This window comes from Gymnoscopelus microlampas, assembly GCF_963454915.1.
Source record: "Gymnoscopelus microlampas genome assembly, chromosome: 24".
Taxonomy (NCBI): Eukaryota; Metazoa; Chordata; class Actinopteri; order Myctophiformes; family Myctophidae; genus Gymnoscopelus; species Gymnoscopelus microlampas.
In genome coordinates, this window is record NC_139961.1 from 6,627,300 (window position 1) to 6,771,478 (window position 144,179).

Sequence of the window (144,179 nt, forward strand, 5' to 3'; positions counted from 1 at the left end):
TTCTGGTAGTCACTAGTAGATCTGCTATTTTTTATGATTGCCACAAACAATACATAGTTTAGCCTACTGCATCTGTCATTCTGTCATTGTACATAGGCTAAATTGTCAAAATTGTCATAATCACAGATCAGAAGCATATGTATACTACAGTATACAGAATACATCATTTTCATCTCATCAGTACCAGGCTATAGTAAAGTAAATGAACCTATAACTTAGAGTTAGAATGGGAGGGTCTAGTACACAGTGAGTGTAACGGTAAGAATAGACACACTTTTCTTGCCAGGCAGACACCTCCTTTCGTATAACAGTGGCCTCTTATTCGGGCCATGCCTGCTGATTCGGGTTGCCAGGTCTTGGGATAGGAATAAGCAACCAGGTCTATGAAAACAAGCTCAAAAGCAGCCACTACATGCCAAAAGCAGAGACTATATAATATTGTCACGGCTATTTTCAACTAGGTTTCAAGTGCCATCTGGCCTATAGTTATTTGGCCACATGAAGGCTTCAAAACTGGACAATAGCCGTGAAAATCACATTCACAATAATACAATTCAAGCTGCAGATCGTCGGATTTCCCGACGTTCTCTTTCTAAACTCCAACCATGGATTGCCTTTCAATAAAACTATATTTGATAGACATACGATTCACCTACATTGTAGCCTAACAACAAGCTCACAATCGCAAGTTCGCAACCATTTTACAAGCAGCTTTACAGAAAAAAACAAGCCTATAGTGGCTTACAATAAGCAGACCTGGCAACTATTACCGTAGTCCACGATTCCATGGAAACTTTATGATAAGTTTTCTCCGTAATATCAACTAGATAACCCATCAAATACGACACAAACACGATAAAATGTATGTATTCTTACCATTGGTAGCTGGTTCCCACTCATCAGAGCCGTCATCTGAAAGGGAAGACGATGAGGAGTCTTCATCGCTCCCTGAAGCAACAGGTAGCTGCACATACACCGGCTTCGTTGCAAGCTCAGACACCCGGTCAGACACCCGACGAGGACCAGGCACCATGCCCGGGTCGCGGTGATCGTGGTCCTGGACCACAGACCTGGCTCCACCAGGACCCACTGGAGGTGGAATACATGGAGGCTCTGGTGGTGGTACTGTTCCACTCGTAAGGGGAGCGAAGAAGTCCCGCATTGTCCTCTGCTGTTGCGACGGACCCCCGGACGGTTGGCGCCCGCCGCGCCGCTTAGAGCCAGCTAATCCTGACATATTCTACACTATAAACTACACTATAAAATAAATCTATATCTCTCACCTATAGATCTACAGTATCGCCCCTCTAAACCTACTATATAAATACTCCTTTTCTCCTCTCTATATCTTTTCGCCACTCTCCCTCACTATATCTCTCTCCACTTCTCTCCGCTAAATCTATAATAACCTCCTCGCCCTTTCTAACCAAAAAAAAACTAGCTCACTAGGCTTACAATACAATAAAAATACAATATAAACTCAACACTCAACCTCAATCTCACAATAAACTCAACACTCAACCTCACAATACAATCTCACTCTACAACTATAACTATAACCTATCTATCTATATATCTATCACTCACTCTCTCAATCAAATGTATCTATCTAATATCTATCACTCTCTCAATCAATCAATCTATCTATATATCTAAACTATAACACTATCACTATCACTAACTCAAACTCACGCTCACACTCACTCACTTGCTCTCACTCTGTCTCTCTCTCTGTCGGTCTCGGTCTCTCTCAGTCACAATGGCTCTTTACAAACAAAAGTTTGGAATGCACAGGAGGACAGCAGCCTGCAGTTCCTCCTTTTAAAGCCCAAGATTTGGTCATATGACTTCGATCACGTGTTTTTTTGCGGTTCTCCTTCATGTAGCCGCACCAAATTCAGTGAGAGGCTGCATCAAGTATCAATTTACAGTAATCCAATGAAAAGACCAAAAACCGTATATATACGGTTTTGGCACTCCACGTGAGTTTTTGAAAAACCGTATATATACGGTTTTGGCACCCAATGTGTTAAGATCGCGGAGATGCTGATGTGTGCCACATCTGGGGTGGAGCAGGGCCTGCCAGGCATTGACCTGGTACGCCAAGACATTGCACGGCAGCTTTTGGAGGAGTCTGGTAAGCTTCAATCAAATGTTTATCAGCCTCACCAAGACCAAAAAATTAGACTTCACTGAACTCAAAAATATGTTTTCATAGATGACCTGACACATCTGTGTCGCTTCTGTGGGGAGGTGAGCGCTGGGACAGGGAGGTCCGCATCCGTGGATAATTGGGTACGAAACCTTTAAAGTTTTTTTACATGGAGAGCACATTCTTTCTGTTACTTACTAACTAACTAACGAAATAAATGAATAACATTGTTTCCATCTTCTTTCAGATTGAATGCTCATCATGTGCATTGTGGTTCCACTGGGTGTGTGTAGGCAGGCCTGACACCAGTGAGGAGTACTTGTGCCCAGCCTGCACATAACCCAGTGGAATCACAATGCACATGGATCTCCACATGGGTGTGGCAGGATGGATCATCACTTTTTTTTTTTTTTTTTTTTAACTCATTGAGTGCCAGAATTTTTAATTTTTTTTAAACGCTTGACAATTCTGGCACTCAATTTTACTACCTATGAGTATGTAAAAGAACAGAAACGAATAAACAAAAAATATTTAAAAATGATGTTGTCCCAGTGCCAGAGTTTTTTTCACAAAAAACAAAAAGTGCTTAGGAAGCGAGATACAGCCTTTTTCAGTTCTAAGTTAAACAAGGAGTGGATGGAGCTGCACACCTTCAGATGATGATATCTTGGGTTCTGAACATGTTTAAAAAAAAAAAAAAAAAAAAAAAACATTTTTATGCTAATTTTTCAAAAACACGTCAAACACGTTAATGGCACGTTGAGCCATAGCGCTAAAAACACGTGAAACACGTTAATGGCACTCAGTGAGTTAAGAGGCATTTTTTACACTTCATTGTTACAGTGAAGATGGACAGGAAAGACATGCAGCAAAGGTTTGGAACCCGCAACGTGCGGTCAGGCTGCATTAGAGCCAATGTTCTGCGCCTGGACTGCTAGGCCAGCTGGGAACTCTTTATGAATTTGTTTTGGAATCCTGTATGAGCATAGTTGTTGTTTTTTGCCCCAAAAAAGATGACCTGTCTTGCTGCTCTTGACCTAGTCTGGATGCAGACTTCTGCAAAGGTTAAATAGCAATTTAGATGGCATGCTATTTAGACAGATGCTTATCTTTCTGCATTTGATGCATGTTTACCTTGCTTATTGTACTCTGGATAAGAGTCTGCTAAATGCCTAAATTCAGTTCAACCTACCAAAGCCAATTATGGGGCATTTCTACATTGCCAACCAATGTCACCTGCTCCATCAGCATGCACAGGAAAGGATACAAGCCCATACAAAGGACCAGAGTGCAATGTACTATTATTACTGTCCTAAGCTCAGTGGCCTTGTGGTTACAGTGTCCACCCTGAGACTTTGAAGTTGAGGTTTGATCCCCGGTCGGGTCCTACCAAAGACTTTTAGAAAGGTACCCTGCCTCCCTGGTTAGAACTCAGCATCAAGGGTTGGATTGGGGTAAATCTCTGTGGCATACTAGAGACAGATCCAGTGGGTGTGCATCACGCTAAGGAAACAGGAGATGAGCTCCTGCCCTATACGGCTCGTCAAGGCCTACTTAACTGTCCTGAGGTGATCGGGAGCAATCTGAAATCATACAATTTGCCAGTTTGTGCCCTTTTGTGACTAGTTGTTACACTAGAAGAGACGATAAAGCCAAGAATGTGCCTTGTACGCAGGGACAGATTCTAGCTAGTGCACAGGGGCCCTGGAGCCAAGGGGGCCCTGGCACTGCCACCTGAAACTCTGCTTTTCGATTAGTCAGTCATCTACTTGAGAACATGATTCCCATGTTGACTTCCAACTTCCAGGGAGGTTTCAAATGACATTACACATTTCTAATTGTGTAAAATAAAACACACACTTATTTTGAAAGCCTCCCAGTTGTAGGAGGAAATCTTCTATTGAAGCCATGTGACGCTTCATTTAAGCAAAACAGACTTGGTTTAAACGCAAGAATTAAGCAAAACCTCATATTTATTTAATATTTGGTGGGGGACCGTGTGGATTTTGTGCACAGGGCCCATTTCCACTGTAAGCCATCCATGCTTGTACGTCAAGCACGCTAAGGAAACAGGAGATAGGCTCCTGCCCTCTGGGCCTCAGGGCTCGGCAAGGCCTATACTTAACTGTCCTGAGGTGATCAGGAGCAATCAGACAATTTGCCAGTTTGTGCCCGTTTGGGACTATTTGTTACACTAGAAGAGACGATGAAGCCACGAATTTCACTCTTGTGTATCATGTATGAGATGTGACAAATACATTTTTTACAAGACTTTTAAATCATGTGGTTGGCTGATTTACTATGCCTCTTTCTTTGCTCTTTGTGTAAATGGTATGGGGGTGTTTCTCCTTGAGGGTGCCATATTGTACAGATTGAGAGAGATTTTAGGCCTGTTAGAAATCAGTGTGGTGACTCAGGTCTCAAGTTAATCTAGTGACCATGTGCGTTTTAATGGCTGGTTTTATAGTCTAGGATTTGTTTATGATTACAAGTCAGAGTGGGTAGACTGGTGCACAAGAGTAGGCTATGCCCCATACTGATGGATTTCTGCTGACATTGGTAGGAGTTCGAATCCCATGGGAGGCTAACATTTATTTATTTGTGACGCTTTAAATGGCCTGAATAGTTATGTAGGCTACATGACGCATGTTTAATCCTGTAAAGGACTGGCCCAATAGGCGGCTGGAAACAGCACAGAGTCAGGTGTAAATTGCAACCAAAGTGCTTTTATTCATCCCAAGTGTACAGGTTAAGGGCATCAGCAGCAGAATGTGGCATGGTGGTCGGCAGCTCCACCATGTCCTTGTCCTACAACTAAAACTGAGTATGTTTGTTTCTGGCAGCCTTTTATACTCAGCTGAGCCAATCAGTGCGAGTCAATCAGTGTGGGTTCAACCATGTTGCAGGTTACTCCAAACATGCGACAAATCTAACCCACACATTCCATTAAAACATCTGAATCAATAATCCTGGCAAAACATCTAACTTAAGTACCCTATGGCAAAACAAACATTATCACATTATTAGCAGCTTCCAATATACAACGCAAAACCCCCCTCTCTCTTCTACTGTGGTCCAGTCCACCCATATATGGTGCTCGGGCACCCTGGGGACTCTTTTGCCCGAACACCCTGGAACAGACAGACATAAGCAGTATTAAAATCACAATCCAACATCACATATATATTGTCAAATTATATTGCACTAAAACATATTGCACATTCCTCTTATGATCAAATATCCTACTGTCAAATATACTGTGCAAAGGAGTAAAGTGCAAATTAGTGTCAATTATCAGTAACGGAGGACCTCTTCGTTACAAATCCAATGGTGAAATGTTGCATTTTTAAAATGTATTGTTAGACTTTCACAAGAAGAAGTGGTTGTCTTCTAATGAACTGTTGATGTATATCATGTGTCATATTTACTATTTCTAAGTAGCCTCTAACATAATGAATAATAGAGGATGATGATGATGATGATGGCAATGATAGATTTGAGAAACAAAGCTGTAGTAAACAGCCGTGTTAGAAAGCAGTACAATGACATCAGTGTGGTGAGTGAGGTCTCAAGTTAATCTAGTGACGTTGTTTACTCTATAACTTCTTTACGGTGCCCATTTGTTGTGGGAAGAATGGCGCACCGGAGTAAGCGCCTGTCTGGTGTAATTATGCTGATATTGGGAAGAGTTCGAATCCCAGGAGGGAATGAACATATATTTATTTATTTATTCATTAATTGATGCGTTTATTTGCACGCTTTGAATTGGCTGAATAGTGATTGTACCGTACACATGTTGACTCCGACTCCAATGGCAAATAGTTGCATTTATTAAACGTGTAAATCTATTGTTAGAGAGACTGACACAGGAAGTAGTTGTCTTCCTGTTTCTCAACAACAACAAAACCAACGGAGTGCCGTCCACAACGCAACGTGAGTGTTCGTCTGCCTGACGTATCTTCATCCAAACAAGAATCAGATCGGTATGTTTTGACATTGTGATATGAAAACAAAAAACAACAGGCATTGACGAGGACAGCTACGTGTTCTTTCACCGTGGACAACATCTGCTGTTACTAGGACAACAGTAGACGCGGTCTCATTTTAATCTGGTCTCGTCTTAATCTTTGTCACCTGAACCGATGACGCTATAGCGCTGCTCCTACACTACCCCCGTCAGCAACAAGTGGACATGGAGTAAATGTACTTAGTTACTTTCCGCTTAGTTACTTTCACGTGCATATAAATGAGCCATGCGGTCTTATAAGAATGAAAACAAACGCCTCGCTGTTAGCCATGGATCACATGACGGTCGTCTGTTACGATGGTCATGGATGAACTTCAGCCTGGTGTTGTAGGCCTACATCTACATAAACGTTAATATTTCTAATATAAAGTGCTGACCCAATGGCCACAATTATGTATGGGCCTGCATAAGTACACCTATCTTCTTCCTATTGTTCAATTAATAAAAATCATTTTAATCGGATTGGTGGCTATTGTCTTCGAATTGTCTCCATTGGCTTTCAATTACGCGACCCTATCGGTTGGGAGGAGTATTGCACTCTGATAAATTATAACTCTATGAGAAAATGGCCGCCGATCGGATTAAAATGCTTTTTATTGAACAATACGGAAGATACATGTACTTATACCCACTCGAAGTGAATTGTAACATCCATGGCCATGAGTTAAGCACTTTATATTTGAAATCTGAACGTTTATGTAGATGTACGGGTTGTAAATAGAGAAAGTACAAACACCCGGTTGAATTCAGCCAGGACGGTAGTGACGACGCTCGCTCGTCAACGGGGCATTATTTGCGACCTGTCAATATTTTCATGAAAATTAAGGCAAAAATAAGAATTAAATAACATAATAAACCCGCAAAAGACCCGCAAATTGCGCAAAAAAAGTAAGATTTTAACCGATAATAACCGAAAAAGATCGCGCGCGCACATGGCACTCATGCACGCGCGCGCACATGGCACTCACGCGTGCGCGCTGCGCGCGCGTGCATGAGTGCCCACCCACATATCCCCATGCCCAGCTGCTGCCAGCTTTCTGGCTACGCCACTGCTTGTACCAGACTATTTCTGCATTGGTGGTATTGATACTTTTACTCAAGTAAAACATTTGAGTACTTCTTCCAACACTCATAGCCCTCACTGACAGACTCTTGACTCTTGTCTAGTCTGATTTCTTGCTGTAAACACAATTCTTAGCATTAGGAGGGCAACAGCTAATTGAATTAATAGATTAAAAAACAATAATCAATTTAATAGAATAGTCAATTAATAATTCATCAATATTTTTCATCATTATAGGCATTCATTATAGTTTCAGAAAATGTTGAACCATTTCAAAAATTGTGAAAATAGCCGATCTACAAGCTCACAAAGTGTGGCATTGTGAGCTTGTAGATCGGCTATTTTCTCTAGTTGTGTACGACAAGGTGTAAAATAACGCTGAGGTGGTAAATCAATTCATAGATAATTTGATATACATGTAAAAAAAACTTCATTCTCAATTAATCAAAGAAGTTATTGATACTGTATGTTAGAGTGCTCAATGTGGCCCATAGTCGCTTGTTACGGCCAGCCGTATTTGTATTTATTATAATATATTTGTATTTGGTTTATTTTGGTATAATAGTGAAGTTTTGGAATATTGTGGTATTATTTGTGGCCTGTGTTATATTGTTGCTTTTCTGTATCCTTATAAGGTGGAGACTGGTGTGAATGCTGTGCGACTGGGTGTGGCGCTGATTGCTGGTGTGAGTGTGAAGTGGCTGATTGCATTCAGGTTGTCCAGATTGACATGTCCAGCCTCTGGCCCTGTTCTCCTGCTCCCATTCGTTGTCCCTTTGTCTCCGCCCTAGCCAGGGTTGGCTGTTCTCTGAAGCTCACCTACAAAAGCTCATTCTGTGGGGCTCGTCCGTTCCAAATGGTGGACCCCAACCCCGACCTCCGAGCCATGCTCCAAACATATAATAAGAAGTTCTTCTGGGGGAAACTCTGTGGGGTCGAGGTCAAATGGGACTCGAGCATGACAAAGTAAGGGTTTCAAACTTGTTCATGACATGGACCCCCATATTTACTTGAATGAGACCATGGACCCCCATTTCAAAGTGTCTGATGAGACCCTGATATGATCATGAAATATATGATGTGTTTTGGATTGTCTAAATGTCATATTTGTGCATGAGAAAAATATTCATGATACCCTAACCCTAACCCTAACCAGGACCAAGAACTGGTGTGCTCTTCTCCACCCTCCCCAACTGTCACCCAGTCCCTCCAGCCCTCTTCTTGGCCGCCCTGCACAGCCATCATTCAGCCCCTCTGGGCCTCCTCCTGCCATCCACCACCCACCACCATCCTCGGGCCCCTCCACTGGCTCCCCACCTGCAAGAGGGAGATCATCAGAGGACCAGATCACTGGTAAATCCCATTCACTAATGTGACATGAAGAAGAATAATGCCATGTACAATTTTGATTGACTGAAATGTTCTGAATTTCCACTTCTCCAAGCTATATGGAAGGGGCAAATGGGCCAAATTATGTGGGCCAAATTTGGCCCATTTAAGCTCCTCACCCTAGACCTCCAGAGCCTGGCACCAGGGGAGACATTGACGAGTGAAGTAAGTCTTGTTTTGTGAGCAAGTGTTCTCATTGATATTAAAGTGATGTTTTATTATATTTTTTTGGTTTGTAGACAGTCAATGCGTACCTCCTTTGGGTGGCCCAAAAGGCCACAATGAGGGTGGCCGTTTTGGCAGTGGACCAGGTCAACAGGATTTGGGACGGTGGGACGAGGGGGGTTAAGAAAGTAAGGATAATAGTTACTTTTAAAAGTGTTGGTTACAGTCGCACCATGTTAACAAAGTAAAATATCACTTCACTTGCAGATTGATGTCCTGGAATGGGACATAATAATGGGGGCAGTATGCAAAAGCGGGCACTACACACTTGTAGTAAGTTAACTTTAATCAATGCAAATTATGCAACTATATTTACATCTAAGCTTTTGAAGTATTAAAGTATTCTATCTGCCGAAGGTTATGTATCCACATGAGCACAAATGCATATTTGTGGACCCTCTGATTGCCACCCCACAACAAGTGGAACATTGCCGTAACAGTACAAGGCAAGTAAATCATAGATTTATTGTGCTTCATTGCAAGTATGTTCAATGGCTTCTGATACACAAGTAACCAACGGTTTTGTTCTTTCTTCAGAGCTTATATGCGGAGGATGAGGGGCACAATCTCGCACTGGACCTGTGAGACTGTCCCTCATCCCCGCCAAACGGATACAACATCATGTGGGGTGTTGGTGTGCAAAGTGAGATTATATGGCCTAGAATATCTATCCTAGTAACAATTTAATACATTCTAAAAAAACACTGCTAACACTAACCTGTATTTTAAGATCGCGGAGATGCTGATGTGTGCCACATCTGGGGTGGAGCAGGGCCTGCCAGGCATTGACCTGGTACGCCAAGACATTGCACGGCAGCTTTTGGAGGAGTCTGGTAAGCTTCAATCAAATGTTTATCAGCCTCACCAAGACCAAAAAATTAGACTTCACTGAACTCAAAAATATGTTTTCATAGATGACCTGACACATCTGTGTCGCTTCTGTGGGGAGGTGAGCGCTGGGACAGGGAGGTCCGCATCCGTGGATAATTGGGTACGAAACCTTTAAAGTTTTTTTACATGGAGAGCACATTCTTTCTGTTACTTACTAACTAACTAACGAAATAAATGAATAACATTGTTTCCATCTTCTTTCAGATTGAATGCTCATCATGTGCATTGTGGTTCCACTGGGTGTGTGTAGGCAGGCCTGACACCAGTGAGGAGTACTTGTGCCCAGCCTGCACATAACCCAGTGGAATCACAATGCACATGGATCTCCACATGGGTGTGGCAGGATGGATCATCACTTTTTTTTTTTTTTTTTTTTAACTCATTGAGTGCCAGAATTTTTAATTTTTTTTAAACGCTTGACAATTCTGGCACTCAATTTTACTACCTATGAGTATGTAAAAGAACAGAAACGAATAAACAAAAAATATTTAAAAATGATGTTGTCCCAGTGCCAGAGTTTTTTTCACAAAAAACAAAAAGTGCTTAGGAAGCGAGATACAGCCTTTTTCAGTTCTAAGTTAAACAAGGAGTGGATGGAGCTGCACACCTTCAGATGATGATATCTTGGGTTCTGAACATGTTTAAAAAAAAAAAAAAAAAAAAAAAACATTTTTATGCTAATTTTTCAAAAACACGTCAAACACGTTAATGGCACGTTGAGCCATAGCGCTAAAAACACGTGAAACACGTTAATGGCACTCAGTGAGTTAAGAGGCATTTTTTACACTTCATTGTTACAGTGAAGATGGACAGGAAAGACATGCAGCAAAGGTCGTCGGGTTGGAACCCGCAACGTGCGGTCAGGCTGCATTAGAGCCAATGTTCTGCGCCTGGACTGCTAGGCCAGCTGGGAACTCTTTATGAATTTGTTTTGGAATCCTGTATGAGCATAGTTGTTTTTTTTTGCCCCAAAAAAGATGACCTGTCTTGCTGCTCTTGACCTAGTCTGGATGCAGACTTCTGCAAAGGTTAAATAGCAATTTAGATGGCATGCTATTTAGACAGATGCTTATCTTTCTGCATTTGATGCATGTTTACCTTGCTTATTGTACTCTGGATAAGAGTCTGCTAAATGCCTAAATTCAGTTCAACCTACCAAAGCCAATTATGGGGCATTTCTACATTGCCAACCAATGTCACCTGCTCCATCAGCATGCACAGGAAAGGATACAAGCCCATACAAAGGACCAGAGTGCAATGTACTATTATTACTGTCCTAAGCTCAGTGGCCTTGTGGTTACAGTGTCCACCCTGAGACTTTGAAGTTGAGGTTTGATCCCCGGTCGGGTCCTACCAAAGACTTTTAGAAAGGTACCCTGCCTCCCTGGTTAGAACTCAGCATCAAGGGTTGGATTGGGGTAAATCTCTGTGGCATACTAGAGACAGATCCAGTGGGTGTGCATCACGCTAAGGAAACAGGAGATGAGCTCCTGCCCTATACGGCTCGTCAAGGCCTACTTAACTGTCCTGAGGTGATCGGGAGCAATCTGAAATCATACAATTTGCCAGTTTGTGCCCTTTTGTGACTAGTTGTTACACTAGAAGAGACGATAAAGCCAAGAATGTGCCTTGTACGCAGGGACAGATTCTAGCTAGTGCACAGGGGCCCTGGAGCCAAGGGGGCCCTGGCACTGCCACCTGAAACTCTGCTTTTCGATTAGTCAGTCATCTACTTGAGAACATGATTCCCATGTTGACTTCCAACTTCCAGGGAGGTTTCAAATGACATTACACATTTCTAATTGTGTAAAATAAAACACACACTTATTTTGAAAGCCTCCCAGTTGTAGGAGGAAATCTTCTATTGAAGCCATGTGACGCTTCATTTAAGCAAAACAGACTTGGTTTCAACGCAAGAATTAAGCAAAACCTCATATTTATTTAATATTTGGTGGGGGACCGTGTGGATTTTGTGCACAGGGCCCATTTCCACTGTAAGCCATCCATGCTTGTACGTCAAGCACGCTAAGGAAACAGGAGATAGGCTCCTGCCCTCTGGGCCTCAGGGCTCGGCAAGGCCTATACTTAACTGTACTGAGGTGATCAGGAGCAATCAGACAATTTGCCAGTTTGTGCCCGTTTGGGACTATTTGTTACACTAGAAGAGACGATGAAGCCACGAATTTCACTCTTGTGTATCATGTATGAGATGTGACAAATACATTTTTTACAAGACTTTTAAATCATGTGGTTGGCTGATTTACTATGCCTCTTTCTTTGCTCTTTGTGTAAATGGTATGGGGGTGTTTCTCCTTGAGGGTGCCATATTGTACAGATTGAGAGAGATTTTAGGCCTGTTAGAAATCAGTGTGGTGACTCAGGTCTCAAGTTAATCTAGTGACCATGTGCGTTTTAATGGCTGGTTTTATAGTCTAGGATTTGTTTATGATTACAAGTCAGAGTGGGTAGACTGGTGCACAAGAGTAGGCTATGCCCCATACTGATGGATTTCTGCTGACATTGGTAGGAGTTCGAATCCCATGGGAGGCTAACATTTATTTATTTGTGACGCTTTAAATGGCCTGAATAGTTATGTAGGCTACATGACGCATGTTTAATCCTGTAAAGGACTGGCCCAATAGGCGGCTGGAAACAGCACAGAGTCAGGTGTAAATTGCAACCAAAGTGCTTTTATTCATCCCAAGTGTACAGGTTAAGGGCATCAGCAGCAGAATGTGACATGGTGGTCGGCAGCTCCACCATGTCCTTGTCCTACAACTAAAACTGAGTATGTTTGTTTCTGGCAGCCTTTTATACTCAGCTGAGCCAATCAGTGCGAGTCAATCAGTGTGGGTTCAACCATGTTGCAGGTTACTCCAAACATGCGACAAATCTAACCCACACATTCCATTAAAACATCTGAATCAATAATCCTGGCAAAACATCTAACTTAAGTACCCTATGGCAAAACAAACATTATCACATTATTAGCAGCTTCCAATATACAACGCAAAACCCCCCTCTCTCTTCTACTGTGGTCCAGTCCACCCATATATGGTGCTCGGGCACCCTGGGGACTCTTTTGCCCGAACACCCTGGAACAGACAGACATAAGCAGTATTAAAATCACAATCCAACATCACATATATATTGTCAAATTATATTGCACTAAAACATATTGCACATTCCTCTTATGATCAAATATCCTACTGTCAAATATACTGTGCAAAGGAGTAAAGTGCAAATTAGTGTCAATTATCAGTAACGGAGGACCTCTTCGTTACAAATCCAATGGTGAAATGTTGCATTTTTAAAATGTATTGTTAGACTTTCACAAGAAGAAGTGGTTGTCTTCTAATGAACTGTTGATGTATATCATGTGTCATATTTACTATTTCTAAGTAGCCTCTAACATAATGAATAATAGAGGATGATGATGATGATGGTAATGATAGATTTGAGAAACAAAGCTGTAGTAAACAGCCGTGTTAGAAAGCAGTACAATGACATCAGTGTGGTGAGTGAGGTCTCAAGTTAATCTAGTGACGTTGTTTACTCTATAACTTCTTTACAGTGCCCATTTGTTGTGGGAAGAATGGCGCACCGGAGTAAGCGCCTGTCTGGTGTAATTATGCTGATATTGGGAAGAGTTCGAATCCCAGGAGGGAATGAACATATATTTATTTATTTATTCATTAATTGATGCGTTTATTTGCACGCTTTGAATTGGCTGAATAGTGATTGTACCGTACACATGTTGACTCCGACTCCAATGGCAAATAGTTGCATTTATTAAACGTGTAAATCTATTGTTAGAGAGACTGACACAGGAAGTAGTTGTCTTCCTGTTTCTCAACAACAACAAAACCAACGGAGTGCCGTCCACAACGCAACGTGAGTGTTCGTCTGCCTGACGTATCTTCATCCAAACAAGAATCAGATCGGTATGTTTTGACATTGTGATATGAAAACAAAAAACAACAGGCATTGACGAGGACAGCTACGTGTTCTTTCACCGTGGACAACATCTGCTGTTACTAGGACAACAGTAGACGCGGTCTCATTTTAATCTGGTCTCGTCTTAATCTTTGTCACCTGAACCGATGGCGCTATAGCGCTGCTCCTACACTACCCCCGTCAGCAACAAGTGGACATGGAGTAAATGTACTTGGTTACTTTCCGCTTAGTTACTTTCACGTGCATATAAATGAGCCATGCGGTCTTATAAGAATGAAAACAAACGCCTTGCTGTTAGCCATGGATCACATAACGGTCGTCTGTTACGATGGTCATGGATGAACTTCAGCCTGGTGTTGTAGGCCTACATCTACATAAACGTTAATATTTCTAATATAAAGTGCTGACCCAATGGCCACAATTATGTATGGGCCTGCATAAGTACACCTATCTTCTTCCTATTGTTCAATTAATAAAAATCATTTTAATCGGATTGGTGGCTATTGCCTTCGAATTGTCTCCATTGGCTTTCAATTACGCGACCCTATCGGTTGGGAGGAGTATTGCACTCTGATAAATTATAACTCTCTGAGAAAATGGCCGCCGATCGGATTAAAATGCTTTTTATTGAACAATACGGAAGATACATGTACTTATACCCACTCGAAGTGAATTGTAACATCCATGGCCATGAGTTAAGCACTTTATATTTGAAATCTGAACGTTTATGTAGATGTACGGGTTGTAAATAGAGAAAGTACAAACACCCGGTTGAATTCAGCCAGGACGGTAGTGACGACGCTCGCTCGTCAACGGGGCATTATTTGCGACCTGTCAATATTTTCATGAAAATTAAGGCAAAAATAAGAATTAAATAACATAATAAACCCGCAAAAGACCCGCAAATTGCGCAAAAAAAAGTAAGATTTTAACCGATAATAACCGAAAAAGATTGCGCGCGCGCACATGGCACTCATGCACGCGCGCGCACATGGCACTCACAAATCCCCATGCCCAGCTGCTGCCAGCTTTCTGGCTACGCCACTGCTTGTACCAGACTATTTCTGCATTGGTGGTATTGATACTTTTACTCAAGTAAAACATTTGAGTACTTCTTCCAACACTCATAGCCCTCACTGACAGACTCTTGACTCTTGTCTAGTCTGATTTCTTGCTGTAAACACAATTCTTAGCATTAGGAGGGCAACAGCTAATTGAATTAATAGATTAAAAAACAATAATCAATTTAATAGAATAGTCAATTAATAATTCATCAATATGTTTCATCATTATAGGCATTCATAATAGTTTCAGAAAATGTTGAACCATTTCAAAAATTGTGAAAATAGCCGATCTACAAGCTCACAAAGTGTGGCATTGTGAGCTTGTAGATCGGCTATTTTCTCTAGTTGTGTACGACAAGGTGTAAAATAACGCTGAGGTGGTAAATCAATTCATAGATAATTTGATATACATGTAAAAAAAACTTCATTCTCAATTAATCAAAGAAGTTATTGATATAATAATCGCTAAGGAAGTAATCAATAGTTGTAGCCTTAAAGGTGGTGTAAGTGTTATTTGTTTTGGTTAAAAATAAGTATCTATCTATCTCTTTATTCCCGTAGTAATCATTGCTATACAGAGGTTTATTATTATTATGATTTATTTATTTTCTCAGAAAAAGGGGTCTCCCAGACACTCTCCAGCTCTTTAACCCATTAAGACCTGGAACGCATCTGTGTTTTTTTAATTTGAGCTGAAAAGCATTATTTTACACTTTGGCTATTTTTGGAAAATCGTGAAAATTTGTACAAATTGGCTTCAGGTCAAAAAACAGAACATATAAATTCAGCCGGAATACCAATTTAATCTAATAAGGGGATTGGACTCACACAGGATACAGAATAATGCATTTATGTATCCTGCTTTTTGGAACAACATACAATTGAAGCTGATAAATGGGTTTCTCTTTCCTGACTGGATGACATTTTGTCATACACCTGGAAATGTATTCTTCTGCTTCATTAAAGAGCTGGAGAGACGAGGAAGACCCTTGATACTAAACAAACCCTCCATTAGCAATGACAGCTACCACCATTTGGTTAGGACATTGAAAACATATTGTTTTAACCAAAACAAAATATCACAACAAATTTAAAGGAGTAGTTCACACATTTTCTTTTAACCCATTAAGACCTGGGACGCATCTGTGTGTCACTTTTTGATTTGAGCTAAAAAAAAGCATTATATTACACTTTGGCGATTCAAAAATAGCAGATATACAAGCTCATAGCGCGGCACCGAGTGCCGCGCTATGAGCTTGTAGATCTGCTATTTTTTTAAATCGAGAAAATGTGTGCAAATTAATATATTTATATTATTTTAAAGCGAACATTTTTAACCAAATACATATCATTTTGGGGGTCCTTGACATGAAAAAGATTGAGCACCACTGATATAGAAACATACGTTTTTCAGAAACCTGTTGGGATTTAGAAGCCATTTGTAGAATCGGCCTCAGGTCTTAATGGGTAAAAAAAAAAAAATCAATTCCACACCCCATGAAGCGTTCATGAATTCATGGAGATTTTGACTCTCATGCCTTCACTATGCCTGTTATGTATTCTGACGTCTTTGCTGCATGTCAACACGGTGCATAGCACCGTCCTGAGACCTGGTTAGTCAAGCCCAATTAGTCCTACATCATTCCCAGCTTACTATGGGAGGGGGGGGTGGGGGCAGCAGCAATTTAAAATACTACAGTGTATCGATTCTCGCACGCACGCACGCACGCACGCACGCACGCACGCACGCACGCACGCACGCACGCACACACACACACACACACACACACACACACACACACACACACACACAAAGGCCATCATAATAGCACTTTATGGGATGTGGCACAATATTTACTCTCGTAACGGGCCGAGAGTGTGACATTTCTCTGCCGCAAATAGCCGGGACAATTGGCCAGGCGGCGGGCGCGCGTGTGTGCGTGTGTGTGTGTGTGTGTGTGTGTGTGTGTGTGTGTGTGTGTGTGTGTGTGTGTGTGTGTGTGTGTGTGTGTGTGTGTGTGTGTGTGTGTGTGTGTGTGTGTGTGCGTGCGGCTGATATGAATATTTTATTGGGCTGTGCAGGGGTCGTTGCACATCAGCCATGACAGACACATAAATCAGCTGGCATATCAAGGAGGGGAGATGTTACCCGAGTCACAGCAGACTGGGCTCTATGTGTACACTGACCCCCTTTGTCTCTGTGGTGCACGCGCACACGCGCGCGTGCATCATTTTTCTCTCCTTCTTTTGAAATGTTTTCTTTCACATCAGGACATCATTAGACTCTGAGCAATAACCCACCTATCTCCCACCTATGTGAAGGGACTTAACACTATTTTAAAATAATATATATTTTATTTAAAAAGAAAAATCCTCTCTTGGTTGCCCACCCCTGCTTGACCGTCTTATTAAGCCCTTATACTTAGTCATATGCCAATATACAGTATCTCACGAGAAAATAGCAAAAGTCGTTTAAAAACAAAAAATCTGAAGAGTTCCACTTTGCCATGCTGAAAGTGGTTAAAGACGGAGATCATTTTAAACCCTGAAAAGAAAAAGAAAACAAAGGTTACATAATGATCATTTTACGTTCTTCTCATAATAGCTTTTTGAACAGCTAAATCTGTCCCGCTCCCCCCAACATAACATTCCCCCACACTCCAGGCTGGTGATGTCAAGAGTGAAAGAAAGTGTTGGAAAACGTACTTTAGTATTTCAAATGTATAAAATGTAGGGGTGTGCCGATACACTAATTTCACCAAACGATACGATACTTGGCTCACAACTTGGATACGATTTCGATACGATACGCACTTTTTTTATTATGAAAATATATGGGGGAGAAAAAAAGCAAATGCAAACAAATAATTCTGTTTTTGCATTATTCAGAAATGCAAACTTGTAGCTTTTCAGCTACAATAGCCATTTTGAATCCAAATAGGGCAATAGTGTGACACCTGACCCGAAAAAAACAGCAATGTTGTCACCCTTTTCACCTCGGGGCTGTTTGCATGCCTGATTATAATGATTGTAAAAAAAAAAAATCAAAACGATATTTTTTTTCCCCCAAAACGATACATATCGTCACGAAAACGTATCGCGATATATCGTGGGACGATATATCGTGGGACGATATATCGGCACACCCCTAATAAAATGTATCCAAATCTTTTGAAAATAGCAGATTGGCTATTTTCAAATGACTGAAATGTATGTGTTTTCTGAGATGTAGCGAAGTAGAAAATTGGAAATACTCCAGTAAAGTAAAAAATACCTCAACATTTTACTCAAGTACAGTACTTGAGTAAAATGTTCTTAGTTACTTTGCACCGCTGGTGAAAGCACTGCAGTATGACCTCGCTGCTGCTTGACCGCACCACTCGACAAACACACGGACACTTTAATAATAATTTAACAACGGAGAGCCTTCCAGAGCATAGCAATTACAGCCGGTTTTTGAAAGCTAGACATTTACGATGTACATTTATAGGCCAATATTGTACTGTCAGTACAGCTACAGTAGCTACGTCCTTCCACTGATGTAGTTATCGCGCCGTTCAAACCGCTAACATTCTGCTACCTGTACAGTTCCATGTCAAGTCATTTCCATATAAAACAACTGATATTGTTGCCTAGTTGTTTCTTTTTTTCTGTGGTATGTAAATATCTGATATCTGTCCCTTATGGGTTGCCCTAGATAAGTGGTTCTCAAACGTTTTAATTTCAAGGACGCCCATTACTCTGAGAGTGTACAAAATGGAGCCATGTTTTTATTGGCTTCATTTGTACACTTTCAGAGTTACAGACCTTTAAGGTCCCCTAGGGTCCCTGGACCCAACTTTAAAGGGATAGTTCACCCCCAAAATGACTTTCTTTCTATCTTTTAGTCACCCCATGGAGACTTGAATTCATGGATTTTGTTTTTTGTCGCATTCCTAAGCCAATAATTTGATGACCGGCAGCGGTTCCGGTAGGAGACACCCTGCCTATACCGGAACCGCTAACTATACCGGTCCGTTGGTCATCAAATTATTGGCTTAGGAATGCGACAAAAACTAAAAAATATCCATGAATTCAAGTCTCCATGGGGTGACTTATGGATTTTTTTGTGGTGAACTATCCCTTTAAGAACCATTGCCCTATAGATGAGGATACCTCATTGTGTAATTATAGTCTTGCACTCATCTCGAAAGTGATATCGAGATGAATTTCGGTTCATTGTTATAAAAGAAAAAAGAAAAGAATGTCGCTTTAGCTTCCTTTTCCCCCCCGACTTTTAATTCAAGGGGCACGTCGACATTTTTGTTGCTGGAGGCTAATTACACAAAGAACTATCAGACTCGCTCGCGCGTTAATACTGCTTCATGCCAAGTCTGCCTTTCTGTTCGACTATTAAGCCCACACTCAACTTTAACTAAACAGTCTCTTAATGCCGGGCTTTTTTTTGGCTTTGGCTTCTTTTAAATGTCATTAAAATGTCAAGTTGACTTCAAACTCTTTTATATTCTTTTTGCCAAGTTGTGCCTGAACTGTGTCTGCACTTCAAACATGTATTTATGCTCGAAAGGCACTGAGGTTCAGGTTATACCCTCATTTACAGTGACGACGAGCGAACACAATTAAACACAGCAGCAGCAACAATGAAACAAACATAGAAAGGAAGACACATACAAAAAAAAACTCATAAAAAAAGGTAGATACTAAAATATATAAATGAAATTCTAAGTAGGTTAAAGACAATTACAAACAGATACACAATGGATCGTATGGCTTTAAACTGTGCAAGTGATGGCATAGAAACACACTTTAAAACGTGTTCTCTTCCCTCGCAGAAATCCGTGTTCCTGATACCTTTGGAGTCTGAAAGATTTGAATGAGCCAGTGGTGTGGGAAGGCAACTAATTGCGTTACAAGAAGTACGTGAGTAAAGTTTTACTTTTACGCCAATGCTTTTATACTTTTAGTCAGGTATAAGCTTTTGAATACAGGACTTTTACTTTTTAACCCATTAAGACCTGAAGAAGCATCTGTCATTTTTAGATTTGAGCTAAAAAAGCATTATTTTACACTTTGGGCTATTCAAAAATAGCAGATCTACAAGCTCGTAGCGCGGCACCGAGTGCCGCGCTACGAGCTTGTAGATTTGCTATTTTTGAGAAATCGTTAAAATGTGTGCAAATCTTTGAATATATATTTTTTCAAGCGAACATTTGTTACTCAAATCTTTGCTTCTGGGGGGGTCCCTGGGACAACATATTTTGAGGTGGGGGTCCTTGGCCAAATACATATACATTTTGGGGTCCTTGACATGAACAAGTTTGAGAACCACTGACATAGTAACATAAGTTTTTTCAAAAAACAGTTTTTAGACTGAAAACAGACATTTTGTAGAATCGACCTCAGGTCTTAATGGTTAACAGACTATATCTCTACATTTTGGTATATCACTACTTTTGCTGAAGTTAAAACTCTCGACAACTTCTGCAGTGGTGCCGATCACAGCATTTTCTTTTCTTCCCCACACTGCTTTCCAAGATTCAATGTGAAATCATTTCATTCCAAATGAGAGATGCTGATGCATTTCTTCTGTTTAACCCATTGAGACCTGAAGCCGATTCTACATGTCTCCTAAATCTCAACAGTATTCTGAAAAACGCATGTTTCTATATCAGTGGTGCTCAATCTTTTTCATGTCAAGGACCCCCAAAATGATACGTATTTGGCCGCAGACCCCCATCAAAATATTTTGCTCCAGGGACCCCCCAGAAGCAAAGATTTGAGTTACAAATGTTCGCTTTAAAAATATATATATTCAAAGATTTGCACACATTTTCACGATTTTTCAAAAATAGCAGATCTACAAGCTCGTAGCGCGGCACTCGGTGCCGCGCTATGAGCTTGTATATCTGCTATTTTTGAATAGCCCAAAGTGTAAAATAATGCTTTTTTAGCTCAAATCTAAAAATGACAGTTCCAGGTCTTTTAAATGATGCAGTTAAACAGGGAACCTATCAAAGCGGGTGTTCAAAGGGCTTAAACAACGTGCATGCCAGGCTTGGGCCGTCACCTGGAAACCTTGTATGTCCAAAACTGTAGTTAAAATAGCAGATATACAAGCTCACAACATCGTGCGGCACTCTTGCAGGGCATTCATTTAAGGAAAGAAAACACAAGAACAACACAAGGAGATACGTGGTTCCTGCCTGACAGCGACAATATGCATCCGAGTAGATGTTTGACTTCAAATGAATCACTTTTTCATACTGTTGGGGCTCTCCTAAGCGTGTGTGTGTGTGTGTGTGTGTGTGTGTGTGTGTGTGTGTGTGTGTGTGTGTGTGCGCACGCGTGTTTGTGCGTGCGGTGAATTGAAGAATAATTGAAATATAATTTGCTTCACAGAAACACTCTCATGCTCTCACAGCATTGCAATTATGTGCAGCATACTGGAAATTATACATTAAACCAGAGAGACCTGAAGCCGATTCCAGAAATGTCTTCTAAATCCCAACAGTATTCTGAAAAAAAACGTACGTTTCTATATCAGTGGTGCTCAAACGTTTTCATGTCAAGGACCCCCAAACTTATATGTATTTGGCCACGGACCCCCATCTCAAAATATGTTGTTCCAGGGACCCCCAGAAGCAAAGATTTGAGTTACAAATGTTCGCTTTAAACAATATATATCCGTAAAGATTTTCACGCATTTTCACAATGTTTCAAAAATAGCAGATCTACAAGTTCATAGCGCGGCACTCGGTGCCGCGCTATGAGCTTGTAGATCTGCTATTTTTGAATAGCCAAAAGGGTAAAATAATGCTTTTTTAGCTCGAATCAATAAGTGACACAGATGCGTTCCAGGTCTTAATGGGTTATGACAAGTTGTGACGATGTGTGTGTATGGTGATGATGATGATGATGATGATGATACCACTGATTCTGCTCCTAACTGGATTCCTGCTGCTGGTCAAGATGATGACGGTAATGATGACGATGCACATCGCTGGAAACACTATCCAACGCCGGCCGAGTCATTCGAGTCAAGTCCATAGAGTTAGAATATATCTAGAGTGTGTGTATATACAAAAAAGAATATATCTAGAGAACGGGCGACCCCGCCCCCCACCTATTCGTGTCAACTTTCATACCGTAAGGTTGTTTTTGTAGGAGGACAATCAGGTGCAGCTTGCGTGGATCAAATTGACTGACTGGTCATGACATAATATATGAATGTCAACCGTCAATTTATGTAGGCCAGGGGTTCCCAAAGTTGGGGTCGGTGGGGCCGCGAAATTATTTTGGAAAAACAACAGAATGGATGAAATGCACAAACAAATAGTACATTTTACCATTTTAATACATTACAAATGCGCACCGAACGTGCAAGTTTATGTGCATAAATTACCTCCAGGGTTAGGTGGGGTCGCGAGTCAATGGCCGCATTATTTTGGGGTCGCGGGCTGGAAAGTTTGGGAACCCATGATGTAGGCTATTCATTTTATGTTTACCACACCAAATATCTAGTTGTTTTTCCGCATAATTTCTCTATCTATCTATATGTCTGTCTGTGTGTCTGTCACGACGGCACGGCTGCTTAGTTCACTGCAGTTTTGGGGGCTTGGTCAAGTCACATCTCTAGTATATGCCATATTGTTTTTTTTTTACCAGGATGGCTGGGAAAGACTTGAGACTGAGACAGCCATGTGATTGGCCGATCTACAAAGCCACAATGCGTCGAAATGCGACGCATTGTGAGCTTGTACATGCGGCTGAGACGGGAGGAAAGGGAGCGCTCGTTTTACTTCGCGTGGATAACCTGTTCCATCCGCCACGGCTTGGGGTGATCCGGTTGTCGATGCGCGAGACCGTCGGCTGTTTGGACGTATCCTATGCCTTTGTGTATTTTCCCCACGTAACGTTGACATTCCAAAATGATGACGTCAAACATGTTGTTTTGCATCCACATGAACCCTAACTGGGAATGTCTCATGATAGAAGAACATTTGGCCAAAAAAAGTAGCTAATTAAGTGTCAATAGCCGCACATTCTGCGAAAATAGCTCAAGCTCAAAATAGCTCAAGACCCAAAAGACAAATTAGACGTTCGCACGGGACCCAAACTAGTGAAAATAGCAGATCTACACACTCACCACGCGCCGCTTCACGCCACATTGTTTTATTTTATGAAAATTATTTGATTTAAATTGTATTTCTGAATGTTCCAAGCACGGGTCCCTACCCGAGGTAGCAAAGTATCTTCGCAAACCACCCAGCCTGTATTATAGTTGAGAAGATAAAAAAAAACACTCCTTCACATGAACATCCTGCAATCACACCTTCTAATTGAGAGTGGAGATTCCAACGAACTAGCTGTAATTACTGTTATCATCGATGAGGAGAGAAGCCTCTTCACGGCCCCTTCACTGTCGAGGGCTTACAGCCTCCCTGATGCACATGTTCACACAGGCAGCGACAAAGATACAGCCTCCCTGATGCACATGTTCACACAGGCAGCGAGAAAGATACAGCCTCCCTGATGCACATGTTCACACAGGCAGCGACAAAGATACAGCCTCCCTGATGCACGTGTTCACACAGGCAGCGACAAAGATACAGCCTCCCTGATGCACGTGTTCACACAGGCAGCGACAAAGATACAGGCTACCGTCCATTTTCAATGGAAGCCAGTGACATGAAGATACAAAGCGACGTGGTTACTGTAGCTGCTATTCACTATTACACAATTATTCACACAATTCCTGGAAAACGAATGATTTCCGTCAGCCACAGTTCCGTGTTCTTTTTAACCCAAGGCTATATATTTCATTTTATATTATTTGTATCTTTGCATCTTTGTAGCTGCCAGTGTGGAGATGAGGCTCTACCGTCACATCATCATCCTGTTCACTCAGATTTTATTAATCAGATGCTATGTTTTATGTATGTTTTATTGGGATGAACAGAGCTGCAGTCCAGTATCAGTCCAGCCCTGCATGTCCAGTGTGAGAGCATCAGATGAATAAATAATAGCAGGCCGTTCATGCATGGCTCCTCCTCAGCCATTTGCTTCTGGCATATTCCACGATTGTCTTTTTTCATTTTTATGTATATTGTTATATATTATTATTGCTACGGACGCGTATCAACCTAACAGGTCTTCCTCAGCGTTGTGCTGACAACACACTGTGAAAAGGACATTTACTGCATGTGTGCTGGCTGTTTTCTCAGTTTCATGATATTGTCGAGCCCTGCACCTTAAAGACAGATGTTTAATCTGGAGTGGTGAGGGCGTTCTGCATTGCAGTGCTTCTCAGCCACAGCTGAACCACATGAATTAACCCATTAAGACCTCGAACACATCTGTGCCGCGCTATGAGCTTGTAGATCTGCTATGTTTGAGAAATCGTGAAAATGTGTGCAAATCTTGAATATATATATATATTTTTTTAAAGCGAACATTTGTAACTCAAATCTTTACTTCTGGGGGGTCCCTGGAACAAAACTTTTTGAGATGGGGGTCCGTGGTCAAATACATAATACATTTTGGGGTCCTTGACATGAAAAAGTTTGAGAACCACTGACATAGTAACATAAGTTTTTTCAAAAAACAGTTTTTAGACTAAAAACAGACATTTTGTTGAATCGGCCTCAGGTCTTAATGGTCTGAAAAGATTGTGTATGGCCTATTAGTCCTATTATGGGATTTGAAACAGTGTGAAAGGAGCCCCCCCCCCCCCCCCCCCCCCACTAGCACTGTTTCCTAAACGATTAACACAATTATGTAAAATGATGATGTTTTTGTAATATTGCTCCTGCCGTTCTACATACTGCCAACCAGGTGAAGAAACCGCAGATTGAGGCTTTAACCTGTGCCTTTATGAAATAACCGAGACGAACATATTGATAGATTGACCACTTCAAATGCTCTAATCCAGCGGTCTTCAACAGGGGGTCTGGGACCCCTAGGGGGGGGCATCAGAGTTACTATAGGGGGTCCGCCAAATCTTTGTGTGATGGGATTTCTTTTTGAGTGGTGCCAGCCACTCCTACACTTGACCGTGTGTGTGTGTCCGTCCGTCCGTCCGTCCGTCCGTTTGAGCACGGCCTCAACAGCTGCAGCTGCTTGCAACACAAGGATGCAACCAGTTACACTAATTCAAAGGCACCACTCTCTTCACACTGGGTGTGATTTTTAGCGGTGCCAGCCGCTCTACATTTGACTCTGTCTGTGTGTCCATCCGTCCGTCCATCCGTCCGTCCGTCCGTCCGTCCGTCCTTCCGTCCGTCCGTATGTTATGTCCGTCCGTATGTTTGAACACGGCAAAGAAGCAACACATGCGCCACTTCAACACACACACACACATTAGCCGAAAATAGCAGATCTACGAGCTTACGTAGCGGCGTTGTGAGCTTGTAGATCGGCTATTTGCAAAGATGTTTTGTCCTTACATGACATACCATAACAACCACGCGAGCCAGTGGTTCCAAAAAAACCCATGCTTTGCGGTACGTTTACTACTTTCACTTTCATAGAGCGTGTTTGAATGCCCGGTGCCGTTTATCGCGAGCAGCCAAGGACACCAGCGCTCATTCACCACGTTGTCCTGCCGGCTCCTCCAGTCCCCTGGGGGGGGGGGGGGGGGTATACGGACAATATTGATCTTAGGCTCTGCTGAATTTGCATTTCATATCACTTTTCCTCATTTAACCCATTAAGACCGGGAACGCATCTGTGTCATTTTAAACTTTTAGCCGTAACCATTATTTTATACTTTGGGCTATTTAAAAAAAATAGCAGATCTACAAGCTCGTAGCGCGGCACTCGGTGCCGCGCTATGAGCTTGTAGATCTGCTGTTTTTTTTTTTGAAAACCGTGAACATTTTGTGCAAATCTTTGAATATATTATGTTTTTTAAAGCGAATTTTTGTAGCTCAAATCTTTGATTCTGGGGGGATTCTACAAATGTCTTCTAAATCCTAACAGTTTTTTGGAAAAAACGTCTCAAATCTTTCTTCATGCCAAGGACCTCCAAAATGCAGACCCCCCATCTCAAAATATATTGTTCCAGGGACCCCCCCAGAAGCAAAGATTTGAGTTACAAATGTTCGCTTACATTTTTTTTTTATATATTCAAAGATTTGCCAAAAAAAAAAAATATGATTTAAAAACAAAAAAAAAGCAGATCTACAAGCTCATAGGGCGGCATGCTATGAGCTTGTAGATCTGCTATTTTCCAATAGCCATAAGAAATCTAAAAATGAGACGCAGATTCTTTCCCGGGTCTAAATGGGTTAAAATGGTGATTGCGGATATCTCTGGGCCCAGGACAAATGGTCGGCGGGGGAATGGGTCTGCCCCCCGCTTTGGTGGGGGTGGGGGGGGCGATAGCGATCAGCCACGCAGAGTTAACGAGCTTATCATGGCAGTGTAAATAGTGGCGTGTGCTGATTGCTTTAGGGCGCCCATCCCTCCAGTGGATGTGTCAGGGCGTGTAGTGATGGAAGGATAGACCAGAGGAGAATTACAAAACGGCCTGTCTATGGATGTGGGCGGGGGTTTCAGTGGGGGAGAGTAACTGAGTACATTTACACGAGTACTTGTACTCAACCCATTAAAGACCTGAGGCCGATTCTACAAAGGCCTTCTAAACCATTGGTTCCCTCAGGTACCCAGGGGTACCTGAGGGAGTTCCAGGGGGTCCCCAGCTAAATGATAGATTAGGCACCAAATGGACCCTTATGGGTCTGTAACTCTGAGAGTGTACAAATGGAACCATTTGTACACTCTCAGAGTTACATTGACATAGATTTTACAATATAACTTGCGGTCCAAGTGATAGAAATGCCATTCAATGGGGGTCTGTAGCCCTAATGCATGTTAAACTGGGGGTCCTTGAAATTAAAATCTAATAAGTGTCCATTTGGGGGTCCTTGGCACGAAAAAGTTTGAGAACTACTGTTCTAAACCAGTGATTCTCAAACTTTTTCGGGCCAAGAAGAACCTCCAAATTGATATCATTTTGTTTTGTGCCAGGGACCCCCTCAGAAGAGAAGATTTGTGTGAAAATATCCAAGATCTTTGAAGATTTTTCAGAAATGCAAAAAAAAACATTGCAGATACAAGCTCACACGAAGACACGAAGTGACACGCCGTGAGCTTTTGTATCTGCTATTTTTGAATAGCCAACGCTAAAATCTAAAATGACACCGACGCTTTCCTGGTTTTAATTATTTAAAATAAGTCAAGAAGTGCAAACAGAGTCATAAGGCAAGAGAAATAATAATAGGCCACTTTAGGAATTCACTTTAGTACCGGATAAGTACTGTGTATTTTGATGCCAGAACGTGATACGTTTACTCGAGTCCAACAGTGGCGTGCACAGACATTTTGAGGGGCAGGTGCTCAAGTAAATTATACTTTTTTGTGTTTACTTGGTCTGCTCTTTTTTCCCTCTACACCTATACCTCTTTGCCAAAAATAGCCGATCTACGAGGCGTTGTGGGCTTGTAGATCTGCTATTTTTGGTTACATTTCTCCTCATAAAAGGGATGCCAGGTTTCGAGTGGTTATGGTAAAAAGAAAAATCATATCACATAAAGATTTGGCGGACCCCCTGTAGTAACTCTGAGGACCCCCTAGGGGTCCCGGACACCCTGTTGAAGACCCTTGCTGTAAACTGACTTTTTTCAAAAGGGCACTTCTGGTCAAGAGGGCAAAGGGCAGGTGCTCTAGCACCACCTAGAGTCTATCTGTGCACGTCCCTGGAGTCCAATGTTTAATGCAGGCTTTTTACTTGTATTAAACAGAGCATTTTTATGTTGGTATTGCTACTTTTACTTAAGTAAATCAAAGGAACAGAGTACTTGTTCTGCCACTGGCATCGTTGACCTGGAGAGAGAGCTATCGGCATCAGCTGCGTGTCTCTCATAAGTAGATGTGATTTGCCAACCGAGCTTCCAGTAATCAAGTGTCCAGAGATTATTGATCTGAAATAATCCTTTGTCAAGCAAATCAAGGTGATTGATTACAGTAGCGAGGGGACATCAAGAGCCTTTAACCATTATAAACCCCATAGCTGGACCGAAGTCCCCCAGGGATTTATACTTGGTCAGCTCTTTTTTTTCCCCCCTCTCTGCACTAAGGGGCCCTATCTTGCACGCCACCTCATGCCTAAACTGCCTAACATTTGTTACTGTTTCGAAAAAAACATTCAAAAATTGTTCAAAAAGCCGATCTACGATCGACACGTTGTGAGCTTGTAGATCGGCTATTTAAACTATTTCAAAAGGTTCTTCAAAATAGTAAAGAAATGGCAAAAAAGTTTAGACATAATGGGTAAGGGGTAGGGGTATGCCGAAAATAGCGTATCAATAGGCTCACTGGTGAGCTTGTAGATCAGTTTTTTTTATTTTGTTTCAATGTCAGCTGACTTTGTTCCAGAATAGGGATGGGGATGTTAGGGTTATTGTCGTTGAAGTGATTTTTAAATGTGGTCGCACCGGGACTCACATCACATCAGTCACGAGAGGTTGAGGGGACGGGGGACTGGGGACGGGGACGGGGGGGGGGGGGGGGGGTCTATTTTTGACCTATTTCTGAACATCGTATCAAAAACTGTAGCCCTGCGGTTGTGTGTGTTTTTAGTTTTTGATGTTTGTATTTATCACCCATTTTTACTAAAGACATCTGTAGAAAGTCTAGACTACCTTTATATATGTGTTTACACAATGTTCGGAAATAGGTCAAAAACAGACCAATTATGGATGGCTGTGCTGTGCTAGGTGGCAGAGTCCCTGCAGAGCCACAGCCAAGGGGGAGGTTAGGTTAGGTTACAGACAGTGGCGTGCACAGACATTTTGAGGGGCAGGTGCTCAAGCAAATTATACTTTTTTTGGTCTGCTCTTTTTTCCCTCTACACCTATACGGCTTGTAGATCTGCTATTTTTGGCTAAAGTTCTCCTCAGAAAAGGGATGCTAGGTTTCGAGTGGTTATGGTAAAAAGAAAAACCATATCACAAAGATTTGGCGGACCCCCTGCAGTAACTCTGAGGACCCCCTAGGGGTCCCGGACCCCCTGTTGAAGACCCCTGCTGTAAACTGAAAAAAGGGCAAAAGGGCACTTCTGGTCAAGAGGGCAAAGGGCAGGTGCTCTAGCTCCACCTAGAGTCTATCTGTGCACGTCCCTGGATACAGAAGGGTCTACGTTGCATAGCTGGGAAAGATACAAGTCCAAATACTGTTGCTTCATATTTATTGCTTCTGTGCTCGATGAGCAAGGACTAATCAGTCAGGCCTCATGTTTAGCCAGTACACAAACACAAAATCATAGTCAGCCGTTACTGTATGTGAAACAATTAGACCTGGTATGTATTAAGACAGTGGTTCTCAAACTTTTTCATGTCAAGGACCCCCAAAATGGTATGTATTTGGCCGCGGACCCCCATTTCAAAATATTTTATTCCAAGGACCCCCAGAAGCACAGATTTGAGTTAAACATGTTCGCTTTAAAAATATATATATATTCAAAGATTTGGTCAAATTTTCCAGATTGTTCAAAAATAGCAGATATACAAGCTCATAGCGCGGCACTCGGTGCCGCGCTATGAGCTTGTATATCTGCTATTTTTGAATAGCCAAAGTATAAAAGGTTAAAATTATTGTGATGCTATCATGCTATATTAACACATTTTTTTCTGGGGACCCCCTGGAACCCCCCTAAGGACCCCTGGGGGTCCCCGGACCCCACTTTGAGAACCAATGTATTAGGAAATAAGTTTAAGTTAAAAGTCTGTATTCATGTTGTAGAGCCATCGTTGTGCCTTGACAGAAGGCACAACAAAGCAAATGTATTGGTCACAGGTCACCGATATTGGTGTAACACGAGCGGCTGCCGTTGCTGCCAGCATATAAATAGACGGGGATAAATGACCGGGCCTTGTTTGTTGTATATACTGTAGGCTGTTGGCGGATTCTGCTTTATTTGTGTTTGTTAATTTACTAAAAGCTTGATTGGAGACCTGGCTGTTCCACCATATACAATGCGAGCGACAGAATCACTACTTCATTCTGATCATTTCCTTCGCAGCCCACAACAGCATCAGATATACACTATGTTTTGACTTGTACGATATCACGGCCAAGTACAGTAGCCAGGCTCTACAGTGCCAGGTTCTAGTGGTGTAAAGTAACTAAGTACATTTACTCAAGTACTGTACTTAAGTACACTTTTGAGGAATTTGTACTTTTCTGGAGTATTTCCAATTTCCAGTACTTTTCAGATATAAATTATTACATTATAAAACATACGTTAACCACTTTAGTTTCTTTATTTTTTTTATACATAGGCTATTTGAAAATAGCCTATCTACAAGCTCACAATGCGTCGCATAGCGACGCATTGTGAGCTTGTAGATCTGCTATTTTAAAACTTTTTATTACTTTTACTTTTGGTACTTTAAGTACAAGTACAAGTATTGGTATTTTGATACCAATACTTTTGTACTTTTACTCATGTAAATTTAGAATTCCGGACTTTTACTTGTAACAGAGTACGTCTACATTGCAGTATTGATACTTTTACAAAACATTTGAGTACTTTTTCCTCCAGTGCCAGGTTCCATAGCGAAGTTCAATAATCGCCTTTACAGTAGACACGTGATTTCAATCTGCATGTGACTTTGAGCACAATTGCATTTCCAGTTGCTATTTCTGCTGCTCCGTGTTCTAGGTTTGAAAACAATTGAAGGAATAGTTCACCCAAAACACTACTGTACATATTTTCTATCAATTGCACACCCCATGAAGCCTTGAATTCATTGAGATTTACTCGTTTTCGTCGCATTCCTAAGACAATAATGTGATGACCTGTGGAAAGATGCTAATGCCACCGCTGGTCATCAAATTAATGGCTTAGGAATGCGACAAAAACAACACTTCATGGGGTGTGTAATTGATAGGGGAAAAAAAGAGTCATTTTGGGGGTGAACTATCCCTTTAAGCTATAGCTGTATATAACTCTCTGTCTCTGGTTTCCTTTCGACATTATTTACATCTAGACGGTTGGTTGGATCCTTGGAAGAGCTAAGCTCTGCTCGAGGCTTTGCCTCGTAGCAAATCTCCACAAATTCCTTCAAGGCCCGGCTGTTTCTTTCTTAGATACAGTACGACGTACCAGGGACGTGCACAGATAGACTCTAGGTGGGGCTAGAGCACCTGCCCTTTGCCCTCTTGACCAGAAGTGCCCTTTTGAAAAAAAGGGGAAAAAAGCTTTTTTTTTCAGTTTACAGCAGGGGTCTTCAACAGGGGGTCCTCAGAGTTACTACAGGGGGTCCGCCAAATCTTTATGTGATATGATTTTTCTTTTTACCATATCCACTGGAAACATAGCATCCCTTTTCTGAGGAGAACTTTAGCCAAAAATAGCTGATCTACAAGCTCACAACGCCTCGCGCTGCGAGGCGTTGTGGGCTTGTAGATCGGCTATTTTTGGCAAAGAGGTATACTGCCCTGCCAAGGTAGAGTGCAGTAACTACGAAAACAAAAATCACAGAAAAATGGGTTTAAAAGTGATTCAACTGGTCAGCCAAATGAGATATCGGCATATAAGTGATATTACACTAATTCTACATCTGTTCTTGAGGTAATTGTTTATCCCCCAACATCACAAAGGCTAATTTGACCTTTGGGATACCCAAATAAGTCGGTGTGTACAAAAACGTAGTTACTGCTCTTTGGCTTGGCAGGGCAGTATAGGTGAAAAGGGAAAAAAGAGCAGACCAAGTAAACAAAAAAAAGTATAATTTACTTGAGCACCTGCCCCTCAAAATGTCTGTGCACGCCACTGAGCAAAGCTCTGATCGAGGCTTTGCCTCGTGGCAAATCTCCACAAATTCCTTCAAGGCCCGGCTGTTTCTTTCTTAAAGACAGTATACGCACTGTGATGGGAAAAGCAGACCTCTATCTCTGCTGTGTAGCTCGTTCCAAACAGTGTCGTAAAGTAAATGTACATTTTACTCAAGTACTGTACTTAAGTACGATTTTGAGGTACTTTTACTTTACTGGAGCATTTCCCCAATTGTCTATGCTTTTACTTCTACTCCACTACATCTCAGAGGAATATATTGTGCTTTTACTCCACAACAATTATTTGAAAACCTTAGTTACTAGTTACTTTGCAGATATAAATTATTATATATCATACATTAACATTACATTAACATTAGGGTATTTGAAAATAGCCGATGTAAAAATAGCCGATGTACAAGCTCACAACGCGTCGCATTGCGACGCGTTGTGAGCTTGTAGATCTGCTATTTTCAAACATTTTAGTACTTTTACTTTTGGTGCTTTAAGTACATTTGGATACCAACACTTTTGTACTTTTACTCAAGTACATTTTGAATTCCGGAATTTTGCTTGCAACAGAGTACTTCTACATTGCAGCATTGATACTTTTACTTAGGTAAAACATTTGAGTACTTCTTTTCCACCACTGGTTCCAATGCTATAGAGTCCAACCAAGTAAGAATAGCGTCACATCCCCCCCCCCAATCAAAAATGTAGCATTTACATAAAAAAAAGCCCATTTCTTTCATCTGCATATATTGTGTGTTTTCTTTCTCCCCTCTTTCTTTTGCTTCCCTCTGCGCCACCCTGGGGTTTTGTACCTATTGAGTGTTCCGAGCCTTCCGTCTAAGTATAAGAGCAATTCCCTCGAACCGTTTGCAATTTGGCAAGAGCGCTCGCTCCGCGCGGAGCTCAACGCCTCCATTTCACTCTCGCTGTCCCCCCAATTAGAGCTGAAATCCATAGGCTCATTAGAGGTCGGTGTGGGCCGCGCTCATTCCCCTGATGTCTCTTTCACACTAACAAGACAAACTCTGTTAACATTTCCAATTATTCAGAGACAATGTGACAGTGGTGCTGCAGGTAACAATGGCTGTGCTGTGCCACTGGCGGTGAAGTGCTATGTTTTATTCTTTTTTCCCCCCCTTTTATTCTTTTCAAATTAATAATTTATGACGGCTCCTTTCCCTGTGAGCTGCTCCTGAGGATTCAGGTGGAAAACTATACTGTTGTAATGAGGTTAAAACTACAGGCTGTTGTAATGAGGATAAAACTATACACTGTGTGGATTCTACACATGATTAGCTACAGGTTACATGTAATGTTCTGAGGGTGAAAAGTGTGTTCTTCTGTGAAAGAGCATTTACTTAGAGGTCAGAGTGTTTTGTATAGGCTGTTATTGTTAATGTGCTTGAAATAATTAGGCGTATGTTGTATAATAGGATCACTGGATATGGACTTATTGAATAATAACATGATGAATTATGTGAAAGAACAGTATTATTCCAAAACATTATTCTTATTCAACGAGCAGAATGACACACACGCACGCACGCACGCACGCACGCACGCACGCACACACACACACACACACACACACACACACACACACACACACACACACGTGTATATATATATATATATATATATATATATATATACTAGAGTTTCGGGGGGCTACGCCCCCCTCAACCCCAGCCGCGAACGGGGCCCAGCATGGGCGCGTGTATATTGGGGTACCGAAATCGCCGGAGTAAAACTGTCCAAAAAAATTTGGGGGAAAAATGTTAATATTTATTTTTAACTTGGTGGTCCGCCGACCCCCTGTGAGTGTTGGGACCCCCGGGGACCCCCCTGGAACATGGCGGACCCCTTCGGCTGTTTTTTTATTTTTCTTGCACGGTTTGCTTGTTTCTGTCGCTTGTTTTTGAAAACCTGGCATGAACGTGGCAACTCGACTGACATCACTGACGTATCCTTGGTATTTGTACTTCTGGGTTGCATAATGATGACATCACTGTCGAGTCCTTTGGTGTCATGAACCTAGGCTGGTTTGTTTACCAGATTTGCCAGCGTGCTGTACTGTGGCCGTCGCCGTGTGTTTGTGTGTTTGGGGTGTGCATGGCACGTGAAGGACGGACATATTGTGATGGAGACATGAGTGAAGTGAAAGTAACGGCCTGGGTGGAACAAAGGAGGTACGTAAGAAGGGGGGGGGGTTGAAGCGAAGGAGCTGCGTGTGTGTTGTTGTGGAGGAGATGGGCACAGTTCAATGGCGGCCGCTCGTGTTGTTTCGGCTCTCTTCGGCTCAAGCCGAAGAGAGCCGAAACGTGGCTTTTTACGGTTAGGCGTGGCTTTTTACGGTTAGGCGAACTGATGGTACGTTCAATGAAATCGTAAATCCCAGTTACTTCAATATATACATGTAAAAATGTAATAAAACAAACTTAAAACATTGTTTGTGTCTAATGTTCTCGTCTGTGATTATTACCAAAATGTTTTACTGCACAAATTATTAATAATAAAATATTGTAATATTACAGAATCCCATACAGTTTAATGTAATTTTTTGGAAAATCATAAAAAAAATCTAAAAGCATAGTTATCACCCAACAACTATATATTAATGTGCCCCATGGTCTCTTGTACACCTGTGATGATTACCAATATGTTTTACAGTAGCAATTATTAATAATAAAATATTGAAATATTACAGAATCCCCATCCATTTCAATGTAATTTTTCAAAAGATCATAAAAAAATCGAAAAAAATAGTTATCACCCAACAACTATATATTAATGTGCCCCATGGTCTCTTGTAAAGCTGTGATGATTATCAATATGTTTTACATCAGCAAATATTAATAATAAAATATTGAAATATTACAGAATCTGAGTAATAGAGTTATGGGGTTCGTGCGCGTTACGGCGAGAGCAATATTATTGTCACGGCTAACATGGAGCAGTCTCAGAGCAGAGCGTCTCAGAGCAGAGCGGAGCGTCTCAGAGCGGAGCAGTCTCAGAGCGGAGCGTCTCGGAGCCGAGCGTCTCGGAGCCGAGCGTCTCGGAGCGGAGCAGTCTCAGAGCGGAGCGTCTCAGAGCGGAGCAGTCTCACAGCAGAGCGGAGCGTCTCAGAGCGGAGCGGAGCGTCTCAGAGCAGAGCGTCTCAGAGCAAAGCGGAGCGTCTCAGAGCAGAGCGGAGCGTCTCAGAGCGGAGCGGAGCGTCTCAGAGCGGAGCGTCCCGGAGCGTCTCAGAGCAGAGCGGAGCGTCTCAGAGCGGAGCGACTCGGAGCAGAGCGGAGCGTCTCAGAGCGGAGCGACTCGGAGCAGAGCGGAGCGTCTCGGAGCGTCTCAGAGCGGAGCAGTCTCAGAGCAGAGCGGAGCGTCTTCAGAGCGGAGCGTCTCAGAGCGGAGCAGTCTCAGAGCGGAGCAGTCTCAGAGCGGAGCGTCTCAGAGCGGAGCGTCTCAGAGCAGATCAGTCTCAGAGCGGAGCGTCTCAGAGCGGAGCAGTCTCAGAGCAGAGCGGAGCGTCTCAGAGCGGAGCGTCTCAGAGCGGAGCGTCTCAGAGCAGAGCGGAGCGTCTCAGAGCGGAGCGTCTCAGAGCAGAGCGGAGCGTCTCAGAGCGGAGCGTCTCAGAGCAGAGCGGAGCGTCTCAGAGCAGAGCGGAGCGTCTCAGAGCAGAGCGGAGCGTCTCAGAGCGGAGCGTCTCGGAGCGGAGCAGTCTCAGAGCGGAGCGTCTCAGAGCGTCTCAGAGCAGAGCGGAGCGTCTCAGAGCGGAGCGTCTCAGAGCAGAGCGGAGCGCCTCAGAGCGGAGCAGTCTCAGAGCAGAGCGGAGCGTCTCAGAGCGGAGCAGTCTCAGAGCAGAGCAGAGCGTCTCGGAGCGGAGCGTCTCAGAGCGGACCGTCTCAGAGCAGAGCGGAGCGTCTCAGAGCGGAGCAGTGTCAGAGCAGAGCGGAGCGTCTCAGAGCGGACCGTCTCAGAGCAGAGCGGAGCGTCTCAGAGCGGAGCAGTGTCAGAGCAGAGCGGAGCGTCTCAGAGCGGAGCAGTCTCAGAGCAGAGCAGAGCGTCTCAGAGCGGAGCGTCTCAGAGCGGACCGTCTCAGAGCAGAGCGGAGCGTCTCAGAGCGGAGCGACTCGGAGCAGAGCGGAGCGTCTCAGAGCGGAGCGACTCGGAGCAGAGCGGAGCGTCTCGGAGCGTCTCAGAGCGGAGCAGTCTCAGAGCAGAGCGGAGCGTCTTCAGAGCGGAGCGTCTCAGAGCGGAGCAGTCTCAGAGCGGAGCAGTCTCAGAGCGGAGCGTCTCAGAGCGGAGCGTCTCAGAGCAGATCAGTCTCAGAGCGGAGCGTCTCAGAGCGGAGCAGTCTCAGAGCAGAGCGGAGCGTCTCAGAGCGGAGCGTCTCAGAGCGGAGCGTCTCAGAGCAGAGCGGAGCGTCTCAGAGCGGAGCAGTCTCAGAGCAGAGCGGAGCGCCTCAGAGCGGAGCAGTCTCAGAGCAGAGCGGAGCGTCTCAGAGCGGAGCGTCTCAGAGCAGAGCGGAGCGCCTCAGAGCGGAGCAGTCTCAGAGCAGAGCGGAGCGTCTCAGAGCGGAGCAGTCTCAGAGCAGAGCAGAGCGTCTCGGAGCCGAGCGTCTCAGAGCGGAGCAGTCTCAGAGCAGAGCAGAGCGTCTCGGAGCGGAGCGTCTCAGAGCGGACCGTCTCAGAGCAGAGCGGAGCGTCTCAGAGCGGAGCAGTGTCAGAGCAGAGCGGAGCGTCTCAGAGCGGAGCAGTGTCAGAGCAGAGCGGAGCGTCTCAGAGCGGAGCGTCTCAGAGCAGAGCAGAGCGTCTCAGAGCGGAGCGTCTCAGAGCAGAGCGGAGCGTCTCAGAGCGGAGCGTCTCAGAGCAGAGCGGAGCGTCTCGGAGCGGAGCGGAGCGTCTCAGAGCGGAGCGTCTCAGAGCAGAGCGGAGCGTCTCGGAGCGTAGCGTCTCAGAGCAGAGCGGAGCGTCTCAGAGCGGAGCGGAGCGTAGCGTCTCAGAGCAGAGCGGAGCGTCTCAGAGCGGAGCGGAGCGTCTCAGAGCGGAGCAGTCTCAGAGCAGAGCAGAGCGTCTCAGAGCGGAGCAGTCTCAGAGCAGAGCGGAGCGTCTCAGAGCGGAGCAGTCTCAGAGCAGAGCGGAGCAGTCTCAGAGCGGAGCGTCTCAGAGCGGAGCGACTCGGAGCAGAGCGGAGCGTCTCAGAGCGGAGCGACTCGGAGCAGAGCGGAGCGTCTCGGAGCGGAGCGTCTCAGAGCAGAGCGGAGCGTCTCAGAGCGGAGCGTCTCAGAGCAGAGCGGAGCGTCTCAGAGCGGAGCGTCTCAGAGCAGAGCGGAGCGTCTCAGAGCAGAGCGGAGCGTCTCAGAGCGGAGCGTCTCGGAGCGGAGCAGTCTCAGAGCGGAGCGTCTCAGAGCGTCTCAGAGCAGAGCGGAGCGTCTCAGAGCGGAGCAGTGTCAGAGCAGAGCGGAGCGTCTCAGAGCGGAGCGTCTCAGAGCGGAGCGTCTCAGAGCGGAGCGTCTCAGAGCGGAGCGTCTCAGAGCGGAGCAGTGTCAGAGCAGAGCGGAGCGTCTCAGAGCGGAGCAGTCTCAGAGCAGAGCAGAGCGTCTCAGAGCGGAGCGTCTCAGAGCGGACCGTCTCGGAGCAGAGCGGAGCGTCTCAGAGCGGAGCGACTCGGAGCAGAGCGGAGCGTCTCAGAGCGGAGCGACTCGGAGCAGAGCGGAGCGTCTCGGAGCGTCTCAGAGCGGAGCGTCTCAGAGCAGAGCGGAGCGTCTTCAGAGCGGAGCGTCTCAGAGCGGAGCAGTCTCAGAGCGGAGCAGTCTCAGAGCGGAGCGTCTCAGAGCGGACCGTCTCAGAGCAGAGCGGAGCGTCTCAGAGCGGAGCGTCTCAGAGCAGAGCGGAGCGTCTCGGAGCGGAGCGGAGCGTCTCAGAGCAGAGCGGAGCGTCTCGGAGCGGAGCGGAGCGTCTCAGAGCAGAGCGGAGCGTCTCGGAGCGGAGCGTCTCAGAGCAGAGCAGAGCGTTTCAGAGCGGAGCGTAGCGTCTCAGAGCAGAGCGGAGCGTCTCAGAGCGGAGCGGAGCGTAGCGTCTCAGAGCAGAGCGGAGCGTCTCAGAGCGGAGCGGAGCGTCTCAGAGCGGAGCAGTCTCAGAGCAGAGCAGAGCGTCTCAGAGCGGAGCAGTCTCAGAGCAGAGCGGAGCGTCTCAGAGCGGAGCAGTCTCAGAGCAGAGCGGAGCAGTCTCAGAGCGGAGCGTCTCAGAGCAGAGCGGAGCGTCTCAGAGCAGAGCGTCTCAGAGCAGAGCGGAGCGTCTCAGAGCAGAGCGTCTCAGAGCAGATCAGTCTCAGAGCGGAGCGTCTCAGATCGGAGCAGTCTCAGAGCAGAGCGGAGCGTCTCAGAGCGGAACGTCTCGGAGCGTCTCAGAGCGGAGCAGTCTCAGAGCGGAACGTCTCGGAGCGTCTCAGAGCGGAGCAGTCTCAGAGCAGAGCGGAGCGTCTCAGAGCGGAACGTCTCGGAGCGTCTCAGAGCGGAGCGTCTCAGAGCGGAGCGTCTCAGAGCAGAGCGGAGCGTCTCAGAGCGGAGCAGTCTCAGAGCGGAGCGGAGCGTCTCAGAGCGGAGCGTCTCAGAGCGGAGCGTCTCAGAGCAGAGCGGAGCGTCTCGGAGCGGAGCGTCTCAGAGCGGAGCGTCTCAGAGCGGAGCAGTCTCAGAGCAGAGCGGAGCGTCTCGGAGCGGAGCGTCTCAGAGCGGAGCGGAGCGTCTCAGAGCAGAGCGGAGCGTCTCGGAGCGGAGCGTCTCAGAGCGGAGCGTCTCAGAGCGGAGCGGAGCGTCTCAGAGCGGAGCGGAGCGTCTCAGAGCGGAGCGTCTCAGAGCGGAGCGTCTCAGAGCGGAGCGGAGCGTCTCAGAGCGGAGCAGTCTCAGAGCAGAGCGGAGCGTCTCAGAGCGGAGCAGTCTGAGAGCACAGCGGAGCGTCTCAGAGCGGAGCGTCTCAGAGCGGAGCGTCTCAGAGCAGAGCGGAGCGGAGCGTCTCGGAGCGGAGCGTCTCAGAGCGGAGCGGAGCGTCTCAGAGCGGAGCAGTCTGAGAGCAGAGCGGAGCGTCTCAGAGCGGAGCGTCTCAGAGCAGAGCGGAGCGTCTCAGAGCGGAGCGTCTCAGAGCAGAGCGGAGCGGAGCGTCTCAGAGCGGAGCGTCTCAGAGCGGAGCGGAGCAGTCTCAGAGCGGAGCAGTCTCAGAGCGGAGCGTCTCGGAGCGGAGCGGAGCGTTTCAGAGCGGAGCAGTCTCGGAGTGGAGCGTCTCAGAGCGGAGCGTCTCAGAGCAGAGCGGAGCGTCTCAGAGCGGAGTGTCTCAGAGCGGAGCGTCTCAGAGCGGAGCGTCTCAGATCGGAGCAGTCTCAGAGCAGAGCGGAGCGTCTCAGAGCAGAGCGGAGCGTCTCAGAGCGGAGCGTCTCAGAGCAGAGCGGAGCAGTCTCAGAGCGGAGCGGAGCGTCTCAGAGCGGAGCGGAGCGTCTCAGAGCGGAGCGGAGCGTCTCAGAGCAGAGCGGAGCGTCTCGGAGCGGAGTGTCTCAGAGCAGAGCGGAGCGTCTCAGATCGGAGCGTCTCAGAGCGGAGCAGTCTCAGAGCAGAGCGGAGCGTCTCAGAGCGGAGCGTCTCAGAGCGGAGCGGAGCGTCTCAGAGCGGAGCGTCTCAGAGCGGAGCGGAGCGTCTCAGAGCGGAGCGTCTCAGAGCGGAGCGGAGCGTCTCAGAGCGGAGCGTCTCAGAGCAGAGCGGAGCGTCTCAGAGCGGAGCGGAGCGTCTCAGAGCGGAGCAGTCTCAGAGCGGAGCGTCTCAGAGCGGAGCTGGTGGCTGGGGTCAGGCGGCCGCGGTTCTTGTGTTGTTGTTGCGTTGTCAGAATTTGGACGCTTCATGAATCGACGGATATCCATGTTTATTTGCTGAGTTTAAATGAATGATCAATTACAGGTAACAGGGACACATGAGGTAGAAACCAGGAAGAGCCTAGCCGGGTCACAGTCACAATAAGGTACCTGCTGGCTGCTCTAAGACCCACTGGCCACTTCCGTCTCAAGTCATTACGAAAATCATGTCACATGAGTCATGACTACTCTAAAATGTATTTATTACAAAACAAAACATTATAGAATTCAGATTTATGTCTCACAATTATTATTTTTTTATATAAAAAATAAAAAAATAAAAAAAATAAAAAAGAATATTGAAAAAAAAAAAAAAAAACACCCCCGGCCGCCAGGGGGGGCAATGCCCCCCCTGCCCCCCCATAAAATCTGCCTATGACCACGGGGCACATTAATATATAGTTGTTGGGTGATAACTATGTTTTTAGATGTTTTTATGATTTTCCAAAAAAATTACATTAAACTGTATGGGATTCTGTAATATTACAATATTTTATTATTAATAATTTGTGCAGTAAAATATTTCGGTAATAATCACAGACGAGAACATTAGACACAAACAATGTTTTTAGTTTGTTTTATTACATTTTTACATGTATATATTGAAGTAACTGGGATTTACAATTTCATTTTACGCACCATCAGTTCGCCTAACCGTAAAAAGCCACGTAGCTGCGCAATCATTTTTGAAGCACGGCTAGTGCGACTGACTCTCTCTGAAGAGCGGCCAGCGTGACCGCAGTCGATTATGCAGAATGAACCATTTCACAGGTTTCAAAAGTATACAATGTATAAACATGTTTTGAAAATAGCCAATTTCACAATTGTGAGCTTGTAGATCTGCTATTTTCAAATGGTTTGAAATATAGGGTTGAAGTGGGTAATGTATGTTTTATAATAATAATAATAACAATCCAAATTTACAAAACTAAAGTTTTCAAATAATTGTAGTATATTTGCCTCTGAGATGTAGTGGAATTGGAAAAAACTCCAGCAGGCAAAATAAAAAAATACCTCAACATTGTACATAAGTACAGTACTTGAGTAAATGTACTTAGTTACTTTACGCCACTGACAGAAAGGACAGAACAGCATGATTACCGTTGTGAGATCTGTAGGCTTAACCCACAGGACTGTGTGGAAAGAAAGATGACTCCATTTCCCATCAGCCCTGCTGCAAAAAAAAAGAAGAAAAAACGCAGGACGACCATAAAATGTCCATCCAGAAACAACCTCTCTGGCTTGAGTTTATGTTCTTAAACAGTGATTTATTTCGTCTTCACTGATTCATTTCAGCTGTTGTTGTTGTGTTCTCTCTTAATAAACATACTGGGAAAAAGAAAGAAAGTATTACCTCCTTATTTGTGTTGATTTATAATAACACTATTATTTGTGTCCATTTTTATTTCTAGATTAAACAAATACAAAAATAGCCTATCTACAAGCTTGTAGAGGGGGGTGGGCACTGACCAGACTCCCCAATTGGGGGTCTGGGCGGGGGGGTACTCACTACACTTTGTTTCTAAAGTGTGGTCGCTTCTTTTGGGCTTGTTTTAATATACCTCGTTGCTTGTTTCTGTCGCAAAGTTTGGCAACACTGCCGGTATCATTTTGGTGTTAGTTTTTGGTTGGCCCTTTTCCTCTGCTGCTCTCACTGCTCTGCAACCAGAAGAGAGAAACCAAAAGAAAACATGTGTGAGAAGAAGACGTTCCAGCCTGTAAACCATGTTATCTTCGACATGGACGGATTATTATTAGGTTAAACAAACACCATCTTTATTTGCTCTCCTTTTTTTGACAGTTTGTTGTTGTTTTAAAAGGAAAAACAACAAGAGTGAATGCAGTGTTTACTGTTTGTATACACACGCTGCAGTGTAGCCCTGAAACGATACGACAGTCATGAACTTCAACCTGGTGTTTGCACTTTCTCCCTCTTTGGTCCGTACAAATATACTACACATATAAAGTGTTGTCCTCATGGCCATGGATGTTACAATTATTTACGGGCCTTCAGAAGTACCCGTGTCCTCCGTATTGTCCAATAAAAAGCATTTTAATCAGATCGGTGGCTCATTTCCTCATAGAGTTATAATGTGTAAGAGTGCAATACACCTCCCAACCGAATCTTAGTGAAAGCGCATGGAAAAAAATAGGAAGAAAATGGCCACTGATCGGATTAAAATGCTTTTGATTTAACAATACGGATGATACGGGTACTTCTTAGGTAACGTACATAATTGTAACATCCGTGGCCATGAGGTAAGCACTTTATATCTGAAATGTGAACGTTTATGTAGATGTACGGGACAAAGAGGGAGAAGGTGCAAACACCAGGTTGAAGTTCATCCATGACTGTCATATAATATATCACAGTCATGTATCGGTATCAGAGCTACGTTTGTAGCTGCTCTGCAGTCAGTCATTCAGTTATGTCTATTGCAACATTTTAAGATATTGTATGGCGTTGTGAGCTTGTAGATCTGCTATTTTCGGTCCCCAAACGTTTTAGCTCAAGACCCAAATGACAAAATTAGACGTTTTAGATGTTAACTAAAATAGTAGATAAAAAAAAAAAGCGATTTTCACTGATAAACTTTTTTTTAATGGAACTTTATGGAAATAATTATTTTCATTTTATTTATAAAATACTTTTGATAAGTTTGAATTGTTGAATTGATTTAAATTTGAGATTTTTTGTTTAAACCTTTTAAAATATTTTGGAAAAAAATATATAAAATATTCATGTGTATAATGTAGGACACGAACAAAAGGGAATATTTACTCGTGACCCAAACAAATTGGTCCACCCATTGTTTGGGAAACAGTGCTTTACAGGATAGGTGGGCACACACACAGGTTTGAAATAACTGGAGAGAAAGATTGAAAGTCATTTTATCCTTGACGTTTAACCACTTGGTGGGGGAACATTCGTCAAACAAACAGCAGATCTACAAGCTCACTAGATGTGGGTAGTTGTATATTTGCTATTCTTGGGTATGATATTTGGTGTAGGAGAGGACGCGCATATTTTATTTAACAATACATTAATCTTCTCATTGATTAAAAGAGATGAGGAAATGCATTGAGTGGCGTGTTGGAGCACCGATTGATCACTGGCTGATATACTGTGATTGATCACACGCACCTGTCATTTCTTCGATTGCAAAAAATAAGACGTGGGTGTGGTAATGCAGGGGGATCTCAAAAGTGGGGTCCGGGGGCCCCTTGGGGTCCTTGAGGGAGGGTCCAGGGGGTCCCCCAGCAAAATGTGCTAATACAGCATCACAATACTTTTTAACCACTTTATCCATTTATATGTTGGCTATTCAAAAAAAATAGCAGATCTACAAGCTCACAGCGCGTCACTTCGTGCCGCGCTGCAAGCTTGTAGATCTGCTATTTTTTTAATACTATTTTTTTTTTCTTTAAAGAGCTGGTGCCATGGTTTTGCACTTTTTCTGTTTTTCATGTGTCTATGAGGTTGATACAACTTCATTAAGCTCCCTGGTGGTGTTATTATGGTGTTTTATGTCTTCTCTGACTATTTTGAGTTTCTTCCTGGAGACTGAAACCTTGAGGGTCAAACGTGCCAATAGAAAAACAGCCCTTTAGTGACATAGTCAAATTGTACCCTCCCCCTCATTATCATAACACAACAGGTGTGGGCATGAGGAGGAGGAGGGACTAGGACAGGTGGGTGGTGCTACGGTGGTGGAGGAGGTTCTAAGGTGAGAACCAGGTATACTTAATGAACTGGAGGCGTGTCCACATAAAAACATAATTTTAACAATTTCTCTGCACTTTTTTGAAAAAAATCTATCTTCCTCCTAGTATAACCATAATACCTGATGATTATGTTCGCTGAAAATCACGGCACCCCGTCTTTAAAATCGTTGGCACAAAATATTTTCTGATTTTCCGCGGCCAAATATATATATAAATTTGGGTGTGCGTGACATGAAAAAAGTAGCCTAACAATTCAATCTTTATTTTTTTTTTCATTTCAGACCAAGGGATTAAAAACACAACACAATAAAATCACAGTAAAAGAACGAGTAATGATGTTCTGTGGTATTTGTCTTCTTCCTTGCAGACACAGAGAGGCTGTACACCGTGTCGTTCCAGGAGGTGTGCGACCGCTTCGGGAAGCGCTACACGTGGGAGGTGAAGTCCAAGGTGATGGGGAGGAAGGCCCTGGACGCGGCGCAGATCATCCGCGACGAGCTGGGCCTGCCCATGACGGCCGAAGAACTCCTGGCTGAAACCAGGCAGATCCAGGAGAAGATATTCCCCTCTGCCCAACTCATGCCAGGTACTTTAATATAGACCAGTGGTTCTCAAACTTTTTCATGTCAAGGACCCCCAAAATGATATGTATTTGGCCGCGGCCCCCCATCTAAAAATATTTTGTTCCAGGGACCCCCAGAAGCAAACATTTGACTTACAAATGTTCGCTTTAAAAAACATATATTCAAAGATTTGCACAAATTTTCAAGATTTTTCAAAAATAGCAGATCTACAAGCTCATAGCGCGGCACTCGGTGCCGCGCTATGAGCTTGTATATCTGCTATTTTTGAATAGCCAAAGTATAAAAGGTTAAAATTATTCTGTTGCTATATTTACACATTTTGCTGGGTACCCCCTGGAACCCCCTCAAGTACCCCTGGGGGTCCCCGGACCCCACTTTGAGAACCAAGGATATAGACCCTCCAGAAAAATGCGATTATGCGATCGCAGAATTTACCGCATAATCAGCAAAATGGCGCATAATTATGCGGGGGTAACGTTTTTTCAAAAAGGCCGCATCGCATAATATGCGCATCGCATCGCATTGTGAGCTTGTAGATCTTCCATTTAAAAAAACAATTGTACACATTTTATGCATTTGAAAACTTGTGAAATGGGACATTCTGGAGATTAAGGAGTACATTTAGAATTCCTTACTTTTACTTGTAACAGAGGATTTCTACATTGCAGTATTGATACTTTTACTTAAAGGACAACTTTGTTTTTTTACAACCAAGGTTTGTTTTAGCTTGTAATTAAAGTAAATAAATAATGAGTGTACATTTTTTTTCATTTACTGCTTTCTATAGTTTTAGCAATTTTCACAATCTTTTTTACAGTGGGCGGGGGCATTCTCTCCGGTGGCTAAATATGTCTTTCTACACAATAAAAATGGTCCCGTGGTCTTTGATGGCCCAGATGTGAGTTATTGGGGGCTAGAAGAGCTACTGTAAATAATAATAAAGAAATTGCTGGGTTATTGTGTAAAACAATACATATTTAGCCACCACAAATTCATGGTGTAGATCCTTTAATACCTTTTTTTATATTTGATATTTGTTAGTACACAGTGGAGATAGACAGGAAACAGGGAGAGAGAGACAGGGAATGACACGCCGGAAACGTCGTTGGGACTGGGATTCAAACCCGCGACACGATGTCATTAGAGCCTATATGTGGTATGCGCCCGGACCTCTAGGCCAACGAGGCGACCCCATCGCAATTATTTTAATTTTATGTATATGTTGGCTATTCATAGCAATAGCAAAACGTTTTGAATAATATATATTTTTTTTAAACAGAAATCTTCTCTTCTGGAGGTCCCTGGCACAAACTGTTTTCAGATGGGGGTCCGCAGCCAAATACATATTAATTTGGGGGTCCTTGAAAAAGTTTGAGAACCAGTGGTATACAGGACCTACTGTAGGGCGGGGCGATATGACTTCAAATCGATTCTTTCACGATTATTTCAAACGTTTGCCTCGATTGTCCTCAGAGCTACTATAGGGGGTCCGCCAAATCTTTGTGTGATAGGATTTGGTTTTTTTTAACATTTTTTTACATTAACCACTTGAGCTTGTAGATCGGCTATTTTTGGCAAAGAGGCTATAGGTGTAGAGGGAAAAAAGAGCAGACTAAGTAAAAAAAAAAAAACTTTAATCTGAAACACAATTTTATACAATATTATATAGAGTAGGAGGGGGTCCCTGCTTCATCTCTCTCTCAGCTAGGGGGTCCTTGGCCTGAAAACGTTGAAGCACCCCTGTGCTAGACGAATGTTTAGAACAGGCGTCTTCAACGTTGTTCAGGCCAAGGACCCCCTAGCTGAGAGAGAGACGAAGCAGGGACCCCCCACTACATATTGTATACCATGTGTTGCAGATTAAACTCATAAAGACTTCATAGATAGCTTCAAACATTGTTTGTTTGTTTACACCAAACTTCTTCGCCGAAAATAGCCAATCTACATATTGCTATTTTCGGCGAATGCTCCCACCGGAATAGGGATGCGAGGGTTCATGTGGTTATTGTAAAAAAATACAATAAAATACACATTTCCTATCGTACAGATTTGGCGGCCCCCCTGTAGCAACTCTGAGGACCCCCTAGGGGTCCCCCTTTTGAAGACCCCGGGTTTAGAATGTTGCATATTCTATGCATAATGTTGCACAGTTTGAGTTCAGTTCTTGGCACATGGGGTGCCAGAATTTTATGATAACAGCATACGTTCGGTGCCTGGAATCTCACCGTTGCGTTCCATTGTGCTGTTTAATCCATTAAGACTTGGAACTGTGTCATTTTTAGATTTGAGCTAAAAAGCATTATTTTACACTTAGGGCTATTCAAAAATAGCAGATCTACAAGCTCATAGCGAGTGCCACGCTACGAGCTTGTAGATCTGCTAGTTTTGAAAAATCGTGAAAATGTGTGCAAATCTTTGAATATATATATATTTTTAAAGCGAACATTTTTAACTCAAATCTTTGCTTCTGGGGCGTCCCTGGAACAACATATTTTGATGGGGGTCCGCGGCCAAATACGTATCATTTTGGGGGTGCTTCACATGAAAAAGATTGAGCACCACTGATATAGAAACATACGTTTTTCAGAATACTGTTGAGATTTAGGAGACATGTAGAATCGGCTTCAGGTCTCAATGGGTTAAAGCTGTAGACTCCATGACGAGCGATCCATGAACAAAAAAAAAGCACGCTTCCATTTTGCCCGATGGGCCTGGCTAACGGCTGGAACGATAACATCTTTACCGCGGGTCACAATGGCAAAGCGATCGCTTTCCCCAGCGTAAAAAGTTTTTAGGGGAGTTATAGGGGTTTTAGAGAAGGAAATAGAACGGAAGCGGATGGGGAGCCACGTTTTTGACACGGTGATCCATCTGTCCCTTCCTTCTCAGAATCGCCTAGGGTGATTACAGAGCTGCTCTAGCCCCTCCCGCGTGGAAAGAAACGAAAAAAACAAAAAGATAAAAAAAAACGTATATATACCGTTTTTGGCACTCCACGGGTGTATTTGCAAAAAGGTATATATACGGTTTTGGCACTCAATGTGTTAAGTGTCATTTACACAAACCCAGATGAAGATTCATCAGCTCGACGTTGCACTTCAGTCATTTATTGATTTAAAGATAAACAACTTTAGACCGACTCTCACTCCATCACCCAGCGCACACTTGTTGCCATAGCGATGGATAATATTTGCATACTCGACAAACAAATTGCGCGGTACTTAAACACCGTCTCCAATGATGTCGTTATCAGCGTCACGGTCATAATTAAGAGTACATAACACCTTGATGCAGGACACTTCCCATAACAACAGTTGTTTTGAAGACAGACCGCACCTCTGCCATTACGCTTGAGATACACTTAGTTGCGTGTGAGTTTTGTGCACATAGAATTGCAAACTCACGACATGGCGCCAGCACACAGCTAATATAAATCAGACCGTAGTCTGGGGCTTACAGAAAGTGTGTTTCCTCCAATTTTGTCAAAACTTTTAGCAGGCTATGATTTGTGCCATTTTAATTCTTCAAACAACTTAAAGGCAGGGTAAGTGATTTTCTTTGGTTAAAATAAGTGTTAAATAGCTCTATATTGTGATAGTACTCATTGCTATAGAGTGTTTGTTCAGTAAAAGGAGTCTCCTTGTCTCTCCAGCTCTTTATAAAACAGAAAATGCATTTTCGTTTCAGTTTCAGTTTTATTTCCAATTTTATCCAATCAGGAGAACTCAATCAGGACATAGATTAAACAAGTGAAATAGGAAGTGATAAGAAATGAGCAGGCAAAATGTGAACTGGAACACTATACAAATGAAGCTTAAAAATGGGTACTTTCTCCTGATTGGCTGAGATTTTGACACCTACCGGAAAATGTATTTTCTGTTTATTAAAGAGCTGGAGAGACGGGGAGACTCCTGTTACTGAACAAACACTCTATAGCAATGATTACTATCACAATATAGTGCTTTAACCTTTTAACCAAAAAATATCACGTACCCTACCTTTAATGCCGTTTTGATATAATCTTACTATCTAAAGATTACTAGAATAATATATTTGATCAGTGTAGTACCGTAAAATAACGGGGGAAAAAAGCAAAGTGGATTTGGTTTGATCTCTCCTAGTTCCAAATATTTTGTATGAAATTCTTTCAGTGTTCCAATAAGTCACTAGAGATGTCTTCGTGCGGTTGTCTGCAGAGACTGCCAGTGCTGTCGCATTTCTTCGAGGAGAATCTCATCTTCTTCTCTCAGCCGATGGAGAAGCATGACTTTGTAGAACGAAAAGGATAACTTTTTTTTCTCTTAAACCCACTGAGACCTGGAGCTTTGTCATTTTTAGATTTGAGCTAAAAAAGCATTATTTTACACTTTGGCTATTCAAAAATAGCAGATATACAAGCTCGTAGCGCGGCACCGAGTGCCGCGCTACGAGCTTGTAGATCTGCTATTTTTGAAAAATCGTGAAAATGTGTGCAAATCTTTGAATATATATATTTTTAAAGCGAACATTTTTAACTCAAATCTTTGCTTCTGGGGGTCCCTGGAACAACATATTTTGATGGGGGTCCGCGGCCAAATACATATAATTTTGGGGGTCCATGACATGAAAAAGATTGAGCACCACTGATATACTGTAGAAACATACGTTTTTCAGAAAACTGTTGAGATTTAGGAGACATGTAGAATCGGCTACAGGCCTTAAAGGGTTAAACCCAGTGAGACCTGAGGCCTGTTCTACAAATGTCTTCTAAATCCTAAAAGTTTTCTGAAGAAAAAAAAAACGTTGTTGCTATATCAGTGGTTCTCAATGCATTTTTGGCCACAGACCACCCATCTAAAAAAAATGGCACATGAGCTTGTATATTTGCTATTTTTGAATAGCCAAAGTATAAAATATGGCTAAAATCTAAAAAGCTTTCCCGATTGTAATGGGTTAAAGGAATGTGGGATGCTGTGACGTTCTCCACGTGGGGTCTGTGGACCCCCAGGGCGTCCTTGAGAGGGTTCCAGGGGGTCCCCCCAAGTATTTGATAGTTACAGTAGGAACACAAAGTCCGGAATTCAAAATGTACTTGAGTAAAAGTGCAAAAGTATTGGTATCAAAATGTACCTAAAGTACCAAAAGTAAAAGTAGTCATTATGCAGAATGTGCCACTTCACAAGTTTTCAATTGTGAGCTTGTAGATCGGCTATTTTCAAATGGCCAAAATGTATATAGGGCTGAAGTGGTTAATGTATGTGTTGTAATAATAATCAAAATCTACAAAGTAACTAGTAAATCAAGTTTTCAAATAATTGTAGTGGAGTAAAAGTACAATATTTGCTATAGATGTAGTGGAGTAAGTATTGGAAATACTCAAGTAAAGTACAAATACCTCAAAATTGTACTTTTAACCCATTGATACCTGGAACGCATCTGTGTCACTTTAGATTTCATTGGCTATTCAAAAATAGCAGATCTACAAGCTCGTAACGCGGCACCGATCTGCTATTTTTGAAAAATCGTGAAAATTATGTTTTTATATTTTTTCCCGAAATTCTTTTATGATTTTGATTTTTTTAGACGCGGCATCAGGTCTTAATGGGTTAATATAGGATTAATTGTCCTCCTCAGCATCTGCAATAGATATTATTAGTGTTAGAATTGGACATCCTGCTGGCCAGAGAAAATGTGCGTTTCTATCCACAGCGTATGCGTTGACTTTTTTATTATTATTGTTTAATTGTGTATAATTATTGTCCCTTATCCCTAAAGGTGTGGAGAGGCTGGTTCGCCACCTCCGGGACCACGGCGTGCCCGTGGCGGTGGCCACCAGCTCGGCGGGCGCCACCTTCCGGATGAAGACCAGCCGGCACGGGGCCTTCTTTGACCTCTTCGGCCACATCGTCCTCGGGGACGACCCGGACGTGAAGGCCGCCAAACCCCAGCCGGACTCCTTCCTGGTGTGCGCCGGTCGCTTCAGCCCGCCCGCTCCCCCGGAGAAGGTAAGGAAGACGAGAGTTAACCTCCTCTGTTCTGTTCTCTGTTATTGTGAAGAAAGCTTGTTGAAGCTTTCCCCACAGTACCGGCTGCTGGGGGTTTAAACCCATTAAGACCTGGAACGCATCTGTGTCACTTTTTCATTTGAGCTAAAAAAGCATTATTTGACACTTTGGCTATTCAGAAATAGCAGATCTACAAGCTCGTATCGCGTACAAGCTTGTAGATCTGCTATTTTTGAAAAATCAAGAACATTTGTGCAAATCTTTGAATATATATATTTTTTTAAAGCGAACATTTGTAACTCAAATCTTTGCTTCTGGGGGGGGGGGGGTCCCTGGAACAAAGTATTTTGAGATGGGGGTCCGCGCCCAAATACATGTAATTTTGGGGTTCTTGACGTGAAAAAATTTGAGAACCACTGATATGGAAACATACGTTTTTTCAAAAAACTGTAAGGATTTAAAAGAGATTTTGTAGAATTTGCCTAAGGTCTTAATGGGTTAAGCATAGAGTTATAATATATCTAGAGGGCGGATTGCCCCGCCCCCAGCTATTAATTTCAATGAAATTGGCCATTGGCGTTTTGAAGCCCCCGGAAGTAAGAAATATTGGTTCCATGGGTCGTGACGTGTCGTGAGCAGGAGCACAAATGGCAGTTGCACGCGCAAAAATGTGGAAGTGTTGCAATATCATATTGGACCACCAGGCTTGGCCGCTTTCACTGTTCTACCGTGGTTCTGGGGGCTTGGGTTTAAGTGGTTAAATGGATATTTCACTTTCAAATATGTTTGCGGTCATTTTAACGTCTACTCAGGCTTTTTTGTGTTTCACCCCAGACAGTTTTTTAAGTTGCTTGATTCAGTATTTAGACATTTACATTTTATCAGACACACCCCCTTCCTATACAAAACCATTGCAACTTCAAACTTAATTGAATAAAGTTCAAAATTGAACTTTATCAATTAAGTCTTTAATCTATTTTATTTTAATGTTTTTTTTTATTTTTTATTTACATTTCCCCCCAAAAAATCACAAAAAAGTAAAGAAAAATGTAATTGAAAAAAAAAAAAGCTTCCCCCTCACGTATTATAAGGACTATAAAGGAATATAAAAGTATCAAATATCAAATATTTCAATACTGAATCAAGCAACTGTCTGGGGTGAAACACAAAAGCCTGAGTAGATGTTAAAATGACCCCAAACATTATAGTTTCAGCTCTGTTTGGCACGTCTTCTTGCCAAAACTGAACAAAGTCCTCAGAGGACAAAAACTGTTTTGTACTGGTTTTGCAGCTCCACTCTGAGTGGTGAACTTTAGCACCCTGCCCACAGTGCTAGAACGCTCTGTGATTTAACTGATTTGACCACAGAGCTCCGCTGTTTGTTTGTTTGTGTACATCAACCTCGGGCATGCTCTGAAATCATTTTGCCTCTGAACTTTCGCTGTTTCTGGTGGTTGACAGACACAAGTGGAGAAAACGTGTGCAACTTTCTCCATTGATTTCGTTGAGAGGGGAGGTGTTTGTACCTACATTTTCTTCAAAACTTTCTCCTAAAAACAGTACATTGCTGGCAGTCTGACCAATCACACATGCTGTTCGCGACATTGTCTTTCAAACCAGACGATCGCTGATCGTCTGGTTTGAAAATCTCTGAAGTGCAACAACTGCCGAAATAAACGTTGGAGCAAAAGGCACCTCTTTTGTTCTTTTGCTCTTCCTCAACAACATAATTTTGTACTTATTGACCTGCAGAAGCCAAAGAAAAACATGGTCAAGTTTGGAGTGTTGCTGTGGGCTTTTAAGGGGAAAACACAGCTGTCAATTCCAGCCAGGTCATGCACACATTCAAGTTGTTGAAGTTCTCTTAACAAGACCAGTTTGTCACAGAGTGTTCGCACGAATACTAGATACTGAATAAGCCTGCAAGGTCGTCAATGCTAGGTGCTACAGACTATAAGGTGAAGTCTGAAGAGGTTAGTCTTCAGATTACGGCGGAAGATTGGGAGCAGTGTTGATTTTGACAGCAAATTTTGATTTAGTTTTATCATCATATCATATTTTAGTCACCTGAAATGTTTTACTTTTAGTACAGTTTTAGTCGACTAAATATCATAAGATTATAGTCGCAGTTCATTTAGTCGACTAAAATGTATTTTTGGCTGGCCGTGATGGCATAGAAATAATTTTCACTTAGCTGCATGCTGAAAATAGCCGATCTACAAGCTCACAACGCGTCGCAGCGCGACGCGTTGTGAGCTTTAGTTCTACTGGATCTTTAGTTCTACTGGAGCTTTAGTTCTACTGGATCTCTTCTCCACTAGTCCCTCACAAACATTTTAGTCTAGTTTTTATTTGTTGACGAAATTGTCAATACATTTAGTCATAGATTTAGTCATCATAGCTTAGTTTCTATTTAGTTTTCGTCAGTGAAAGAAGGTAGTCAACAGACATTTTTCGTCATAGTTTTAGTCGACGAAATCAACACTAATTTCGAGAGTGAGTCTGCAGTTCTAACTGCAATGGAGGAGTCTGTTCCACAGTTTGGGCAGGGACGTGCACAGATAGACTCTAGGTGGAGCTAGAGCACCTGCCCTTTGCCCTCTTGACCAGAAGTGCCCCTTAGAGTGCCCCTTCCAGTTTACAGCAGGGGTCTTCAACAGGGGGTCCGGGACCCCTAGGGGGTCCTCAGAGTTACTACAGTGGGTCCGCCAAATCTTTATGTGATATGATTTTTCTTTTTACCATAACCACTCGAAACCTAGCATGCCTTTTCTGAGGAGAACTTTAGCCAAAAATAGCTGATCTACAAGATCACAACGCCTCGCGCTGCGAGGCGTTGTGGGCTTGTAGATCGGCTATTTTTGGCAAAGAGGTATAGGTGTAGAGGGAAAAAAGAGCAGACCAAGTAAACAAAAAAAAAGTATAATTTACTTGAGCACCTGCCCCTCAAAATGTCTGTGCACGCCACTGAGTTTGGGAGCCAGAAAGGAGAAGACGTGTGGAGGGTTGTTGTCGCGGATGTTTTAGTTGGGAAGGTTCTGGCACAGCTTTCCCTGTGTTAGCTGTTCTGACTCAGGGCTGTTCCACATTGTGGTGGCATAATAGTAGAATGAATTCATCCCCATGTTTTGTGCCGAATCTGGGGGGAATGAGATCAGTGGGGAGCTCCCTCTGGTGTTGTGCCCGTGGGCGTCTTTCACTCTAGTGGAGTAGTTTGACAGGTACATGCGGGCGCTGGTCCCTTGGGCAGCTCGACAGCCAGGCTCATTGCACGCAAGGGGCCGGCCTGACATATTTACAATGAGGCCAATACGGAAGAGAGACAGTTCATATGAATGGCCAGTAGGTGGCCTGCAGGTGTCAGAAAGAATATTCTCTCATTGTAAGGCTTAAGCGGATGGGTTTTTGACGAACTTTTGACTAGATTTTCTTACCTTAATACAAATTGTCATAAATTCTATATGCTTCCAGTCGCTAGTTTAAAGTCTCCTTTTAATCATCATGATATGCGTTTTGCTAAATTATGGTCCCTTTTATTCTAATATTGACGATAAATTAGGCTATGCTATAGGAGGGACGGGATGATTTGATTGACAACCTACACAACCAATAGCATTCATTCCCCACCCCCGCTCTTGATTGACAAGCTACCCAACCAACAGCATTCAGCATTCTTTTGGGGATTGTTTTCTATACGCATGTGTGGCTGGTAGGGTTAGTGAATTAATATTCGAATTTCGAATATTCCTCGAATATGGGGGAAATATGTATATTCGAATATGAAAATTAATATTCAAATATTAAAAAAAAAACTTTTTTATGTTTGACAGCGACACTACAAAAAACAATGTATCAAGTTATAAAAACAAACAAAAGATGTTTTATTGGATCCGAGCACTCGATACATTCTCACCGCCCATCACCTAGCCACTTGGCATGCACACTACAGCGTTTTCAATCACTTTGGCGTCTCCGTTAGCGATGCGCGGGCCGACCCGTAACCCGCAGGTTCCAGCGGGTTGAACCGCGGGACTGCGGGTCAACCCACGGAAGAGAAAAACCCCCCACCAAAAAGCACCTTCTCTCTCACGCGCGCACACGCTTTATCCCTCTCTCTCTCTCCCTCCCTCTGTCCCCCTCTCTCTCTCTCTTTGGAAAGCAATTTAATGGACTTGCTTGTGTTTTGTTTTTTGTTTTTTTTGGCGGGTTGTAGGGTGGGGCGCGTCGTTGATTTATATTCATTTTTGCTGGACGGGTTGGGGCGGGTTGGGTTCCCGTGCGGGGCGGGCGGGGCGGGTTATGAAAAAAACTGACCCACGCATCACTAGTCTCCGTGTAGACGCAGAATACAAAAAAAATGAGAACGCAACAGCACTTTGTCGTTTTCTGTTCTGATCGTTACCGTGGAAACGTGGCCTAAAGCCCTACATTTGTTTGTCAGCCCAGCTGTTCTTTAGTTTGGGAACATACTTCTTGTACCGTGTGTGCAAAGGCAAAGAAACAACAACAACAACAAAGAACGTCAGCAACTCTCTAAGTGGATAATTGGAGAAAAAAAAAGTATTTTATCGAGTTTAATCCGTGTGGCGGAAGACAAACTCCAGCCCCTAAATGGAAGTGAATTGTGCTCAAATCAAAATGTTGATGAGATTTCTCTTCCTAATAGGCTGTCCCCACATACTTTCCCCACAAGGTATTCTTGAAGATTGGAGTAAACATCCTGTGTCTGACTTATAAGTGACTTTGGGCTTGCTTTCGTGTAAAGTTGCTTGTATATATTCGAAGTTGCGGGCTTGTTTCTATAGCCTTTAAGTAAGCTATTTGAAAATAGCCGATCTACAAGTTCACAACGCGCTGTGACGTGTTGTGATCTTGTAGATGTGACATTTTGGAAGAGGATGTATGACTGAAAGCTTGCCATATATATATATATATATATATATATATATATACATACATATATATATATATATATATATATATATATATATTCTTTTTTAATCAGAATTTTTGCATTTTTGAGTGTGCGGAGGCTGTTTTTTATTGTTCAAAAAATCTTGATATGGGGGTCACTGGCACAACATATTTTCAGATGGGGTTCCATGGCCGAATACATGATGTTAATTGTTCTAAAACAATATTGGACAATAAAGTTTGACATGACCTGCCCTTAGTCGCTTATTTTGGGCTTCTTTTACGTAGACCTGGTTGCATGTTTCTCTCTCAGAATCTGGCAACACTGTGTGCGCAGCCTCTCTTGTCAATTTGGGTGGAATGGCTGTAATTGCTTTGGAGCTGTGCAGAAGGTTTGTGCTGTCGGATTGGAACAACATTGTTAGGCAATTCCAGGAATACTTCTGTATCCCCTAAAATGACCTTTTATTCCCCTGTTAATGAATCACCTCGTGAAGCCTTGAATTTATGGAGATGTGTTGTTTGGGTTGCTTTCTGGGTTATTATTGTAGTGAAATAAAAGTCATGAAATAATGACGACTAGAATTGAGAAAAAAAAAAAAAGAATAGTCTTTATAAAACAATAACTAACTGAACCTGTATAGTGTGTTTACAAAACAAATTAAAACTAACTAAAACCACAGTTTTAGTTTAATTTAGTTTCAGTTTTAGTCAGTATCCAATATTTTAGTTTAACAAATTGTCTATTTTCATATTTTTAAAGAATCTTGAAAGAAATATAAACTCAAAATCTTGAGCCATTAACACATCACCCGCCAAGGTATTAAACATCGTTTGTTATCCCCTTGGCTTGCCAGCGTAATTACCTTCATCCGATGATATTTGAAATGCTGTGGAGGCGACATTTTGTTCCAAAAAAAACAAAAAAGGCGGAGGGAAGGGGGATCTGTGTATTCAGACGAACCACAACATTCCAACCGTGATCCGCCATTTTGGGGCTGTGGCTCGCCTGAAAACAGTGGTTTTCAATGCAAAAAACAGCAACTGAGTTTGTTTTTCTGAAAATCCCATCGTCAGGGCGGGCGGAAGTGACGTTTTTTGGAATGATGTCACATCCACATACAGTACTTCTTCTCTGGTTGACGATGGATCATCCCAGAGCTGTGTTACGGTGCCTAAAACAACGTGCCAAATTTTTTTAATAGAACAACTTTATGCTTGTTGGCGGGCAAGTGCGCTATTTAATCACATCAATTACAATAAAATGCTCAAACTTTGAACAGACATTATTAGTGCTGGTAGAATCCTTTAAGTTTACCCCACACATATAACATGTGAAGACGCCAGTGGTGGAAAAGGTACTCAAGTGTTTTACTTTAAGTAAAAAGTATCAATACTGCAATGTAGAAGTACTCTGTTACAAGGAAAAGTCGGGAATTCAAAATGTACTTGAGTAAAAGTACAAAAGTATTGGTATCAAAATGTACTTAAAGTACCACAAGTTAAAAGTACTAAAATGTTTGAAAATAGCAGATCTACAAGCTCAGGTTGTGAGCTTGTAGATCGGCCTGCAAAGTAACTAGTAACTAAAGGTTTCAAATAATTGTAGTGGAGTGAAAGTACAATATTTGCCTCTGAGATGTTAGTGGAGTAGAAGTAAAAGTATAGACGAATTGGAAATACTCCAGTAAAGTAAAAGTACCTCAAAATTGTACTCAAGTACAGTACTTGAGTAAATGTACTTAGTTACTTTACACCACTGGAAGACGCCAAACAGCATTGAAGCAGTTGCTCTATAAAATGACCCACAGAGGGAAAGGCAGTTTTATGTGTGTAGCACATTTCAACAACAAGGCAATTCAATGTGCTTTACACAGAACATCAAGCAAAGGAAGCACACTTATACAATTAGGACGCACAAAAGAAGAAGAGAAAAAAAAGGATAGAAAAGGAACTCAATCAAAGGCAGCGGCAAACACAAAGGTATTTAGTTGTGTTTTTAAATGATAAATACGAGTGGCAGCAGTCCTTTGTTCCAGGGACCCCCCCAGAAGCAAAGATTTTTTCATTTATTTTATCCCACAATTTTGTAACCCATTTTTCACCCGGTGCCAATGCCTAAGCTTGTAATCCTGGGCGCTACTCTCCCTCTGCCAGCCTGGGGAGAGCCCAGAACCTCCTTCAACTTATGAGGAGTGAGCAGGCCGCTGACAGCGGGTCAGTTTTCCCGGTAGGACGTAGCGCGTGGAAGGAACACGTTATTCCAACCAGTTCCTTTCCCCTCCATCAGGCGCCCCGGCTGACCAGGGGGATGCAGTATAGTGACCAGGATTACTGCATGTTTTTTTGTGAGGGTATCTACCCTAGGGGACACGGGGAGAACATGCAAACTCCACACAGAGTGGGCCCTTTCACCAACCCCATCTAGGGTATGGGCACTGATGACGCGGAGGAGAGAACACGCCCCCAGCGTCCCCGGCCTCCCCAGGACCTACTAGCTGTGAAGCGACAGCGCTACCGACTGCGCCAGCGTGCTCCGATAGCCCACATCTCTGATCAGTAGTTGTCTGAGCAGCCGCATTGTGGGGAAAGCTTTCGCTGAACACAGCCGATCGACAAAGCTTACGCCGCTATTTTTGTTGCGAAAGCTTTCCCCACAATAAAAGAAAGCAGAACATACACCAGTATAGGGCCCTGAGGGACTCCGGTCAACCATGATAGAGTTTACTGTAATTGTTTAAAGAGGTGGTGCCATGGTTTTGCACTTTTTCTGTCGTTCATGTGTCTATGAGGTTGATAGAACTTCATTAAGCCCCCTGGTGGTGTTTTTATGGTGTTTTATGTCTTCTCTGACTATTTTGAGTTTCTTCCTGGAGGCTGAAACCTTGAGGGTCAAACGTGCCAATAGAAAAACAGCACTTTAATGACACAGTAAAATTATACCCTCCCCCTCGTTATCATAACACAACAGGTGTGGGAATGAGGATGAGGAGGAGGGACTAGGACAGGTGGGTGGTGCTAAGGTGGTGGAGGAGGTGCTAAGGTGAGAACCAGGTATACTTAATGAACTGGAGGCGTGTCCACATAAAACATAATTTTAACACTTTCTGTACACTTTTTTGAAAAAATCTTCCTCCCAGTATAACCATAATACCTGATGATCATGTTTTAGGGGGAGAAACAATCGCTGAATGTCACGGCACCCCGTCTTTAAATCTGTATAATAGTTGTTCCTCATAAAAAAGCATCCGTACTTCACACTGCAATGTTGCTACGAAATGCGTTTGATGTCTACGCTCCCCCGTTGCTGTCATAATAACCTTGGACTCGAACGGATAATTAACGTCAAGTAGCTAGCAACCCGCCACAATCACAAACATAAAAGGCGGGGGTGCAATAATTGAAAATGATTGAGATGCCGCCGCAATGTGTGTGGATTTTTTATTAATTTTTTTTCCCCGGCTTGATTTAGCAGTGAAATCTCTCCCTCTAATAGATATCTCCTCATACCTCTCGCGCCTCTCGTCTCACGGTGGAGCTACAAATAGGTCTGCCTGTGGCACTGTGCGCACCTGATTTTTTTTTAACCCATTAAATCCGGGAAAGATTCAATCCGGGAAAACGTCTGTGTCATTTTAAGTTGAGTTATTCGGCTATTTTATTTTTAAATTAACTTTTCTTGAAAACTTCTTTTGAAAATATGAACATTTGTCAGTGGTGCTCCAACTTTTCCATGTCAAGGACCCCCAAAATGATATGTATTTGGCCGCGGACCCCCATTTCATAATATGTTCTTCCAGGGACCCCTCAGAAGCACAGATTGGAGTTAAAAATGTTCGCTTTAAACATAAGATTTGCACAAACTTTCCTAAATATTTAAAAACATAGCAGATCTACAAGCTCATAGCACTCGGTGCCGCGCTATGAGCTTGTAGATCTGCTATTTTTGGCCAAGCAATCTTAAAATGACACACAGATGCGTTCCCCGGTCTTGATCGGTTAATCTGGAGCCAGGCGCGGTTAGGGCTGGCATTCTTCTTGATGAGATATGAAACCACGGCTCAGAGGAGGAGCAATCGACTCAGTGTTCAGTGTGGAATAACGGATGATGATGCGTCACTCCCTCTCTCACACTCTGAGGGAGAGAGAGAGAGAGAGAGAGAGAGAGAGAGGGAGGGAGGGAGGGGAGGGAGCAGACGGTGTGAGAGAGCGTGGAGGGGAGGGGGAGGGGGGTGGAGGGCATGAGGGAAGAAGGGAAGTGTGAGGATGAAAGACAAGAAGCCGGCGCTTGTTAATAACGCACACGTCCACGGTGGTGCCATATGCTGGCGCTCTCCTACTGCAGCTACAATTAACCAACATACACACACGCACACGCACACACGCACGCGCACACACGCACGCGCGCGCTCGCACGCGTGCACACACTCACACACACACTCACACACTCACTCACTCACTCACTCACTCACTCACTCACTCACTCACTCACTCACTCACTCACTCACTCACTCACTCACTCACACTCACACTCACATACACACACACTGGCTCTGTAGCTACGATCACAACCTTCACATAATGAGTCACACAATATATCACATAATATAACTAAGACTACAACCTGCACATACTGAGCCTAAGATCTCGACCTTCACATGATCAGTCTATAGCAGTGCTACTCAACCCGCGGGCCGCATGCGGCCCCAACGTAGCGTCTCTGCGGCCCGTCATGGTCAAACCAAAAAATGAATGCAAATGTAGTGTGAAGCATAGGATAAAAATATACATTTCCGTTCAAATATATGGGTTGCTAACTTTTTTTTTCAAAAACAAACAGACATACACACACAATAAACAGGTACAGTGAAAAGAATATGATATAAAAATGTACATTTTCTTATAACTGAAATTCTTATAATTGAAAACATGTACAGGTTACTACTATGTACATAAAAAGGGAACAGATAATGTATCTACAGAGCATAATATCATGTCTGCTTTTACTATGCAGAAGGGTACTATTACAAATAGTTTCAGAACCACACTGGTGCACAAGTTAGTCAGACCACAGCACGCTCAGACAACTTTGTCAAGGATTGTCATGTCCTCGCCCACTCCTGGTTTATGCTAGCCTGATTATCAGCCTGTTTGGAACCAGGCTAGGTGTATGCGTCAGAGTGATGGGTACCCTACCATTTAATATATGGTACTTGTTGCGTATAGTGCCTATAACCCTCTCTACATGGATCCTGAGGTGTGCTATCTTGCGTTTTGCTTCCACGTCTTTTTTCTGTCATCTGGGGTGTCAGACAACCAAGCCATGCGTCGTCTCTTTGTTACGTCGGGAGACCTGGCTGGCTTCCATTTGGGAATGCGGTGAAAAGTGAGTCCGTTGTCCATTTTAGCCCCTTTGTTCTCAACTCCGCGATGGTGAGAAGCCGTGGGACCGTTTTCATAAAACAATTCGTTCCCATTTTGGCGAAACACTGCTGAAAGAGCACCAACCAGCAGGCTACTATTAGCGAACCTCCGAGTGAAGGGAGGTGTCGACCCCACCGACCGGGGGCGGGGCTAGCCGCAGCCGTGGAGTGACACCAGCCTTGCCTGCCCTATTGCAATGTGTAGTGTGAAAATTCCAAAATAGGACCGACATTTTTAGCTTTTTGTATGTTGCTGAGTGGCCCCTGAGCCATCTTAAGTCAAGTAGCCCTGGTCTATAGCTACGATCACAACCTTCACATGCACTCTCTCTAGTACTGTTCACCCTGTAAATAGGGTTGGCTTCCTTAACGATTCCCTCTTAACAGTCCGATTCCGTACCAGTTTTTGCACAAATGGATCCTTACAGGTCTGTAACTCTGAGAGTGTACAAATGGAACCAAATGGACCCGTGCGGGTCCATTTGGTTCCATTTGTACACACTCAAGAGTTGTGGTGGTCCTTGAAATGTAAACGTTTGAGAACCGCCGGAATTAATAATCTCATAGCAGACGTGAAGTCCACATAACCAGCTCTGACAGTTTAGATAAAACCGGTTCCAGAACCTCCCGGAAATTAGAGTCTGCTCCCAGACAGACACCCGGCATTTGCGGACACTCTCCCGCAAATGCCGGATCCGGTCCAGAGCCCGCCTACTAAATATATTAACATATATGCCAATATATTTTAAATATATGCAAAATATATGCTGCATATATGCCATATTCAGGTTCATATAGGTGCATATATATTTGTCGATTTATAGGAAATATATGTGTCATATATAGCTCATATATATATATATATATATATATATATATATATATATATATATATACACACACACACACACACACACACACACACACACACACACACACACACACACACACACACGTTAAACATGTGTCATATATAGCTCATATATATATCCACATACAGTATATGTTAAACATATAAGTGGCACGTATAAAAAAAAACATATGTTCATATATTTTTTGACCTCCCTGAAATTAGTTTTCCAGGGTGGGATGTCTGTAGTCACTATCACAGCCTCCATACTACAGTACAAGGCCTCTAGCTACTATATCACAAGCTCCAGTAAATGACTCACCCACCGCCAGACTGTATTCATGTCATGACGAGGTGTGTGGGAGGACGGTGCAGTCAAGACAGCCTCACATCATTCATACTGTACTGCTGTCCCACTCCCACACCGTAGGCATTAATACAGGCAGTAATGGAGATACTTCCTCGTGCCAATCGCTCACCCATGCATGCAGTTGGTGCGAGTTCCCCACCAACAAGCTTAACGTTAAATAAGCAGATTATTTTTTGGGACTAAATAAGGCTGTGATAAAGAAATAATCTGTGGTAAAAAAACAGATTAGGTTGGCATAGTCTAAAGCAAGGTTTTTCAAAGGCCGTGCGCAGACATCCCACCTCTCCCTTGAAGGAGAATTTTGGACTAAGGTTTTTTTTACCTTTTCTATGACGTTATGATATCTTAGGATGAATGGTACAGTAGAAACATGTTCATAACTCCATCCCGGGTCTGCCACAGCTTAAAACGTGCGCGGATAGGCCTTGCGCTAGATCGCATATTTTAATAGCTTTTTTTGAGTGGTGCCAACCACTCCTATATCTGGCTTTGTCCGTATGTATGTATGTCTGTCCAATAAACAAACATTGATGACAACATCAATACGGGGCTCATCAAAGGCACCACTCTCTTCACATAGGGTGTGATTTTTTTTTGAGATCTGACGTTCATAGTGACAGAACACTATGCAACCAAAAAAAAAGAAAAGAAAATAACCTAAGTCTCTCTAGACGAGATTGAAATCTCGTTTTTTTTTTACAGTGTTCTGTCACTATGAACGTCAGATCTCACACAAAAAAAAAAAAAACTATTAAAATACGCGATCTAACGCAAGGCCTATCCGCCCACGTTTTAAGCTGTGGCGGACCCAGAATGGAATTATGACATTTTTCTATTGTACCATTCATCCTAAGATATAACATCATAGAAAACGTAAGAGAACTTTAGTCCAAAATTCTCCTTTAAGTTGCAGGAGTCTCCCGTAAATAGAGCCCACCTACTAAATATATGAACATATATGCCAATATATGGTAATTATATGCAAAATAAATGCTGCATATATGCCATATTCAGGTTCATAAATGTGCATATATGTGGATGTATAGGAAATATATGTGTCATATATAGATCATGTATATCCACATATATGTTAAACATATACGTGGTTTATATAAAAATAGATATGTTCATATATTTTCTTGACCTCCCTGAAATGACTTTTTCCAGGGTGGGATGTCTGCGTGCGTAAGCCCCAGGGGTGCCCCAGAATACTTTGACAATATGTGGAATTCATCGATATCACTTCAGTTTAACCACTTAGACTCTCTTCACTTGCACTTTACTTGGTTTTCTTTTCCACACCAAATCTCTTCGCCAAAAATAGCCGATCTACAAGCTCACAACGTGTGAGCTTCAGATGAGAATGACAATACATTTTTATACACATTGCAGGTGTGGTGTTTTCACTGACATAACCTTGAAAAGGAACGGCTCCCGACATTAACCCATTAAGACCTGGAACTGTGTCATTTTTTGATTTGAGCTAATAAGCAATATTTTACACTTTGGGCTATTCAAAAATAGCAGATCTACAAGCTCATAGCGCGGCACCGAGTGCCGCGCTACGAGCTTGTAGATCTGCTATTTTTGAAAAATCTTGAAAATGTGTGCAAATCTTTGAATATATATATTTTTAAAGCGAACCGTTTTTAACTCAAATCTTTGCTTCTGGGGGGTCCCTGGAACAAAATATTTTGATGGGGGTCCGCGTTCAAATACATATAATTTTGGGGGTCCTTGACATGAAAAAGATTGAGCACCACTGATATATAGAAACATACGTTTTTCAGAATACTTTTGAGATTTAGGAGACATGTAGAATCGGCTTCTGGTCTCAATGGGTTAAAGGTGGTTTCCAACTTTCAGCGACGATATTTACGTGTGTGTGTATATATATATATATAAAAACGTGTGTCTTGATCATTCGATTAATAGGAACATCGTTATCGAAGTAATCGATACTCACAGCCCTACTTCAGAGTCGGGGGGGAAACTCAAAGAGGAGAGAGAGAGCAAGATTCAGTTTATCACAACTCAATGTAGCTCTAGATATGAGTGGAGATTTTGTGCTGTGTGTGTGTGTGTGTGTGTGTGTGTGTGTGTGTGTGTGTGTGTGTGTGTGTGTGTGTGTGTGTGTGTGTGTGTGTGTGTGTGTGTGTGTGTGTGTGTGTGTGTGTGTGTGTGTGTGTGTGCGCTGCTGGAGTGAGATTAATGAAACATGAAAGGCTTGCTATAGCACGTGTTCTCACACACACACACACACACACACACACACACACACACACACACACACACACACACACACACACACACACACACACACACACACACACACGTTTCTACTACTATACTTGTGAGGACAAACATTTTAGGATGGGGATTTTTTGTTTGTTTGCCATATTTGCATTTTTTCTTCTTGCCGTTTACTATAAACCTAAAGCCGGAAAAAGCAGATCTACAAGCTCACAACGTGTGGCGTAGTGAGCTTGTAGATCAGCTATTTTTCGGTGCACGACATCAGCGTAGCGCAACTACGTCTAAATCAGACATACTGTAACTATATCTCCAATCCCTAATTGTAACTTCTAAATGTGTAATCCCAAACTGAATGTTTTCCCTTGTGGAAACGTGTCTCTAAAAATCTGTCCTCAACCATGAAACGAACATTCATCTTCATGATGTCTGTTTCTCATTATTCTACTAAAAAGCATAGGCGCACGCACACACACACACACACACACACACACACACACACACACACACACACACACGCATGCACGCACGCACACACACACAAGCGCACGCACGCACGCACGCACGCACGCACGCACGCACGCACGCACGCACACACACACACACACACACACACACACACACACACACACAGACACACAGAGAAGCCTAGTTCTTGTCTTTATCATTAATCATACATGGCATTACTCCAAAAGGATGTCTTTGTAACCTCCGTATTCAAATCAGGTACAATTAAATAAATGAACTTTTCTTTCTTTTCTTCTAGCTCACACGCTGTCCTATTAACTGTGTAGAGATCTATGTTATACTACGGCTATTTGAAAATATAGGGGAACACGTCAGACTGCTGTATGTTTGCAGAAAAACGGTAGATCTGCTCTTTTTTGTAGATCTGCTCGACTATTTATAGTGAGCTTGTAGATCTACTATTTTTTGAAAGAAACACTTTAACTTAACTTTGTTTTGAAAATAACTTTAAAAATCATATATATTTTTTTTTTGTCTGACGGTTCTATTTGTATTTTTACGGTGTATGGGGTCCCAGAGATAAAAAATCATATAAATTGGAGGTCCGTGGTCTAATGTATTATCAAACCTTTTTTTCTCTCATTCGAGGCACACACCGCCTTCTTAGAGCAGTGGGTTAACCCATTACATCCAGGAACGCATACTGATGTAATTTAAGATTCGAGTTACAACCATTAGTTTATACTTTGGGCTATTAAAAATTAGCAGATGTACAAGCTCGTATAGCGTGTGCGGTGTTTGCTAATAGTTGTTTTCTTTTCTTTTTTTATCTCTGAACTTGCCTACAATCCCTTTAACAATTTTTCAAAAATAGCAGATCTACAAGCTCGTAGCGCGGCACTCGGTGCCGCGCTACGAGCTTGTAGATCTGCTATTTTTGAATAGCCCAAAGAAATCTAAAAATGGCAGAGATGCTTTCCCGTGAGAGAGAGAGAGAGAGAGAGAGAGAGAGAGAGAGAGAGAGAGAGAGAGAGAGAGAGAGAGAGAGAGAGAGAGAGAGAGAGAGAGAGAGAGAGAGAGAGAGAGAGAGAGAGAGAGAGAGAGAGAGAGAGAGAGAGAGAGAGAGAGAGAGAGAGAGAGAGAGAGAGAGAGAGAGAGAGAGAGAGAGCGCCGCGGGGGGCTTTGGAACTGCACGATAATGATGCTGCAACAACAAGGCAACGCTGATTCATGCTCCACCTCCCTCAATATTTTATTGGTTTTCAACACTCGGAAAACTAACAGGAGTCTGTGTGTGTGTGTGTGTGTAGGCCTGTCACAATCTATATTTAAAGTCCGTTAGTGGTTCGACTGCTTCGGCCGTGTTGGTATTATCGTTTCCGTCTTATTCTTCGTCCGCACTCTTGGTCCGCGCTTTGTGTTATTCATTGTCTCTGCTACGTTCTATAGATGTGTTCTGCCAGAGACCACGTCTCCAATTTCCAACACATTTCGACCCCAAAAATCGATCCAGCCTGGAGCCTTTGGATAGTGTACTTTTCAATTGTTCAAATATACATGATGTATTGGTTATTTGGCCCATATTTCACTATTCTATTTTTTGTAAAATCATGAAAAATGTGTGCAAATCTTCAAGACTTTATACTAACATTTTATAACATTTTATACTGACATTTGTTACTCAAATCTTTGCTTCTCGTGGTCTCTGGAACAAAATATTATGAGATGGGGGGTCCGCGGCCAAACACATATACATTTGGGGGGTCCTTAACTCATTGAGTGCCCGAATTATTTCTGGCTATTTCTGGCCAGTGCAATTTTGATTTTTCTTTTTTTTTCAAAGTAAAAAAAAAAGTGCTTAGGAAGCGAGATACAACCTTTTTCAGTTATAAGTTAAACAAGGAGTGGATGGAGCTGCAAATCTTCAGATAATATCAGGCACGTTGCACCATAGCGCTAAAACACGTGAAACACGTTAATGGCACTCAACGAGTTAACATGAAAAGGTTTGAGAACCACTGATATTATAGTTTTTTCTAAAAAATGTTAGGATTTAGAAGACATTTGTAGAATCCACAGAAGCAAAGACTTAGAAAAAAAAAAAAAATTATATATTATATATATATATATATATATATATATATATATATTCAACTTGCACACATTTCAAAAATAGCAGATCTGCAAGCTTGTAGCGCGGCACTCGGTGCCGCGCTACGAGCTTGCAGATCTGCTATTTTTGAATGGCCAAAGTAATGGCAGCAGCCCCTGGTCTGCTCCCTCAAGAGTTTCCCCTGCAGTCGGCAGCGAGCCAGAAAACAAGCGCGGGAAATTCTTTCAAGCGGTGCCCAACGGCACCGTGATCCCCCCCCCTCCCCTTTGCCCCCCGCCCCCGAAGCTATCCCCCTCCAGGGTTTAAAAGAAGCAGAGTAACGCTATCCAACGCCCCCCACCATCCCCCTCCACCACCCCCTCCTCTCAGCCAGCCACCATGAAATATTCAAAGCGCTCTGAAGCGCTGTGGGAGTCAAACGGCCGACAAAGTATTGTGCGTCCGGCTGAATGAAATGCTCTAAAGTGCCCCCGACAGTTAGAGCGTTGATTTAAAACCACTTAACACACACTCAGCACTCCCCCCGCCCGCCCGCTTTCCCCCTTTCTTATCTTGTCGCTGTGTGTGTTTGTGTGTGTGTGTGTGTGTGCAATTCTCTCTCTCACACACACACACACACACGCACACACACACACACACACACACACGCACACACGCACACGCACACACACACACACACAGTATATATTGTTTTAGACTTGATACTTTTCTTTACCAAATCGTCACTTTCGGGCAGAAACCTCTTATCTCCATATTTATTTCAACCTTTTGCATTTTTTTTTAAAACTTTTTTTTGTTCTCCACGTATTAAGGCCCTTTTTTTCTCCCTCTCACCTCTCTGTGGGGCCTTTTCAACCAGGCATCAGGTTTTTAAATTGAAGCCACATAGGAAGTGACAGTTCATATGAAAGGCGGTTAGTTTTGCTATTTTCCCCATGACCCCCCCCCCCCCCCCCCCCCCTCTGCTTGGCTGCAGAAGCAACAACTATATTCAAGCTAATGGGTTTTTGGCCAGACTTTTCACTTGATTGTATTACCTATGCTTACCTTTTCAAGTAGTCACGGAATATTTATCTCCAGTGTGATCGATCCCCTGATGGTTGCTAATCACGGAGGGTTTCACTGTGCTTGCGCACAAAATATATTAAACAGATTTCTTTTTAAAGACGGGGTGCCGTGATTTTCAATGATTTTTTCTCCCCCTAAAACATAATCATCAGGTATTATGGTTATACTAAGAGGAAGATTCTTTTCAAAAAAGTGTACAGAAAGTGTTAAAATTATGTTTTTATGTGGACACGCCTCCAGTTCATTAAGTATACCTGGTTCTCACCTTAGCACCTCCCACCTGAAGTGGCGAGACAGGGAGGCCCCTCTTTTCTGAACAAACACTCTAGCAATTACTTGAAACTAGAAAACGACTAGAAAAACACCTGAAAGGAATCAGTGTTGCCATAAATTTGAAAGAGAAATAAGCAGCCAGGTCTATGAAGATAGGTCTATCGGATATTTCAAAACAGCAGATCTACAAGCTCACAGCGCATCACACCATGACCTGGTATGAGCTTCATAGAGCGTGTATTTTCACCGTTCCTCGTACAATGAAGTGCATAGAGAGGCTTAAGTGGATAAACAGCAGACAGTTATGTTAGACATAATGTCCCATTATCACGCTTGCTACGCGGCCGCTTCCCAAACTAAATCCATGATTTGACGCAAAACATCGATTCAGAGATGATTTCATTACAGCTTCATCCGAGCTGCTGCTTCCATGGCAACCGTCAACAAACCGCCAAAACAGGGCATGTAGGCGGGGAGTAACAGACCGCACAGCACCTCCATCGACCAATCGGAATAGATCGTGCAACCGAGCTGTGTAATAAAGCAGTGGTTCTCAAAGTGGGGTCCGGGGACCCCCAGGGGTCCTTGGGGGGGGGTTCCAGGGGGTCCCCAGCGAAAGTAGTTAATAGGCCAACAGCGTCACAATCATTTCTTAACCACTTTATCCATTTATACAGTATGTTGGCTATTCTCAAATAGCAGATCTATAAGCTTGTACATCTGCTATTTATTTATTTTTCTTGTGGAAAATAAAATCTTCTCTTCTGGGGGGTCCCTGGCACAAAACATTTTTTTGACGGGGGGTCTGCGGCCAAATACATATCATTTTGGGGGTCCTTGGCATGAAAAAGTTTGAGAACCACTGCAATAAAGTATTGTTTCTCAATGTCAGGTCCAGAGACCACAAGGAGTCCAAATGGGAGCGTTATGGGTCTGTAACTCTCAGAGCTAAATACACACACGCACGCGCGCGCGCGCGCGCACGCACGCACGCACGCACGCACGCACGCACGCACGCACGCACGCACGCACGCACGCACGCACGCACGCACGCACGCACGCACGCACGCACACACACACACACACACACACACACACACACACACACACACACACACACACACACACACACACACACACACACACACACACACACACACTACACTTACTACCTAACGTTATGTTTCCTGCTTCCAAGGTGTGTGTCTCTCTCTCTCTCTCTCTCTCTCTCTCTCTCTCTCTCTCTCTCTCTCTCTCTCTCTCTCTCTCTCTCTCACAGCCATTGTTTTGGTGGCCGTCTGCAAGTTGTTGCCAGAATTTTTACGAGAGAAATAAGCGTCCATACACATTTATGCAAGCAACTTTAGACAAAGACGAGCCCAAAGTGTCTTATACTAAGCGGACATGGCAACCCAGCGCAGCAGCACCACAGATGATGAAACGTTACACCCCCCCCCCTCCCTCCCTCCCTCCCTCCCTCCCTCCCCCGCCCCGGGGCCCTCTGCGATCGTTTAGAAGACGAGGCTAACAATTTGTCAGTGTCGCTTATTGACTCGCCAATGCATGCAGCAACACACACGCACACGCACGCACACACACACACACACACACACACACACACACACACACACACACACACACACACACACACACACACACACACACACACACAGTACATCATAGGTTTGTATTATTGTACTTGTGAGGATATCAACATGGTAGGACTTTTTTTTATGTCATATTTACAATTAGTTTGCCATTGACCATAAGCCTAAAGCCGTAAAATAGCAGATCTACAAGCAATGTTTCGGTTTCACCAGCGAGAAACTAAGTTTAAATCAGGCATAACTACTGTATATCTGCCTGGTGTCTGATTTACACTGTGTGTGTGTGTGTGTGTGTGTGTGTGTGTGTGTGTGTGTGTGTGTGTGTGTGTGTGTGTGTGTGTGTGTGTGTGTGTGTGTGTGTGTGTGTGTGTGTGTTTGCGCTTGCGTGCATACGTGTGTGTGTAATCTGCGTATTATGGAATAATTTTAAAATATGTGTGCGCGCGCGTGTGTGCATACATAGAAAAGTGCTTTTCAAAGTGCTCTGGCAGAGTGTTCTCTCCCATGAGGCCTTTGACGAGGCAGAAACAAAGAGTTTTCTACCACTCACCATCGGGTGGAAACCTTGGATGTTCAAAACCCTTTATTATTATTATTATTATTATTATTATTATTAAAACTTTTAATTATAATAATACAAAAAACACATTTTCAAATAGTGAAAAATAGCTGATCTACCACCTCACAGATCTGCTATTTTCACTCATTTTGTGCAACACTCTTGTATCAAGTAGGGCATTACACACACACAAAAGTATAAATATGGAGATACAAGGTTTCTGCCTGACAGCGACAATGTAATCTTTCCATGAATTTGTGCGTGCGTGCGTGCGTGTGCAGTAACTGCCTCATATACCGTTGGCCCTCGTTATCTCTGGCTGGACAAAGTGTGGCATCTGACATTTCATAGACACAGATATTGGATGTTGGTTTTGTAATGAATAGCTATCAGATATCTAGAGGCATAGGGATGAAACAGCACAGGATCGATTGGGTGTTCTTTTAAATATATTTATTTTAGCTTTTTAGCGCTTTTTCTCCCCAAATTAGTCATTTAGTCGTTTACTTCTACTCCACTACATCTCAGAGGCAAATGTTGGACTTTTACTCCACTAGAATTATTTGAAAACTTTAGTTACTAGTTACTTTGTAGATTTTGATTATTATTAAAAAACACTTCAGCCCTATATACATTTCGGCCATTTGAAAATAGCCGATCTACAAGCTCACAATGCGTCGCGATGCGACGCATTGTGAGCTTGTAGATCTGCTATTTTCAAAAGATTTTTTATGCATTTTCTACATTTGAAAACTTTGTGAAATGCAGACATTCTGCATAATTATGCATACTTTCTACTGTTGGTACTTTAAGTACATTTCGATACAAATTCTTTTGTATTTTTACTCAAGTACATTTTGAATCCCGGACTTTTAACATAGTATTTCTACATGGCAGTATTGATAATTGTACTTAGGTAAGTACAACAAAAAAAAGAGTACTTTTTCCACCACTGTTCAACAGTCACCCCCCAGGTGACCTTTCCCCTCCGGGAGGTGAAGCTAGCTGACCTGAAGCAGCATAGTACTCAATCAGGGCTCTCCCATGGGGTGTTGGGGGGGGGGGGGGTGACTCTCTCATGGTAGAGGTCTTCATATTGAAGAGCTGTCTGGGAGCGGGCCAAGAGGCTTGGATGTTCTCCAAACTATAGCAGCGAGCAAATCCTACTGTCTGTCTGGGATCTGTGTGTGTGTGTGTGTGTGTGTGTGTGTGTGTGTGTGTGTGTGTGTGTGTGTGTGTGTGTGTGTGTGTGTGTGTGTGTGTGTGTGTGTGTGTGTGTGTGTGTGTGTGTGTGTGTGTGTGTGTGTGTGTGTGTGTGTGTGTGTGTGTGCGCACGTGCGCGGGATGCCCAAAAAGGTGCTGTCTCTTGCTATACTTGTCAGCCGCCACATGTGACGGAGACGCTGTTACTTACACACCCATAGAGCATTGGTTCTCAAAGTGGGGTCCGGGGACCCCCAGGGGTACTTGAGGGGGTTCCGGCGGGTCCCTAGCAAAATGTGTTAATATAGCATCAGAATAATTATGACCTTTTATACTTTGGGCTATTCAAAAATAGCAGATCTACAAGCTCATAGTGCAGCACCGAGTGCCGCGCTATGAGCTTGTAGATCTGCTATTTTTGAAAAATCTTGAAAATATGTGCAAATCTGAATATATATATATTTTTAAAAGCAAACATTTGTAACTCAAATCGTTGCTTCTGGGGGGGTCCCTGGAACAACATATTTTGAGATGGGGGTCCGCGGGCCAAATACGTATCATTTTGGGGGTCCTTGACATGAAAAAGTTTGAGAACCACTGCCATAGAGTACTGAGTGACTTGCTTATTCTATCATGAAGACGTAATATTCCGACACAATATTGTGTGAATGTAACCTCATTGCACCTATAATATGTTTGTCCTTGTATGCTCTCCTTTGTGTGGACATAAATAAATTATTTGTGTGTGTGAGTGTGTGTGAGTGTGCGTGCACGTGTGTCAAAACTCAAAATACCTCAACGTCAATATTATGAGCAAAATGTCGTACTGTGATGATCATATCAATTTTATTTGTTTAACATAAAATAATAAATAGCTAAACATAGCTCACAACGTGGCACAGTGCTTTGTGATCTTGTTTGGCTATTTTTTTAAAACCTTTTGGCCATGTTATACAAAAGTGAGGCTTATGTGATTGAAACCAGGACAAGACAACACGTATGCCTTAGTATGATATTATTACAATGTCCTAATATATCTAGTCTTATATCACAATATCCATATAGTATTGATATATTTGCCATGCCGTTGTGTGTGCACTGTGCGTGTGTGCGTGCGTGCGTCTGTGCATGTGTATGATAGATAGACAGAGATAAAAATGAAAAGGGAGGAGAGTATGTTTTCACCCATTAAAAGTGGGAAACCATCTGTGTCATTTTAGCTATATATATATATATATATATATATATATATATATATATATTGCACATTGGTTGGCTATTAAAAAATAGCAGATCTAAAAGCTCATAGCACGTCACTTTGTGCCGCGCTATGAGCTTGTAGATCTGCTATTTTTAAGCCAAATTGTTTTACTCAAATCTTTGCTTGTTGGAGGTCCCTGGAACAAACTATTTTGATATAGGGGTTGGCGGCCAAATGCATATATTTTTGGGCGTCCTTGACATGAAAAGGTTTGAGAATCACTGATATTTTAGAAACATACGTTTTTCATCAAACTGTCAGGATTTAGAAGACATTTGTATGATCGGCCTCAGGTCTTAATAGGTTAACTCATGCCATGAACTGTGTCATTTTTAGATTTGAGCTAAAAAGCATTATTTTACACTTTGGGCTATTCAAAAATAGCAGATATACAAGCTCATAGCGCGGCACCGAGTGCCGCACTACGAGCTTGTAGATCTGCTATTTTTGAAAAATCGTGAAAATGTGTGCAAATCTTTGAATATATATATATATTTTAAAGCCAACATTTGTCACTCAAATCGTTGCTTCTGGGAGGTCCCTGGAACAACATATTTTGATGGGGGTCAGTGGCCAAATACATATAATTTTGGGGGTCCTTGACATGAAAAAGATTGAGAACCACTCATATAGAAACATACGTTTTTCAGAAAACTGTTGAGATTTAGGAGACATGTAGAATCGGCCTCAGGTCTTAATAGGTTAAGATGAAGATATATATGTCGGTGTGTGTGTGTGTGTGTGCGTACGTGCGTGTGTGTGTGTGCGTACGTGCGTGTGTGTGTGTGCGTGTGTACGTGCGTGTGTGTGCGTGCGCGCGCTTGGCTGCACAGTGAATCCAGATTCGATTGGCTGTGATGAATGTTGCATCATGTGTTTGGGTGTCGGCCTGAGGACAGGTAGTAAATCTTCTCTCTCGTGCGCCTGCTCGCCACTCCGCCCGCAGGCAGGTGAGGAGGAGGAGGCCGGGGCGAGCGGACCCTCGCTGCGTTGAGGTCCCCCCCCAGGGACCCAACTTTGTTTCTATTACTGTTTATTCTACGTCCGCTCGCTGGTCGTGGTTCATTAGCTGTTGTTGTTGTTTCTGTGCCATTCCGTCGCAGCCCTTAAAGGAGAAATCCGGACATGTTAAGTGTTCTCTTTGATGTGTCGCTAATCACTCACCAACATTGAAAGGGACGTCGAGTTATTTCAGAGAGTCCCCTTCGTCCAGTCTGGTAAGCCCCTCCGTTGGCATAGTGGGAGGCGCGTGGAAGGCTGAAATTCGCCCAATATAACCAATGCAAAGTTAGTTTTTTCTCTACTCCTGCTCATTGTTGAGTGTCATGATACTCAAACATGCAGTGAATGTCGCGAATGAGCCACCATTCGTGCAGAACGAGATGACGCAGGTTGCTTGTTTCTTCCATAGACGCCAGGTTCTATACAAGCTCATACCACAAGCTTGTAGATCTGCTATTTATTTTGAAAAAAAGTGTTTTTTAAAGTGTTTTTTTAACTCTCATCTTTGCTTTTGGGGATTTTTTTTTCATATCAAGGACCACCCAAAATGATATGTATTTGTCCGCGGACCCGCCATCTCAACACATTTTGTTACAGGGACCCCCCCAGAAGCAAAGATATGAGTAAAAGATTTATATGTATATTGAAAGACTTGCACATATTTTCATGATTTTCTTTTTGAGAATAGCCGCACTATGAGCTCGTATATCTATATCTATGTTTGAATAGCCAAAGACATGTAAAATTACACGTGCGTTTTGGGATTGAATGGTTTAAACCAGGGGTCTTCAACGTTTTCAGGCCAAGGACCCCCTAGCTGAGAGAGAGATGAAGCAGGGACCCCTTCTGTATTGCATAAAATTGTGTTTCAGATAAACTTTTGCTGCTCTTTTTTTCCCTCTATAGTCTACACCTATAACTCCTTGCCAAAAATAGCCGATCTACAAGCTCACAACGCCTCGCAGCGCGAGGCGTTGTGAGCTTGTAGATCGGCTATTTTTGGCTAAAGTTCTCCTCAGAAAAGGGATGCTAGGGTTGAAGTGGTTAATGTAAAAACCCAAAATATCATATCATACAAAGATTTGGCGGACCCCCTGTGGTAACTCTGAGGACCCCATAGGGGGGTCCCGGACCCCCTGTTGAAGACCCCTGGTTTAAACACTTGAACCCTACAGTATATGCTTCAGGTCAGGTGGCAAAAGATGGAGCACCACTGATATAGATACATAGGTTTTTCAGAAAACTGTTGAGATTTATGAGACATGTAGAATCGGCTTCAGGTCTTAAAGGGTTAAACATTGACAAAGACACAGCGGTTTGGCAGGAGAGTGACTTTATTGCGAACGCGGAAGGAGGTGCGCCGAAGGCGCGCCTCCGCCCAAGTGGAGCTTACTATGAAAGTCTGCTCGGCTTGTGTGTGTGTCTGTCTGTCTGTCTGTCTGTCTGTGTGCAGTGCACTGCCTGGGTGCGGCCGACAGAGGGCGCCAGAATGCAGCTACAGTCAAAACACAAACACACACACACACACACACACACACACACAGAGTCCGTAAATACACAATATTTTCAAGCTGCGTTCGCTTCCAGCGTTTACGCGTCTTACTTGTAATGTGAGGAGAAGGAGGGTGGCTTTATGATGTAAGGAGAAGGAGGGTAGCTTTATGATGCGGGGACTTTGATCCGTACACAGTTCATTCACCTGTTTCATTTGGATTATTGCTTTACTGTTTTTAAGTACCGTTCTACATGAGGGCAATGGAATGCAAACAAGGACCTCATCAAAGTACAGCATGGATTAGCCTGAGCTGAGAAAAGGGTGTGTGTGTGCGTGTGCGTGTGTGTGTGTGTGTGTGTGTGTGTGTGTGTGTGTGTGTGTGTGTGTGTGTGTGTGTGTGTGTGTGTGTGTGTGTGTGTGTGTGCGCTTCTGTTTTATAGTTGTAATTCTGCCATGTCTACTTTGACCTGTTAATGTTTAGAGCTTACAGAGGACTTTGTATTCGGTGAGACATTTTTCATGTTGTGTTCAGTTGCAACGGCTTCAAATTGGTTCGAATTGGTTGAACAGAGAGTTTTTGGTTAAAAAGTAAAAACTCTATATTGTGATAATAGTAATCATTGCATCCCACACATTTCAGTTCAAGACCCAGCAGATACATCGTATTCTAGTCTACCCGCCAAGGCAATTATGATGCCCTTAAAAAAATTTAAACAAATAGCCAATCTACATGTTAACCCATTGATACCTGGCTGGAACGCATCTGTGTCACTTTAGATGTCTTTGGCTATTCAAAAATAGCAGATTAACAAGCTCATAGCACGGCACCGAGTGCCGCGATATGAGAGTGTAGATCTGCTATTTTTGAAAAATCTTGAAAAAAAAATGTTTAGATTTTTTTCCAAAAACTGTTAGGATTTAGATATTTTTTAAGAATCGCCTCAGGTCTTAATGGGTTAACAACACGCCGCAAAGCTATTTGTTTAAATCAGGGGTCTTCATCAGGGGGTCCGGGACCCCTGGGCGGTCCTCAGAGTTACTACAGGGGGTCCGCCAAAATCTTTGTGTGATATATATCTTTTTTTCCTTAACTTGAACCCGTGCATCCCTATTCTGAAGAGAACTTTAGCCAAAAAATATCAGATCTACAATATCACAACGCCTCGCGCTGCGAGGCGTTGTGAGCTTGTAGATCTGATATTTTTTGGCTAAAGAGGTATAGGTGTAGAGGGGAAAAAGAGCAGACCAAGTAAACAAAAAAAGTTTAATCTGAAACTCGATTTTATACAGTATAGAGGGGGTCCCTGCTTCATCCCTCTCTCAGGTAGGGGGGCCCTTGGGCTGAAAACGTTGGAGACCCCTGGTTTAAATTGTATCAACATTTGCTGTCAAAATCAACACTGATGTGCTGTTTTATTTGTATCACGACTAGTAACCTGTTTTTGTTTTGTCCTGCGTCCTTGGTCTTGTGTGTTGCTCGGCTCAATATGTGTCTGTATGTGCTTGTGAAAGGATACCAGCTAGTCCAAAGCTGTGAAAAAAAAAAAACACGTTTTTCATATCAGATTGGCTCCTTGTGCTTTGTACCCGGGGCCTGTAAGAGTCTAAACTACACCCTTGGCAGATTTAAAATAAAACTTCAACTGTGTATCTGTCTTTCACCTCAAAGTCTAAAGTGCATGTGTCTTATTGCGAACGCGGAAGGAGGCGCGGCGAAGCCTACTATGAAACTCTGCTCGGGTTGTGTCTCTGTGTGTGTCTTTGTGCAGTGCACTGCCTGGGTGCGGCCAACAGAGTGCGCCAGAGTGCAGCTACAGTCAAAACACACACACACACACACACACACACACACACACACACACACACACACACACACACACACACAATATTTTCGAGCTGCGTTCGCTTCCAGCGTTCGCGCGTCTTACTTGTAAATAGGGAAAAAAATCACAGTATACCGTAGGCATGCAGTGAGTCTGAGTCACACTAAATAAAGTACCAAACATGAACAAGCTGATAGCTGTTTGCCAAAAGTCGCTCTTTGATGCGATCTCATGGTGCATGGCCGCTCGCTTAAAGGGATAGTTCACCCACAAAATGACTTTTTTTCTATGGATTAGTCACTCCATGGAGACTTGAATTCATGGATATTTGTTTTGTTTTTGTCTCATTCCTAAGACAATAATTTGATGACCGGCAGCGGTTCCGGAAGGAGACACAAAGAGTCTCCTTTGTATATCCTACCGGAACCGCTGCCTACCGTCCGCTGGTCATCAAATTATTGTCTTGAATGTGAGAAAAAAAACATCTATATCCATGAATTCAAGTCTCCATTAGGTGACTAGCTCTTTTATTGCCACGGATGGGAAGTCCGTTTATGCTTTAATTGTTTTATAAAAGATCACGCTGTGATCTATAATCCGGAGTGACCACTTTCACTGTAACTCACACGGATACGGAAACAACTCCATCCGAAGATTTCCGTCTCCATCCACTCTCTGTCTATTGGTTTCCTGTAAATGCTTGTGGCAAAGGGAGCGACAGTTCTGGTTTAATTTTGTTTTCTCTGGGCGATGAACAGTGGCCCCTTTTGTGTTTACCAACCATCTTACAAGCGATCATAATGCATATAAATGTTCTGTGGCCAGTTGGGGAGGTGTCTTCAGCGTGCCTGCGGCAAAAAAGGTTACCTCACGGGTGAAATTCTTATCCACTGGGGGGCGGACACAGATCCTGTCTGTGTCCGCACACGGTGGATCGATCGATGGATCATTATGGATCTACATTTTCTGTGACCAGTTGAAAAGGTTATAAAACACGAAAATGTCTGGCAGTGGGTGAGTTTATTAATCGATAGGAACATTTTTTTTTGGGGGGGTGAACTATCCCTTTAAGTAAAAACATGTGAGTACTTCTTCCACCGCTGACAACTTTTCTGTATCAAATAACAGGTTTCAGAATGATAGAACCACAGTGGTGTAATAATAATGAGTGATTGACCTGTGCTCAAATGCATTCAGTTCTTCCAATTACTCGAATTTCTGAAAATGTGCTCTGAATTATTTTTTTCCCCAGAAGCTACATTATGAAACAAAGTAATGTGTTTGATAAATGTTAGAGGATCCACAGTGTTTGATGAATGTCAGCATGGGGTTGAACCTGCAGGCTAGTTCAAATGAATGGCAATAAAATATGACACTATCTCTGCTAATTGTTTTCCATATAGTTTCCTGAATTACAAAAAAAAATAGGCTATTTTTTGCTATACGTTTGCACGACACTGTCATACAGTGGTGGAAAGTACTAAGTACATTTGCTTCAAATTAGTTTGAATTGAGAGTTTTTGGTTAAAAAGTTAAAACTCTATATTGTGATAGTAATCATTGCATCCCACCTGTTTCAGTTCAAGACCCAGCAGATACATCGTATTCTAGTCTACCCGCCAAGGCAATTATGATGCCCTTAAAAACATTTAAACAAATAGCCAATCTACATGTTAACAACACGCCGCAAAGCTATTTGTTTAAATCAGGGGTCTTCATAAGGGGGTCCGGGACCCCTGGGCGGTCCTCAGAGTTACTACAGGGGGTCCACCAAAATCTTTGTGTGATATTTTATTTTTTTCCTTAACTTGAACCCTAGCATCCCTATTCTGAAGAGAACTTTAGCCAAAACATAGCAGATCTACAAGCTCACAACGCCTCGCAGCGCGAGGCGTTGTGAGCTTGTAGATCTGATATTTTTGGGCAAAGAGGTATAGGTGTAGACGGAAAAAAGAGCAGACCAAGTAAACAAAAAAAGTTTAATCTGAAACTCAATTGTATACAATATAGAGGGGGTCCCTGCTTCATCCCTCTCTCAGGTAGGGGGGTCCTTGGGCTGAAAACGTTGAAGACCCCTGGTTTAAATAGAACTACAGTGGTGTAATAATAATGAGTGAATTGACCTGTGCTCAAATGCATTCAGTTCTTCCAATTACTCGAATTTCTGAAAATGTGCTCTGAATTATTTTTTCCCCAGAAGCTACATTATGAAACAAAGTAATGTGTTTGATAAATGTTAGAGGATCCACAGTGTTTGATGAATGTCAGCATGGGGTTGAACCTGCAGGCTAGTTCAAATGAATGGCAATAAAATATGACACTATCTCTGCTAATTGTTTTCCATATAGTTTCCTGAATTACAAAAAAAAAGAGGCTATTTTTTGCTATACGTTTGCACGACACTGTCATACAGTGGTGGAAAGTACTAAGTACATTTGCTTAAGTACTGTACTTAAGTACAATTTTGAGGTATTTCTACTTTTCTTGAGTATTTCCAATTTACAATACTTTTACTTCTATTCCACTAAAACTGAGTCAAATATTGTACTTTTACTCCACTACATTTATTATAAAACTTTAGTTAGTAGTTAGTTTTCAGATATGAATTATTACATTATAAAACATACATTAACCACTTTAGCCCTATTTTATACCAGCCTATCTACAAGCTCACAACGCACGCACACATGTGAGCTTGTAGATCGGCTATTTTCAAATATTTTACTACTTTTACTTTTGGTACTTTAAGTACATGTTGATGCCAATACTTTTGTACTTTTACTCAAGTAAATTTGGAATTCTGGACTTTTACTTGTAACAGAGTATTTCTACTTAAGTAAAGAATGTGTGTATTTGTTCCACCATTGCTGTCATACGACAAAGCATGAAATATAGCACATGGATTTATCAAAAAGAAAAACATAAAAATATGATTAATAGAGACACGGTTTCTGCAACACTATACAACATTGGTTCTCAAAGTGGGGTCCGGGGGGGTCCTTGGGGGGGTTCCAGGGGGTCCCCAGCAAAAGTAGTTAACATAGCATCACACTCATTTTAACCACTTTATCTATATATATTTATGTATACGTTGGCTATTCAGAAATAGCAGATCTACAAGCTCACAGCTCAGCACTTTTTGCCACACTGTGAGCTTGTAGATCTACTATTTTTCAATTGTTTTGTTCTGAAGAGGTGAATGCTAGGGGGATGAGGTAGAGTCTGAAGAGGTGAGTCTACAGATTAAGGTGGAACATTGGGAGTGAGTCTACAGTTGTAACTGCAATGGGGAGTTCGCTCCACAGTTTGGTAGCCAGGAGGGAGAAGAGTGTGGGACGTGTGGAGCGTCCCATGTTTGGCCCATGTCTTTCTCAACATAATACAATACAGTATATGCCACGCAATTACAGCCACCAATAAATCATGGTTTTATGTCTCTCCACTGACCGCGTTACGTAAGTACGTCGGACAACCACAGCTGTCGCCGGTACCGGCCTAACGACCGCTTTCATCCGGTGACAGGCGGCACGTCTCATATTAGCGGATGGCTTTGTGCGCGTCAGAAACGGTATACCTTACGTGTCGACGTAAACACAATTACACCGGAATGCACTCGAGTAATCATGTCTAAGCTGCGAAAAAAAAAAACAAACAACAACCTCTCGTTGCTCTCTTGTCACTTTGATGAATGAAAGCAGGCATTGTATTAACCCATTGAGACCTGAAGCCGATTCTACGCGTCTCCTGAATCTCAACAGTATTCTGAAAAAACGTATGTTTCTATATCAGTGGTGCTCAATCTTTTTCATGTCAAGGACCCCTAAAATTATATGTATTTGGCCGCGGACCCCCATCACAATATTTTGTTCCAGGGACCCCCCAGAAGCAACGATTTGAGTTAAAAATGTTCGCTTTAAAAATATACATATTCAAAGATTTGCACACATTTTCACGATTTTTCAAAAATAGCAGATATACAAGCTTGTATATCTGCTATTTTTGAATAGCCCAAAGTGTAAAATAATGCTTTTTAGCTCAAATCTAAAAATGAGACAGTTCCAGGTCTCAATGGGTTAACCCAACAGAGTGTTTTTGTGGGCATTTACTAAAGAAACGGATAATACAAAATAAATGTGTTTTATTCTCCGTGTTGACATGTCTGTCTAACGACAGGCATTTGAAAGTTACACACATTAAAACCGGGAAAGCGTCATTATGTCATTTTAGATTTTAGCGTTGGCTATTCAAAAATAGCAGATGTACAAGCTTGTACATCTGCTATTTTTGAACATTTTTGATTTATTTTTGTGTAATGTTTAACCACTTCAACCCCAGCATCAGAGAAGATCGACAAGCTCACAACGTGGCGTGTTGCGTGTTGCATTGTGAGCTTGTCGATCTGATGTTACTAGTGAAAGTTTAAGTGGTTAAATGTAAAAAATGTTGAATCATTTTTTAATACGAAAGAAAGGTTGAGAAATACTGATTTAGAAGGTATTTGTAGAATCGGCCTCGGGTCTTAACGGGTAAAAAAAGAAAACATCGAGAAAAGTTGTGCGGGGAAAGAGTATGTAATTGCTACGACGTTGGACAAATGCATGAAGTGCAGGCTAACGAGGGCTTCATAAATGTACTGTCAACCCTTATACACTATATCCTATACATATATACTGTACAGTGTGACCTAATTCTTCTACAGTATATGGTCTCTGTCGTTTGGAAACCCCGTTATGTTCAAAACCGTGACTTTTCAGAAAATGGGGGGGGGGCAATTTATCCAATGTAGTTATTATTTAGCCACAACCTCTTGTTAATACTGGTTTCATTAGTTAAATATGTGTAGAACCCACCAGTGTTGATTTTGTCAGCAAATTTTGATTTAGTTTTAGTCATAGTCTTTTGAATACAATCCCATGTAGTTTTAGTCATATTTTAGTCATCTGAAATGTTTTAGTTTTTGTCTAGTTTTAGTCGACTAAATATCATAAAATTATAGTCGACTAAATCTACAGTTGATTTAGTCGACTAAAATGTATGTTGGCGCCTTGGCGGTGCCTTGATGGCGTCGTAATACCTGATTTTACACTTGGTTGCATGCTGAAAATAGCCGATCTACAAGCTCACAACGCATCGCAGCGCGACGCGTTGTGAGCTTGTAGATCTGCTATTTTCAGAGTGCAACACCCGAGTGCAACCAAATATAAAATGACCTCCCTCACTAACATTTTTAGTCTAGTTTTTATTTGTTGACGAAATTGTCAATATATTTAGTCTTAGTTTTAGTCATCAAAGCTTAGTTTTATTTAGTTTTTATTTAGTTTTCGTCAGTGAAAAAAGGTAGTCGACGAGCATTTTTCATCATAGTTTTAGTCGACGAAATCAACACTGGAACCCACACCTACTTCACCACTCCCACTTCCACTTAACCCATTAAAACTGGGAATACATCCGTGTCATTTTTCGTTTTATCCACAAGTTTCCTAGTGGGTGGTGGGCATCACTTCCTGTCGATTAGATCAGGGATCAAATCGACAGGAAGTGATAACCACAACACCCTAGGAAATGTGTGGATAACATACGTTTTTTTCTGAAAACTCTTAGGATTTAGCACAGTGGTTCTCAAAAATCACACTGAGAGCTTGTACATCTGCTATTTTTGAACTTAAAAAAAAAATCACACCCAGTGTGAAAAGAGTGTTGCCTTTGAAAGTGTAACTGGTTGCATCCGCAACAATCAGCAACAATGTGTTGTCACGTGACACGTGAAGCTTGACCAATCAGCCGTGCTCAAACATACGGACGGACATACGGACGGACGGACATACGGACACAGGGACAACGTCAAATGTAGGAGTGGTTGGCACCACTCAAAAAAAAGTGTTTAAAACAGTGTTGAATTATTTTAATTTTTTTGCAACTTTGTTTTGTTGTTTTTATAAGCAACAAAAGAAGAATAAGAAAAGTAAAAAAGAAAAGACAACCAGAATGAAGAAAGAAAAAAGAAAAGAAAGGAAAGGGAGGGGGGACATATACAAGTCTCTTTATAAACAATATATATCGTGTTAGCCAAATAATGTAATTGCGGGGGTCTTTGGCACGCACAAAAGTTTGATAACTGCTGATTTAGAAGGCATTCGTAGAATCGGCCTCAGGACTTAATGCGTTAAAATATAAATGCAGCTCTTTTAGCTGCTTTTGTGTGACAGCTGTATTGTGACGAAGTAGGGCATTAATTTAGGAAAAAAACATAAAATAGTTGAAATGGAGGTACAAGATTCGTGCCTGACAGTGACGGTGTTGTTCATGCTGTGCGCTGCAGCTGCCGTTTGCTCCGAGGCTGTGCTGCTCTGTGAGAGCTGGCTCCTCCTGCTGCACCTCGTTAGGGAAGCAGGCCACGCCTTTTTTTTTTGTTTAACCCATTAAGACCGGGAAAGAATCTCTGTCATGTTTAGATTTCTTTGGGCTGTTCAATAAGCAGATCTACAAGCTCGTAGAGCGGCACTCGGTGCTATTTTCTTAAAATGTGTGATTATTCGTGCAAAAACTTTGAATATATATGTATTTTTTTTTAAAGCGAACATTTGCAAAAAAACATTTAGTTCCAGGGACCCGCAGAAGCAAAGATTTGAGTTACAAATGTCCGCAAAAAAATAAAAATAAAATATATTTGCAAAAATGTTCATGATTTTTCAAAAATAGCAGATCTACAAGCTCATAGCGCGGCACTCGGTGCCGCGCTATGAGCTTGTATATCTGCTAGTTTTGAATAGCCTAAGAAAACAAAAATGACACAGACGCGTTCCCGGTCTCAAAGGGTTACATCTACTACACTCCATTGGCACTATAGCCCCGTGGAACCTCACTCTCCACGATAGCGCCGAGATGAGGTCCCGCTTTACCCGCTGGTCCCGGCAGACGTAGAGTCCGTCCAAACGCAGTGAAGATCACCTTTTTCGCAAAACATCGTATCCAAAAAGTAAAGGTCGTCTGAGACACCTACAGATGTTTGAGATTCTGCCGGAAAGACCCGGAAGAACCTCCTACGGCAGGTGCCGGTACTGCTCCCGATTCGGCTGCAATGGGAAAACATGGCACACGCGATTTAAACCTTTTTCTCAAGCCTGTCGTAAAACAATTACTCTATAGACAGGTTTCCTGTTAGTAAACATGAGAGGATATGACCGCGCAGAGCCGGGGGTAGCCTATAGAGGGCGCCATTACCTGCAGCAGCTCTGGTCAAATGTCCATTCATAAAATAAATGATCTTCACCGGGTTTAATGAAAGTAGATTAAATTATGCAGTTTGTAATACCTTGTTTACTCAATAAAAATGATTTGTCGGAAGTTGCATCTGTTTGTATATAATAGCAGCATTATGCCTATTATGCCTATAATAGCAGAATTATGGCTATCTAACTCCCGAACATAACAACAGAGTGAACGGCGCAACAATTAGTTTCCCCCGAGCATGCGCAGATGGTGCATTCCGCTCTGTGATGACGTCGCGCGGAAATCCGTCTATGGCGAAACCTCAAACATCTGTAGGTGGCTGGGACTGTTACTTTTTGGAAAAGTGTGGGCACCCCTGGTATAGACGCTCGACCAAACCAGGTACGAACTTGAACTTCTAGGCACTGGACAGGTACTTTATCCCTGCAGCACTCATCCCCCCGCCCCCCGTGTGTGTGTGTGTGTGTGTGTGTGTGTGTGTGTGTGTGTGTGTGTGTGTGTGTGTGTGTGTGTGTGTGTGTGTGTGTGTGTGTGTGTGTGTGTGTGTGTGTGTGTGTGTGTGTGTGTGTGTGTGTGTGTGTGTGTGTGTGTGTGTGTGTGTGTGTGTGTGCGCGCGCGCGCGTGCGTGTGTGTGTGTGTGTGAGAGAATTGTTGAATGTGCGTTTGTATGGTGCCCTGGAGTGACCACAAAAACAAAACAAAAACTATATTGAGGCCATGCGTTACTGTATATGGAGGGCTCTAAATGCTATTGCGTGCACACAACCAGATATAACTTGTTCTGACGTTTTAATTATATTCTTTTCTCTCTCTCTCTATGGCCACTCTAAGGCTCTGACTGTAAAAAGCGCTATATAAATGTTTAGGTCCATTTAGCATTTACTTTGACGTCGTGACAACATCCCCTGTTGTGCTATTATCTTATAGCAAACAGTTTAATCTTTTTAGTAAGACTGGGCGTGAGGCTAAGCACTCTGTCAGAGGGTTAACCCATTAAGACCTGGAACACGTCTGTGTCATTTTAATTTCTTTTGGCTATTAAAAAATAGCAGATATACAAGCTCATATATAGCGCGGCACTCGGTGCCTTGTATATCTGCTATTTTTGAATAGCTAAAGACATCTAAAATTACACAGATGCGTTCCCGGACTGAACGGGTTAACTTCCAGACTAGAAACATACAGATTAGCCAATGTTTGCCTATATACCAGCAGTGGTGGAACTGAGATATAAAAGAGCAACAACAGATGGGTTGTGAGTGCAGTTCATCCATCACACGCCATCATATCCATCCATGTGCAGACGTTTCTGAGTTTTGAGAGGATGCTGTCCATTACACCAAATAAATAATTCTCCATCTGCCATCCATTATTATAGCTCGTGTATGTTTTGGGTTTTGAGTGGATTTTGTCCGTCTTGCGTCTTCATCCACTTTTCATCCTCAACAGCGTCAGACATGATGGTCTTAAAGGAGTAGTTCACCGAAAAAATGACTTATTTTATATCAATTACACACCCCATATAGCATTGATTTCATGGAGACTCCAGTTTGAGTCTCCAACCAACATTGTTGGCATAGGAATTCAACAAAAACTACACAATCTCCATGAATTCTTTTATATTTTTTTACATTAACCACTTGGACCCTAGCATCCTTTTTCTGATGAGAACTTTAGCCAAAAATAGCCGATCTACAAGCTCACAACGCCTCGCAACGCGAGGCGTTGTGAGCTTGTAGATCGGCTATTTTTGGCAAAGAGTTATAGTTGTAGAGGGAAAAAAGCAGCAAACGTTTATCTGAAACACAATTTTATACAATATAGAGGGGGTCCCTGCTGAAGGTTGAGACCCCTGCTATAGACGATCAGAGAATAAAACAAGTGGCACAAAAATGTACATTAAACCCATACAGATATACTCAAAATAAAACAAAAGTGGCCGAAAAAATGTAAGAAACGGCCTTAGCATATTAGAGATGGGTTTTCAGAAGAGTTTTAAAAGATGACACTGATTTTGCACGTCTTAGGTCAACAGGTAGGGCGTTCCAAAGCTTAAGGGTCCCGGACTGCAAAAACCCTTCCACCCTTTGAGATGAGCTGGGGGGTGGGGGTCCACAGGAGGGCCTTATCTGCGGATCTGAGGCTGGGGGTTTGTAATTGATAGAAAATAAGTCATTTTTTTTGGGTGAACTACTCCTTTAACTCTCAACTAATGGTTCTTGAAACACATCATATGAGCATGTGTCGGGTGCTCAAACATAAACACAATGCGAAGACCCTTCCCTTCGCGGACAAACATGGGGGTCCTTGACATGAAAATGTTCGAGAACCACTGGTTTAAACAACGTCAGGAAACAACCAATATTCACAAGCGACTTTGGATACAAACTAGGCCAAAGTCGCTTATGATAAGCAGACATGGCAACGCTGACGCCAATGCATCTCGGTCTTATTTTTCATCCGTTACAATGCGGCACATTGGAAGCAGATTAAAGGGTCATTTCGCTCAGCTCACTGGGTAATTACACAGTTTTTAATTGCTCCCCAATCAAGGGAATTAACGGGAGGCTCTTTTGTGGCGATGCTCTTCATGTAGTTCCGCTGTTATTGTAGTGAGCCCCCCCCCCCTCCCCTCCTCTTTAAAAAGGCTTAGTAACCCCACAGCTTTCAATGAGGGTTTCAAGAGCACTAGAGCTTCAATGTTCCACCTGAATGTTAGGGTTGGAAACAAACACAGACTTTCCTACTGTCTTCTTTTCTTTTTTTTCATTGGTGGAAGAAGTACTCCAATGTATTTACATAACCCATTAAATAGCAGATCTACAAGCTCATAGCGCGGCACCGAGTGCCGCGCTATGAGCTTGTAGATCTGCTATTTATGAAAAATCGAGCAAATGTGTGCAAATCTTTGAAATATGTTTTTAAACCGAACATTCTTAATGCCTTAAAGGACAACTTTAAGGCAACTGGAAACTGTTTTTTCACAACCATGGTTTATATTTTAGCTTGTAATTAAAGTAAATAAAAGATGAGTGTATTTTTTTTTTCATTTACAGCTTTCTATAGTTTTCGCAATTTATTTTTTTACAGTGGGCGGGGGCATTCTGTCCGTTCGCTAAATATGTATTTTTTTTTACACAATAACTCTGCGTTTTCTTTATTATTAATTACAGTAGCTCTTCTAGCCCCCAATAACTCACATCTGGCCATCAAAGACCATGGGACACATGGGATTGTGTAAAAGACATATTTAGCCACCGGACAGAATGCCCCCGCCCACTGTAAAAAATATCACTAAAATTGCTAAAATTATAGAAAGCAGTAAATAAATAAAAATACACTCATCTTTTATTTACTTTAATTACAAGCTAAAATATAAACCTTGGTTGTGAAAAACCCAAGTTGTCCTTTAATGGGTTAAAACCTGAGGCCGTAGATCTGTTGCTTTTGCTATTTTTTTATTTGAATCCTGAAAAGTAACAGAAAAGTAAATATGCGGCCTAGTGTTTCATGTCATCCTATTTCCATCCAAAAAAACAAAAAAACACACAGTTCACATCACTGTTGTCGCTAATCACTGTGTAGTCATTCATTGAACATTTCACAACAGACAAACTACCACAAGTAAATGTTAGTGATACACTACAATACGTAAGCGGTACACAAACGCATCAAAAGTTGCAGATCCACAAGCTCGAAACACGGCGCGTATGTTTTTATCTTCGCTAGCTATAGCTTTGAATAAAAATGTTTTAAGTTTTGTGTGTTCGTGATGTGTCGACAGAATGTTTCATCACATGCCGTAAACCAGTGGTTTTCAACCAGTGGTCTGAGGAACACCAGTGGTCCTTGAGGGGGTTCCAGGGGGTCCCCAGCAAAAGGTGTTTATACATTTTCACCCCTTTATCCATATTGTATACGTTGGCTATTAAAAAATAGCAGATCTACAAGCTCGCAGCGCGGCACGAAGTGACATGCTGCGAGCTTGTAGATCTGCTATTTTTTAATAGCCAATAGCTTATAGGTCTGCTACTTTTGAACATTTCGAAAAAATCTTGAATGTTTTTGAAGATTTTTTTAGAATTTTGCATTTTTTTAAAAATGCAAATGTATTCAATCAATTTAGGGGTCCTTGGCATGACAACGGTTGAAAACCACTGCAGAAAAACGCGGGCAAAAATCCTTGATTATGCGGGCTAAAACTCTTGATTATGCGGGCTAAAATCCTTGATTTTGCGACGAAATATGCATTTTTTTTTGCAATTTTATGCGGTGAAATTGTGGGAAGTTGCGAAATATGTTAAAAGTTGCGAAATATGCGGACATATGCGATGCGGATCGCATATTATGCGATGCAATGTGTGTATTATGTGATGCGATGCACATATTATGCGATGCGATGCGGCCTTTTTGAAAAAACGTTACCTCCGCATAATTATGCGCCATTTTGCTGATTATGCGGTAAATTCTGCGATCGCATAAACACATTTTTCTGGAGGGTCTAAAATTAAACGGTTCAGTTTGTAGATAGAGAGACAGAGTGATTTTAAAGAAAGGTTGAGAGGAGTTACAGCTTTACTTTGAAACATTTGAATAGACTCCATCTCACTTTGCTGCTGTAATGGATTCATCCTAAACTATCCTCCCCAAACAAATAAATGGAGAACTTATTCTTTTTCTCCCTGTTTCTCTCTTGGCTGTGTCAGAAAATCACTCAACTGTCCCGCTTATATCCACCATGGACAGACAGCTCCCATGCATGTCGCTCAACTTTCCTTGACAGACCGGAACTTCTCCATCTCCTTTCCATAGTGGAAGTGTTCCATGATAAACTTTTTATATTTGGACTCATTTGAATTCATCAATTATTACAGTATTACAGTTTTCATTTATTTGAACCCTTTACGACCGGGAACGCGTCTGTGTGTCCTTTTTAGTTGTCTTTGGCTATTCAAAAATAGCAGATCTACAAGCTCGTAGTGCGGCACCGAGTGCCGCGCTACGAGCTTGTAGATCTGCTATTTTCGAAAATCGTGATTTTTTTTTTTGCAAAACTTTTCATATATACATTTTAAAAACATTTTTAACTTGCTTCTGGGGGGTCCCTGGAAGAGCATATTTTGAGATGGGGGTCCGCGGCCAAATATATATAATTTCGGGGGTCCTTGACATGAAAAAAGTTTGAGAACCACTGATTATAGCAACATAGTTTGTTTTTAAATAACTGTTAGGATTTGGAAGACATTTGTAGAATCCCCAGAAGCAAAGTTTTGCACAAACACGTTGAAGATTTAAAAAAAATAGCAGATCTACAAGCTCATAGCAGATCTGCTATTTTTGAATAGCCCAAATAATTCTTATGATAGCGCGGCACCGAGTGCCGCACTACGAGCTTGTAGATCTGCTATTTTTGAAAATTCGTGAAAATGTGTGCAAATCTTCTGAATATATATGTTTTTAAAGCGAACATTTTTAACTCAAATCTTTGCTTCTGGGGGGTCCCTGGAACAAAATATTTTGATGGGGGTCCGCGGCCAAATACATATAATTTTGGGGGTCCTTGACATGAAAAAGATTGAGCACCACTGATATAGAAACATACGTTTTTCAGAATATCGTTGATATTTAGGAGACATGTAGAATCTGCTTCAGGTCTCAATGGGTTAAAACACACACACCCACACACACACACACACACATTATCATTGCAATGCATGCAAAAACATATGGATTATCATTATCATGAGGTGCAATCTCTTGAGGAGCGAGGATGACAGACCAGTCCGCATGTTCACTATGTATTCAGTCATGAAGTCCAGGTTACAACATCCTAGGTCTAATTTAGCACGCGCACGAATCAGGCGGCAGAATTAGCTCTCATGTAGTTCCTGGGTCCTTTGCTTATATTACCATCTTCTCATTCCCTATCGGGCAGACAGAATCAAAGCTATTCTTACCGTGTTTCAATAGGCCTCCATCATCAACATTCATGGTGCAGTCCTAATTCATCCAGTCTGTCCGTCTCTGTTTGAATCACAGACCTTTCAGACGCAAGTGTGTCTAAATTGTCCAGATGTCATTATGTGTCATCATGTTTCATCATTCTTAACCCATTAAGACCTGGAACTGTGTCATTTTTTTGATTTGAGCTAAAAGGCATTATTTTACACTTTGGGCTATTCAAAAATAGCAGATCTACAAGCTCGTAGCGCGGCACCGAGTGCCGCGCTACGAGCTTGTAGATCTGCTATTTTTGAAAAATCGTGAAAATGTGTGCAAATATTTGAATAAAAAGCGAACATTTTTAGCTCAAATCTTTGCTTCTGGGGGGTCCCTGGAACAAAATATTTTGATGGGGGACTGCGGCCAAATACATATAATTTTGGGGGTCCTTGACGTGAAAAAGATTGAGCACCACTGATATAGAAACATATGTTTTTTCAGAGAACTGTTGAGATTTAGGAGACGTGTAGAATCGGCTTCAGGTCTCAATGGGTTAATATAGCATTTCAAGCGAGACAGTTATGAAGCAATACTAACTAACTAGTGTGTGTCCAATAATGTCTAATAACCATACACGTATACTCAAATACATGCACAGTATATAATATGAATATTGCATATCACTGCATAGCATAGAAATTCAATAACCATTATTATTGTAGGCTTCTAATAGCAATTGTTTGAGCGTCATCGTTTCCATGTTTTGCATGGAAATGAACCTAGGTGTGCCTTGACACATTGACTTGTCCTTTGGTGTGCTTTGGACACAAAACGTAAAAGAATCTACAGCATAGTGTTTCATATCAACCCATTTCCATCAACGACAAAAAATAGAAAGACACAATTCACATCACTGCTGTCGCTAATCTCCGCGTAGTCAGTGAACATGTCCCAACAGACAAACTGCCAGAAGTAAATGTTAGCGATACACTACACTTTGCATTAACCCTTTAAGACCCGGAACGCATCTGTGTCACTTCTTGATTTGAGCAAAAAAAAACTTTATTTTACACTTTGGGCTATTCAAAAATAGCAGATCTACAAGCTCATAGCGCGGCACCGAGTGCGAGTACGAGCTTGTAGATCTGCTATTTTTTGAAAAATCGTGAAAATGTGTGCAAATCTTTGAATACATATCGTTTAAAGCAAATCTGTTTTTGCTTCTGGGGGTCCCTAGAACTAAATATGTTGAGATGGGGGTCGGCGGCCAAATACGTATCATTTTGGGGGGTCCTAGACATGAAAAGGTTTGAGCATCACTGATATAGAAACATAGTTTTTTTTTCAGAAAACTGTTGGTATTTAGAAGCCATTTGTAGAATCGGCTTCAGGTCTTAAAGGGTTAGTTAACGTGTTTGTTTTATGACGCTACAGCTGAATAATGCATTACAGACGCAATGAAGTGTATCCTAAACACCACTATGTATAATGAGTCTTCATACGAGAGAGAGAGACACAGTGACGCCTGTTAAGACATGAGATGTGGGGCCTGTATACTTTACTGTACATAACAATCAACAAAGGATGTGATTTTTTTTTTTTTTTCTCCTTCATACTATACAGACACCACTCCAGTACAGTTGACAGCACACACACACACACACACACACACACACACACACACACACACACACACAGCACGGCTGTGTCTCTGCTGTGTTGGGAGCGCTGTACTCTGTAGTATAGCTATAGGCCGGCTTACACAACCGGAACACATTGGATTTGCATTTAGACAGAATGAAAATGAGTTGCCTCTTTCTTTTAACACGCTCAGTCCGGGAGAGCATCTGTGTCATTTTAGATTTTATTTAGCTATATATATATATATATATATATATATATATATATATAGTACATTACAAAAATAGCAGATCTACAAGCTCATAGCGCGGCACAAAGTGAGGCGCTATTAGCTTGTAGATCTGTTGTTTTTGACAAAAAATCATGAACATCTGTGCAAATCAATGAATATTTATTTATATTTTGAAAGCAAAGTGGGGGGGGGGGTGTGATATTCAAAAATAGCTGATATACAAGCTCATAGCGTGGCACAAAGTGACACGCTATGAGCTTGTAGATCTGCTGTTTTTGACAAATCATGAACATTTGTGCAAATCTTTGAATATATATATTTTTTATATATATAACATTTTTTACTCAAATCTTTGTTTCTGGGGGGGTCCCTGGAACAAAACATTTTGAGATGGGGGTAGAAATGTTTTCTAAATCCTAACAGTATGTTGCTGTATCAGTGGTGCTCCAACCTTTCCATGTCAAGGACCCCCCAAAATGATATGTATTTGGCCGCGGACCCCCATCTAAAAATATTTAGTTCCAGGGACCCCCAGAAGCACAGAAAAAGGTCACTTTAAAAAATATATATACATATACAAAGATTTGCACACATTTTCAGGATTTAAAAAAATAAATAGCAGATCTACAAGTTCCAAAAAAATAGCAGATATACAAGCACAAGTTCCAAAAAAATAGCAGATATACAAGCTCATAGCGCGGCACCGAGTGCCGCGCTATGAGCTTGTATATCTGCTATTTTTTTGGAATAGCTCAAAGGCATCTAGAAAGGACACACGGATGTGTTCCCGGTCTTAATGGGTTAACAGAATGAAACCGATAAGATCCACTCCACGGACTACACAGCATCGAACCCACGGGAATAAGAACTGGCTGAGAGGTTTGGGGAAACATTCAAAATGTTTATGGAAATGGCAGCGTGAACTGTAGCTACATAATGTGATTCACACACAATGGATATGAAAATATGCCTCTTATCACTGACACAAAAAATATATATATCTTTTACATAAATTCCATTTGGACCTTTATATAGAATTCAATCCTGGCTGGATAGTGTTTTTTTTGGGGGGGAAGTGAACAGTATTGTTGTAATGGTGTAAGGGCAAATTGTGGGCCTCTACATCTGCAGTCAAATTATTGTCAATGTCGGATGGAAACCTGTCCAAAACCGTTTCCTTTTGCATTATTTTATTTAAAAAAATCACACCCATTGGAAGTGGGTGGTGTGTGGTCATCACAACATGACTCACTTAAAAAACATAAATGTGTTACTGCTATTCATAGGGCTGCACATGTGTCATGTGTTTCGCTAGCCAATCACAGTCCTGAATTTGCGAAGTCAGCCAATCACATTACAGCAAGTGGTGATGACACTAGCTGTAATGTGATTGGCTGACTTTGCAAAAGTATAGATTTGCATTGACTGTGGCAGGGTTAGCGTTGTAGACTGCGTTGTAGACTATTGGCCAATCACGGTGCAGGATTGGTCAGTGTCCAAACCTCACTTATAGGGGGCGGTTACACCGTCCCAAAAACGTATTTAAAATAGTGGCACAGAATCATAAATCATGTTGTGGGGACTGCTCTGCCTCTGGGTAGGTCAGTATCTCCTGATTACGCCCAATGAATGGTCTGATAAAATGGCGGGTAGGTTAGAACGTCGCCCTACTACTGTAGCCCATTCAATGGTCTGATAAAACGTGATAATGTCCCATTCAATGCATCGATGGCATTCGAAGCTGGTGGCCTCACATCGTGAGGCGTTGTGTGCTTGTAGAAGTGCTATTTTCACTACCGTTTGTCTGACACTCTTGTATGAGGAATTGCTTTAATTTACGGGGAAGAAAATGAAACGTAAAACATGTGACATTTGGAGATAGGAGGTTTCGGCCCTGACAGCATCGATATGCAATACTCCATGTAAAAGCTGATCTTACATTACAAACGGTGTCATTCTTATCATATCGTCTCTGTCGGGTGGAAATCCCTGTATTATATTACCTCTGACCAGTGAGCCTAACGTGCAACATCCTTTTCTACTCTACAATACATTTCCAGTGGTGGAAAGTAACTAATTACATTTACTCAAGTACTGTACTTAAGTATAATTTTGAGGTATTTGTACTTTACTTGAGTATGTCAAATTTCCAATACTTTTACTTCTACTCCACTACATCTCAGAGGCAAATATTGTACTTTTACTCCACTACAATTATTTGAAAACTTTAGTTACTTTTCAGATATAAATGATTACATTATCAAACATACATTAACCATTTTGGCCCTATTTTATACCTAGGCTATTTGAAAATAGCAGATCTACAAGCTCACAATGCGTCGCATCGCGACGCGTTGTGAGCTTGTAGATCTGCTATTTTCAAATATCTTAGTACTTTTACTTTTGGTACTTTAAGTACATTTTGATGCCAATACTTTTGTACTTTTACTCAAGTACATTTTTTATTCTGGACTTTTACTTGTAACAGAGTATTTCTATATTGCAGTATTGGTACTTTTACTTAAGTAAAGAATTTGAGTACTTTTTCCACCACTGTACATTTCAGAGTGGAATGGATCTTGTACTTGATTCATGGACCAATTAATACCTGCTGGGAGATGTAGTTTGACGTCCATTTTGGATTACTTGGCCTCTAGGGAGTGCACATACTGTACAAAGTTTTACACAAGTTGGTGCAATTATAGGTAATAAGACGAATTGGCCTGTTATAGCGCCACCATGAGGCTTATTTGAGCATTTTCAAGTGGCATTTCTTCCTCGGCCTAGTGAGAATGTGTGTGCGAAATGTCACGAAAATCACACACTGTGTTCATTATCTGAGGCAAACTTTGGAAGCCATTCTTACCCAATCAGGATGGAATATGAAAAATCTGAAAGACCCGTTTTGTTTAATGACTATAGAGATACTGTGTACCGATTTGCGTGATGTTTGGACAAAATCTGTGGGAGTACTGCCAAAACATTTTGTTTTGTAAAAAAGAGGCGTCCTTGTGGCGCTATAACAGGCCCATGTGAAACATTTGTGTCAGAGGTTCTGAATTGGCATCCAGGGAGTGTGTGTGCACAGTTTCGCTGCGATCAAGCCAACAGTCCACAGACGGGCGAGACACACACGGACGGACACACACACACACACACACACACACACACACACACACACACACACACACACACACACACACACACACACACACACACACACACACACACACACACACACACACACACACACACACACACACACAGACAGACGGACAAACATGCCTTTTGGCCTGGCCGAGACATTAAAGCTCAGTAGAATCGTAAGGTATATTGACAGAGAAAGGAGGGGCCGGGGGGAGCAGACAGAGGATTCTACTTTTAAGATGTTCAAGGAGTTAAGTCACCACACATCATGGGCATGTCTGATTCCGTGGATAAATAGACCGGGGCCATGCTCGCCCCCGGGCAAAAACGTTTCACCGGGTTTCATCATCATGCAAAATGCGACCGCACTTTCAACTATGTTCAGTGACTCTGAAAAATATGTTATTAACCCATTAAGACCTGGAACGCATCCGTGTTATTTTTTGATTTGAGCAAAAAAAAAGCGTTGTTTTACTATTTGTTTATTCAAAAATAGCAGATCTCATAGCTCGCAGCGCGGCACTGAGATGGGGGTCCGCGGCCAAATACATATCATTTTGGGGGGTCCTTGACATGAAAAAGATTGAACACCACTGACATAGAAACATACGTTTTTTTCAGAAAACTGTTGGGATTTTGGGGACGTGTAGAATCGGCTTCAGGTGTTAATAGGTTAAAGTTTAGGAGAAAGATCCTTTCAGGACTTATTGTGGTGCACGGGGGCACACAGGTAGGCTCAGTAGTTACTGCAGAAATAGGTGGTATGGCGCCTGGCATTTGGGTTAGATGTTTGTCACCACATAGCATGGCGTAACCAAGGGACGGGCGCGATGCCCCAGGAATGACATGGAAGGTGATGGGAACTCATTGCATTACAAAAGGGCCTCACGCGCACGTATACCGTGTACAGTCACACACGCACGCACGCCAGTGGTGGGAAAAAGTACTCAAATGTTTTACTTTAAGTAAAAGTAGAGTATTGATACTGCAATGTAGAAGTACTCTGTTACAAGTAAAAAATCCGGAATTCTAAATTTAGTTAGTAAAAGTACAAAAGTATTGGTGTCAGAATGTACTTAAAGTACCAAAAGTAAATGCACTAAAATGTTTGAGAACAGCAGATCTACAAGCTCACAACGCGTCGCATCGCGACGCGTTGTGAGCTTGTAGATCGGCTATTTCTAAATAGCCTAGGTATAAAATAGGGCTAAAGTGGTTAACCTGTGATTTATATCTGCAAAGTAACCAGTAACTAAAGTTTTCAAATAATTGTAGTGGAGTAGTACAATATTTGCCTCTGAGATGTATAGTGGAGTAGAAGTAAAAGCATAGACAATTAGAAATACTCCAGTAAAGTAAAAGTATACCTCACAGTCACAATTGTACTTGAGTAAATGTTCTTAGTTACTTTGCACCACTGAGGCACGCATCCACACACGCACACGCACACGCACACGCACACGCACACACACACACACACACACACACACACACACTGTGTTGTGTGATTTGAGTCATTGTGGACACTGGACAGTCACATACGGTAGACCAGTGTTTTTTTCAGACTTTCTTTGTGTCCAAGTCAACATCTCTAGGCTGGTGTTGGTTTGTTTTGTTGTTATTCGTTCACCCTTTTGTTGCCAGGGAAACACATACGTTTTCATTACAAAAACAAACAAAAGCTGTAGCGTATCTACAGCTATAGGCTTGGGATCGTGGAACCGTAGGAACTGGGATCCACCATTGTGGAACCGGCTTCTTCATCACACTGTCAGAGCTGGTATTTAGACTTTGGGTCTGCTATACAAGTACAGTACCGGTCCTTCTCAAACGTTATACTTTTATTTATTTCAAGGACTACCATAACTCTGAGAGTGTACAAATGGAACCAAATGTTGTAACCAAATTTTGGTTCCATTTGTACACTCTCAGAGTGTACAAATGTGTGTACGCAAGTTGCAGTAGTTAACCCATTAAGACCTGGAACTGTGTCATTTTTAGATTTGAGCTAAAAAGCATTATTTTTCACTTTGGGCTATTCAAAAATAGCAGATCTACAAGCTCATAGCGCGGCACCGAGTGCCGCGCTACGAGCTTGTAGATCTGCTATTTTTGAAAAATCGTGAAAATGTGTGCAAATCTTCTGAATATATATATATTTTTAAAGCGGACATTTTTAACTCAAATCTTTGCTTCTGGGGGGTCCCTGGATCAAAATATTTTGATGGGGGTCCGCAGCCAAATACATATAATTTTGGGGGTCCTTGACATGAAAAAGATTGAGCACCATTTGATATAGAAACGTACGTTTTTCAGAATACTGTTGAGATTTAGGAGACATGTAGAAACGGCTTCAGGTCTCAATGGGTTAAAAAGTGACACTCTTACAGGTCAGAAGCAGATGTACTGAATGTGTGTATCAACATCTCTGCCCCCCCCCCCCCCCCCCCCCCCCCCCCCCCTCCTCTCTGAGGGAATGTGTCAGTTCAGTTGTGGAGTGTCAGTCAGTAAACCCATTCTCTCCCCACGCTGCTGCTGCTGCTGCTGGTTGAATATTGTATGGTGAGCGTGTGCTTTTCTTTTTGTTCAGGCTTCACTACATGTCACAAGCTATAACACAACTCCCCCCCCCCCCCACCCCCCCACCCCTCCACCCCCTGCTGTGATCCGAGGTACAAAAAAAACCCACCCGGCTGTAAGGCCAGAAGCACCGTGGCGCTCTGACACTCTCTCTCCGTGTCACTCCATTATCCCCAGGCCCAGGGGGGGTGTGTGTGGTGTAATGGTGTGAACCGCCTCCACTGTTTGTCACTCTGTGTGTACGCTACCGTGCCCTCCTGTATCGTCTTCACTCACATCACATAACAACAACACAAGGCTGTGGAATGTCGTACGTTAGATGTCTCAACGCAGGGGTCTTCAACAGGGCCTAGCACGGGGGATCTCATTTTAAATAAGCCAAGTGCTTTTATGAGCGTTCCAGTTTAGAGGACCTTGTATTGTGAATTGTACTTCCATGTACTTTTACCATGTCTTTCTAAGTAAAGTATTCAATCAATCAATCGATCAAAGTGCATTGGTTCTCAAAGTGGGGTCTGGGGACCCCCAGGGGTCCTTGGAGGAGTTCCAGGGGGTCCCCGGCAAAATGAGTTAATATAGTGTCACAATCACTTTAACCATATTTTATTGTATAGTTAAAGAACTTTGGTGTAGAGGGAAAATGGAGTAAACCAAGTACAAGCATTGAGGGTTTAAGTGGTTAACTGTCTGAAAAAACTCATTCACTGGCACAGAAAAACATTGTCTATATCTGCCACTGCCACCAAGTGTGTGCACTAACCTTTGAAAAATCATAGACCGTTATCCTTCACAACGATCCACCGGCCGATCACTTTAAAAGACGTAGAGTTGTCTGGTAGACGGGGAGAAAAAAAATGTGTGCCGCCGCGATAATCCGTGTCATAGATATAGCCAGATAAATGAGTTGGTGTTTTTTACAGAAAGCAGAAACAAATAGATTTTTCAAAATCCTTTAACATGGAAGTGAATTGGCTGTTTTTTTTTTTTTGCGATCACGTGATTTGCTGCTTCATTGGTTCACTGGGACTCAAATGGTGACTCCAAGGTAGCGGAGAGCGCCCTCTAGTGGAAAAACAAAACACAACGGGCGTCCAAAGACATCTTTGGCGGTCTGGGCTTCTGATTTAAAAAAGTCAAAAGACGTCTTTGGCAGACTCTCTATTGGCAATCAAGTCTATGAAGCAATCTATGAAATATATGAAAAGGTTTAATCTGCAACATACTTTTATACAACATATAGTGAGGGGGGTCCCTGCTTCATCTCTCTCTCAGCTAAGGGGTCCTTGGCCTGAGAAAAAACGTTGAAGACCCCTCTTAACGCGTTAAGACCAGGAACGCATCTGTGTCTCTTTAGATTTCTTTGGCTGTTCAAAAATAGTGCCGCGCTATGAGCTTGTAGATCTGCTATTTAAAAAAAAAAACGTGAACATTCCTGAAAATCTTTGAATTTATATATTTTAATTCGTTTTTGGAAAAAGAATGTTTTGCTATAATCAGAGGTTCTCAAACTTTTTTCATGTCAAGGACCCCCAACATTATATATATTTGGCCGTGGACCCCCATCTCAAAATATTTTGTTCCTGGGACCCCCAGAAGCAAAGATTTGAGTTAAAAATGTTTGCTTAAAAAAAATGTATATTCAAAGATTTGCACACATTTTCACGATTTTTCAAAATAGCCAAAGTTTAAAATGTGGCTTTTTAGCTCAAATGAAAAAGTGACACAGATGCGTTCCAGGTCTTAATGGGTTAACGTAACAGCTGACACACAACGCGGTCTCAACATTATGGTGAAATGTCAAGGTCAAGAATGGTGATTAAAACACATTAACACGCAGCACATCATTTTTGAGCTATTAATCATAATCATAGGTTAACACATTGCTGTGCATATATAACTACTGAACCGTTAAATATGGGTTCACACGTTTCTGTACGGAACTTGTGGAATGTTAATTATAGGTTAACACCATGTATCATCACCAGGCTGGCCTGTGGATCTTTTATACCAGTAAAACTGACCTTTTTGTGGACCATGTGGTTGAACTTGACACTCGCTGATACTCTGCACCTTAATCTCGTGTACAGCACACTGATACTCTTCTTGCACCTTAACCAATTAAAACCAGGCAATCATCTGTGACATTTTAGATTTTATGTATATATCTAATGTATAGATGTGTGTGTGTGTCTGTCTGTCTGTCTGTCTGTCTGTCTGTCTGTCTGTCTGTCTGTCTGTCTGTCTGTCTGTCTGTCTGTCTGTCTGTCTGTCTGTCTGTCTGCCTGCCTGCCTGCCTGCCTGCCTGCCTGCCTGTCTGTCTCTCTGTCTGTACACACACACACACACACACACACACACACACACACACACACACACTCTCTCTCTCTCTCTCTCTCTCTCTCTCTCTCTCTCTCTCTCTCTCTCTCTCTCTCTCTCTCTCTCTCTCTCTCTCTCTCTCTCTCTCTCTCTCTCGCACTCACTCACTCACTCACTCACTCACTCACTCACTCACTCACTCACTCACTCACTCACTCACTCACTCACTCACTCACTCACTCACTCTCTCTCTCTCTCTCTCTCTCTCTCTCTCTCTCTCTCTCTCTCTCTCTCTCTCTCTCTCTCTCTCTCACACACACACACAAACACACAGCAACATAAGTCTTTCCAATTATAATAAACTTTATTTGTATAGCACCTTTTCATGATAAAGCATGAAATGCTGCTTTAAGTGCTTTACACAGCGAGAATAAAGTGCTTTACAGAAAAAGTACACATCATTTAACAATAAAGCAAGAAAAAGAAAAGCACAAAACATTTAAGTAATAGCAAAAAAAAAGCAGCGAATCAGGCAAAACAGTGAGGACATGAATAGCAACACAGAGATTTAAAAATCAACTAAAGGCAAGAGTGAAGAAATAGGTCTTGAGCTGTGCTTTAAAGCTATATCCACAGAGGCTGTGGAAGTCTTTTCAGAAACATCTTAGGATTTAGAACGGTGGTTTAGAACAGTGGTTCTCAAAAAATAGCAGATATACAAGCTCACAGAGCGTCTGCAAGCTTATATATTTGCTATTTTCGAACATTTTTGAAAAACATTTTCAGATGTGGGGTCCGCGGCCAAATACATATCATTTGGGGGTCCTTGGAACGAACAAGTTTGAGGACTGCTGATTTTGAAGGCATTTGTAGAATCGGACTCAGGTCTTAATGGGTTAATTCCTATATCATGAACAATATATACCAGCTGCTATGCTCACGCACCGTACGTCTAAAGCTCATGTACATACTGTACAGATGGATATGTATGTGTAAATAGTAGATACCTTGTTGTCTTTATTTGATTTCTTCTTCCCCGGTGAAACCACATTTCACCCACTGTTTTACACCTCTAAATATGTCATGTGACAATAAAGAATATTTAGATTCTTATAGGTGAATAGAGGTGCTGCGATCAAGGTTTTTGCCATCCGATTCCGATCAGGCAGCATCAAAACAGATCCGATCCGATTAATCCCGATCTGATGCGGAACATAATAGTCTCTATACTGTCTAAAATGTTGTATTTAAATGTTTTTGTTGCTCTGTAAAGCACTTTGAGCTGCATTTATGTCATGAAAGGTGCTATATAAATAAAGTTTATTATTATCTAATGTTGACATTTTCGCTGCGTTCCGATCCGATCCGATCTCCATTCTTTAGCTGTTATCGGGCCGATATCTGATCTGTTAATCGGATCGCGGCATCTCTATAGGTGAACACATGACTTCTGATCTATTCGGGGTAGAAGGTCAACCTGTTCCCAGTGGGCGTCGACTCGGTATAGTGACAACATGGGGGGCCACAGCACCGCACGGGGGGGGGATTTGTCAATCACTGACTGTACACTGGAGACAAGTCCAGGTTGTGGCCTTTTGGGGATTATGTGACAAATGGAGCATTGAGAGAGAGAGAGAGAGAGAGAGAGAGAGAGAGAGAGAGAGAGAGAGAGAGAGAGAGAGAGAGAGTGAGTGTGAGTGTGAGTGTGAGTGTGTGAGTGTGTGAGTGAGTGTGTGAGAGTGAGTGAGAGTCCAGTGTGAGTGTGTGAGAGTGAGTGAGAGTCCAGGCCGGCAGTCATGGCAGCCAGGGTCTGGTTCCTCAACGCTCAGCCACACTCCTCCCATCAGCCTTCATCTGATTGGATGACAAGCTAACATGGGCTATGTTTGGCTATTCAAAAATAGCAGATCTACAAGCTCATAGCTCGTGAAAATATGTGAAAATCTTTGAATATACAGATGTGCCACTTCAAAACTTCACACGTTACTGTTCTTTCCCTGAAAGTTACCTGAAAATGCATGTTTTTCCTCCCTTTTCTGCCCTTAAAATGCACTGTTTTGCCCCTGAAAAGAAGTTGTCACTACACCCCCCCATTTTTCCATTCAACAGACATCCATATACATGAGAACAAAAGAATGTGTGTTGAAGGTGGTGTCAGACTCATTATGAGGCGAAAGGTGATTTGACCAGTTGCTCAAATTAATTAGCATCATAAAAGCAGTGATCATCAAAATAATTCACCATTTTAAATGCCCTTCTTTGTCCCTCTTATTGCCCTGGGAATCCCCTGAAAATTCACTGTCTTGGCGATGGCAGGACATGTGAAGTTTTGAAGTGGCACATCTGTATATGTATATATACAGTGTAGGTGCCAAAATCCCCAAAATAATCTTACGCGTTTCTAAAAGAATAGAGTCCACCTCCAAAGTATGAGCTTAATGATCTTAATGGATGAATGCATTCATAACGTGGCGTATGTACCTTGTGGTCCTCTCTGTGCAGTGCCTGGTGTTCGAGGACGCCCCCAACGGCGTGAAGGCCGGCCTGGCGGCGGGCATGCAGGTGGTGATGGTCCCCGACCAGGAGATGGACCCCGGCCTCACCAAGGAGGCCACGCTGACCCTGAGGAGCGTGGAGGACTTCCAGCCCCAGCTCTTTGGACTGCCCGCATACAAGTGAACACAAATAAGCTAATAATAATTATTATTATTAATTATTCATAATTATGAATTAACCACTTAAACCCCATATGGGTAACCGGAGTCCCTCAGGGCTAGATACTAGGGTATTTTTTTGGGTTTGTTTTTTTCTTTCGCTGAAAATAGCCGATCTACAAGCTCAAAACGCGTCGCGTTGCGACGCGTTTTGATCTTGTAGATCGGCTATTTTCTGTGAAAGCTTTCCCCACTGTAAGGAGGCTGGGGTTTTAATGGTTAATGATAATGCATTGTATTAGGCATTGCACTGTGTGCTACAGAGTAAAAAAACGGAATCAAACAAAATATTAAGAAAAAAAAGTTTCATAGAGAATATTATTGCTGACAATAATTACATAAGACTTTAAAAAGGCCTTCCTTAATTATAAAAAAGGGTTTTAGGCCATGTCTTAAAAGAGTCCAGGGTCTGTGCTGCTGTGTACTCGGGAGGGGGTGGGGGGCCACTTGTGGGCTGTGAGGACATAGTAAATGGGCCCCCAAAATATTTGGCAAAGCAGTAAGAATGTTATTACGATAATATAACGTTAATAGCCTAGAGAATAAAAATGTTACAAAAAAAGTTACGGCATTTTTTTTTCTTCTTTAAAAACCTTGAAAAACAGATCCAGGAGATCACATGATCAAAAGATCTCCACCACCATTAACTAGCTGCTTAGCGTATTTGGAGAAACTGCTGTATCTTTTTTTCTTTTTTTTTCTCCCTGCATTTTTGACAAGACGAGCTATATTCAATGGCCTGTAGCAAACGGGGGGTTAATTGCGATGACTTTTCGCTGGCTGTGGGTTCTTTATTTATATACTGTATGGCAGTCAAAGAGTTAATGGGTTAAACGTTTGCGGCGGAGTGTCCCTTAGCACATCCCCCGCCAACGGCTAATCTCAGAACGTCCATCGTAGTGCCAAGCTTTTTCCTACCTTATTTGTTTTTTTGATTCCGTCATAGGCCCCGCTAAATCCGTTTAAAATCCGCGTTCATTTGGTTCGACACAAACACGGGATCCGACATTACAAAACGCTGAAAACCGTGCCGCGATCCGACCAGCCGTTTTGGAGAACGAGAGCAAAACGTTACAATGGGGGATGCGGAGAGAAAAAAAACAAGCCGAGATAATGGCGTCCAAAGTTGATCGCTAGACAGGAAACGGAGGCGGGACAAAAAACGGTCCGCCCCCTTCGAAACCGGAAGTGCAAAAAAAATCCGGAATCTGCACCTGCACGATTTAACATGGGAAAACACCCGCCCCGTAGGACTACGGGATTGGCGGTTAACGGTTGGATTTAACGGCCCGTAGGACTACGGGCTTGGCGGCAATAGTGTTAATGAGTAAGAGTTGTTTAAACTCAGCATTAGCATCTTGCGTTTTCATCCACACATCTTTGGCGTGCACGTTGCTTTTGAACGGGCGCATTTAATTGCTGAAGACACCGGCATAATGTAGCAGGAGGGTTGCGAATAATCTACACACGGCTCCCTCAGGCTATGTATAATGGATGTGTTTATTTCACATATCAAACAATAAAAAAAATCACACCCTGTGTGAAGGAAGCGGTGCCTTTGGGGCGGGGCTTAACTAATTTCAGTTCGTCCCTATTTGTGGTCTGAGTCCATGTACAAAATGTGTACTCCGTAGCATGCTGCGAACTGGAGTTATAGCTGTTTAAATGCCGTGCTCAAACGGACATCTATATATACAATTTGAATCCTGCGCCATGTCGGTTGTCAGTATGTATGTATGTAGCCAGTGTGACGTCATATGACATCACGGTCGTGACATCACGATGAGACACGCCAGTGTGACGTAATCTCACGACAGCATGACATCACATCCTACCTATAAATAGGTAGGATGCACCAGTTCGACGGCTTCCATCCTCAACACAACCCACGCCGACGACCCTTTACACAAATAAACTGCTAACTTCATCTCCTGCGATTTCAACTATCTTTTCACATTGTACACCACTGCACACTCCCCACAGGTCTGCCATACCAGGTCTGAGTAATCACAAAGTGGGTTTTGGTCATTGGAGAGGTGATACACGTCACCTCTTTCTGAAGTGGGTACTTTCAAAGCCTGCCGTGGATTTAGGAGAGCACAAAACTCTCTCTCACACTGTGAGGTGCCTGTAAGGTGGCACTGCAAAGTGAACGACGCGTCACGCTAGACGCTAAACTTCTAGTAACATACAAACGGACATACGGACGTCAAGTGTGTGCGTGCGTGTGTTCGTGTGTGCGCATGTGTGCAGTATTGGCTTGTGTGTGTGTGTGTGTGTGTGTGTGTGTGTGTGTGTGTGTGTGTGTGTGTGTGTGTGTGTGTGTGTGTGTGTGTGTGTGTGTGTGTGTGTGTGTGTGTGTGTGTGTGTGTGTGTGTGTGTGTGTGTGTGTCTGTGTGTCTGTCTGTGTGTGTGTGTGTGTGTGTGTGTGTGTGCGTGTGTTTGTATGTGTTTCTTCTGTGCCGTGCTCATCCTGTGCTCATACGGACGGACGGACGGACACGGAGACAAAGTCAAATGTAGAGCGGTTGGCACCGCTAAAAAAGATACAACAATGTGCCAGTGAGAAATGAAGGAGAATGTCAAAAAATAATAATCTATAAACGGTATACTTTGGCTATTTGAAAATAGACGATATACAAGCTTGTAGATCTGCTATAACAAACTCTACACGCTGTCATGATAGCTGCCGACAGATTCAGCTGCGGAGCTCTGAATCTGTCTTGAGAGATAAGGGAGGGACGAATGTACATTAATTTGGGGGTCCATGACATGAACATATTTGAGAACCACTGGTTTAAATACTAATAAACAAAAATTGGAAGCAAGTCCAAATAATCAACTACACTCTTTAGAAATAAGCCCCCAAAAAACCGCAACCCGATAATTACCAAGATTTACAAGCAACTTTTACAGAAAAAGAAGGCCCAAAGTCGCTTATAATAAGCCGACATGGCAACCACTGGGCAGCACATTAGAGCGCTCTTGAGTTTGTCAGTGAGAGCTCATGCCGCCCCCCCCCCCCCCGCCCCCCCTGTCCTTCTATGCTGGAGGAGAGATAATCTCCTGTTCCCACGCGTTGGTATCCATCACTCCACGCGGTCTGACACTTTTAGCTCATTCAGCCTCCGTTTCCCTAAGTCACAGGTTTACAAAGCGGTGGCCAGGGGGCCAACGGGAAAGTGGAGGAAAAAAAAGGAAAATCGGTAAGACCACATGTATAATGTGCTTATACGGTACATGTATTATTACGCGGCTTGGTTGAACGCTTGATTCTGATCAAGCATTCAATCACTGAATGGCTGAATTGAGCGGTGCGTTATCTCTGGATAATGACCGATGAGCTCTATAACAGACCTCTGTCTAATCCATTAGTTCTCAAAGTGGGGTCCGAGGGGGGGTTCCAGGGGGTCCCCAGCAAAATGTGTGAATATAGCGTCACAGTAATTTAAACCTTTTACACTTTCGCTATTCAAAAATAGCAGATCTACAAGCTCATAGCACGGCACCGAGTGCCGCGCTATGAGCTTGTATATCTGCTATTTTTTGAAAACTCTTGAAGATTCGTGCAAATCTTTGAATGTGTTTCTTTTAAAGCGAACATTTGAACACAAATCTTTGCTTCTGGGAGTCCCTGGCACAACATATTTTCAAATGGGGGTCCGCGGCCAAATATATATCAATTTGGGGGTCCCTGGCATGAAAAAGTTTGAGAAGCACTGGTCTAATCAAAGGCTCAGAGCACCTGCTGCGCTGCTTGATTTGATATCGTATCCAACATGACAGCCATGTAAACAAACACACCATGTCATGTACAACTAAACATTAATCTCAAGGATGTTTTTGAAAACATTTGAATCGAGAAATAGGCAGTGAATGAGTTAAGAAATATTTTTTATATTTTACCTTTTGGAGCTTTTCTGCTTTTGTTGGATGGTACAGTGGGGAGAGACAGGAAACGGGGAGAGAGCCGAGGAATGAAACGCTGCAAATCCACCGCTGGACTCGGGAATCGGACCCGCGTAACGCTTGTCAGGCACCGAAGCCTGCGGTCCTCGACCATCGGCGAAAAACTTGATTTCAATTCAAAGATCATTGTGCCAATTTAACCACTTTCAACCTGGCGTCCCTATTTTTGGGGATGTCATTGTTAAGAATGTTCAAAAACAGCAAAACATAGCATATCTGTGCGTGTGCGTGTGTGTGTGTGTGTGTGTGTGTATGCGTGTGTGTGTGTGTGTGTGTGTGTGTGTGTGTGTGTGTGTGTTTGTGTCTGTGTGCGCGTGCGCGCCTGCATGCGTGCACGCGGCAGACATAAATAGTCATGCGTAGTACAGAAGGGATGACTATATTGTAATCTGTGGTCAAATTGAAGGTAATGTGACAATTGTGACTAATGCAGTTTCGGAAATGCTCCTGTTAGGCAAATACATCTAAAGTGGTGTCACCACAGTAAATACATTCAGACTGCACATCATGCTGTTCAGATTTTCATTACTTTTTTCCCCCTCATTTTTCGTGACTTTGTCTGCCTTGACTGATCTCATTTGGCTGTGGTTACTGTTCAAACATCATTTGCATATAAACATATTTCTGTGCCGTCAGTGAATGACTCTTGGAGGTTGATGCATTCACAGTGTGTGATGTGTTGTAGGGACTGTATAGTAGGGATTTCCTCCACCATGGCTACATAAAACAGGCCTCTCTGGCGAGTTATTACTCTTCCTGGTTGGGACCAAGGAAGGTAAATTAACCCATTGAGACCTGAAGCCGATTCTACATGTCTCCTAAATCTCAACAGTTTTCTGAAAAACCTATGTTTCTATATCAGTGGTGCTCAGTCTTTTTCATGTCAAGGACCCCCAAAATTATATGTATTTGGCCGCGGACTCCCATCAAAATATTTTGTTCCAGGGACCCCCAGAAGCAAAGATTTGAGTTAAAGATGTTCGCTTTAAAAATATATTCATAGATTTGCACACATTTTCACACATTTTCAAAAATAGCAGATCTACAAGCTCGTAGCGCGGCACTCGGTGCCGCGCTACGAGCTTGTAGATCTGCTATTTTTGAATAGCCAAAGTGTAAAATAATGCTTTTTAGCTCAAATCTAAAATTGACCTAGGTCTTAATGGGTTAAGGAAGGGACACCAACGTCATGTTCTCTATCCAGTAATTCCAGAGCATCTAAAGAGCACAAAGTAAGTTCATGAAGGTGCCAAAGTATTGCAAGACCGTCCACCGATCATTGCCAGTCTGACAACCACATCACGCGATACTACCAAGCCTGAAATGATACCTGCCGCTGTTTAGTATAAAAATAAATAATCAAATATCCTTGCAAAAAAACTTGATATTTCCTTAACTTTTTACAGTGGGGAAAACGAGTCATTTTCGATCCGCGATCACTCAGCCCTGGTGACTCGCGTGACAGATGTTATTGTTCCAGGCGTTAGCCAGGACCGTCTACCATCGTGCACGCATATATTGTTTGCAATCGGGTGCTCGCCGTGGAGTCTGCAGCTGTAAACAGCGTAGCGTTACAAACTGGTGAGATCTCTGGCACTCAACGTCACTTAAATAAAACTCTGGCACCGAAACTAACAAGATAACTTTTCTAGTTTTAGTTGACTCAAATAAAAATTAGGCTTTCCAAAGAAACGATAACTAACTGAAACTGTAATTGTATGTTTACAAAAACAAACTGACACAAACTACAATCATAGAGGGACATGAAGACATTTACATTTAAATTAACCCTTTAAGACCTGGGACGCATCTGTGTATTTTTTTTTATTTGAGCTAAAAAAAAAGCATTATTTTACACTTTGGCTATTCAAAAATAGCAGATATACAAGCTCATAGCGCTTGTAGATCTGCTATTTTTGAGAAATCGTTACAAATGTGTGCAAATCTTTGAATATATATATATATATTTTTTAACGAACATTTGCAACTCAAATCTTTGCTTCTGGGGGTCCCTGGAACAAAATATTTTGATGGGCGTCCGCGCCCCAAATACATATACTTTTGGGGGTCCTTGACATGAAAAAGATTGAGCACCACTGATATAGAAACATACGTTTTTCAGAAAATTGTTGAGATTTAGGAGACATGTAGAATTGGCCTCAGGTCTTAAGGGGTTAAATAGTAAATAAAGACATGTACACACTAAAACCAGTATCTCCACCAGGCCGGGCTCCAACCCACCCTTATCTTCCATTATAAAAATAAGTTTAGACGTTTAGAAAAAAAAGCGATGCTTTGCACTATTATCCCTGGACAGGAAAACAAACTGCCAGGGGTGAACCTGTTGCCTTTTTTCCTAACAGAGATAACAACCCCATCTGTTCCAGAGGATAATAGTCCTGTATAAAATAGTGCAGTCCAATACATAATACCCTGGTACCGGGAGGGTACCAAGGGGATCTCCAGCTAAATTAGTTACAATTAGTAACTAAATTAGTGTCACAATCATTCTAACCACTTTAACCATATGTCATACTTTGGCCGTTCAAAAATAGCAGATATACAAGCTCATAGCGTGGCACAGAATGCCATGCTTATGAGCTTGTATATCTGCTACTTTAGAAAAATTTTGAAAATCTTTGCAAATCTTCGCTTCTTTTTTTAAAGCGAACAAATCTTTGCTTCTCGAGGTCACTGTTACAATATATGAGATGGGGGTCCGTAGCCAAATATGTATCATTTTGGGGGTCCTTCACATGGAAAAGTTTGAGAACCACTGGGCTATAGGAGGGGGATAGCATTGGTACTGCAAATTGCTGCCTGAAATTCTGTCTAGAAATGAAGCATTGTTAGCTTTACATCTGCTAGTGTACTCAGTTTGGAGGTTGGTTGTTACACTCAGACTGGTGTCAGTGTTTGCATGATAAACTCGGCATCCCCAGCGGTTCGGTTCGGCACCCCTGAGGTATCCGTGTGTCACTGCCATTGCCTCTAAGCTGCTGGTCCATGGCACTGTTCCGGCTTTGTCGTAGCATTTAAATGTGCAAATCACGTCAACCGAAATAGTCTGGCCTAGGCCCCTCTGTGTACATTACTCATTGTGCGTTTGAAACTGAAACTTGGCCTGTGAATACGTGGTGGTGTGCTCAGATAAATCCTCAGTTGTAATCTAACTCTGAGAGTGTAAAAAAAAGGACACTTGGAGTTAAATGAACGCTGAGGATTTTACTGTTGGGGGGGATTCCTGCATTCCAACAACACGATGTTGGTCTCTGGTTTGTTCCCTTTCCGCTCTACAAACTGAAAAGGTCTTTCTGTGTGGAGTTTGCATGTTCTCCCCGTGTCCCCTAGGGTAGGTACCCTCACAAAAAAACATGCAGTAACCCTGGTCTCTATACTGCCTCCCCCTGGCCAGCCGGAACTGGTTGGAATAACGTGTTCCTTCCACACGCTACGTCCTACCGGGGAAACTCCCCCCCCGTCAGCGGCTTGCTAGCTCCTCATGCATTGAAGGAAGCATGAGCTCAGTTTTGGGCTCTCCCTAGGCTGGAAGAGGGAGAGTAGCGCCCAGGATTACATAGGCAATTGGCACTGGGTGAAAAAAATGGGTTACAGAATTCATGGGATAATATTTTTTTTGTTTTGTTCTTAAAGCTCTAAAAACTGAAGAAAACTACTGTGCTCACACTGCCGCGATACAAAGCTACAGGCTACCATTCATTGTCAATGGAAGCCAGTGATATGAACATTCAAAGAGACGTCTGACTTTTGTAGCTGCTGCAAAATGTACAACACTGTTATCCAAGTAGAGTTGGCTCCAGCTGCTGCTACAAAACGTGTTGTTTAACCATTTCCACTCACTTTCTCTCTTCACACAATCAAACCCTGCTTGTAAATTGGGGTGAAACTAATTATTTCTGTCAGCTAGTTCTCTGTTCTTTTTTAACCACAGGGTTTATATTTTCCTCCACATTTTTCTCGGAAGTCGGACTTTGACACAATCAGTGTTGATTTTGCCAGGAAATGTTTTTTTTTTTTTTTTTTTATCGTTTTAGTCATATTTTAGTCACCTGAAATGTTTACTTTTAGTCTAGTTTTAGTCGACTAAATATCATAAGATTAATAAGATGGCATCGAAATGATTTTCACTTAGTTGCATGCCGAAAATAGCCGATCTACAAGCTCACAATGCGTCGCGCTCCGACGCGTTGTGAGCTTGTAGATCAACTACTTTCGGTCTGTGACGCCCGCACGCACTCAAGATGACTTGTCTTTTTTTTTTTTTTAAGATATTTTTTGGGCTTTTTGCCTTTTATTGATAGATGACAGTAGGCTGACAGGAAATGGGGAGAGAGATGGGGGGTGACACGCAGCAAAGGTCGTCAGGATCGGGAGTCGAACCCGCGACACGCTGTCAGGCTGGCATTGCAGCCTAGGGTGCCTGGACCGCCACGCTGCGGCCCAGGCCAAGATGACTTGTCTTTTAGTTCTACTAGATCTCTTCTCCACTCGTCCCTCCCGAACATTTTAGTCTAGTTTGTATTTGTTGACGAAATGTGAGTCATCATAGCTTCGTTTCTATTTTGTTTTTATTTCGTTTTCGTCAGTGAAAAAAGGGAGACATTTTTCGTCATAGTTTTAGTTGACGAAATCAACACTCTGCTTGACACAATGTTTCCGGTTTAACCCGAGAGGCCAGAGGAAGAGACAGAGGGTGTCAGGAGAATGATGGGGCGAGAAGAGAGGGGAGAGGAGGGGTTTGGGGGGGGGGATCTGGACGACATGTTTCCCAGGCCTGATGGGGGCTGTGGGGCTGATAGTCAGGAGAAGTCGGTGAAGACACATTCATCTCTGTCGTCAGCTTTTATATCCGGGGGGGTTTTATGGGTTCTCAGACAAGCCCTGTCCCCCCACCACCCACCCACCCCCCTCCGTAACAGGCCACCAAACATTGGGACCAGAGGTGGGGACGAGGGGGGGGGACACATTGTCGAGATGACCTCATTTCAAACATTAACCCATTAAGACCGATTCTGCGAAATGTCATCTAAATCCTGACAGTTTTTTGAAAAAAACATGTTGCTATATACTTCAGTGATTCTCAAACTTTTTCATGTCAAGGACCCCCAAAAGTATATATGTATTTGGCTGCGGACCCCCATCTCAAAACATGTTGTTCCAGGGACCCCCAAAAGCAAAGATTTGAGTCACAAATGTTCGCTTTACAAATATAATGCATTCTAATATTTTCACACATTTTCAAGATTTAGAAAAAATAGCAGATCTGCAAGCTCGTAGCGCGGCACTCGGTGCCGCGCTACGAGCTTGTAGATCTGCTATTTTTGGATAGCCGACGACATCTAAACTGACACAGACGTGTTCCAGGTCTTAATGGTTTAAAGGCTTTTTTTTTCCAGCCTCGTCTTAAGGGCCTGTCGCTAAGCCGGGGCTTGGGGTTCGAATGTCGAGCGAGAGCGACACACACATAGGCTCTTCAGATAACAGGCTCTGAGCGAACGTCATATCTTTGAGAAGCGAGGGAAGCACTGTTTCTTTTTTTCCCCCTCCTCTGTATTTCGGGGGGTATCAGGGGATTATAAAAGTCCCCAGTGTGAGAGAGAGAGAATAACCGGTACCTCTGCAAAAAGAAAAGGAGAGATCAAGCAGAACATGTAATATATCGTCATCACTTGACAGGCAGAAACCTTGTATCTACACATTCCTACTTGTCATATTTTTTTTCTGTAAATTACTGGCGTACTTCGTCATACAAGAATGTCACGCACATTAAGGGAACATTGCTGACCTACACGCTTGCAGGTCAGCTATTTTTGCATTTGAAAATGGGTGAAGTTGTCCTTTAAGTATTTTAAGTGACATTGAAAGGCTGTCTGTGGGATTTATAAATATTAAACCAACAGAAGGTAAATAATATAATAACTACATTGGATTCATTGACTATGTTATTTTTAGTTTTTCACTGTGGTGGAAAAAATACTCAAATGTTTTACTTAAGCAAGAGTATCAATACTGCAATTTAGAAATACTCTGTTACAGGTAAAAGTCCGGAATCCCAAATTTGCTTGAATAAAAGTACAAAAGTATTGATATCAAAATGTACTTAATGTACCAAAGGTAGAAAGTACTCATTCTGCAGAATGTCCCATTTCAAATGTATAAACAGGTTTTGAAAATAGCAGATCTACAAGCTCACAATGTGTCGCATCGCGACACATTGTGAGCTTGTAGATCTGTTATTTTCAAATGGCGGAAATATATATATGGCTGAAGTGGTTAATGTATGTTTTATAATATAATAATATAAGTTTTATAATATAATAATCAAAATCTACAAAGTAACTAGTAACTAAAGTTTTCAAATAATTGTAGAGGAGTAAAAGTACAATATTTGCCTCTGAGATGTAGTGGAGTAGAAGTAAAAAATACTGACAATTGGAAATACTCAAGTGAAGTAAAAATTACCTCAACATTGCACTTAAGTACAGTACTTGAGTAAATGTAATTAGTTACTTTCCACCACAGTTTTTTTTCATTCCCTGAAAAGTAACCGTGTTGGATGTACAAGGTTTTGGCACGACTTTTGTATTGTCGCCACCGGTATGAATACAAAGAAGTACTCCAATCATTTAATGACCCAGCCCACGGCAGTGTGTGGCAGGCTGTTGCAGGCAATTGGCCTTGTCAGTTTGTTTGTTAGCAAGAAAACTTTCCAAAAAGGATTTCATTCAACTCGGTGAGAATGATAAGTAGGCTGTTTCCCCCCGGAGAGAGGATTAACGTTTTGGAGCAGAAAAGCTTCTCCAGAGTTCTCAATCAAGGTCAATCTCAAAAAAATCCAGAATTGGCAGACGGATTATCAAATGGCTCTTTTTGCACTAGAAGAACTATAGGGCATAGCAGTGGCAGCCATTTTCTGGTTCCACTCCAAAATAGTCAATGCATTTCTTTCCATTTGACATTTCCAAAAATATTTATATCAATTATTTTAAGCCTAGAATCAAGCCATCCAGGGTCTTGGTGAATCATGACCATAAAACATTTGATTCTGTGATTTATTTATTTTTTGAAAACTGCAAAACAAAGGGTATTTATTAAATATACTATATAATATAATTAAATATATAATAAAAACAAATCACATAAATAGATGTTTTATGGTCATGATTCACCAGGACCCTGGATGGCTTGATTCTAGGCTTAAATGAATTATGAATGAAAATAAATATTTTTGGAAATGTCAATGGGAAAAATGCATTGACTATTTTGGAGTGGAACCAGAAAATATCCGCCACTGCTTTGCCCTATAGTAAACCGCACTGTGCATCATAACGTATTTCACTGGATGTGTTTCCATATATGTTATATCAGGGGTGATGCAACTTTGATGATGGAGAGGGCCACTATATTTCCACACTCACTCCACAGGGCCACGTTGCATATACTGTCGGGCCTCTTAGCTCCGTATTTTTTACTTTTTTCGTAAATGAATGCCGTACATCGACCATTCTATGTCACACAAAAGTACCAAAAATAGCCGATCTACAAGCTCAAAACGCGCCGCACGCGGCGCGTTTTGAGCTTGTAGATCGGCATTTTTTTTATTGGAATCGCGAAAAGTAACATTTTTGTTTAATTTCAAATGCGTTTAGTTATACTTATGTTAACTTGTTGAACTTAAATACAAACACATTGGACATAAAAAAAGACAATAGCATTTTTTATCTGGTCATTAAGCTACTAATATAGAGTGAAGTAATTAAAGCGGGTCATGTTTGCATGTTTGGAATTGTAACAGCTGAAATCAATAATATATCAGTATTTCCGATATTAACCTGCGGGCCGCATTAAGTGAAGGTGGGGGCCGTCAGTTGTCCACTACAGTGTACTACGTTTCAATATAATAGGTTCTCAGAACCTAATTTGGACCCTGCTCAGGATGTAGTGCTAACCGTGAGTTCTGGGAACACTAGAGAACTTATGCTTCCAACTTTAAAAAAAGGGATAAAATAGCTGATCTACCTGTATAAGCGAGTACAGTACAATTATTTCAAAAGTTGAGTTACTAGTTACTTAGATTAGATGTCTTTATTATCCTCAAGGGAAAAATGTTTCGCTCAGGTCAATGCATACATTCAAACAAGACAATACATTAATATACACCACAATTAAAACACCTAAGCAAAGCACTTCAATTCTATAAAAGATAGAATTCTAAATTTAAAAGAGACTTTAAAAGAAAGCAATGTCCTCTCCACACTTGTGGAGCACCCAGCATGGGTTTGTATAAGATTTCGTGTGCATGTATGTAAGTCCATGGAGCGATTAGCACAGAGTCCAGCTCTTCCAGGCGCCTGTGTGTGAGTGTGCAGGGGGGGGGGGGGGGGGGCGTTCGACCAGGTGAGGTGGATCAGATTAAGTACAGTACTTGAGTAAATGTACTTAGTTACTTTACACCACTGCACATAACTAATACTATGTGAACATGATTTCACTACAGAACTCTTTCACACATCCAACGGAAAGTGCGAGAACAGGGCCAGTCCTGCCATCTCAGTATGTTAGACTCGGTCCAAAACATGACACAGTCTTCGTCTCCGTTGCTGTTTGGCTCATGGTTGTCCCAGTACCTGTATAGAAGGGACATTTACTTCATTAAAATGCCCTTACAATGATGGGTTTTCACTCTTTTTTTTCTTCTTTTTCCCTTGTTTTTTTTTTAAATAATGGCCGCAGATTATTTTCTAAATGTTAGATACAAATGAACATAGGGAAATAGACAACCGGTCAGTTGTGGAAAAAGTTCTCAGATATTGTACTTAATTAAAAGTATCAATAATGCAATATTTAAATACTATTTGAAAATAGCATATCTACAAGTTCACAACGCGTCGCATGACGACACATTGTGAGCTTGTAGATCTGATATATGTTCAAACATTTTAGTACTTTTACTTTTGGTACTTTAAGTACATTTTGATACACTTGAGTACTTTTTCCTCCACTGTGGTCTAGAAGGATAACCCAAAAAAATTCTCAGGACTTGTTTCCATTGAGGTCCTATGTACGTATGTATGTTGAAATGAAGAAGAGAATAAGAAGGGTAACGTCTTACGTTGGTGTGGTCAGTGGTGTTCCATCCACCCACTTCCATTTGCCTTCTTCCTCTCGGTCAGTCAAACCCAGCCACACATTATGGAATCCGCTGGTTCTGCTAAAAACTCTGTTGACAAAGTCCCGGACAAAACAAGTTCCTGGTTACTTAAAGGACGACTTCGCCCATTTTCACCCTATCTTCATATAGTAACTGGTTCTCACTAATGCGCATTATAATGCAGTGCCATGTACCGTTCAGAAACCCGCCTACCAGTGACCATAGATATATATAAAGGCTAGATGACTCACCCACGCTGCTGGCCAATGGAGAACGACGTTGCCACATGGCGGCCATCTTGCAACAGTCATTCATAACATTATGACTATGGCCATATATATTATTGAAATAACCACAGCGTGCTCAATTTTCATCCGATTTTCAAACGGTAAACACCAAAGACGTAGTTATGATACTACATACATAATGTTATTTTCATATAAAATCCATGATTATAATTATAAGCATGCAGTATCATAACTACATATTTGGTGTTTACAACAAACCAAACCGTTTGAAAATCGGATGAAAATTGAGCACGCTATGGTTATTTCAATAATACATGGCCATAGACATAATGTTATGAATGACTGTTGCAAGATGGCCGCGGTTGAGCTACGTTTGCGACGCCCCCATGAGCCATCTAGCCTTTATATTTATCTATACCAGTGACATCATGGGTAGTCAGGTTTGGTCATTTCAAACAAGATTTTAAATGTGTTATATATTTGTTGTATTAATGCAAGAACAATGGCTTCTATTTCAGCATTCTTACTTTTCAGACACGCACACGCACACATACACACAGACATCATACCCTTTTCTCTGTGCTCTGTATGACCACCAGGTCTGATTGTCTGGCTCTACAGTACTGTCTGCTCTGCTCCCAGGTTGTCTCCCCAGTAGAGATGTAATAACACAGACCACCACCGAACGTAAATCCATATGATTCTATAACGGAGAAAAGAATAAAGATGTTTGTTTTCATTTGCTCATATTGGTAACCAGTGGTGTAAAGTAACTAAGTACATGCACTCAGGTACTGTACTTAAGTACAATTTTCAGGTATTTTTACTGGCATATTTCCAATTGTCTATACTTTTACTTTTTATCTTGTTTTAGGAAAATATTGTACTTTTACTCCACTACAATTATTTGAAAACTTAAGTCACTAGTTACTTTGCAGATATAAATGATTACCTTTATAAATCATGCATTAACAGCTTTAGCCCTATTTTATACCTAGGCTATTTTCAATCATTTTAGTACTTCTACTTTTGGTGCTTTAAGTACATTTTGATACCAATACTTTTGTACTTTTACTCAAGTCAATTTTGAATTCCTGACTTTTACTTGTAACAGGGTACTTCTACTTTGCAGTATTGAAAAACATTTGAGTACTTTTTTCCACCACTGTTGATAACAAATTATGACACAATGTAACGATGAAGAAAAAACAGTCTCACTGACCACAGAGTCTCTTCTTCAACTCTGGGCCTTCAAGTAGTTTGCTGTATCTGCTCTGCAACTGGTCGAAACTGGTCTGCAGCTGGTCTCTCTGCTTGTTCAGGTTGTCGTGTCTGGTCTCTAGCTGGTTGAAACTGGTCTGCAGCTGGTCTCTCTGCTTGTTCAGGTTGTCGTTTCTGGTCTCTAGCTGGCCCAAACTGGTCTTTAATTGATCTCTCTCCTTAGTGACGCAGTAGTAGCTGGTCAGGTGGTCTCGCTCTCGAGTGGAGTTGTCACAGGCCTGTGACAGGTTGTAGCTGGGGGCTGGTTGATCTGCCTCCACCATGTTGCACTGGTCTGCATACAGGAACAATATTTACACAATGAGAGATCCGCTATTTAACCATAAGAGAACGCATCTGTGTCATTTTAAGATTTCTTGGGCTATTCAAAAAATTGCAGACCTACAAGCTCATAGCACGGCACTCTGTGCCACGATATGAGCTTGTAGATCAGCAGTTTTTTTGAAAAATCGTGAACATTTTGTTCAAATCTTCAAATATATATATATACAGTTTTTTCTTTTTTAAGGGAACATTTTTACAGCTCAAATCTTTGCTTGGGATTGTACAAATGTCTTCTAAATCCTAAAAATGTTTTAGGGAAAAAAACTTATGTTGCTATAATATCAGTGGTTCTCAAACTTTAACATGTCAAGAACCACCCGCAATGACATGTATTTGGCCGCGGACCCCTAACTGAAAACATTTTTTTCTAGAGACCCCCCAAAATATAGATATTCAAAGATGTGCACATATTTTTACGATTTTTCATAAATAGCAGATCTACAAGCTCATAGCGCGGCACTTGGTGCCGCGCTATGGGCTTGTAGATCTGCTATTTGCATATAGCCAAAGTATAAAATAATGGTCTAAGTGGTTACACAGGGTTTTATTGGGCTAAAAACACCTGAATTAAAAAAATATATACAGTATATATAAAATGTTCCAAATATGCTGCTACAGTTTCGGTTGCTGGTAGTAATAATAGTAGTACTTAAATAAATATGATATTATGTATTATTATATATTATGCTAATACATTGAAAATAAAAAAAAAACATCATAGATATATAAACCATTATAATGAAATACATTGTGATGAGAGTTGTCTTACAGAGAGAGAGTCTGAGACCAATGTTGAGCAGAGCTTGAGCGACACAGAGCAATCCAAAACCCATTCCAACCGTCCGGTACCGTCCTCTGACTGGAGACACACACACACACACACACACACACACACACACACACACACACACACACACACACACACACACACACACACACACACACACACACACACACACACACACACACACACAGTGAGAATAAGAAGTGAGAACAGTTAACATATTTTGAGATTGTGAAGTGGTGTAAAGTAACTAAGTACATTTACTCAAGTACTGTACTTAACACATCGGGTGCCGAACACGGTCTGAACCGTGTGTTTACATAGTGGCGGTTCCGAAGCTTCGGTGCCGAACACGGTCTGAACCGTGATTTCAGTCTTTTTGTTTTTTTCGTTTTTCTCCGCGCGGGCGGGGCTAGAGCAGCTCTGGGAGCACCCATTGTAATCCTGCGAAGGAAGTGCCAGATCGATCACCGGAAACAATTTTTTTCCCCCCATCCGCTTCCTGTCTATTTCCTACTTTGAAACGCCTATATCTCCGAATCTGTTTCCTGTGGGGAAAACCGGTCATGCGCGATGCGCGGCCCCCCCCCCCCCCCGTTGTAACCCGCGAGGGGAATGTTATGGTTCCAGGCTGTAGCCAGGCTCATGGCACAACATGAATCGATGTTTTTTTTTTGCCGTGGATTTGCTTGTAACGCACGCGGAAGCTTTAAACAGCAAAGCGCAGTCAATGGGGAGAATGCTGGCACCCACGGTAAGTTATTATGAAAAAATGCTGGCACCCCCTGTGTTAAGTACAATTTTGAGAAATTTGTACTTTACTTGATCATTTCAAATTCTCAATACTTTTACTTCTACTCCACTACATCTAGAGACAAATATTGTACTTTTTACTTCACTACAATTATTTGACAACTTTGGTTACTAGTTACTTTGTAGATTTTGATTATTATTATACAAAACATGCATTAACCAGGCTTCAGCCATATGAATACTTAGGCTTGAAAATAGACGATCTACAAGCTCACAACGCGTCGCAAGTGACGCGTTGTGAGCTTGTAGATCTGCTGTTTTAAAAGCATTTTTATACATTTGGAAACTTCAGAAATGGGACATTCTGCAAAATGACTACTTTTACTTTCAGTAAGGGATATTTCACTTTAAAAAAAATGCCTGGTAATTTTATCGTCTACTAAGGCTTTTGGGAGCACCCTGGACAGTTTTTAAGTTGCTAGATTCATTGGAAACAGCCGTCCTTGGTTCTGGTGACTGATATTGTCCTTCTAATACGTCAGGAGACCGTGTTTTTCCAATTACTTTTTTCGTTTATTTTTTATATTTTTTATGGAAAAGGAAAAAAATGTAATACAATACAAAATAATAGTAAAATAAACAAAATAAGTAATAGAAAAAACACGGCCCCCTCACGTATTAGGAGGGCAGGATGAGTCACCAGAACCAAGGACGGGTGTTTTTGATGAATCTAACATGGTTAAAATGGAGTTTGAAGTTATAATGGGTTTGTATAGGAGTGAAATATCCCTTTAAGTATATTTTAATGCAAATACTTTTACTCAAGTAAATTTTGAATTCCAGACTTTTACTTATAACAGAGTATTTATACATCGCAGTATTGATACTTTTACTTAAGTAAAAAATGTGAGTAGCCTACTTTTTCCACCACTGAGATCTTGTTTAAAAGTTAAAAATCATATTTTTAGTGATTTTCAGTTTTAGTAGCATCTCTTACCAGAGCCAGTCTTCTGTGGACGTGTCTCCTGCTCTGTAGTCTCGGTGTCAACGTTCACGTAGTTAGTATCGTCTTCCTCTTGGATCTCAATGCTTCCAGAATGAAAAGCCACGGCCATGTCTACCTTTATGACTACCTTAATTCTTCTTTTCAGAAGAGAGTGAACAAAAGAGAAGTGCGTTTCTCTTTTATCTCTGTTCCTCTGTTCCTCTTTAAACGTGACAAAATGATATGCCGCCGACCCCCTAGCCGAAAGAAGACGTTTTGCAAGCATGACATTAAAGTTTCTTACACACACACACACACACACACACGCACACGTGCACGTGCACACGCACACGCACACGCACACGCACACACACACACACACACACACACACACACACACACACACACACACAACCCCCAACCCTGACAAGCACTTGGAATTGCAGGCATCATATTTTAGTTCGACTCCACTACATCTCAGAGACAAATATTGCACGTTTTACTCCACTAAAATTACACTACAAGTAAAAGGCCTGTGTTTAAAATGTTACCTTAGTAAAAGTTCAAAAGTATTGGCATCAAAATGTACTTAAAGTACCAACAGCACAAGTACTAAAATGTTTGAAAATAGCAGATCTACAAGCTCACAGCGTGCCGTTGATCGGCTATTTTCAAATAGCCTACTGTAGGCATAAAATAAGGCTAAAGTGGTTAATGTATGTTTTATGGTGTAATCATTTTATATCTGCAAAGTAACTAGTAACTAAAGTTAAAAAAATAAATGGTGGTGGAGTAAAAGTGTAATATTTGCCCTCTTGAGATGTAGTGGAGTAGAAGTAAAAGTATTGAAAATTGGGAAATACTTGAGTAAATGTGTTTAGTTACTTTACACCACTGCTTCATAGACACAGAGCTACTGGCAGTAGATTGCTAAATAGATACTTCCCCCATAGACAGGTTTATGAATGATCAAGCCAGGGGGATTTTTTTTTCCCTTCTCATTGTTATGTTTTTATTTTAGGTGTATTCTTGTTGCTGCTACAATGTATGAGGAACCAGAATAAAATAAATGTACTCTAATGTGTACTCACCCACAAGATTAGTAGAGTACACAAGAACAGTGGTGTACAAAGCACTATAGGCTATACTCAAGTAAATACTCAAGTATTCAAAAGTACAAATTGCAAAGTGCATTTTCAGAGATGTTGAAAATAGTGAAGTGAGAGCAGATCTACAAGCTCAACAATGTGCCATATGTTTGTGTACGTTTCTTTACCGAGATTGCCTTCCTAGAGGTGTAGTGGGGTCAAACATAATATGTCTGTTTAACCCATTGAGACCTGAAGCCGGTTCTACATGTCTCCTAAATCTCAACAGTATTCTGAAAAACCTATGTTTCTATATCAGTGGTGCTCAATCTTTTTCATGTCAAGGACCCCCAAAATTATATGTATTTGGCCACGGACCCCCATCAAAATATTTTGTTCCAGGGACCCCCAGAAGCAAAGATTTGAGTTAAAAATGTTCGCTTTAAAAATATATATATTCAAGGATTTGCACATATTTTCACGAATTTTAAAAAATAGCAGATCTACAAGCTCATAGCGCGGCACTCGGTGCCGCGCTATGAGCTTGTATATCTGCTATTTTTGAATAGTGTAAAATAATGCTTTTTAGCTCAAATCAAAAAATGACACAGTTCCTTAAAATGTAGTGGAGTGAAAGTCTGAGTTGTAGCAGTAGCCTAGGAGGAGTGAAAAGATTCAAACAAATGTACCTGAACACAGTACTCAAGTAAATGTACTTTACTTAAAGTTACTGTCCACCACTGCACAAGAGTGCAATTATTGAGTTGTGGTTCCTCAAACCCTCCACCACATCTTCCCCGTGTCAAACACAAGATGGGGAAGAAGACAACGGCTTCTCCTTCCCCACAAGCAGCAAGAGTTGATGCAAGACCATCTTGTGAAACTAATGACACCACACATAATCGTTGAGCTGAAAGGCAAAGGTTAAGACCGGGAATGTCCCCTTCACAGGCAGACATCCTGGAAATAATAGTTTAAAAAATCTAACAAACAAAAATAAAATATGATAGAAAGGTGAAAGGGTACATTTGTGTCCACCTCTGGCCTTAAATTGTTTTATGTATTTATTTTATTTTGTATTATGGATTATCCAGCCAATATTATCCACACTTAGTCAGCTGTCCCATATCCCATATCCCAAGGCAGATCTATCCCATATCCCAGAGGGACTGCACTGGAATTGAGATTTGAATGGACGCATATACTGTAGGACTCACACACTCTTAAAGGACGACTTCACCACTTTTCAACCTATCTTCATATAATAGGTCCTCACTAATGCTCATGATAAAATGGTACAATTTTTTTCTACTTGGTCTGTGTCTCATAGGAGGGCTGTGGACAGTCCAGAAACCCGTCTACCAGTGACATCATCGTTAGGCAGGATTTTTTTTTCCAAAAAGATTACCATTTTTTAATTCAGATTTTTATTAACGCGAGAACAATGGGATCTATTATTGCATTGCAACTTTCCAGGAATACAAAGCCTGCAGTTTCTATTAGCTTGGATTCCCCATCGATGATGTCACTGGTAGACGGGTATCTGAACTGTCTACAGCCCTCCTCCTCTGAGACACAGACTGATTAGAATTTTATTTTATCATGAGCATTACTGCCCTGCCAAGGTAAAGAGCAGTAACTACGTTTTTGGACACGCCGACTTATTTGTGTATCCCAAAGGTCAAATTAGCCTTTGTGATTTTGGGGGATAAACAATTACCTCAAGAACAGATGCAAAATTAGTGTAATATCACTTATATGCCGATATCTCATTTGGCTGACCAGTTGAATCACTTTTAAACCCATTTTTCAGTGATTTTTCTTTTCGTAGTTACTGCTCTTTACCTTGGCAGGGCAGATTAGTGAGGACCTATTATATGAAGATATGTTGAAAAGTGGTGAAGTCGTCCTTTAATGAAATGCCCCAAACTGCAGCCTTGTTCCAGCACAGTTTCAACTGTTCAACCTCTTAATTTGACTCGTGTCCATTTAAATTACAGGACATTGATAAGTGCACATAATTATGAGCCAGGTCCATAAAAAGAAAATATATACACGGCATATTATAGGTGGTTCTACACAAAGTGTGTGCCAGAATATCCATATCCATACACATAGCCAATAAAGAGAATACAGTAAAGTTGGACAACCCTTAGCATTCCCCTCTGCACTTGAACAGCATGCTGCTCAAATGCAAATCTGTTGCAGTGAAAGAGGAAAAAGAGGCAGAGTCAATTAGAATGTGCGTCGGTGCCAAGTCCTTTCTGCCAGATAAGTCAATAGATTTAAGAAAATCCTCTTTGTTCGTCCTCGGCGGACTTAACCCGTTGAGACCGGGAACGCATCTATGTCATTTTTTTAGGATTTATTTGGCTATTCAAAAAAATAGCAGATCTACAAGCTCATAGCGCGGCACCGAGTGCCGCGCTACGAGCTTGTAGATCTGCTATTTTTTTGAAAAATCGCGAAGAATTTAGAAATGTTTTCTAAATCCTATATAATAAAGTGGTGCTGATATATCGGAGATGTCAAGGACCCCCAAAATGATATGTATTTGGCCGTGGACCCCCATCTCAAAATGTGTTGTTCCAGGGGACCCCCAGAAGCACAGATGAGAGTGCATTTTGTTTCCCTTTAAAATGCAAATATTCACAATTTCTCCAAAGAAATTGCAGATCTACCGTACAAGCTCATAGCGCGGCACTTGGCTGTGAGCTTGTAGATCTGCTAATTCTTTTATGGAATAGCCAAAGAAATTTAAAAAATGACACAAGATGCTGTTCCGGTCTAAACAGGTTAACCCATTAAGACCTGGAACTGTGTCATTTTTTGATTTGAGCTAAAAAGCATTATTTAACACTTTGGGCTATTCAAAAATAGCAGATCTACAAGCTCATAGCGCGGCACCGAGTGCCGCGCTATGAGCTTGTAGATCTGCTATTTTTGAAAAATCGTGAAAATGTGTGCAAATCATCTGAATATATATTGTTTTAAAGAGAATTTTTTTAACTCAAATCTTTGCTTCTGGGGGGTCCCTGGAACAACATATTTTGATGGGGGTCCGCGGCCAAATACATATCATTTTCGGGGTCCTTGACATGAAAAAGATTGAGCACCACTGATATAGAAACATACGTTTTTTAGAATACTGTTGAGATTTAGGAGACATGTAGAATCGGCTTCAGGTCTCAATGGGTTAAAGCAAAGTAAATAACCATGCTGTGTGCAAGGTGGCAAAAAAAAAAGAGAAGCAAATAAAAACGCTCTCCTCCCTCTTCATTCCATCCATTCATGTATGGAGGGAGGGAGGGGGGCGGGGGGGGGGGGGGGGGGTCTGAGGGGTGAATCAAGAGCCTGCCTATCTCCACAGCACAGGCCTGGGTTGGAGTTTGCCTGAGAGGGCCAACGCACAAGAGGATGCCAAGATCTGATTGAAGAATGTATCACGGCTGTCGGGGTGGAAAACTCCTATCTCCATGTGTCAGCCCGTTAACCCATTAAGACCTGAGGCCGATCTAAAGAATACAAACACATAAAAATGTAAAAAAATATATTTTGTTCCAGGGACCCCCAGTAGCAAAGATTTCAGTTACAAATGCTCGCTTTAAAAATATATATATTCAAAGATTTGCACAAAATGTTCACGATTTTTCAAAAAATAGCAGATCTACAAGCTCATAGCACGGCACTCTAGCCAAATAAATCTAAAAATGACACACAGATGTGTTCCTGGATTGAATGAGCTAATCCGTAAATTAACGCCCTAATACTTCAGCGTACAAGAGTGACGCGCAAAGGTAGCCGAAATAGACGATCTCCAAGCTCACAAGCGACGTGTTGTCTGTCTGTGTTTTTTTATAAATATTTAACTGACGGAAATAATTAACTGATTCCCTGCCAAAAACGTAAAAATCGTAATTATTTCCAATTACCAATACTGGCAAGAACGTAAAAAACATATATATATATTATTATTTTTTTTTGGGGGGGGGGGATTTGACCCACAGACCCAGGAGATATCATTTTTCGAAGATCTAGACTCCTATCCACTTCCTTGTTAACTTATTACTTAAAAATTCTGTATCTCGGCTCTTGTGTACTTTTATTTTGACTATGAAAAATCTCTTCTGGCAGTGGGCAAACGCAGCCAGAAATGAGTCTAGCAGTGAATGAGTTAACAAGAGCTTGCGAGTAAATCATAACTACATTGGATCCATTTCCCTAGCCTGGTAAACCCTCCCTCCGGAAATCTCATTTCCATTCGATGTCAGGAAGGAGTCTGGCATGAACGCCCATTCTGCAATATTGGGGAGTTTCCAGCGAAATCAGGACCTAACCGCGCCTATCAGCGTCGTCGCTCATCGTTCTGTGATTGACAGCTTACGTTGGCCAATCAGGTGGCGAGTTCGAGTGAGCCCGAATGAAGCCGAGTGCAAGCCTGAGTGACGCCGAAAAAAGACGAACGGCAGCCATTGTTGTTCTGCGAGTGCCTTCACTTCTTACTTTTGTTTTTAAAACGGTCTCAAACTTCTTTTTTGAGGCACGGAATTTACTATTAAGATATCGTTTGGATAGAATTTAGTTGTTTAACTTCATATATGTGGTCAATTAATCATGACAGAGCCTATTTAAAAATATAAATTCAGAGAACCGGGAGGGGCGGGCTGTGACACGCATGTATCCGCATAAGGCAACCTATTTTGGGCTGGGCCGTCTCAAAAGTCCCGCTGCGTCATATTAGTGACGGAGGTCGTAAAAATCCACTGCAATTGGCTGAAGGGGAAAAACGATCATTGGCTGAAGGGGTTGTCAGTCAACGGTATTACTCCCGCCCAACTCCAACCCGCAGCCAATATTGCAGAATGGGCGATCATGCCAGACTCCTTCCTGACATCGAATGGAAATGAGATTTCCGGAGGGAGGGTTTACCAGGCTACCATTTCCCCCCCATTTCCTGAAAAGTATAGCGTATGTTTGGACTTACAAGTTTTCTGCCTGACAACAACAGATACGCTGGATGCGTATCTTTTTTTCTTCTCTTCATATTCCCGCTGCCAGAGTTTGTAGCCTCCACTTGAACTCACCACAACGCTCCATATCTCCCCTCAGAGATGTAAATGGACCTTATGATTTATTCAGCTTCATACGAGATGGAGAGGATCACTTCCATTATGGGAGCAGGTGCTCCCATAGTGACTGACTACTACTGGTGCTTGTGTATGCAAAGCAGGCAGGGGGTATGATGCACGATATGCACAATAAAAGCCCACAGCAGCAACAACAACAACAGCATCAACGTGTTTTGGAGGAATTAGACAACGTTCTCGCTGGAGTTTTGAAATGGACCCTTCGCTCGTTAAAACCCATTGAGACCTGAAGCCGATTCTACGAGTCTCCTAAATCCCAACAGTATTCTGAAAAACGTACGTTTCTATATCAGTGGTTCTCAATCTTTTTCATGTCAAGGACCCCCGACAGTATATGCATTTGGCCGTGGACCCCCATCAAAATATTTTGTTCCAGGGACCCCCCCAGAAGCAAAGATTTGAGTTAAAAATGTTCGCTTTAAAAATATATATATTCAGAAGATTTGCACACATTTTCACGATTTAAAAAAAAATAGCAGATCTACAAGCTCGTAGCGCGGCACTCGGTGCCGCGCTATGAGCTTTTATAATAGCCCAAAGTGTAAAATAATGCTTTTTAGCTCAGATCTAAAAAAGTACAGTTGTTGCTGGTTCGTAGTCACCATCGCGTTATCGTGGTGTTCCTATCCTTGTTGCAAACTATTGTGTTTGTGCGGGCGAGGCGAAATAACGTTGACAGGTGTCGGCAGAGTGCCAAACCATTATGCCAGCTTAGCAACGGTTGCTAAGCTGGCATTGGACGATCGCTTTTGGGTTGGGAGGATTTAGTGAAGGGTCCATTGGTGACGTTAAAAAATAAATAAGTTGTGGCTATAGATTCTGTGCTACCTGTGCCAAAAGGCAGATCAATATTGCGCCACAAACTATTTATGTTCATAATGCATGTGTTTCTGTGGTTCTGAAAGTGGGGTCCAGGGACCCTCAGGGTTCCTTGGGGGGGGGCGGCCTTACAGGTCTGTTACTCTGAGAGTGTACACATGGAACCAAATGGACCCTTAAAGGTCTGTAACTCTTGAGAGTGTACAAATGGAACCAAATGGACCCTTACAGGTCTGGAACTCTTGAGAGTGTACAAATGTAACCAAATGAACCCTTACAGGTCTGTAACTCTGAGAGTGTACAAATGTAACCAAATGGACCCTTACAGGACTTGAACTCTTGAGAGTGTACAAATGGAACCAACCTTTTGCATCGGTTCCATTTGTACACTCTCAGAGTTATGGGGGTCCTTGAAATAAAAAATAAAAAATTACCAAAACATTTGAGAACCTCTGTTTTACATAATCATCTTTTTAGTCAGGCATCTTGGTTAGCTGTTACGTAGGACCCAAGAAGCCAGGTGTTTACTAATTACTGCCCGCTGTGGTATGGTGTGAGGACGGCTGATCAGAGGGTATGTTTTTCCCTTGGACTTTGTTTGCTAGTGTGCGTGCATTTAAATGTAAGTCCTTTTTGTTTGTGATGTGGCATCTAGAATGATTTGTATGTACGGTGTAATTGGCACATTGCTGCTAGTGGGCATAATGTTGCTGTTGCTGTCAATCATGCTGTCAATGAACCAAGTGTATTTTCATTCCACCTTGCACTCGCCTTTTTGAGACAGTGTAAAAAAAAAAACAACCACATGTAACCCAGTGGTGGAAAAAGTACTCATATGTTTTACTTACTAAAAGTATCAATTTTGCTATGTAGAAATACCAATTTAACCAATTTTCAATTTTAATGACTTCAAGTAAAAGTCCTAGAACTCAACGTTTACTTCAGTAAAAGTACAAAAGTATTGGCATCAAAGTATACTTAAAGTACCTAAATTAAAAGTACTCATTAGGCAGGATGTCCCATTTCACAGGTTTCAAATGTATAAAATCTTTTGAAAATAGCAGATCTACAAGCTCACAACGCGTCGCAATGCGACGCGTTGTGAGCTTGTAGATCTGCTATTTTCAAATAGCCAAAGTTTAAATAGGGCTGAAGTGGTTAATGTGTATTTTGTCATAATAATCCAAATGAACAAAGCAACTAGTAACTAAAGTTTTCAAATAATTGTAGTGGAGTAAAAATGCAGTATTTGCCTCTGAGATGTAGTGGAGTAGAAGTAAAAGTACAGCAATTTGGAAATAGTACAAAAATACCTCAAAACGTACAGTACTTGAGTAAACGTACCCAGTTGCTTTACACACCACTGCAGAGGTATCAGCCCCCCCCCCCCCCCCCTTCAATGCACCTCTGATGGGGGTCTTTTTGTACAAAGCGTCCAGAGTCTCCACTCTGTCCTCTGTCATCACCACCACCAGCACCATGCTTCATCAGCGCTCTGAAGAGCCACCGCCCGCTCCATGCCGAGCCTATTTCACACTCAAAGGCACACCGTCATTTAACTCATTGAAGCCGGGAACGCCGCCTCTGTGTGATTTTTTTGATTTCTTCGGCTATTCAAAAATAGCAGATATACAAGTTCGTAGCGCGGCACCGAGTGCCGCGCTATGAGCTTGTATATCTGCTACTTTTTTTGAAAAATCTTGAACATTTGTGCAAATCTTCGAATATATATATATATACATTTTTTATTCAAATCTTTGCTTCTGGGGGTCCTTGGAACAAAATATATTGAGATGGGGGGGTCAGCGGACAAATACATATCATTTTGGGTGGTCTTTGACATGAAACAATTTGAGGACCACTGATATTATAGCAACATAAGTTTGTTTTAAAAAAAAACCTGTTAGGATTTAGAAGACATTTGTAGAATCCCCCAGAAGCAAAAGATTTGAGTCAAAAATGTTCGCTTTAAAAAATACTTTTCAAGAATTGTTCACAATTTTTCAAAAAGAAATGCAGATCTACAAGCTCATAGCTTGCATATCTGCTATTTTTGAATAGCCCAAATACATCTTAAAACGACACAGATGCGTTCCCGGTCGTAATGGATTAAGGCGCTGCTATGCAAATGGACTAAAATATAAATGTGTGTTTGGTGAGCCAACACATTTAGGGATGAGAGCCGTTTGCCTCTCTCTGACTTTGTCTAAAACCTGCCTGTCTGGTATTTGTGGCAAGAAGTGCAGGCTGCCCTTGATGTTCTGCATTACAATATACCGCTTTTCAGGCCTTGATCCCCCCCAAAATAATCATATTTGGACTGGTGCCCACCCTGACAAGCACTTGGAATTTAATTGTAGAAATTGAGGAATTACATATGAAGTTTGACTCGGTTCCACAGATAAATAGTGAAAATAGCCGATCTACAAGCCTCTAATATTTGACAATTTGGCAATTTTTTTGAGTATAGTTTGTTTATTACTTTTGATGCAGTAATGGTCTTATTTATTAATATTATGTATAATTAATAGAGGAAATAAATGGTCACTTTATAAATGTATACATATAGAGTACAGAAGTCCTGACGTCACTTGTCCATCTCCTGGTTCGTAAAGTAATGTCTCTATGGAGAATAACATTGGGTCATCATAGAATCGTCTCATATAAGAATTGTGGTCCAAAAATAAACTGTCTCTGCGATATTAGCAGGGAGGAGGTTCTCTATCGTTTATGATAGTCACTTATATTTGATACAGTCTGTTTCTGGCGAAAATGTAACTAATTTGTCGGAAGTAACATTATCGTTTTCTCACCGTCAGTTGATGCTTCATATCCATAAGAGTCAAACCGCCGGGATCAGTTGTTTATTTTTGGAACACAGTTCTTATTTGACGCGATATTAAACACGTCTATGGGGTTTCAGAACGGGGGGGGGGGACCGCGAACCAGGTAGGATGTGTAAATTACGTCAGACTGCGGTGCTCTATACCCTGTATACACTATATGTTGGTTTGTTTACTGTTGATTGAGAAAACAATGTTGCACATTATTAAGCAAGTCATCATGGGGACCCCCCCCAAAATCATGTGGGGACCCCCCTGGTTTGGTAACCTCTGACATACAGTATGAGTATGGAAGGATCAGTCTGAAAACACAACGGGACAAAACTCTGGCCTCGCAGTAACGTGCACACGCGCACGCACGCACGCACGCACGCACGCACGCACGCACGCACGCACACACACACACACACACACACACACACACACACACACACACACACACACACACACACACACACACACACACACACACACACACACACACATCCCAGGAGCCAGTAACCTCATGTGACCCACGAAGAACAGCTGACGTTGTCTCTAACCTAACTTATATTTGACCGACGTTTTTTCTGTGTTTATGCAAGGCTGACCCCCCCCCTCACCCCAACCCTCTCTAATGGGCATGTCACTGCTCTGCTGACTGGACAGGATAGACCCTCACAACCAGAGGCGGACAGTAACTAAAGTACATTTAATACTGTACTTAAAGGGCAAGACCACTGTGGTAGAGGTTTGGGGGGGTGTGACCTTGCCATGATGTAACTCCAAAGGTGGACGAGAAATCTAAAATAATTGCTCCATTGATTAGAAAATGATAATTCAAACCATGCTCCTGATTGACTTACATTGTACGGTAAAACAGCTCTCAAAGCCACTCTTTTAGCACATAAACAAACACTAAGTTGATTCAGACAATATACTGTAGAACATCACCAAACCCAGTACTGTTTTAGTTTTTTAAATAACAATTAACTTCCTGTTGATTTTGCTATTTTTACTAAGAAGGAAACCCAGACTGAATCCACGGATCCGGATCCAAATATACAAATAGAAAAATCAGCAGATCAAGTTGACATTTTTATAAATAAAAGAAAACAGTACTGGGTTTAGTTATGTTCTATATTGTCTGAATCAGCTTTGTTTGTGTTCGTTTATGTGCTAAAAGAGTGACTTTGAGAGCTGTTTTAGTCAATGACACACCGTGGATACAATGACACACATTATCTTAACATTCTTATATTATACAATTATATACTGCATACACATTATTGCTGTACTATATTATATTATCATATACTATCTTACACTATTATAGTTGCTACTATTGTTATTGTTACTACTCGTACTGTATCTCTTTCTGTCTTTCCTCTGTCTGTCTGTCTCTCTCTCTCTCTCTCTCTTCTTTCCCCCGACACGGTCGAGGCAGAAGGCCCCCACCCTAGAGCCTCTACAAGCTCATTGGCAAATGTTCCCCCCAGAATAGGTATGCTGGTGTTACAAAAATATTTTGTGCAAAGATAAATATGAATCTATTCACACCCGTGAAAGTGGAGTGCACACTAGTGTCATTGATTTTGACAAACATCAAACACGACCAAGGTCAACTAGTGGGAACGTAGCAACAAGGACCATGTATTTCAACTATGAATGCCTTTGCTGCTAACGGACATGAATCCCACCGGCAGTCCATTTGTTTCCGTAGACAAATAGACCACATTTTAGTCGGATAAGAGGAAGAATACGACGCTAAGAAAGGAAATAAATTGACTGCCGCATGCCAATAGTGATGGAATGAGACATTTCAATGACAGTGTGAACTTGTGTATGTGTTCAGAGACAGAGAACAAACTTTTATTTTTTGACAGCAACCAAGTCAACGCATACACAGTACAGTATAGATAAAAAAATATGAGTGGAGACAGACAGGTTGGAGAGATATAGTGTGCAAGGTGAGTGTGAGAGAGAGATAGTGGGGGTTGAGTGTGTGCGTGTGCGTGTGCGTGTGTGTGTGTGTGTGCGTCTGTGTGTCAGAGAGGGGGGGGGGGGGGGGCTATTCTAACCCAGTAGATCTCAACCTTTTCAGGCCGTGACCCCCCAAAATGATCATCTTTGAACTGGGGACCCCCCCCCCAGATAAATATTGTGGAAGTACTAAAATATTTAACAATTTTGAGCTTGTAGATCGGCTATTTTCAAATAGCCTCGGTATAAAATAGGGCTAAAGTGGTGAAGTAAAGTAACTAGCAAAGTAACTAGTAAATAAAGATTTCAAATAATTGTAGTGGAGTAAAAGTACAATATTTGCCTCTGAGATGTAGTGGAGTAGAAGTAAAAGTATAGACAATTGTAAATAGTAAAGTAAAAAGTACCTCAAAATTGTACTTAAGTACAGTACTTAAGTAAATTTCCTCCACTGCCTGGCAGAGATAAAAAAATAAAAAAATAAATGAAATGCTGGATTCTGCAAGAATCAGAAAAGACAGTATAGGTAAACAACGAAAGGGATCTGAAGTTAAAGTAAAGGATGTTTTCACCGTGAGAAACTAATTTCATAGCCAGACGCTGAAGAATCAAGAAGGGCCAAAAAAAAAGGCAATTCCTGCTAAATTGGCTATTATTGCTGCCTTTCTCCTCCCCTCGTCCTCATCCATTTGCCTGATCAATACATGGACATTCAGGGATGGATTGTAGTTTGCACAAACACTATTTGAGAAAATCATTCTGCCGCGATTTGCGAAGGTAAACACTTTCTGCAGCTATACGTGATAAACGGGTATTGGTGAACTGTTGGTGGGAATATGGAGCAGCTAGCTCCTCTCTCTCTCTCTCTCTCTCTCTCTCTCTCTCTCTCTCTCTCTCTCTCTCTCTCTCTCTCTCTCTCTTGGCTGCCAGACAAACATACTGTGTGTGTCGTAGAGGTTCTCAAAGTGGGGTCCGGGGACCCCCAAGGGTCCTTAGGGGGGTTCCAGGGGGTCCCCAGAAAAAATGTTTTAATTAATATAGCATCACAATAATTTGAACCTTTTATACTTTGGCTAATTCAAAAATAGCAGATCTACAAGCTCATAGCGCGGCACCGAGTGCCGCGCTATGAGCTTGTAGATCTGATATTTTTGAAAAATCTGAAAAATGTGGCCAAATCTATGAATATATATATTTTTTAAAGCGAACATTTTGAACTCAAATATGTGCTTCTGGGGGTCCTTAGAACAAAATACTTTTGAGATGGGGGTCCGCGGCCAAATACATATCATTTTGGGGGTCCTTGGGAGAGAGAGAGAGAGAGAGCATAGAAAGGAGCCTGTTTGTCACTGTGGACATTGTTTGACGAGGAGACATCAAGGTTGTCGTCCACGTGTTCATCTGTATACGCTTTGGTTTCAGTTTCCTTTTCATTGGATGTCTTAAACTGTATATTTATTTTGGCTTTCCTAGACATGGGAAAAGTTTGCGAGCGAATGGTCTGCAGTATTATGGTCGCTCTATGGGTTGGTAGATTCGTTTCTGAGGAGACACTGGCGTTTATCTGGGAACCGAAACACAGTGGCAACAACGACCTTCGATGTTGATGATTATTTTGGGGGGTCTCTGCCTCAAAAGTGTGAGAACCCTTGGTGTACAGGGACAGGGTCTCATGACACTTGGCAGAGAAGAGTCTGCGATGTGTGGAGAGTTGTCCCGGATGTTTTAGCGAAGGTTCTATGACAGCTCCCCATGAGTTAGCTGATCTGAGTGAGCGTGAGGGGTTGTAATCGTTGGATCAGGCTTTGATAAGATATATGGGTGCCATACCCTTTTATACAAACATGACACCAGACCAACGGCAGGCTCTCTGAAACGTTGGAATGTCACATCGTGCAGAGCCTGAAAATACTTTAGGAAATGAAGCACAAGCCTCAAACGGCAATAGTTATGATATAGTATCTTAACCCATTAAGACCTGGAACTGTGTCATTTTTAGATGTGAGCTAAAAAGCATTATTTTACACTTTGGGCTATTTTTGAAAATTTGTGAAAATATGTGCAAATCTTTGAATATATATATTTTTAAAGCGAACATTTTTAACTCAAATCTTTGCTTCTGGGGTCCTTGGAACAAAATATTTTTGAAATGGGGGTCCGTGGCCAAATACATATCATTTTGGGGGTCCTTGACATGAAAAAGATTGAGCACCACTGATATAGAAACACACGTTTTTTCAGAAAACTGTTGGGATTTAGGAGACATGTAGAATCGGCTTCAGGTCTCAATGGGTTAAAATGCCACTGTCCTCATATCACACAGAGTGGTGTTGGCGGCAGACAGTGCACGGCAGAACACCAAACACTGAAGTTATTGAATTCTTGCAAATCGTCGCGGGCAGAAACCTCTTATCTCCAGATTTTAACTTGTGGGGCTTTTTTCGGAAAATTAACACCGGCTTCGAACGCTATCAATGCATTGAATGGGACGTTATCACCTTTTATCAGACCATTGAATGGGCGAGTAGGGCGACACACTGACCTATACCCGAGATTTATCAGACCATTCATTGGGTGTAATCAGGAGATACTGACCTACTCAGAGGCAGAGCAGTCCCCACAACATGATTTACCATTTTGTGTCTATCGGTACATAACTCGCACGGCGCTGAGTAGGCTCAAACGAACGTCCGGAACGTTCGGGACGGCAACTCGCTCGCTTTAGCTCGCTCGGTGGTGCCTCACGTGGCTCCAGTTCGCTTGAGACTGCGCGCCTCCGTCATGGTCCAAAACCGAAACTTAAAGGAGAGCTCCAGTCATTTTAGGTGTTTGCTTTGATGTGTCACTAATCACTCACCAACATACCAGAGGGACAGTTGACTTTTTTCATAGAAGCCCCTGTTGTCCATTGTGGAGACCCCTTCCACTGGCATAATGGAGTAATGCGGATAAACAAAAATCGCCTATTTTAGCAGCTCCAATGTTCGTTTTTTTTTTTTTTTTTCACTAATCCTCATTATGCAGTGTACTGACACTCAAACTGATGCACTGAATGTCCCTTATGAGCTGCCGTTCATGCAGAACGACATGGAGCTGGTTGCTTGTTTCTCTCACATAATCTGGCAACACAGAGGACTATAGCTTCACGTTTGTTTATCCACATTTCTCCATATAAGTCATATAAGTCATCTCCGTTGGTACAGTAGGTCAGACCTGAACGCCCAATGAATGGTCTGATAAATGGTGGGTAGGTCAGTGTATTGCCTACTTCACCCATTCAATGGTCTAATACAGTGGTTTTCAACCTTTTTCGCGTCAAGGACCCCCAAATTGACACACATTAGCCCATGGACCCCCATTTGAAAAGATAAGCCAGGGACCCGCAATAAGAGACTATTTTTACGGCTCTAGCAGTGATTTTCAACCATTTTAATTTCAAGGACCCCCAGTTTGACATGCATTAGGGCTACGGACCCCCATTTAATGGCATCTCTATCTCTGGGACCCCAATTTACATTGTAAAATCAATGTTAATTTAACTCTGAGAGTGTACAAATGGAACCAAATGGACCCGTTAGGGTCCATTTGGTTCCATTTGTACACTCTCAGAGTTACAGACCCATAAGGGTCCATTTGGTTCCTGTCCATGATTTAGCTGGGGACCCCCTGGAACCCCCTCAAGGACCACTGGTGGTCCCCGGACCACTGGTTGAAAACCACTGGTTTAATAGAACGTGATAATGTCCCATTCAATGGTCTGATAGAACGTGATAATGTCCCATTCAATGCATTGATAGCATCCGAATGGGGTGAAAATTAACGCCCTACTTAATCTCACCAGCAGCGTCACACAAAAGCAGTGGTGTAAAGTAACTAAGTGCATTTACTCAGGTACTGTGCTTAAGTACAGTTTTGAGGTATTTTTTACTTTACTGGAGTATTTACAATCGTCTACACTTTTACTTCTACTCCACTACATCTCAGAGGCAAATATTGTACTTTTACTCCACTACAATTATTTGAAAACTTTAGTTACTAGTTACTTTGCAGATATAAACTATATATAATGAAACATACATTAAGCACTTTAGCCCTGTTTTATACCTAGGCTATTTGTAAATAGCAGATCTACAAGCTCACAACGCGTCGCATCGCGACACGTTGTGAGCTTGTAGATCTGCTATTTTCAAACATTTTAGTACCTTTACTTTTGGTACTTTAAATACATTTTGTTAGCAATGCTTTTGTACTTTTACTAAGGTAAATTTAGAATCCGGGACTTTTACTTGTAACGGAGTACTTCTACATTGCAGTAGGCTACTGATACTTTTACTTAAGTAAAACATTTGAGTACTTTTTTCCACCACTGCACAAAAGCATCAAAATGTTGAATTTGAATCCTGAAAAGTAACACGTTTTTGGACATATGAGGATTCCCCCCCGACAGAGAGGGAATACTTGGTTAACCCATTGAGGCATGAGGTTCCGATTCTGCGTTTTCTGAAAAACCTATGTTACTATATCAGTGGTTCTCAATCTTTTTCATGTCAAGGACCCCCAAAATGTATATGAATTTGGCTGCGGACCCCCATCTCAAAATATTTTGTTCCAGGGACCCCCCAGAAGCAAAGATTTGAGTTACAAATGTTCGCTTTAAAAATATATATATTCAAAGATTTGCCCACATTTTCACGATTTTTCAAAAATAGCAGATCTACAAGCTCATAGCGCGGCACTCAGTGCCGCGCTATGAGCTTGCATATCTGCTATTTTTGAATAGCCAAAGTGTAAAATAATGCTTTTTTTTTAGCTCAAATCAAAAAGTGACACAGATGCGTTCCAGGTCTCAATGGGTTAATTGGATGCGTGGTTGAGGTTGTGTTACATAAAGTCTGGCTGGCATCGGCGGCGTGGCAAGATAACGTGCCGCTCCGCAGTGCTGCTTTAATTATGAATTGTATGAAACAATGAATTAGTTATGTCTCCGGGGACTAAGAATCGAAGGCATTGCTTACAGGCTTAACCCTTTCAGTCCGGGAACGCGTCTGTGTGTCATTTTTTAACGATTTATTTGGGCTATTCTAAAAAATAGCAGATCTACAAGCTCGTAGCGCGGCACCGAGTGCCGCGCTACGAGCTTGTAGATCTGCTATTTTTGAAAAATCGTGAAAACTTGTGCAAATTGTAACGGTTTAGCTACAAAATCTTTGAATATTTAATATGTCAAGATTTTTCAAAAATAGCAGATCTACAAGCTCATAGCGTGGCACCCGGTGCCGCGCTATGAGCTTGTAGATCTGCTGTAGTAGATCTGCTGTAGCTTGTAAATCTGCTGTAGATCTTGAAAATGTGTGCAAAATCTTTGAATATCTAAAATTTTATAGCGAACAATATATATATTTTTCCCAGGGACCTCCAGAAGCAACAATTGTAGTTGCAAATGTTCGCTTGAAAATATTCAAAGATTTGGACACATTTTCACGATTTATTTTCTCCAAAAATAGCAAATCTATGATTTAGCTATGATTTTGAGCTTGTATATCTTGTATATGTGCTATTTTTTAATAGCCAAAGAAATCTAAAGTGACGCAGATGCGTTCCCGGGATTGAATGGGTTAACCGAATGAATCGGAGTGCTATTTTAAAAACGCAGTATACTTCTGATTTCACCCACAAGTGTTGGAACTTAATTCTCCGTTTGAGCAGCCAAGCAGGATGGGCACAATGATAAGAGGAAGGCATTTTAGAATGTGTGATGTGCTTCTCAACGTCGTTAGCTGTAAACGCTTCTCAAGTAATGAAAAGAAAGAGTAAGATTAAAAAAAGAGTGCAGCCATAGACGTGAATAATGTCTTCCTTTGGTTGGGTGCCGACAGAATGCCAACACATTTAGTAACAGGTGTGTGTTTGTGTGTGTGTGTGTGTGTGTGTGTGTGTGTGTGTGTGTGTGTGTGTGTGTGTGTGTGTGTGTGTGTGTGTGTGTGTGTGTGTGTGTGTGTGTGTGTGTGCGTGCGTGCGTGCGTGCGTGCGTGCGTGCGTGCGTGCGTGTGTGTGTCACACACAAAGGGGTGTGTGCGCGTGAAAAAAATATACTGGCCACACGCCGTGTTGTCCCGTGCAGCGAGCTAAACACCACTGATCATCAACCTGACGGTAACTGTGTGTGTTTGAGTGTGTGTGTGTGCGCACACGTGCGTCAGATTGTCGGCACAGCGCCAGATAAATATCAAACATGTTTGAAGATGGTTCGGGGCGACCCCGACCGTCCTGAGAGCAATTTCTGAGAGATTTAATTTCTCCCATCTAGGCTGGGGTAGACACGCCCCCTCGATACTCAGGAGAGCTGTTTTAGACCCCGACTATATTGTAGTGTAAAGCCAGTTTAAGCAGGAGGGGACTGACCAGGGTGCGACGTGACTTAACTCTCAGTGCCAATGAAATAAAAAAATATGTTCATACTGTGCCAGCAATTATTTCTTTTTCAAAGTAAAAAAAAAGTGCTTAGGAAGCGAGATACAGCCTTTTTCAGTTATAAGTTAAAGGGCAAGACCACTTTGGTAGAGGTTTGGGTTGTGTAGTTACCTTGCCATGATGTAACTCCAAAGGTGGGCAAGAAATAAAAAATAATTGCTCCATTGATTAGAAATTGATAATTCAAAATATGCTCCTCATTGACTTAAATTGTACGGTAAAACTGCTCTCAAAGTCACTCTTTTAGCACAAAAATGAACGCAAACAAAGTTGATTCAGACAATATAGAACACCACCAAACCCAGTACTGTTTTTTTTTTTAAATAAAAATGCCACCTTCTGTTGATTTTGCCATTTTTAATAAGTAGAAAACCCGGACTGGATCGGCGGATCCGGATCCAGATCTTCAAATAGTAAAATCAACAGGATCGGGGTGGGGGGTAGTTTGGGGGGCTCTATGATCCTCTCCCCGGATTCCCACCCTCCACCATGCATTACACACAGTGGTGGAAAGTAACTAAGTACATTTGCTCGAGTACCGTATACTTAAGTCCAATTATGAGGTATCTCTCTTTACTTCACTGGAGAATTTCCAATGTTCAATACTTTTACTTATATTGGAGTACTTTTACTCCATGACAATTATTTGAAAGCGTTACTAATAGTTACTTTGTAGATTTGTATTGTATATATATTTGGGGGTCAGAACTACTGATTTAGAAGGCATTTGTAGCATTGGCCTCTGGTCTCAATAGGTTAACCCATTAAGACCTGGAACTGTGTCATTTTTAGATTTGAGCTAAAAAGCATTATTTTACACTTTGGGCTATTCAAAAATAGCAGATATACAAGCTCGTAGCGCGGCACCGAGTGCCGCGCTATGAGCTTGTAGATCTGCTATTTTTGAAAAATCGTGAAAATGTGTACAAATCTTTGAATATATATTTTTTTAAAGCGAACATTTTAAACTGAAATCGTTGCTTCTGGGGGTCCCTGGAACAAAATATTTTGATGGGGGTCCGCGGCCAAATACATATAATTTTGGGGGTCCTTGACATGAAAAAGATTGAGCACCACTGATATAGAAACATATGTTTTTCAGAAAACTGTTGAGATTTAGGAGACGTGTAGAATCGGCCTCAGGTCTCAATAGGTTAAGTTAGTAAGACTTCTTCCACGGCTCATTAGAAGCCATGCAGCGCACTCCAGGAAGTCAGAGGCGGACGGAGCTTATGTCCCTCCAGAGACCCCCCCCCCCGCCCCCCACACCCTGTGGACCCCAGCAGGCCCGGCCATCACAGCGCAGGGCTCTCACGGAAGAAGCTTGTTTTAATGAGCCATCACAAGTATTAAGGCTGATAAAGGAAAAGAAAGCAGGAAAAAAGAAGAACAAAAAAAAAACGGTATTTCCCCTCATTAATTAGTGGGAAACTGCGCTCATCAAAGGGATGGTGCATGGGGGGCTCCCAGCAGGGGGGGGGGCTCCCAGGCAGCCGAGGGAGGATGGGGAGTTGGTGTTCCAGGGCATTCAGCGCTCTCACAAACTCTCCAGGCACCCAACCCAACCCTCGCCCAGTGGTAGAAAAAGTACGATACTTAAATTTTTTTATGTGGACTTTTAGTAAAAGGACTTTTACTTGTAAGTATTTCTACATTGCAGTATTGATACCAGTGTATTTTGTTGATACTTTTACATACGTAAAAAATCACACCCTGTGTGAAGGTAGCGGCGCCTTTGATACATTTTGTCATCGATATGTGTTTATAATGTGTTATAGCCATGTGTCACGTGAAGCTTGACCAATCACTTTGTTGACGGGTCTGACCAATCAGAACGTTGACGGGTCTGACCAATCAGAACGTTGACGGGTCTGACCAATCAGAACGTTGACGGGTCTGACCAATCAGAACGTTGACGGTGAACTCGGACAAAGTCAGGTATAGAGCAGGATCCGCTCTATACCTAAAGGTATAGAGTGGCTAGCGCCGCTAAAAAGATTGAGTGCTTTTTCCACCACTGCGCGCACGCACACATGTGCACACACACACACACACACACACACACACACACACACACACACACACACACACACACACACACACACACACACACACACACATTCCGACACAGAACCCCGTCTCCTAAAAAAAATATCTTGAAAACCTGTTTATTGTGACCTGTCGGCACAGACTCTCCTAAAGGCTCATTTGCCGGTTCATTTAGATGTTTAGGCTTCTATAGAAGAACGCATTCCGCTGAGGCAGCAGCCGTCACCATAATAGGCCTCTTAGAATCAAGTTCAAGGGGAAAGTGTGTGGGGGGGGGGGGGGGGGGGGGGGGGGGCTATCGATTTCATAATCACCGTCGTAATTCTGTCCCTGACCTCTACTGCATTGGTTCTCAAAGTGGGGACCTGGGACGGGGGACGGGGTACTGGTTGGAATAACGTGTTCCTTCCATGCGCTACTGTACGTCCAACCGGGGAAACGCCTCCCTCCCTTCAGGTGATAAGAAGGCTTGTTATAGCTCTCATGCATTGAAGGAAGCATGAGCTCGGCTCTGGGCTCTCCCTAGGCTGGCAGAGGGAGTGTAGCCCCCATGATTACTAAACCCATTAAAGGAGCATTTCACCCCTGGAAGAAACTGCAATCACTCAATGGTAATAGTATTTGTAGTAGATAACAGTAGCACAATTTAAAATTTGCACCCTATGGCCAGAAAAATAATGAAATCTGTGTCTTTGACTAGCTTTTGACTGGACTGCTTATTACTACAATGACCATAATGCTTTTGGTGCACTGCCCCTCCTTGTGGCAGGGGAGGTGCGGTGTTGCCATGTCTGCTTATTATAAGCGGCTTCTTTCTAAAATGTAGTTGATATTTGGGCTTGTATCCAAATGTTTTGATTGTTGTTTAAACCAGTGGTTCTCAAAGATGTTCATGTATTTTTCCACGGACCCCGATCTGAAATTATATTTTGTGCCAGGAAGCCCCAACCAAATATGTGTTGTTAAACGATTAAAAAATACTCCACATTTTGCACTTTTTTCCCTTCAAGATTTTTTGGAAAATAGCAGATCTACAAGCTCACAATGGGTAACATCGCAACGTGTTGTGAGCTTGTAGATCGGCATTTTTCAAATATATAATATCCCATGTTAAAGTGCTCTTGGCTTAGTTATCTTCTTTTGGGCTTGTTTTCATAGACCTGGTTTCTTATTTCTTTCACAATATCTGGCAACACTGGAAGTCAGTTTGTTTACCATCTCCACGTTGTATTTGGATTCTTTCACGCTTGCGCTTATGAAACACTACACAGGATTATTATTTCATGTCAACATTCAAGTACAACTATCAGAAGATGTAACTCAGGTAAAGTAATGCGTCACTCTTCAAATTTAACAAAAGGTCCTCGAACAAATGCGCAGTTTGGGCTGTTTTCTGTGTTCTGTTGTGTCTAAAATCTCTGGCAGGAGGGGGGTGGGGGGCTGTCCGCTGGCTGCATGACGCGTCGAGACAACATGTAGTGCGGAAAGGAATGATGTAACATCTCGTGACGTAAATAACGTCACGAGATGTTCGAAGATTACTATATATCTCAAAACACAGATCATTCACAAAAATAATAATAATTGAGTCCTAAACTTCATTACCATTGGGTCAGTTTCTTCCAGGGGTGAAATGTCCCTTTAAGGCCTGAGGTTCCGATTCTACAAATGTCTTCTAAATCCTAACAGTTTTTAGAAAAAACTTATGTTGCTATGCCAGTGGATCTCAAACTTTTTCATGTCAAGGAACCCCAAAATGTCCATGTATTTAGCCGTGGACCCCCATCTCAAAATATTGTGTTCCAGGGACCCCCCCAGAAGCAAAGATTGGAGTTACAAATGTTCGCTTTAAAAAATATATATTCAAAGATTTGCACAAATTTTCTCAATTTTTCTAAAATAGCTGATCTACAAGCTCATAGCGCGGCACTCGGCTGTATCTGCTATTTTTGAATAGCCAAAGTGTAAAATAATGCTTTTTAGCTCAAATGAAAAAGTGACACAGATGCGTTCCAGGTCTTAACACTGGCATGACTGAGGTTACATTATCCAACACACAGCCTGCAAAACGGTCATTTTGAACAAGAAATCAAGCTCTCCTATTCGTTACTGTCTCACCTCTGTGCTCCAGACTAGCTGACACCTTCTCACCCACACAGTGGGGGGTTCCATTGTCTTCTAAATAGCCATTAACATCTCAATTGCACTCTGCGCAGTCAGTGAGCCCACATAATGTTGTTGTTGTAGGCAGACACAAACATTATAAAATTAGGCTAACTTGTAATGGTAACTGCAGATTCTGTATGTAAAATCTTTATTTAAAAAAAAGCGTATAAAACAGCGCGATCTGTAGCGTCACACATTAAACTCTTCAGTGAAACATGGAGCCTATATGAACCACTGAAGCCACTGTCTAATTACGTGACTCCAGGGTTAGGGTTAGGGTTAGATTACGTGATCTCCATTGTGCAAAACACTTGGATATCTCTTGACAAACCAATATTATATTATATAATATTCACATTATTGTCTGAGCGTAAAGCTCTCATTCTATCAGCTGTTCACGCTGATGAGAAAGCGTCTCCTCTCCTGTCCCTCTCATCTCCTTGTCAGCGTAACAAGTGAACACATCGCTATATGTTCCACAAATGTGCTCATTCCTGCGCTAAATATCTGATCTACAAACATAAAACAATCGCTGCCTGACGAGCCATATGCTTGTAGATCACATCTGTTGGCACAGCATTTTAAAACAGCGCGATCCAGTAGCAAACACTCTGTACACTGCAGTGAAAGGGTTGCCAAATTTTGCGAGAAAAATAAGCAGTCAGGTCTATGAAAATGTTACTGCATGCATTGTGCCCTAAGAAAACAGTGAGGCATGAAACCATTGCATTGTAAATGGGGTTTATATCCGAGGCAAATTTGCAACCCCAGTCCCTGGTTAGACCTTTCTATATAAATATTTACCTAATAAAAATTATCTACAAAAGGACATGCATGAAGCTCTAATCTAAACAAGTATGACAATATATTTATATCTGCAAAGTAACTAGTAGCCTAACTAAAGTTTTCAAATAATTGTAGTGGAGTAAAAGTGCAAGATTTGCCTCTGAATTGTAGTGGAGTAGAAAAGTATTACCATTATAATGTAATTATATATATCATTATAATAATAATAATAATAGAAAGACGCCCAAAGTCGCTTATAATAAGCAGACATGGCAACATAGAATAGTTGCGCAGCAGCAAGTCTGCTGTCTACGGGCCGCTCTGTGGGGGGTCTCGAGGTGTAAAGTGCTCTAGGGAGGGGGAGAGAGGGGGAGAGCGATCAATTTAGCCGAAATAAAACGGCTGGGATGGGATACATGGTATGTATTTCATATTTATAATGAGTAAAAAAAAAAAAAAAAAATGGAGATGGTTTGAAACATATATTTAGGAAAAGTCATGAAAGGGGAACTTTCTCAGAGCTTCCTGAGAGAAGTTAAGCCACTTTCAATTCTCAAAATCGGTCCCATTGATTGCTTAGTCACGGAAGTGTTAATGGGTTAAACAATTGGCACTGGGTGAAAAAAATGCAAAATCATTGGGATAAAACATTTTAGAAAAAAACATAATAATAATAATACAGACATATTTTTAAAGTGTACATTTTTAACTAAAATCTTTGCTTCTGGAGGAGGTCCCTGGCACAACATATTTTTTGAGATGGGGGGAGGGGGTGCTCTACTGTATATATGTCGGCACCGGGAGAGCTCCGCCATGTTTGTTTTGTGAGAAGCATAATTAGAATGGATCTAATATCTCTTTTATATGCGTCCCCGACTCGACCTCCCCCCTCCTCTTCCCTCTGCCAGACCCTTTATTATTTACCCAGGGAGGGCCTGCTGCATTTCGATAAGAGCTTCTTGTCTGGAGGCATTAATGTACAGCCAAGCCATAGAGGAGGGCTTTCAATTAGAGAGAGAGAGAGAGAGAGAGAGAGAGAGAGAGAGA

The 144,179-nt window shown here is 42.0% G+C and overlaps 1 protein-coding gene across 1 annotated transcript; it reads left to right on the forward strand.

Moving 5' to 3' along the window:
* The first annotated feature begins 41,156 nt into the window (after positions 1 to 41,156).
* Positions 41,157 to 102,380, forward strand: pudp (pseudouridine 5'-phosphatase). The gene is made up of 4 exons (XM_084051161.1): positions 41,157 to 41,264; positions 43,600 to 43,818; positions 49,571 to 49,800; positions 102,074 to 102,380. Exons 1-4 carry the CDS (start codon positions 41,198 to 41,200, stop codon positions 102,248 to 102,250), a joined length of 693 nt encoding a protein of 230 aa, XP_083907287.1. The 5' UTR covers positions 41,157 to 41,197; the 3' UTR covers positions 102,251 to 102,380.
* Positions 102,381 to 144,179: the final 41,799 nt, after the last annotated feature.

Bases quoted from the DNA above. Each gene is read 5' to 3' on its own strand.
- pudp (XM_084051161.1), top strand. From the start codon at position 41,198: ATGTGTGAGAAGAAGACGTTCCAGCCTGTAAACCATGTTATCTTCGAC. The intron at 43,819-49,570 runs GTACTTTAATAT...TTATCCCTAAAG, and splicing joins CTCTGCCCAACTCATGCCAG to GTGTGGAGAGGCTGGTTCGC. The intron at 49,801-102,073 runs GTAAGGAAGACG...CTCTCTGTGCAG, and splicing joins CGCCCGCTCCCCCGGAGAAG to TGCCTGGTGTTCGAGGACGC.